A 144,179-nucleotide genomic window follows, 5' to 3' on the forward strand; every position below is an offset into this window, starting at 1 on the left:
CCTGCAAAGCATAAAGGCAGACGCTTTGCGCTCAGTAACAGAGCCAGGGGAAGACAGTATGTCGCTGGATAGTCAGAGCACCCTCCTGTCTATATCTCAGCGCGGTGAGGAGGAGGAGGAGCATGAGGAGGATGAGGTGGAGGGGGAAGAGACAGCTTGGCCCACTGCTGAGGGTACACATGCTGCTTGCCTGTCATCCTTTCAGCGTGTATGGCCTGAGGAGGAGGAGGAGGAGGATCCTGAAAGTGATCTTCCTAGTGAGGACAGCCATGTGTTACGTACAGGTACCCTGGCACACATGGCTGACTTCATGTTAGGATGCCTTTCTCGTGACCCTCGCGTTACACGCATTCTGGCCACTACGGATTACTGGGTGTACACACTGCTCGACCCACGGTATAAGGAGAACCTTTCCACTCTCATACCCGAAGAGGAAAGGGGTTCGAGAGTGATGCTATACCACAGGACCCTGGCGGACAAACTGATGGTAAAATTCCCATCCGACAGCGCTAGTGGCCGAAGGCGCAGTTCCGAGGACCAGGTAGCAGGGGAGGCGCGGAGATCAGGCAGCATTTACAGCCCAGGCAGTGCAACAGTCTCTAAGGCCCTGGACAGCTTTATGGCTCCCCAGCAAGACTGTGTCACCGCTCCCCAGTCAAGGCTGAGTCGGCGGGAGCACTGTAAAAGGATGGTGAGGGAGTACGTAGCCGATCGCACGACCGTCCTCCGTGACGCCTCTGCCCCCTACAACTACTGGGTGTCGAAGCTGGACACGTGGCCTGAACTCGCGCTGTATGCCCTGGAGGTGCTTGCTTGTCCTGCGGCTAGCGTCTTGTCAGAGAGTGTGTTTAGTGTGGCTGGGGGAATCATCACAGATAAGCGTACCCGCCTGTCAACCGACAGTGCCGACAGGCTTACACTCATCAAGATGAACAAAGCCTGGATTTCCCCAGACTTCTCTTCTCCACCAGCTGACAGCAGCGATACCTAAGCAATACGTAGGCTGCACCCGCGGATGGAAGCATCATTCTCTATCCCCATCAAAAACGGGGACCTTTTTGCTTCATCAATCTGTGTATAATATTCCTCCTCCTCCTCCTGCTCCTCCTCCTGAAACCTCACATAATCACGCCGAACGGGCAATTTTTCTTAGGCCCACAAGGCTCAGTCATATAATTTTTGTAAACAATTTTTATACGTTTCAATGCTCTTTAAAGCGTTGAAACTTTCACCTCAACCAATTTTTATTTTAACTGGGCTGCCTCCAGGCCTAGTTACCAATTAAGCCACATTAACCAAAGCGATTAATGGATTTCACCTGCCCTCTTGGTTGGGCATGGGCAATTTTTCTGAGGTACATTAGTACTGTTGGTGCACCAATTTTTGGGGGCCCTCGCCTACAGTGTAATCAAATTAATTTTTGGCCCACCTGCATTACTGCTGACGTTACATCAGCTGTGTTGGGCACTGCAATGGGATATATTTATGTACCGCCGGTGGCTTCCTGCCACCCGCCCATACTGTCGGTCCACAGGTAGTTGTAACTGCATGTGTCCACTTCTAAAGAACCCCAGTCTGACTGGGGCATGCAGTGTGGGCCGAAGCCCAACTGCATTAAGCACGACATTACATCAGCTGTGTTGGGCACTGCAATGGGATATATTTAGGTAGCGCCGGTGGGTTCCAGGGAGCCACCCATGCCGTGGGTCCACAGGGAGTTGTAACTGCATGTGTCCACTTCTAAAGAACCCCAGTCTGACTGGGGCATGCAGTGTGGGCCGAAGCCCACCTGCATTAAGCACGACATTACATCAGCTGTGTTGGGCACTGCAATGGGATATATTTAGGTAGCGCCAGTGGGTTCCAGGGAGCCACCCATGCCGTGGGTCCACAGGGAGTTGTAACTGCATGTGTCCACTTCTAAAGAACCCCAGTCTGACTGGGGCATGCAGTGTGGGCCGAAGCCCACCTGCATTAAGCACGACATTACCTCAGCTGTGATGGGCAATGCAATGGGATATATTTATGTACCGCCGGTGGCTTCCTGGCACCCACCCATGCTGTCGGTCCACAGGGAGTTGTAACTGCATGTGTCCACTTCTAAAGAACCCCAGTCTGACTGGGGCATGCAGTGTGGGCCGAAGCCCACCTGCATTAAGCACGACATTACATCAGCTGTGTTGGGCACTGCAATGGGATATATTTAGGTAGCGCCGGTGGGTTCCAGGGAGCCACCCATGCCGTGGGTCCACACGGAATTCCCATTGCGGAGTTGTACCTGCCTGTGACTATTTATAAAAAACCGCGGTCTGACTGGGGCATGCAGACACCTTGACAGAATGAATAGTGTGTGGCACATAGGTTCCCCATTGCTATGCCCACGTGTGCAGCTCCAGATGGAGGTGGCACAGGATTGGATTTCTCATTGCTTCTGTACAGCATTGTGGGCTATCGCCCCGCCCCTTTTAAAGAGGGTCGCTGCCTAGCCGTGCCAACCCTCTGCAGTGTGTGCCTGCGGTTTCTCCTCATGGCAGACGCACTTATAAATAGACATGAGTGTGGCGTGGCATGAGGGCAGCTGAAGGCTGCGCAGGGACAATTTGGTGTGCGCTGTGGACACTGGGTCGTGCAGGGGGGGGTTGGGCAGCATGTAACCCAGGAGAAGTGGCAGCGGAGTGTCATGCAGGCAGTGATTGTGCTTTGTTGGAGGTAGTGTGGTGCTTAGCTAAGGTATGCATTGCTAATGAGGGCTTTTCAGAAGTAAAAATTGTTGGGAGGGGGGGGGGCCCACTCTTGCCGGTATTGTGGCTTAATAGTGGGACCTGTATACTTGAGATGCAGCCCAACATGTAGCCCCCCGCCTGCCCTATCCGTTGCTGTGTCGTTCCCATCACTTTCTTGAATTGCCCCGATTTTCACAAATGAAAACCTTAGCGAGCATCGGCGATATACAAAAATGCTCGGGTCGCCCATTGACTTCAATGGGGTTCGTTACTCGAAACGAACCCTCGAGCATCGCGAAAAGTTCGTCTCGAGTAACGAGCACCTGAGCATTTTGGTGCTCGCTCATGTCTAATTGTAACATTTCCGTGTTATAGCTTTTTGGGTTGTAGGGTTTTTGGTTAAAAAGGAGATCAATTTATTTGGAAACGTACACTCCAAAATTTGAGATTTGTTTAAGAAGGATTGTATCTGATACCATAGGTAGAAATCATTTTGGGAGAGATGGAATGTCTCTATAAGAGCTTGGAAAGGGATAAGCTTGTTATCAACTGTTAAGTCAGAAATCCATTTAATCCCAAGTCTGGACCAATTTTGTATAGGCAAATTAGGGATAAAATACGAGAGTATCTCTAAAGGAAGTGTTAAGGATTTTCTTTCCGGATTATCTTTATATTTGTAAGCCAAAAGATTCCAGGCTTGAAGAGATGTCAGGATGGGAGGTGACAGGTTATGCATGTCCAAGGACATAGGGAGGTTTGGGTATAAAATGCTGAGAATTGAGGCCTTGAGGAGGGAGTCTAAAGGTCTGTCATCATTTAGTTGTTTTTCCATAAAGCTCCATGGTGGTTTCTGTGAGTTTTCTAACCATAGTGTTGATTGGTTTACATTTATTGCTTGATAATAAGACCACAGGTTGGGTATTCCCAAGCCCCCTTGTCTACGATGAAGATAAAGAATGTTTGCCGCAACTCTGGGTCTCTTTCCTCCCCACACAAAATGTAGCATTTGTTTTTGGAATTCATCTATGACTTTGTGCGGAGTTGGGCAAGACAGGGTGGAGGGGGATGTTTTTGAGGCAGTACATGTCCTGTCCTCGTGTCCGTGGTTATATGCACCTTTCCAGTAACCGCGTTGGTGCAAAATTGTCGCGACAGTGGACCTAGTAGCGCGGCCTCGCCGCCCTCATGTCTTTGGAAAGCCTCCATTTCCACAAGCCTGTAAAATTGCAGTAGCAGCAGTATAGGCAGAGCACAGAATTAGTAACATTTCAGTGGCTAGAGTATGGACAGACCCCAGTAACATTTCCGGAGCAGCAGTATAGGGAGAGCCCAGTATTAGCAACATTTCAGTTGTAGCAGTATAGACAGGCCCCAGTAACATTTCAGTAGCATCAGTAGGGACAGACCCCAGTAACATTTCAGTAGTATAAGTATAGTCAGACCCCAGTAACAGTTCCGTAGCAGCAGTATAGGCAGAGCCCATTACATTGCAGTTGCAGCAGTATACGCAGAGACCAGTATTAGTAACATTTCAGTGGTAACAGTATGGACAGACCCCAGTAACATTTCCGTTGCAGCTGTAAAGGCAGAGAAGCACATTAACATTTCCGTTGCAGCGGTATAGGGAGAGCACAGTATTTGTAACATTTCAGTAGTAGCAGTATAGACAGGCCCCAGTAACATTTCCGTAGCAGTAGTATGGGCAGAGCCCTGTATTAGTAAAATTTCAGTAGTAGCACTATAGACAGCCCCCAGTAACATTTCCGTAGCAGCAGTATGGCCAGGGCCCAGTATTAGTAACATTTCAGTAGTAGCAGTATAGACAGGCCCCAGTAACATTTCCGTATCAGCAGTATGAGCAGAGCCCAGTATTAGTAACATTTCAGTAGTAGCAGTATAGACAGGCCCCAGTAAAATTTACGTTGCAGCAGTATAAGAAAGTTTACAGTCTTTGTAACATTTCAGTAGTAGCAGTATAGACAGGCCCCAGTAACATTTCCGTAGCAGCAGTATGGGCAGAGCCCAGTATTAGTAACATTTCAGTAGTAGCAGTATAGACAGGCCCCAGTAACATTATCGTTGCAGCAGTATAAGGAAGTTTACCGTCTTTGTAACATTTCAGTAGTAGCAGTATAGACAGGCCCCAGTAACATTTCCGTATCAGCAGTATCGGCAGAGCCCAGTATTAGTAACATTTCAGTAGTAGCAGTATAGACAGGCCCCAGTAACATTTCCATAGCAGCTGTATAGGCAGAGCAGCACTTTAACATTTCCGTTGCAGCGGTATAGGGAGAGCACAGTATTTGTAACATTTCAGTAGTAGCAGTATAGACAGGCCCCAGTAACATTTCCTTAGCAGCAGTATGGGCAGAGCCCTGTTTTAGTAACATTTCAGTAGTAGCAGTACAGACAGCCCCCAGTAACATTTCCGTAGCAGCAGTATGGCCAAAGCCAGTATTAGTAACATTTCAGTAGTAGCAGTATAGACAGGCCCCAGTAACATTTCCGTATCAGCAGTATGGGCAGAGCCCAGTATTAGTAACATTTCAGTAGTAGCAGTATAGACAGGCCCCAGTAACATTTCCATAGCAGCTGTATAGGCAGTGCAGCACATTAACATTTCCGTTGCAGCGGTATAGGGAGAGCACAGTATTTGTAACATTTCAGTAGTAGCAGTATGGACAGGCCCCAGTAACGTTTCCTTAGCAGCAGTATGGGCAGAGCCCTGTATTAGTAACATTTCAGTAGTAGCAGTACAGACAGCCCCCAGTAACATTTCCGTAGCAGCAGTATGGCCAAAGCCAGCATTAGTAACATTTCAGTAGTAGCAGTATAGACAGGCCCCAGTAACATTTCCGTTGCAGCAGTATAAGGAAGTTTACAGTCTTTGTAACATTTCAGTAGTAGCAGTATAGACAGGCCCCAGTAACATTTCCGTATCAGCAGTATGGGCAGAGCCCAGTATTAGTAACATTTCAGTAGTAGCAGTATAGACAGGCCCCAGTAACATTTCCATAGCAGCTGTATAGGCAGAGCAGCACATTAACATTTCCGTTGCAGCGGTATAGGGAGAGCACAGTATTTGTGACATTTCAGTAGTAGCAGTATAGACAGGCCCCAGTAACATTTCCGTATCAGCAGTATGGGCAGAGCCCAGTATTAGTAACATTTCAGTAGTAGCAGTATAGACAGGCCCCAGTAACATTTCCATAGCAGCTGTATAGGCAGAGCAGCACATTAACATTTCCGTTGCAGCGGTATAGGGAGAGCACAGTATTTGTAACATTTCAGTAGTAGCAGTATAGACAGGCCCCAGTAACGTTTCCTTAGCAGCAGTATGGGCAGAGCCCTGTATTAGTAACATTTCAGTAGTAGCAGTACAGACAGCCCCCAGTAACATTTCCGTAGCAGCAGTATGGCCAAAGCCAGCATTAGTAACATTTCAGTAGTAGCAGTATAGACAGGCCCCAGTAACACTTCCGTTGCAGCAGTATAAGGAAGTTTACAGTCTTTGTAACATTTCAGTAGTAGCAGTATAGACAGGCCCCAGTAACATTTCCGTATCAGCAGTATGGGCAGAGCCCAGTATTAGTAACATTTCAGTAGTAGCAGTATAGACAGGCCCCAGTAACATTTCCATAGCAGCTGTATAGGCAGAGCAGCACATTAACATTTCCGTTGCAGCGGTATAGGGAGAGCACAGTATTTGTAACATTTCAGTAGTAGCAGTATAGACAGGCCCCAGTAACGTTTCCTTAGCAGCAGTATGGGCAGAGCCCTGTGCTAGTAAAATTTCAGTAGTAGCAGTATAGACAGCCCCCAGTAACATTTCCCTAGCAGCAGTATGGCCAGAGCCAGTATTAGTAACATTTCAGTAGTAGCAGTATAGACAGGCCCCAGTAACATTTCCGTAGCAGCAGTATGGCCAGAGCCAGTATTAGTAACATTTCAGTAGTAGCAGTATAGACAAGCCCCAGTAACATTTCCATTGCAGCAGTATAAGGAAGTTTACAGTCTTTGTAACATTTCAGTACTAGCAGTATAGACAGGTCCCAGTAACATTTCCATATCAGCAGTATGGGCAGAGCCAAGTATTAGTAACATTTCAGTAGTAGCAGTATAGACAGGCCCCAGTAACATTTCCGTTGCAGCAGTATAAGGAAGTTTACAGTCTTTGTAACATTTCAGTAGTAGCAGTATAGACAGGCCCCAGTAACATTTCCATATCAGCAGTATGGGCAGAGCCAAGTATTAGTAACATTTCAGTAGTAGCAGTATAGACAGGCCCCAGTAACATTTCCGTTGCAGCAGTATAAGGAAGTTTACAGTCTGTAACATTTCAGTAGTAGCAGTATAGACAGGCCCCAGTAACATTTCCGTATCAGCAGTATGAGCAGACCCAGTATTAGTAACATTTCAGTAGTAGCAGTATAGACAGGCCCCAGTAACATTTCCGTAGCAGCAGTATGGCTAAAGCCAGTATTAGTAACATTTCAGTAGTAGCAGTATAGACAGGCCCCAGTAACATTTCCGTTGCAGCAGTGTAAGGAAGTTTACAGTCTTTGTAATATTTCAGTAGTAGCAGTATAGATAGGCCCCAGTAACATTTCCGTATCAGCAGTATGGGCAGAGCCCAGTATTAGTAACATTTCAGTAGTAGCAGTATAGACAGGCCCCAGTAACATTTCCATAGCAGCTGTATAGGCAGAGCAGCACATTAACATTTCCGTTGCAGCGATATAGGGAGAGCACAGTATTTGTAACATTTCAGTAGTAGCAGTATAAACAGGCCCCAGTAACGTTTCCTTAGCAGCAGTATGGGCAGAGCCGTGTATTAGTAACATTTCAGTAGTTGCAGTACAGACAGCCCCCAGTAACATTTCCGTAGCAGCAGTATGGCCAAAGCCAGCATTAGTAACTGTTACGGCACTCTGCCCCCCCAAGCGCCAAGTGGGGTGCCCTGATCTTCCCGCACCCCACTGTCCCTGCCTACTTGCCTCGGCCCTGGCTAACCCCAGGCGGACAACTGGACGGCGGTCCCTGCCCTGGCTAGGGACCTGGCGGCTGACAAGAAGGAAACTACCTAATGGGGGGAACAGAGTGCCGACAGAGGAGGCAGATGAATCAGACCAACAAAACTTACAAGGCTGGAGATGGAGCTCACAGGAAAACTGGCAGGGTGCTGGATAGCAACTAGTGCTGACTGGGCCAGACTAGATTAGAGGCAAACAGAACCAACACAAACAAACAGAGTAATAGGGGACCAGAGGGAGCTGACCGACAACTAGGGACTGGCTGAGGGGAACCGCAGACAGACTGGCTAGGTGCATGCAGAACCAATAACTGGCAATGAGCTCACTTCACTGCCAGTCTTTTAACCACAAGGTTCCGCCCAGGGGCGGAGAGTGGGAGGAAGCAACTCCGCCCACTGCTGTATAAGAAGAACGGAGGAGGGTGGGCGGCACCCTACGGGCGGACACGCCCATGCCGCCGCCCACAGCTGCTGGGATAACCTCAACACAGGGCTCCAGGCCGCCGGAGCGCCGCGCCGCGCTGTATGGTAACAGTAACATTTCAGTAGTAGCAGTATAGACAGGCCCCAGTAACATTTCCGTTGCAGCAGTACAAGGAAGTTTACAGTCTTTGTAACATTTCAGTAGTAGCAGTATAGACAGGCCCCAGTAACATTTCCGTATCAGCAGTATGGGCAGAGCCCAGTATTAGTAACATTTCAGTAGTAGAAGTATAGACAGGCCCCAGTAACATTTCCATAGCAGCTGTAAAGGCAGAGCAGCACATTAACATTTCCGTTGCAGCGGTATAGGGAGAGCACAGTATTTGTAACATTTCAGTAGTAGCAGTATAGACAGGCCCCAGTAACGCTTCCTTAGCAGCAGTATGGGCAGAGCCCTGTATTAGTAACATTTCAGTAGTAGCAGTACAGACAGCCCCCAGTAACATTTCCGTAGCAGCAGTATGGCCAGAGCCAGTATTAGTAACATTTCAGGAGTAGCAGTATAGACAGGCCCCAGTAACATTTCCGTTGCAGCAGTATAAGGAAGTTTACAGTCTTTGTAACATTTCAGTAGTAGCAGTATAGACAGGCCCCAGTAACATTTCCGTATCAGCAGTATGGGCAGAGCCCAGTATTAGTAACATTTCAGTAGTAGCAGTATAGACGGGCCCCAGTAACATTTCCATAGCAGCTGTATAGGCATAGCAGCACATTAACATTTCCGTTGCAGCGGTACAGGTAGAGCACAGTATTTGTAACATTTCAGTAGTAGCAGTATAGACAGGCCCCAGTAACGTTTCCTTAGCAGCAGTATGGGCAGAGCCCTGTATTAGTAAAATTTCAGTAGTAGCAGTATAGACACCCCCCAGTAACATTTCCGTAGCAGCAGTATTGCCAGAGCCAAGTATTAGTAACATTTCAGTAGTAGCAGTATAGACAGGCCCCAGTAACATTTCCGTTGCAGCAGTATAAGGAAGTTTACAGTCTTTTATAACATTTCAGTAGTAGCAGTATAGACAGGCCCCAGTAACATTTCCGTAGCAGCAGTATGGCCAGAGCCCAGTATTAGTAACATTTCAGTAGTAGCAGTATAGACAGGCCCCAGTAACATTTCCGTTGCAGCAGTATAAGGAGGTTTACAGTCTTTGTAACATTTCAGTAGTAGCAGTATAGACAGGCCCTCAGTAACATTTCCATATCAGCAGTATGGGCAGAGCCTAGTATTAGTAACATTTCAGTAGTAGCAGTATAGACAGCCCCAGTAACATTTCCGTTGCAGCAGTATAGGGAGATTACAGTCTTTGTAACATTTCAGTAGTAGCAGTACAGACGGACCCCAGTAACATTTCCGTAGCAACTGTATAGGCAAAGCAGCACATTAACATTTCTGTTGCAGCAGTATAGGGAGAGCACAGTATTTGTAACATTTTAGTAGTAGCAGTATAGACAGACCCCAGTAACATTTCCGTTGCAGCAGTATAGCCAGAGGCCAGTATTAGTAACATTACAGTAGTAACAGTATACACAAACCAAGGTAACATTTCAGGAGCAGAATTATGGGCAGACCGAAGTAACATTTCTGTTGCAGAAGTATAGTCAGACCCCTCTAGCATTACTGTGGCAGAAGTATAGGTAGGCAGAACAGAGTTACATTTATGTAGCAAAAGTGTAGGCCAACCCCAAACACATTGGTGTACCATGAGTGCAGGCGAAGTCCATAAAAATTACTTGGATTACATTGTAGGCGAGGGCCCAAAATATTGGTGTACCAATAGTACAAATGTACCCCAGAAAAATTGCCCATGTCCAACCCAGAGGGCAGGTGAAACCAATTAATCGCTTCGCTTACTGTGGCTTAATTTGTAACTAGGCCTGGAGGCAGCCCAGTTAAAATAAAAATTGGTTCAGGTGGAAGTTTCATTGCTTTAATGAGAATTGAAACGTATAAATATTGTTTACAAAAGTTATATGAGCCTTTTGGGCCACCGGAAAATTGCCAGTTCGGGGTGATTACGTGAGGTTTCAGGAGGAGGAGCAGGAGGAGGACAAATATCGTACACAGATTGATAAAGGTAAAGGTCCCTGTTTTTTTTTAAGGTGATAGAGAACAATGCTTCCATCTGCAGTTGCAGCTTTGACACCCAGTAGTTGTACGGAGCAGAGGCGTCACGAAGGACGGTCGTACGATCAGCTACGTACTCCCTCACTATCCTTTTACAGTGCTCCCTCCGACTCAGCCTTGACTGGGGAGTGGTGACACAGTCTTGCTGGGGAGCCCTAAAGCTGGCAAAGGCCTTGGAGAGTGTTCCCCTGCCTGCGCTGAACATGCTGCCTAATCTCCGCTCCTCCCCTGCTACCTGGCCCTCGAAACTGTGCCTTCTGCCACTAGCGCTGTCGGATGGGAAGTTTACCATCAGTTTGTCCACCAGGGCCCTGTGGTATTGCATCACTCTCGAACCCTTTTCCTCTTCGGGAATGAGTGTGGAAAGGTTCTCCTTATACCGTGGGTCGAGCAGTGTGTACACACAGTAATCCGTAGTCGTCAGAATGCATCTAACGCGAGGGTCACGAGAAAGGCATCCTAACATGAAGTCAGCCATGTGTGCCAGGGTACCTGTACGCAACACATGGCTGTCCTCACTAGGAAGATCACTTTCAGGATCCTCCTCCTCCTCCACAGGCCATACACGCTGAACGGATGACAGGCAAGCAGCATCGGTACCCTCTGCAGTGGGCCCAGCTGTCTCTTCTCCCTCCTGCTCCTCCCCCTCCTCCTCCTCCTCAACCTGCTGAGATATAGACATGAGGGTGCTCTGACTATCCAGCGACATACTGTCTTCCCCTGCCTCCGTTTCCGAGCGCAAAGCGTCTGCCTTTATGCTTTGCAGGGAACTTCTCAAGAGGCATAGCAGAGGAATGGTGACGCTAATGATTGCAGCATCGCCGCTCACCATCTGGGTAGATTCCTCAAAGTTTCCAAGGACCTGGCAGATGTCTGAAAACCAGGCCCACTCCTCTGTAAAGAATTGAGGAGGCTGACTCCCACTGCGCCGCCCATGTTGGAGTTGGTATTCCACTATAGCTCTACGCTGCTCATACAGCCTGGCCAACATGTAGAGCGTAGAGTTCCACCATGTGGGCACGTCGCAAAGCAGTCGGTGCACTGGCAGATTTAACCGATGTTGCAGGGTCCGCAGGGTGGCAGCGTCCATGTTGGACTTGTGGAAATGTGGGCTGACCCGGTGCACCTTGCCAAGGAGGTCTGACAAGTGTGGGTAGCTTTTCAGAAACCGCTGAACCACCAAATTAAATACGTGGGCCAGGCATGGCACGTGCGTGAGGCTGCCGAGCTGCAGAGCCGCCACTAGATTACGGCCGTTGTCACACACGACCATGCCCGGTTGGAGGCTCAGCGGCGAAAGCTCTGTCAGACCGTGCAACAGTTCGTGGGCCATGTGCCTCTTCTCTCCTAAGCTGAGTAGTTTCAGCACGGCCTGCTGACGCTTGCCCACCGCTGTGCTGCCATGCCGCATGACACAGACTGTTGGCGACGTGCTGCTGCTGACACATCTGGATTGCGAGGCAGAGGTTGCGTAGGAGGAGGAGGAAGGGGAGGAGGAAGGTTTAGTGGAGGAGGCATACACCGCCGCAGATACCAGCACCGAGCTGGGGCCCGCAATTCTGGGGGTGGGTAGGACGTGAGTGGTCCCAGGCTCTGACTTGGTCCCAGCCTCCACTATATTCACCCAATGTGCCGTCAGCGAGATATAGTGGCCCTGCCCGCCAGTGCTTGTCCACGTGTCCGTTGTTAAGTGGACCTTGCCAGTAACCGCGTTGGTGAGGGCGCGTACAATGTTGCGGGAGATGTGGTTGTGCAGGGCTGGGATGGCACACCGGGAAAAATAGTGGCGACTGGGAATCGAGTAGCGCGGGGCCGCCGCCACCATCATGTTTTTGAAAGCCTCCGTTTCCACAAGCCTGTACGGGAGCATCTCCAGGCTGATCAATTTGGCTATGTGGACATTTAAAGCTTGAGCGTGCGGGTGCGTGGCGGCGTATTTGCGCTTTCGCTCCAATGATTCTCTTAGTCACAGCTGGACGCTGCGCTGAGAGACATTGCTGGATGGGGCCGAGGACAGCGGAGGTGAGGGTGTTGGTCCAGGCCAGGAGACACTCGTGCCTGTGTCCTGAGAGGTGGTTGGATCTCAGTGGCAGGTTGGGGCACAGGGGGAGAGGCAGTGGTGCAGGCCAGAGGCAGTGAACGGCCTTCGTCCCACCTTGTGGGGTGCTTGGCCATCATATGCCTGCGCATGCTGATGGTGGTGAATCCCTGGCTGATCTTGGCGCGACAAAGCTTGCACACCAGTGTTCGTCTGTCGTCCGCGTTCTCAGTGAAAAACTGCCACACCTTTGAGCACCTTGGTCTCTGCACGGTGGCTTGGCGCGAGGGGGTCCTTTGGGAAACAGCTGGGGGATTATTCGCTCTGGCCCTGCCTCTACCCCTGGCCACCCCACTGCTTCTTCCAACCTGTCCTGCGGCTGCAATTGCCTCCCCCTCTGAAGACCTCTCCTCAGTTGGCTTATCACACCAGGTGGGGTCAGTCACCTCATCGTCCAGCGGCTCTTCCTCCGAATCCTCTGTGTGCTCCTCCCTCGGACTTACTGCCCTTACTACTGCCTCACTGATAGACAACTGTGTCTCATCCCCATCGTCCTCCTCACCCACTGAAAGCTCTTGAGACAGTTGCTGGAAGTCCCCAGCCTCATCCCCCGGACCCCAAGAACTTTCCAAAGGTTGGGCATCGGTCACGACAAACTCCTCAGGTGGGAGAGGAATCATTGTTCCCCAATCTGGGCAGGGGCCCGAGAACAGTTCCTGGGAGTCTGCCTGCTTCTCAGAATGTGTCATTTTCATGGAGTGAGGAGGCTGGGAGGAAGGAGGAGCAGCAGCGAGAGGATTCAGAGTTGCAGCAGTGGACGGCGTAGAAGACTGGGTGGTCGATTGATTGCTGGATGCACTTTCTGCCATCCACGACAGGACCCACTCACACTGCTCGTTTTTTAATAAAGGTGTACGACGTGGACCCAAAAATTGTGATATGAAGCTGGGGACCCCAGAAACTTTCCTCTCACCTGGACCAGGAACTGGGCCTATGCCCACACTCTCACGTGGAACTCCGCATCCTCGACCGCGTCCACGTCCTCTACCCCTACCCCTCAGCATGGTGCATTAAGAATCGAGCAGACACTGAGCGGTGTAAACATTTTTGTGAATTATTGCCGCGCAGTTGGTGGCTGCCAGCGGTTATATAATGCAAAATTTTAGCCAGAGATAAATTATCAGGAAGGATGCAAGCAGGACTAGCTGTGCAATATGCAATTGTGATGCACCTGAAGTCCCACAGGCCACGCAGTCAAATGCACTGGGTCACCGGTAGCCGTAAAAAGGATTTCTTTATTTATTATATATTTTTTCTATGCAATGCAGGCTATGCAGTGTGTATTGGACTTTCACTCTATGTGTGTCTGACACCGTACACTGTGAAGGCAGCTGAGGGCTAACACAGAGCACTGTAAAAAATTTGTGGTTTCTTGGCGTGCACTTGGAGGCAGACAGCGCTTACGTTACGCTAACTGCACCCAGAAAAATATTTAAATGAAGGCTGCACGCAGGCCTTGCTGTGCAATACTGAGGTACTACAACCCCAAGCAACCACGGAGTTAAATGCACACGGTCACAGGTAGCCCTAAGAAGGACCATTGGGGTTTTGTAGACAGGATTCTACACTACCACTGTCCCTGCCTGACCAATACTGCCCCTATACTACGTAGTGCAGACTGCAGCCTGAGAACGCTATAGCCTGCACGGCCGATACACAAAAAAAAAAGGGCAAAACTGCTCACAGCAGCCACAACAGTAATGCACTAGGTGAGCTGTGGCCCTAAGAAGGACCGTTGTGGTTCTTGTAGACACTAACACTCTCCCTATAGCAGTGGCTCTGCTAAACTCCCTCCCCCTTCCATCCCTTGCCAGCTGTTGGCAAAGGGAGGGGGCGGGATGGGAGATTAGCACATTAGATCCTGCCCCCTCCCTTTGCCAACAGCCATCAAGGGGCAAAAAGGGGGAGGAATTTTAGCGGAGCTAAACTCTCTTCCCCACCTGGCGGTATTCTGGGTGCAGCATATACTCACCACACCTAGGCAGTCTGAACGGGCGCATAAACAGGAGATGCAGCCGTGACGTGGTCACAGCTGCCTCCCTTCCATGCGATTTTTGGCTACGCTGCAGTCGTGAGCGAACATCGCAGTGCCCGTGTGGAGGAACCCTAAGAGAGGCAGAAGAGTGAGACTTCAGGGGAAAAAAGAGAGTGAAAATCGGACTATGAGCAGTGGAAAACAATCTTTTAATTTTTTAACCATTCTTTAGTTGATGTACCTGTGTGCTTTGGGTCATTGTCTTGTTGCATGTTCCCACTTCTCTTCAGATTGAGGTCATGGACTATGGATCTTAAAGTTACTTTACATGGGATGACTGTCAGGTGCATGAGTGCCAAACAATCATCCCAAGACTTATCGCTCCTGCTTTCTTACAGGACTGATAGTCATTCAGTGAATAGAGGCAGAACATTGATCACCCTGACTGTCAAAAAGTTTTTTCTAATATCTAATCTGTGTTTTATCCCATTGCTTCTAGTCTTTCCTTGTGCAAATAGGAATAGGTCTGATCCCTCTGCACTGTGACAGCCCTTCAGATATTTGTAGACATCCTTTGCTATGCATGTCATTGTCTCCACTGTTCTCTAGTATGCTAGACTAGCTGGGTTCAGTATTTTAAAAATTAGCAATAGAGATAAGCGAGCACCAAAATGCTCGGGTGCTCATTACTCAAGCTGAGCTTTTTGTAATGCCCGAGAGCTCGTTTCGAGTAACGAATCCCATTAAAGTCAATGGAAGACTCGAGCATTTTTCAAGGTGACTCATGCTCTGCATTGTTTTCAATGGAGCCGCGGGCACCTTAAATGTTTTTCATGAAAGGGCTTTACATATAAGCCCTTCCCTGAAAAACAATAATTTTAGTGTAATAAAAAAAATAAATAAACTTACCTCTCCGCCGCTGCCGTGTCCCCCGCGGAGATGAAGAACACATCTGCCACATGCAGCAGATGTTTCCTTCATCCCCGCTAGTAAAAAGAATTCCCTGCTGCTACATATGCCACAACTGTGACTGATGCAGCAGAGGAATTCTTCAATTCCCTACTGCAGCTGTCACACATGACAGCTGCGGTAGAGGATCCTGCTGCTCCCTGTCATTGGATTTCAGAAAAGGGCTTTAAACATAAGCCCTTCCCTGAAAAACAATAATTTTAGTGTAAAAAAAAAAAATTACCTGTTCGCCGCTTATGAAGCCCTTTCCTGAAAAGTCATTGACGGGGATGCCCTGGCTCAGCGGCGACTTCTGCCGCTGTCCCCAGCTGTATAGTTCTCAGCTAGTAGCATGCGGAGATTTAAAATCCCTGCCTGCTGGTATCTCTGGTAGCCAATCATAATCAGAGCTACCAGCAGGCGGGGATTTTAAATCACCGGCTGCTGATAGCTCAGAACTACAGAGCCGGGGACAGCGCCAGAAGTCGCGGCTGAGCCCCAGCAGCTGAAGGGAGGTGAGTATTGATTTTTTTTTTATACACTTTTTTAAATGGCTTTTCAGGGAAAGGCTTATGAAGACCTTCCCTGAAAAGCCATTGACGAGATGTCGGCAGCAGGATTGTCTATCGCAGTGACAGCTGCAGTTGAGAATTGAATAATTCCTCTGCTGCATCTGCCACAGATGTGGCAGATGTAGCAGCAGGGAATTCTTTTAACTAGTGGGGATGAAGGAAACATCTGCTGCATGCGGCAGATGTGTTTTTCATGCCCACGGGGGTCACAGCAGTGGTGCAGAGGTAAGTTTGTTTTTTTTTGCACTAAAATGTTTCTTTTTCAGGGAAGAGCTTATATGTAAAACCCTTCCCTGAAAAAGAATGCAGAGGGCCGGCAGAGCATTGTTTTCAATGGAGCCACCGGCAGCAGCCGCGGCTCCATTGGCAACAAGCACGCAGCTGTGTTTATGCATGTTTTTGCTCGTACCTAGGTGTGCCCGTATGTACGCACCTAAGTGCGCACAAAAACACGCTCGTGTGAACCCACCCTAGGGGGGCGTTCACACGAGCGTGTTTTTGTGCGCACATTTTGCATGCACAAAAACACACTTCTATTTGGAACAATGCATTCCCTATGGTGTTTGCACATGTCCGTACTTTGCACATGTCCGTACTTTGAATGCACGCATTGTCTTCAATGGAGCCGCGGCTGCTGCCGGCAGCTCCATTGAAAACAATGACCTACCGATTCCCTGCATTCTTTTTCAGGGAAGAGCTTTACATATAAGCTCTTCCCTGAAAAAGAAAAATTTTAGTGTAAAAATAAAAAAAATGCAGCCATTCTCTTCAATGGAGCCGGTGCTGCTCCCGGTGGTTCCATTGGAGACAACGGTCTGCTGGCACCACTGAACTGTTTTTCAGGGATGAGCTTTCCATATAAGCTCTTCCCTGAAAAAGAAAAATTTTAGTGTAAAAAAAAAATATTAGTTACCTGTCCGCCGCTGCTGTGTCCCTTGCACGGATGAAGAATACATCTGCCACATGCGACAGATGTTTTCTTCATCCCCACTAGTTAAAAGAATTCCCTGCTGCTACATCTGCCACATCTGTGGCAGATGCAGCAGAGGAATTCTTCAATTCTCTACCGCAGCTGTCACACATGTCCGCTGCGGTAGAGGATTCTGCTGCCAGCAATTGATTTCAGGGAAGGGCTTTAAATATAAGCCCTTTCCTGAAAATCAAGTGAAAGTGGTTTAAAAAACAAAAAAATAGATACTCACCTTGCCTCTCCTCCTGTCCCCTGCACTGTGGTGCTGATCTATCAGCAGTCGGGGATTTTAAATCGCCGCCTGCTGAAAGAGCTGAATATGCTTGGCTGATGTGCTCAGCCAATCACAGGCAGCTCTCCCTGAATGCACCCTGGGTCCTACAGAATGGCGGCCTAGAGAACCAAGTCGCCCTAACAGCTAAGACAATGTAAGGAGTAGACATGCCGCGTCACACTGGGCTCTCCCGCACCAGTCCACTGATTTGAAACCTGCCTTGAAAGTAAAGAAGAGGCAGGTTACGAAGGTCAGTCAGGGCTGGCATATGGTGAGTGATGGTGCAGGCTTCAGTGAGATTCACTGTAGTACAGGGCTGGGAATTCTATAGTGCCCTGAAATCTATGTAGCTAAAACCCTCCTGAGCTGTTTTGGAGCATCCATTGCTGTCTTCTGCAAACATTCTAGAAAAAAAATAACACACTTTGTACACTTTTTCTTCTGGGAAAGTATCAAATTTAGAAATGCTCGTGCCAAATCAATTAATTTCTAGCATAAGTATTTCTTACTTTGCAACCTTTTTTCACAGCTACCTACAACTTTAGCAATGTACAGTATACCCCTTTTGGGAGTCAGTGACAGACATGTTTAGGCATAAAATAAAAGTCTTTTCTCACACGCAGTTCCTGCACTCGAGAAACACGGCTGTGAGAACTAAGCCATTGAAATCAATGACTTCGTTTCGTTCCGTTTTGCATGTGTGATTTTCACACCACAACGCTGGACAAAATCACTGTCACCTGTTTAAGCCCTAACGCACCATGTTTTAAACTTTTCTTTTTCCTCATTACTGTACTTCAAGGCGGCTCTCAATTTTTGAATACCATTGGTGCGCAAGAGGTCAATGAAGCGATTAACCCTTGACAACCTCACTGAACAGCAAAGTCTGCAACAGTTTCCATGGGGCAAGATGAAAAATAGCTTTTGACTCATGGGGGTCTTTGCTTTAGTTTGGATCAGCACTATAGTATATTATGGTCGGTTTATGTCTCTTTTCAGTCTTACAAACTATATACTATATAACAGTAATATTACTTACTAGGTGTTTAGTTGATATCATAACTAGAGGATGCACATAGGGACAATAAAAAATTTTTTTTGAGCCAATTAAAAAACTGCCCCCTTGGTTTGTTTATTAAAGGGCTTATTCACATGGCCGTTGGCATTTTTATGTGCGCCTGCCTAACACAGCCAAATTTGAAATGCGGATTCCGCGATTGTCGCTTGCGTGGATTCCCGCAGCAAAACACAGGCATTGAAAGCCATGTGGTTCCGATTTTCTTTTCCCTCACACTCATGCATACGTATTGTGTATTCTGCAAGCAGAAGAAAAATCGCAGCATGCTCTCTGCACAGACAGCCTCTATTAAAGTCAATGGAGGTGTTCGACCCGCAGCCCATGCAATTAATCCACTAAGCGATTGCCCAAGAAATACAAACAACCCCCCCCCCCCCCCCCCCCCTGTACTACGCATGACCGCCTCCAAGCCTAGGAGGCCATATGCAGTACAGGTTAGTTCCGTACGCAGGGTCAATGGCCGGGCTCACAGCATGCAGAATCTGAATGGTTGTGTGAGCTGGGCCTTAGGTTTTCAGTTATAATTTGGTTTCTCTTCTCAGTCTTTGGAGCAGAGAAATGGAATTAAAACGGAAATGAACTGATCTGTTTTTTCAACTATTGATATTAATGGGGTTTTTAAAAACTGAAAGCAAAAAATAGCTGCTATTTGCGTCTGTTCCTTTTTTAAATGCAACAAATAGAGCAGCGTTATCTGCTCTGTTTAAAAAACAGAGCCCTAATGTAATGGAAGCAAACAAAAGCTTTCAGTTTTCTTTCCATTTTTAAAAGCCCTATTAAAATGGTGGAAAAAAATGAATCAGTTTCTGTTTTAATTCCGCTTCTATGCTCCAAAAAAAATGGAGTAGAGGAATGAAATTATAACTAAAGCCCTAAAGCAGATGTGAAATATATGAGGCTGGGGCGGCAGTTGTCAGTCAATTAGATCGCTGGTGTAGATAGATATTGCATGTAAATATTCTCCATTTGAAAGAACTGTGATTGTTTTTTATATTGATGGCTGCTATGGGAGGCTTTGGACCATGGTATGAAGAAATGTATAGGTTCCAGATCCAGCGCTCTATTCGGATACTGTGAGCTGAAAACTTGGTATGGAATTTGTGAACTTTCGTTTGGACCATGGCACCATGAATAATAACTAGAGATGAGCGAGCATACTCGGCCACGCCCCTTTTTCGCCCGAGCACCGCGATTTTCGAGTACTTACGTACTCGGGCGAAAAGATTCGGGGGGCGCCGTGGGTGACTGGGGGGTTGCAGCGGGGAGTGAGGGGGAGAGGAAGGGCACCCCCCTGTTCCCCGCTACTAACCCCCGCGCCGCCATGCCTCCCCCCGCTCCCCGGCGCCCCCCGAATCTTTTCACCCGAGTACGGAAGTACTCGAAAATCGCGGTGCTCGATCGAGTAATTACTCGAAACGAGTATACTCGCTCATCTCTAATAATAACGTTAAAGGAGAATCATACTTTTACACAGTAAATTTACAAAATATGCAGAAATATTCACTTTACTTACATCTTTTAATCACTTTTTATTTTAAAAAAACATGATGTATTTCACTAGGGTCAACCTCACAGTACAATGAGAAATATTTGGTAGGGTTCAGACATAAGGTTATGTTGTGCTAAAAGGCTATGTCCACCTTGGCAAACAATGTTTTTCTACAGCTCCTATGTAGACCTATGCTTCCCCTTTGTAACAAACAACAAATACAACCTACGTTGTCTGATGTTTCTGTTGATGCCATACATCCTTATATATGTCCGCTAAATCTTGGTAAAGTACATTCAGTAGATAATCATGACAAAAGGGACAGAAAAAATGTATGACAACTGGATCAGACTACACAGAGCATATCTGTAGTCTGTTACCATAGAGACACATAGAACTATATAGGAGCTGCAGAAACAAAATGGTAGGAAATGTTTAAATGAGTTTTCCAGGGAGAATACTACTGCTGACCTGTCCTTTTAATAGGTCATCAATAGTTGATCTGCTGGGGTCTGCCGCTTGGGACCCCGACCGTTCAGCTGAGCGGGCGCATGCTGTCAGCGTCGCAAATACACAGAGGTCAGAGTGGAAGTCTCCGCACCAACCTCAGTCTAGTGGCCGGCGCTCGTAACTGCAGGCATGGCTCTCATTGAAATCAATGTGAGCTGTGACTGCAGTTACAAGTGCCAGCCACTACACAGAGGTCGGCTCAGAGACTTCCGCTCCGATCTCTGTATTTGCAGCATGTGCCCACTTAGCAGATCGGTCGGGGCCCCAAGCTACGGACCCCAGCTGATCAACTATTGATGACCGATCATCACCGATCATCAGTAGTATTCTTCCTGGAAGACCCCTTTAAATTTATGCAAAGTTCCTTTGCTTTTAGTTTCAGGTGTATTAGAACACTTAAAAAAAGAATTTAGACTGAGGCCAGCCCCAGGAACTATGGCTTGTTGTATATTTTCAATTAAAGCCGTTAAAATGCAGAGCCATCCATATAATACTTGAATAATCTGGAACAACTCCAGTAGAGAAAACCATATGCCTAGAAAGAGTAAAAAGGGCGTAACGAAAGGGGTACTCGTAATGAGACAGCCAATTAAGGTCTTGCTCACCTAGCCCTGTTTTGGTGTGTTTTGCTGGTGACTTCTTATTTTGCCCCTCCCTTCCTCAAAAAGAAAAATCGGCTCCTAAATGTATGCTCACTTGAGGTAGATCTGTTGCAGAACATTTTCTGCAGTAAAAATGTATTCCGCAGGTGAATTTGGTTTCTAAAAGCCCCATGCACATACTGCAGGAACAATCAAACCAAATTACATGGATTTTTGTGCAGAGATTTTCTACTATAGCTTTGCCTTAGCTTATTTCTCCTTACATAGGGAGTCTGATTGAGACTGAATGACAGTGCTCAGAGGTGGGGCGACTCCATACTAAGGACCTACCTGCCCTTCATGCACTACCATACAGGCCCCATGCATTGGGCTCTGCATAAAACTTATGGTTTTAATTGTGGACATGGTTCCCTAAATTTGAAAAAAGGAGAAACTAAATATAAACCAGCGAACTATGATAATCATCTTCAATGAGTAATGTATCACACAGGCAAAAAGTGGGGAAAAGCCCCCTGCGTCCTAACACAGATATAAAGCACAACTTTATTTAAAAATCCTTATTCTTTTTAGTCTCATTCAGTCTACTTTTTTGTCTGATGAACTAGTAGCTTCCTCTATGCTGCTGTTGGTGCCCTGGTTTCCGGCTATGAAGGGTTCTAAATTCTTGTCTTCCTCTTCCTCTTGCTGCAGTACATGCAAGTAATATTTCTGGTGGTCAAGGTAGGTTGTAAACAATTTTGAATATTCTGGATGACTCAGGAAAAAGTTTTTAAACTCCTCTACAAGAAATAGAAATAGAATTAAAATAAGCCATGAAGAATTTTGGTGCACAACCATAAACATATTATTGCAGCATCTCATGTACATGAGGCAGACAAACATGGTATTCCATAGAAGACAGAGCTAAAAAATACACTGATTTTTACCCGTGGCTACTGCTTTTCAGCATACCTGTACTACCTTTATTTTTTATAATAAAGTTACATATTTTGCCTACTGTACTTCTAGTATTTCTAGATTTGTAGGTTGGTGCATATATAGTTAATGAAGTTGTCCAGTTGTAAACTATTGTTGGCCTATCCTTACGATAGGCCATCAATAGTAGATTAATGGGTGTCTGCCGCCCAGGATCCTTGTCCATCAGCTGTTTGCCAAGCCAGTGCACTAATGCAATGAGCAGAATTCTGCAGCAATCAGACAGCTCCTTTCCCACTGTAGTGGTGAGGCTTGGTATTGCAGCCAAGGTTCCCATTAAAGTAATTAGAAACATTTTCTGTAATACCAAGCTGGTCCACTACAGTGAAACTGAAGCTATCTGCTTATTTTAGAAATCAGCTCAGTACTTGAACAAAGCAGCCCCGCAAAGAGTGATTGGTGGAATACAATGCAGCGGAACCCCACCAATCTGCTATTGGATAAAGATAGGCCATCAATAGTTTCCAGTTGGACAACACCATTAATCTGACATTAATTTATGACAGCAGTAAATTTAAAAGACTTGGTTTGGTTGAAGGCATACAGTGTATAAGGGGGTTGTCTGGTTTAGAAAACTGGCTGATAGTTCAACCCCTTAGTGTTAAAGCCCGTTTGTGCCTTAATGATCAGGCCAAATGTTGGAAATCTGACGTGTCACTTTAACATAGAAAAACTCCGAAAAGGTTTTGCATATCCAAGTAATTCTGACATTGTTTTTTAGAAACATATTGTACTTCATTTAGGTAAAAACAGACCAATAGAATTTGTGTATATTTATTAAAAGCACCACAATTGGGAAGATTTTGAGAAAATTGTCAGTTTAACATTTTCAAATGCAATATGTCAAATATGTGCAAACATACTGTACACTTTTTTGCTAAGATATATATTTTCATCTGTTTACTTTATTCTGGAAGCACATTGGAAAAACCTTTGTTTTTTTTAACCATTTAGGAGACATACAAAATTTAACATTAACATTTTGAGAATCATTTTGTTTTCCTACACCAAGCCAAGATTGCAAAGGCTCATAGGTGTCCGAATGACAGATACCCTCACACTTGACCCCATATATTCACCAAAGGGTGTTTTGAGTATTTTGACCCCACAGTTTCTTTTCAGGAGTCAATGCAATTTAGAGGAGAAAAAAACAACAATTTTATATTTTTGAAAATATGTCATTTTAAAGACAGTTTTTTTTTCTATAGTGCACATGAAAATGAGGATTTGTACCCCAAAATGGATACCCCTGTTTGTCCTGTGTTCAAAAACATACCCATTGTGGCCCTAATCTTATATATGTATGCACAATGGGGCCCAAAACGAAAGAAACAGCTGGTGGCTTTCAGAACAGAAATTTTGCTTGAAAGTGTTTAAGGCCCCATTGCCCATTTGTAGAGCCCTAGAGTGGCCAAAATGATGGAGAAACCCCACAAATTACCCCATTTTGAAAACCGACGCACATGTGCAGAAGACTGTGTCAGGTCCTGGAAGGACTCTCAGCTCTTCCTATGGATCCAATCCGTGTGGGGACATGAAACTTTAACCTTCTCCAACTTTTCTTTTACTTTTATGCGATCGCCATTATTGCATAATCACAATCGTGTGACCCATCACAACTACAGGCTATCAGCAACCTCCGGCAACCTTTAGCAGGGAGCTGTCACCCACACAGACCCCGGGGCCTTAATATCCAGGGCAAGCATGTTTTTACAGCCCTGGGGATTAAAGCCCGGAAACCCAGGATGTAAAAACACATATGAGTGGTCACTAAGGGGTTAATGGGGGCCTGTTAGCTCTCCTGACTTGTCCATTTTAGTTAATACTTTTATTCTTCATGAAACATCTTAGAACATAGTTTCTTATAACATTGTGTTGTGCTGTTCCTCTGTTATTCCTCTTGTGAAACGGGTGTGTCTCTACACCAGGGTTCCCCAACTCCAGTCCTCAGGGACCGCTAACAGGTCATATTTTCAGGATTTCCTCAGTGATGCACAGGTGATGTAATTATTGTTGGTGCCTCAGACATTGGCACAGGTGTTCTTTCTATAGGATATCCTGAAAACATGACCTGTTTGTGGTCCCTGAGGACTGGAGTTGGGGACCATTGCTCTACACAACCTGACTCTGTCAAGCACTGATTGGATAGTGTGAGAATGTCTAGGGACACGACCCCCAACTAGTAACACCAAGTGGTCAAGCTATTCATACCATAGAAGTGGAAGGAACAATAAAGGAATAGTACAACAAAGAGCTATAAGTAAAGCTGCTCCAAGGTCGCGACAATAATGGGGAATACAATTATTTACCAAAACGGGTATGTCGGGCCTCTTGACAGGTCCTCTTTAAAGCCAGACAAATGGGGCAATCTTGCAATATATGGGCATCCATTTGAATACTTCCCATGTCTACCACACCTCCAAAATAAGGGATTTTAAAGCTCTCACCATTTAACACTCCAAATAAAATGTTTTTCATAGATACATTTGAAGGTCTATAAAAGTAAAGAACTGGCATACTAAGTAGAGAGGGACATGAAATTACAAGACACTGAACTCCTCCATTAGTAAGTATATAATAATCACATGTGTTAGGCTGGGTTATATCCTCTGGGGAGAGAATTGTGTGGGGAATGGTTTTGCAGAGGGAGGCATTTGATTAATGAAAATATATGTATTGTCCTTGCCATATATTCCTCTTCTTTTATACACATTTGGAAAATGTGTATGATCTGTATGACCTCTAATGCTTTGTATGTAAGTGGGATGTGAAAAGGTAACGCAGACTGGATAGTCAAATGTCATTGGTGATAGAATTAGAGATGAGCGAGCATACTCGATAAGGCAAACTACTCGAGTGAGTAGGGCCTTATTCGAGTACCTGCCCGCTCGTCTCTAAAGATTTGGGTGCCGGCGGGGAGCTGCGGGGAAGAGCGGGGAGGAAGAGGGGAGAGATCTCTCTCCCCCTCCCCCCCCCCTCCCCCCTGCTCACCGCCGTAACTCACCTGTCACCCGCGCCGGCAGCCGAATCTTTAGAGAAGAGCGGGCAGGTACTCGCATAAGGCACTACTCGCTCGAGTAGTTTGCCTTATCGAGTATGCTCGCTCATCTCTAGATAGAATGCTTTTGTAGAAATGATGTTGTTGAATGGAGCATAGTTAGAGGAGTGATGTTAATGCTAAAAGTGAAGAAACTAATGCAAACACTAATGTATATGAAGAAAAGTGATACTAATGTTATATTTAATGGGAAAAATATGGTTTATTACACAGATGTTAGTGTTTAGTAAAGGAAATACTCAGGTTTATCATAGCAAATACTGTGTTGTTTATTACATAACTACAGAGGTATATTGGATATTGTAATTGTGTATTATACAACTGTTTGATGTAATTGCTGACATGAGAGTTCGGCTGATGATTACTGCCTGACTGATGATGAGTATTGTTTGTGACCATGCAGTTAGAAAGTGTGATAGTCTCTGTCATAGCCTCCATGGACGTCATAGGATTAGTTTGTATCCCAGTCATTTTTTTGGTGTTTCTCCCCGGGTATCGTGCTGCGCAGAGTATGTGTGTTGGATGGATGAATAGTGGATCAAGTCTGATTCTGTGGGAAGGTGCCTGTTGGGGTATGATAGGCAGGGTGTGGTGCACAGCTGAGGGTTGCGTTTTCTGTGCTGATGAAGTGCGCAAGAGAATTGTGAGGTTCAAACAGAAGTTGATGCAACCTATAGTCATTAGTCACAAGTGAAGTTCTGTGACGCCTGCTGTGGGGAAGAGGCTGGGTGAAGGTAAACAGGGTATTAGTGTAGTATGTCTACACCGGAAGTGTGGGCATGACAAGGCTGAGCTACAGGTAATGCCCAGGTCACGCCCACAGCTCCCAATTAGCTGTGGCATACACACCTTCACCGAGCTGCCAAAAGCTCGGTGCATCATAGAGACGCTGTTAAAGGGGTTGTCCCGCGAAACAAAGTGGGGGTATACACTTCTGTATGGCCATATTAATGCACTTTGTAATGTACATTGTGCATTAATTATAAGCCATACAGAAGTTATCAGAAGTTATTCACTTACCTGTTCCGTTGCTAGCGTCCTCGTCTCCATGGTGCCGTCTAATTTTCAGCGTCTAATCGCCGGATTAGACGCGCTTGCGCAGTCCGGTCTTCTTCTTTTCTGAATGGGGCCGCTCGTGCCGGAGAGCGGCTCCTTGTAGCTCCGCCCTGTCACGTGCCGATTCCAGCCAATCAGGAGGCTGGAATCGGCAATGGACCGCACAGAAGCCCTGCGGTCCACCGAGGGTGAAGATCCCGGCGGCCATCTTCACCAGGTAAGTAAGAAGTCACCGGAGCGCGGGGATTCAGGTAAGCACTCTCCGGTTTTCTTTTTTAACCCCTGCATCGGGTTTGTCTCGCGCCGAACGGGGGGGGGCTATTGGGAAAAAAAAAAAAACGTTTCGGCGCGGGACAACCCCTTTAAGGGTTTTCTTAGAGGGAGGCAGCTCCCTCTGTTTTTGTCATCGGACCCCCGAGATAAAAATCGTGTACTGCCGATGGGTTGTTATGGCAAGAGGATTCCAGATACAGGCGTCCTGTTCTGCTATCAGCCCCCACAGTGACGAGCTCTGGCAGCGGGAGCCAGCTGTCAGTGATAGCTAGCCTCCTGCTGCATCAGCTGCAGGGTGCATTAGAGCAGTGACTCCCATTGTTAACCCCAGGTTGAAGGTGTATGTGTGCCACAGCCAATCGGGAGCTGTGGGCGTGACCTAGCCGTTACCTGCAGCTCAGCCCGGTCACGCCCACACTTCTGATGAAGACATACTACACTAATACTGGTAAACAATGTGAGTGAGAAAATTTACTAGAACCTCTTGTCCTGAGGAAGAGAATGCATAGACAGTTTGGACCATGGTACCGTAGCTCTGAACTGGGACTTGTTGGTTTGAGCAGTCCATGAGAGATAGACTAGCATCATAAAGACTGCAAGTAGACCAGTAACTTGACTGTGTTAGGCCGCCTGCAGATGGGTGGGTCGGATCCGGCTGCGAGGTTTCTCGCCGCGGGATCCGACCCAAGCGCCTGCAGAGAGCGGCGCGTACTCACCTGCGCCCGCGGCTCCAGCTGTTTGATGTGCCGGCTTGCTGGGCAGCCGGTGCATGCGCAGACCAGAGCCGGTGGCCGGACAGTGACGTTTCTGCTCTACGAGCCCCGCACAGAAATAAAGCATGCCGCGGTTTGTTTGCCGCGCGGCCAAACTGCGGCCGTCTGCATAGGATTGCGTTTGTCATCGTACCCCTAGATAAATTCGTTAAGGGGTCTACTTTTCAAAATGGGGTCACTTGTGGGCGTTCTCCATCGTTTTGGTCACTCAATGGCTCTACAAGTGTGCAATAGGGCCTAAATCTCCTTCAAGCAAAATTTCTGTTTTGAAAGCCACCGGTTGCTCCTTTCATTTTGGGCCCCATTGTGCATACAGGCGTAATACTAGGGCCACAATGGGTATGTTTCTGAGCACGGGATAAACAGGCTTATCCATTCTGGGGTGCAAATCCTCATTTTCATGTGTACTATAGAAATAATTCCTGCCTTTAAAATGACATATTTGCAAAAATATGAAATTTTAGTTTTTCTCTTCTAAATTGCATTGACTCCTAAAAAAAACCTGTTTGGTTTAAACACTCATAACACCCCTTAGTGAATACGTTAAGGGGTGTAGTTTTAAAAATGGGGTCATTTGTGGGGGTATCTATCATTTTGACTTCTATGAGCCTTTCCAATCTTGGCTTGGTGTAGAAAAACAAACTGTTCCTCAAAATGCTGAAAAGTAATATTAAATTTGTACGTCTCCTAAATGGTTAAAAAAAAACCGAAAGTTTTTCCAATGTGCGCCCAAAATAAAGTAAACGGATGGAAATATATATCTTAGCAAAAATTTCTATATTATGTTTACACATATTTGAGATATTGCAGTTGGAAATGTGAAAAAATGACTATTTTTAAAATTTTTTCCCAATTTTCGCGCTTTTAATAAATAAACACAAATTCTATCGGTCTTTTTCTCCACCTAAATGAAGTACAACATGTGGCGAAAAAACAATGTCAGAATCGCTTGGATATGCAAAACCTTTCTGGTGTTTTTCCATGCTAAATTGACACGTGTCAGATTTGCAAAATTTGGCCTGGTCATTAAGGCGAAAACAGGCTTGGTCACTAAGGGGTTGATTCCACAAAGACTGGCTAGCAAATACAGCATTAAAAAGATTTCTAAGCCTGTGTAGTTGAGTGTTCCGAATTATATTGACAAAGGATTTAAAACTGTATTACAACATTTGAAAACATATGCTACTTAAAGGGGGTGTCCAATTGTAAGCTATTGAAGGTCTATCCTCAGGAAACGCCATCAATAGCAGATCCGTGGGTGTCTGCCACCTGGGACTACCTCTCATCATCTGTTCTCTGGTCCACTGCTCTCATGCACTGAGCCAATTTTTGCAGGAAGCAGACAGCCCCTTTTCCACTGCAGTAGCCAGGGAACGAAGCAGTCTGCTTCCTGGTAATATCAGCTCAGTGTACAAACTCACCAGCCCAGAGAACAGCATATTGGTGAGAATCCCATGCAGCAGGCCCATTCCAGTCTACTATTGATAACCATCTTGAGGACAGACCATCAGAAGCCTACCACTGGACCAACCCTTAAAGGGTCTGTATGTTTATTGTGTACAACTTAAAGTAAACATTGTTATAGTTTGCTGCAAAATGTGCTTCATCTCTCAAGACTTCTGCACAGTGGGACAACTCCCCTCACATGCTTATACTACTGTCCGGTCTTCCATTCTTCACAGACATGGCCAGTAGGAGGGATTCCTCCTTATTAATGACAGATCCCCTTTGAATGTGTCATTTTGTGATGATAATGTATTAGTTCTGGTCTTTCTTACCATAACAGAGTTTTCCTGACTCATCAGCATCCATATCCTGGAAAAGTTTGGAAACATCAAGGTCTGGAACGCCAAGTGAAGATCTTAACAGGGAACTGAATTCATTTTCTGTGATGCTGCCATCGCCATCAATATCAAATAACTAGGGTAAAGCAAAACATTATAATGGCATGTGATATATGTTGTAATTACTTCAGACTCAGCTGTATGTGATTATTATACCTGTACAGAGACAGAGAAAAGTAATAAGGGCTAATGCCCACGGAACTCCGCGACGTTGCCCTGCAGCTATAAGGTTCTATTGAACCTAATAGCTTAATGTTCATGCAGCGGAGTTTTAAATGCCACAGGAATATGTGTGGCCAGCTTCCATTGTAGACAACGTGGCCTTGCCCACTGTAAATACGTGGCCCTGCCCACTGTAAATACATGGCCCCGCCCACCGCTGGCCACGTCATCTGACACTGCCGGCACGTCATGCACTGTACTGTGAATGCCTGCTGGCCCTCCATGCGGGACGTGTACAGAGGATCCGGAGCGGTAAGTATGGAGGTTTTGTGGTGGGGTGCAGGGGGCGTGGCGGACTGCGCTGTGATATTCCGCTGGCGGAGTCAGTCACGGCCGTGGGCATGAGCCCTAAGGCTGGGTTCCCACACGGCGTATTCCTGGCGGAAATATCGCAGTTTGGCCACAGCGAAAAACCGCGAGATTTCCGCCTGCAAAGCGCTACTTCAAAACCCGCGGCACTTAGAGGAGAGCGCGGCCGCAATGAAAAAAATAAAAGAATGGACATGCTGTGGCCAGTGAATCTGCGCCACAGCACTTGCTTCTGCCACCTTTGCTGCAATGAATTTGCCTTCCCATGTGGACAAGATTTCTGAAAAATCTTGTCCACATGGCTGGCTAATCCCGGGATTACCGTCCGCAAGTGGATTCGCCTCGGCCTAAGAGAAAAAAACAACTGCAGGACTCATCATCTACAAGCCTATAGCAAGTGCTTTACACAAATAAACTGGATCCAGGGTTTGAGCGAACGTCTGATCAACCACATGTACAAGGGTGGACAAAAATATGGAAACACTGAACGAAATGCATAGGATTTTAATCATTAGCACTGAGCTGCCCTATCGGCCCCTGCTTAGTGGAGAGCTTTCCACTAAATTTGTGTTTACTTTACCTCTTGCCCTGCTCTGGGTGGTTTTGGGAGCCAGCTGGTAACAGAAGCTGAGTGGCTCAAACTCCTGATTAAAGGAACCTTGTTGCTCAGGCAGATGTTCACTTTTGCCCAGCAGCATATATGTCCTATTACCTCCACTTAAAATTGGTCTCTATATGTCTTATTGAAATATGGATTATAATCCTAAACATGCATTTTGTACGGTGTTTCCATATTTTTGTCCACCCCCCCGTATGTCTTATGTAAGCACAGCAGTAATACTCATATGACTTACAAATGTTTTACAGAATGTCATTTATCTAAGAACTACCAGTTTTGTTCTATAAGTGTTAACAGGTCCATTAATGATACTTTTTTCTGCAATTTCGCCATTTGTAAGGCTATTAAAACAGACAGATATGGCCCAATTGCTATATTTTATGCAATTTTTCTAATACATTTTGATTTGTTTTCTGCGTGTTTTCTAACGCAATCCTATGGCAGCTTCCACGGGCGGAAATTCTGCCGGAAATCCCGCCGTGGAATTTCTGCCCATGTGCAGGGGGACTAAGGCATTTTTTTTACATGCATAATAATATATATTGTTTGTAGTACGGTATGCATTGCAGAATATCGTTTGTACTTATACTTGCAGAACCTTGCATAAGCTGAGGCTATGCTTAAATATAAGGGTTAAATAGTACAGATAAGAGGTGATTTTGGTTACCAAGCAGATAGATCTTCAGCAAGTTTTGCAGAGTGCATCAGTTTTTGCAAAGCTAAATTCTAGCAGTTTTGCAAGGCATCACAATCCCCGGGAATGTGGGAGGAGCCAGACGCCAGGCACCAGGCAGAGTAGAGTTGCTTGTGGGATGGGGGAGAGAGAAGAACAACCTGGCAGGTGAGTGCAAAGACCAGAGACCCAGAATCTTCACCCGCCCTGCCATGTTTTCTTTGTGCGCAATATGCAATCAATAGAACCCCTTGATTTCAATGGGTTCGTTCACATGCGCAATCTTGCGCGCAAATTTTCAAACAAAATACGCTGCATGCTCTATCTTCCTGTGGATTTGCACAGGCAAATAGCAGATATAGAACTATTAGACTTAATTACCCATTTCAATGAATTAGGAGTATGGTTGCATGTTCGTTTTGCTGTGCAAATGCACACAATTTGCGCACACAAAAAGTACAGTAGGACATGCATTTGCGCATGCAAATATGCAGCATAAATTCTGCAAATATGTGGCGTAAATGTGCACATAACTGCACTCATGCCCATGTGATAACTTTAATAAGCTTAGTCCTCGTGGCTCTGAATCTATCGCCTTTGATGTGTTAAGCCTCTGTCTGCTGGAGAGTCATGTGTGCTGGCATCAGAAATGGTGGCAGCAAGAATCTTGGGGTGTGTTGAGGGGCATTTTATGCTCAGTTTGCTTCCTGAGTGTAAGGTGCATGCAAAATTAAATGATAGATCAGCCTCTTGCAGTCACATCCAAGTCCTGAGATTGCAGAATGTGTACAGGACATAAGGCTAGCAAGGATTAGACAAAAAGGCCATTTTAATTCAGATCAGCACCACTCTTGTCTATTTTGCAGTGCATTCCTATTCAAGTTCATGGGCCTAATCTACAGTATCAGTCATAGTGGAAGGTCATAGACAAAAAATGGGCTGGGTTTTTTTTTGGGGGGGAGGGGGAGAGACAGCATCTTTTCTAACCCTGGATAATCATTCTAAGATCTGTGTTCCTTATGATTTTGCAAAGAAATGCAAACAAATCTAACAGGTGGCATTGCTACCTTTCAAGGTAAGTGCATGACTACTATAAAGTCTGGTGTTTATCAGTAGCATTAGGTTATAAGGCAGGGGTGTAGAATCTGTGGCCCAGGATGGCTATTAATGTGGCCCAACACAAAGGGGAGGCTGCATCTGCAGGAGGCGAGGCCGCAGGCAGTACCTGGCACTGGCATTTGCTGTGATTGAGTTACTCCAGGTCCAGTGTGATTCTCCTTGTCCTCCCAAGTCCTGACTGCTGCCAATCCAGTAACAAGGTGAGGACGAGAGACGTGGTCTCATAGTGGACGGCCAGCGCTGTGTCCCCTGTTGTCAGAATGGCTGTAAACTGCATGCGAGTCTGCACAGGCTTCTGTGTCTAGGCTTGCATGCATGGCCTTGTAGCAGTGGGGGTTATTTGCAGGATGATTGGGGTTGTGTGGAGGTTGATGGAAGCTGTATGGAGTACTGTGGAGGACTATGGGAGTTATGTGGAGGATGATGGGGGTTGTTAGGAGGACTGTGGATTAGGATTATTAGGGGAGGATTTTTTTTGCTCATCTGTGGTGGCAGATATCCCTATAGTTATGCACATATCTGTTTTGTTTGCTTATAAGGCCTCCTTCCTACGAACGTATTTCCGCTGCGTAATTCGCAGCAAAAATCCGCTGCGTTGCCCGCAGCTATTAGGTTCTATTGAACCTAATGGCTCAGGGCACACGGTGCGGAATTCCGCACCGTGAAATCTCCCGTTCTCACCCGCGGCATGCTCTATTTGCCGCGGGTGTACGCGCTGACGGCTTCCATTGCAGTCAATGGAAGCCGTCCGTTCACGCTATCTCCTGCTGTAACACAGCGGAGGATAGCGTGAAAACGCTTTCCCGCCTACCACGGCGAGGTATATCAGTGGGGCGGACGTCACAGCATGGGGTACTGAGTTTCTAGGAGTGAAGCTTTTCCCGCAAAGTATGCAGTAGTGTAAATAGAGAAGACGCACTGCTGTTTGCAGTAGTCCGGCGTGAAGTCCAGCAGACCTGACCTCTTTATGTGTTGCTTAGCAGAGTCATGACTTAGCCTGGTTGCACATGAGCGAGCCGGAGTCGGCTGTGGGCACCCTGTTCCCAGCTGGCATCTACAGGTACCCATCATTACTTCTCTTCTGTACTGCGGATTCTGCTGTGGGCACCCTGTTCCCAGCCGGCATCTGCGGGTACCCATCATTCCTTCTTCTCTTCTGTACTGTGGATTCTGCTGTGGGCAACCTATACCCGACTGGCATCCACGTGTACCTCATTTCTTCTTTTCTGTACTGCGAATTCCGCTGCGGGCACCCTGTTCCCAGCCGGCATCCACACGTACCTCTCGTTTCTTCTCTTCTGTACTGTGGATTCCACTGTGGGCACCCTGTTCCCGGCCAGCGTTCACACGTACCTCTTATTTCTTCTTCTCTTCTGTACTGCGGATGGCCCGCATGGCTCACCGTCTTCAATGGAAGCCATCTCAAATAGAGAATGCTGCGATTTTTTCATCTACGAGCAGAAAATCACAATTGATTTCCGCTCGTGTGCAGGAAAAACCGCTTTTCCATAACATGCTATGGAAGTGATTTGCTGCAGATGCCCGCTCCGGATTCCGCAATTCAAATACAGTTGTGCAGCCGGCCTTATTTAGTGTACCAGGTGATTGTAATTTCATCCCGCTTGTGCCCCTCATCCTACCGAGGTAGATAAAAGCGTTTCCCTGGCTGTCAGCCTGACCGAAACGTGATTTCCTGCCTGCAGCAATTAAAGCTTGCGCAGTGAAGCCCCTGCCACCTGCAGGTATGTTCTATCAACATCTGGAATATTCCTACTTCTGGACCCGGTTCCATCTGCCACCTAGTCTGCATGGTCAGACCCCCATTACACTCCAATGGGGCCTGTGCATAGGATGGACGTACCCATGAGTTACATATAGACACTTTCAGACGTGGTGGCTTATGTAAGGCTGTCCGTCCTGCCTTGTCCACCACAGTCTAGGATTCTTTTTGCACTATGGAATTTATGCCCGCCTGATACTTCAGTGCGCGACTCGGTATGTCTCTAATGCTTGAAGAAAAGGAAATGCACATTACCTAGAAGGAAAAAAACTACCTGCCTGAATGCCTAAAGCAATGTGTGAAGGTTGATTTTTGAAGTATCTACATATAGTGTCGGGTTATGGTTTGGGTTGGCAGGTTTTTTATTTTAACCCAATAGTAACTTTGGGTTTTCTTTGTAGATTTTAGATGTGTTTACTAATTTTTATAGAAAAAAAAATTGCACACAATTTTCCTTTATGAGGTCATAAAAAGCTTTGTTGTACATTAGGAACTCCAAAGAGAGGGCAAAATAGCCCTCTGTGGTGACATTGATAACAAGTAGAACTGTTCTGGGCCTGCTAAAACCCTTACAGACTAAGAACATCATCTGATCCAATAGAGGCAATGTATGGTCATGGACAGCTTTGCTTCCTTCTAATGTACACAAAAGAGTTCTCATTCACCGACAGCAAACTAATATCTTGTAAATGGTGAGAAATTACATTATAAAGTTTTAGAACTTTTTATTTATTGGGTGACTAAGAGTTAATTGTATATAGAGCAGAAAATCTCGTTACGGCCAGTTTCATAGAAGCACACTGTGGGTACATTTATGCGCCCGTAAGATAGACAACTGTTCCAGCCTTTCTACAGGTCTACTACTCTAAATTCAGAGGGTCTAAGGCTGCCTGTCCACGGCCGTGATGGAATATCGCTAGCGATATTCCGCTCCAGGGGAGGAGGGGGTGGGGGAGCACTGACAGGTCTCTGCGATGAGCCTATCTAATAGATAAGATCACCGTGTAGAATTGCGGCAAATTGTAGTATGCCACAATTTCAATCCCGCAAGCGTAGAAGCGCTATGATTCTCCGCTCGTAGATGTCGGGCTGTGCTTTCCATAGTTAGCCTATGGAAAGCTTTTCATAGCGTGATCCGCGGGCGATTTATCACAAGTGGATCCTCGCCCGTGGAAGGCAGCCTTATGATGCTCTCAGTTCTGATTAAAGGTGCATTTATGCTCGTATAAGCAAACGTAAATGCACCCTTAATACTCATGTGAAATTAGAGGAGAAGGGAGGAAGTGTTCCAGGCACACACACTTGACACTACTGAGACCACTGCGAGTGGGGGTCGCTATTACAACTGAGACCACTGTGGTGGGGGTCGCTCTTACAACTGAGACCACTGAGGAGGCGGGGTGTCGCTGTTACAACTGAGACCACTGAGGGGGGTCACTTACTACTGAGACCACTGTGGGAGGGGGTCACTATTACTACTGAAACCACCGGGGGAGGGGGTCACTATTATTACTGAGACCACTGGGGGAGGGGGTCACTATTATTACTGAGACCACTGTGGGGGGGCCACTATTACTACTAAGACCACTGGGGGGGCACTATTACTACTAAGACCACTGGGGGGGTGGGTGTCACTATTACCATTGTAGTGGAGGTGGGTGTCACTATTACCATTGTAGTGGGGGTCAGCATTACTACTGAGACCACTGTGGGGGGGGGGGGGGTCACTATTACTACTCAGACCACTAGGGGGGGGGGTCACTATTACTACTGAGACCACTGTAGAGGGGGGTCACTATTACTACTGAGACCACTTTGGGGGGGTCACTATTACTATGGTAGTTGCCGTTTGGTTGCATAAGGCATATTTTTCACATGCATAATAGTATATATAGCTTGTACTTTGCATTGCAGAATGTTGTTTGTACTTATATTTCATCATAGCCTGAGCTTATGCAAGGTTCTGCAATTATAAGGGTTAAAGGGGTTGTCCTGCGCTGAAACGGGTTTTTTTTTTTTTTTTCAATAGGCCCCCCGTTCGGCGCGAGACAAACCCGATGCATGTATTAAAAAAAAAATCGGATAGTATTTACCCAAATCCCCGCGCTCCGGTGACTTCTTACTTACCTTGCTAAGATGGCCGCCGGGATCTTCACCCACGGTGGACCGCAGGTCTTCTCCCATGGTGCACCGTGGGCTCTGTGCGTTCCATTGCCGATTCCAGCCTCCTGATTGGCTGGAATCGGCACACGTGACGGGGCGGAGCTACGAGCGGACCCATTCAGAAGGGAGAAGACCGAACTGCGCAAGCGCGTCTAATCGGGCGATTAGACGCTGAAATTAGACGGCTCCATGGAGACGAGGACGCCAGCAACGGAGCAGGTAAGTGAATAACTTCTGTATGGCTCATAATTAATGCACGATGTACATTACAAAGTGCATTAATATGGCCATACAGAAGTGTATACCCCCACTTGCTTTCGCGGGACAACCCATTTAAACTGTACAGAAGAGATGTGATTTTACCAAGCAGATCTTCAGCAAGTTTTGCAGAGTGCATCAGTTTTTGCAAAACTAAATTCTAGCAGTTTTGCAAGGCATCACAATCCCCGGGAATGTGGGAGGAGCCAGACGCCAGGCACCAGGCAGAGTAGAGTTGCTTGTGAGATGGGGGAGAGAGAAGAACAACCTGGCAGGTGAGTGCAAAAACCAGAGACCCAGAATCTTCACCCACCCTGCCATGTTTTCTTTGTGCGCAATATGCAATGAATAGAACGCCTTGATTTCAATGGGTTCGTTCACGTGCGCATATCTTGCGTGCAAATTTTCAAACAAAATCCGCTGCATGCTCTATCTTCCTGTGGATTTGCACAGGCAAATAGCAGATATAGAACTATTAGACTTAATTACCCATTTCAATGAATAGGAGTATGGTTGCATGTTGGTTTTGCTGCGCAAATGCACACAATTTGTGCACACAAGTAGTAAAGTAAGACATGCATTTGCACATACAAGTATGCAACATAAATTCTGCAAATATGTGGCGTAAATGCGCACATAATTGCACTCGTGCCCATGTGATAACTTGAATAAGCTTAGTCCTCGTGGCTCTAAATCTATCGCCTTTGATGTGTTAAGCCCCTGTCTGCTGGAGAGTCATGTGTGCTGGCATCAGAAATGATGGCAGCAAGAATCTTGGGGTGTGTTGAGGGGCATTTTATGCTCAGTTTGCATCCTGAATGTAAGGCGAGTGCAAGATTGAGGGATAGATCAGCCTCTTGCAGTCACATCCAAGTCCGGGGACTGGAGAATGTGTACAGGACCTAAGGCTAGCAAGGGTTAGGGTGCGGGCAGACGAGCGTAGGCGTATTTACGTTCGCACGAGCGCAACGTATAATCACCCGAGAGAACGTTTTTCACCGATCACGACCAGAGCTAGAAAGCGTATTTTCGGTTGTTCCTACTTTGCAAACTATCTTTTCGGCCATCGAATATGCGTTGGCGCGTATTTCGGTCGCATATGTTCCGTTTTTTTTTTCGGGTTGCCGTTTTTACGCGCCGTAAAATCGCCCATGTGAACGAATACATTCGAAACCATTGCCTCAGATGGTCACGTATATACGTTTGTTCGCAAAAACGCGCCGTTTATGCGCTTGTGTGAACGCACCCTTAGAGAAAGAAGGCCACTTTATTTCCAATCAGCACCACTCTTGTCTGTTTTGCAGTGCATTCCCATTCAAGTTCATGGGCCTAATCTACAGTATCAGTCATAGTGCAGGGTCATAGACAATGAATGGGCTGTTTTGTTTTTGTTTTGCTTTGTTTGGGGGGGGGGGGGGGGGGACACAACATCTTTTCTAACCCTGGATAACCATTTTAAGATCTACTGTTTTCCTTATGATTGTGCAAACAAATCTAACAGGTGGCATTGCTACCTTTCAAGGTAAGTGCATGACTACTATAAAGTCTGGTGTTTATCAGTAGCATTAGGTTATAAGGCAGGGGTGTAGAATCTGTGGCCCAGGATGGCTATTAATGTGGCACACAAAGGGGAGGCTGCATCTGGAGGAGGCGAGGCCGCAGGTGGTACCTGGCAGTGGCATTGCGGTACCTGGCATTTGCTGTGACTGAATCACTCCAGGTCCAGTGTGATTCTCCTTGTCCTTCCAAGTCTTGACTGCTGCCAATCCAGTAATAAGGTGAGGACGAGAGACGTGGTCTCATAGTGGACGGCCAACGCTGTGTTCCCTGTTGTCAGAAATGGGCCCATGGCTGTAAACTGCATGCGAGTCTGCACAGGCTTCTGTGTCTAGGCTTGCATGCATGGCCTTGCAGCAGCGGGGGTTATTTGCAGGATGATTGGGGTTGTGTGGAGGTTGATGGAAGCTGTATGGAGTACTGTGGAGGACTATGGGAGTTATGTGGAGGATGATGGGGGTTGTTAGGATGACTGAAGATTAGGATTATTATGGGAGGATTTTTTTACTTATCTGTGATGGCAGATATCACGAAAATTATGCACAGATCTGTTTTGTTTATCAGATTTTGTTAGTGATTGTGTATTTACTGTTCGCCCGAAGACAACTCCTCTTCTCTGCCCCAGAGATGCCAAAAGGTTTGACAATCCTGTTAATAAGTTTTGTTATGTGGTAATGTAATATTGCAGGCTGGCGAGACCCTGCTGTAAGTGAAAAGGAAGTTGAATTTGTTGCCCGGTGGGGTATATAAGGAAGATGTACATCACAGCATGGGGAGTTTCTTTCGGTGAAGCTTTTAGCGAAGTACAAAGTAATGTACATGGAGGACAAGACACACTGCTGCCTGTGGTTGACCGGCGTGAAGTCCAGCAGACCTCTTTACATGTAGCTGAGAAGAGTCCAGGACTTAAGAGACTTGGCGTTGCCCAGGTATATCAGTGGGGCGGACGTCACAGCATGGGGTACTGAGTTTCTAGGAGTGAAGCTTTTCGCAAAGTATGCAGTAGTGTAAATAGAGAAGACGCACTGCTGTTTGCAGTAGTCCGGCGTGAAGTCCAGCAGACCTGACCTCTTTATGTGTCGCTTCGCAGAGTCATGACTTAGCCTGGTTGCACACGAGCGGGTCAGATTCTGCTGCGGGCACCCTGTTCCCAGCTGGCATTTAACCCTTTTCAATCCAATTTGTATCCTGGTTTTCCTAGGTTGCTTACTCTTTTTCTGCCGTTATATAAACGGCGCTATCTGCTGGCTAAAGCTAGTACTGAATTAGTTGACATGTTGGATAGGCTCCGACAGCAGAAAGGGCTGGCAATATACAGTAAGACAACCCCGACTGACGTCTTTCAACATCGGAGCTGTATAGCCTTAAATCATAATGTCTTCAGATGTCAGACAGTGGATTGGAAAGGGTTAAAGGTACCCATCATTCCTTCTTCTCTTCTGTACTGCAGATTCTGCTGTGGGCAACCTTTACCCATCTGGCATCCACGCATACGTCTCATTTCTTCTTCTCTTCTGTACCTCGGATTCCGCTGCAGGCACCTTGTTCCCAGCCGGCATCTGCGGGTACCCATCATTCCTTCTTTTCTTCTGTACTGTGGATTTTGCTGCGGGCACCCTGTTCCTGGCTGGCACCCACACGCAAGTCTCTTTTTTTTCTTGTCTTCTGTACAGCAGATTCCGCTGCGAGCATCCTGTTCCCGGCCAGTATTCACGGGTATCTCTCATTTCTTCTCTTCTGTAGTGCGAATTCCGCTGCCGAGACCCTGTTCCCAGCTGGCATCCACACGTACCTCATTTCTTCTCTTCTGCAGTTCGGATTCCTCTGTGGGCACACTGTTCTCAGCTGGCATCCACGCGTACCTCATTTCTTCTCTTCTGTACTGCGGATTCCACTGCGGGCACCCTGTTCCCGGCCAGCGTTCACACGTACCTCTCATTTCTTCTTCTCTTCTGTACAGCGGATGGCCTGCATGGCTCGCCTTCTTCAATGGAAGCCGTTCGCGCACAATCTGTTTAAAAATAGAGAATGTTGCAAATTTTCCACCGCAAGCGGAAACAAATCACGATTGATTTCCGCTCGTGTGCAGAAAAAGCGCTTTTCCATAACATGCTATGGAAGTTATTTGCTGCTGATGCCTGCTCCGGATTCCGCGATTCAAATACGGTTGTGCAGCCGGCCTTATTAAGTGTACCAGGTGATTGTATCTTCATCCTACCGAGGTAGATGAAAGCGTTTCCCTGGCTGTCAGCCTGACCGAAACGTGATTACCTGCCTGCAGCAATTAAAGTTTGCTCAGTGAGCCCCTGCCATCTGCAGGTATGTTTTATCCACCTCTAGAATATTCCTACTTCTGGACCCGGTTCCATCCACCACCCACTCTACATGGTCAGACCCCCATTACACTCCAATAGGGCCTGTGCATAGGATGGGCGTACCCATGAGTTACATACAGACACTTTCAGCCGTGTGCCTTATGTAAAGGTGTCAGTCCTACCTTGTGCACCACAGTCTAGGATTCTTTTTGCACTATGGAATTTATGCCCGCCTGATACTTCAGTGCGCGACTCGGTATGTCTCTAATGCTTGAAGAAAAGGAAATGCACATTACCTAGAAGGAAAAAAACCTACCTGCCTGAAGGCCTAAAGCAATGTGTGAAGGTTGCCCAGACAACAGATGGAAGGTCCAGATTAAACAGGTATTACCACATTAGAAACAAAGGTCACCCAAACCTTCAGGTTATCATTAGGTATATTATATGGAAAAAGCAGCCGGACTCTCCATAAATAGAAAGCTATATCGCTCTAAATAAAACTAAAAGTCGAATGGATTAAAGCAAGGTGATTGGGTAAAAAGGCTAAACATGGACTTTTTAATAGACATGAAACCGTAGCCATGAAATATACAGAAAATACTCCAACACACAGATTAGCCAGAAGAGAAATACAGCTGCAGAATCCAACTAGTCTGCCCCGTTTTCCCCATCAGTCCTGTGATTTGGTTTCTGTCCTTTTTGATGGGTTTGTCATTGATGTTTTTACACCCTTGGTAAAGTGCTTATCACATGGGGAGGAAGCTGTTTTTTTCAGTGTAAAACAATTTTCTCTGATCTTCTAAAGTTACCTTGTGCCCCCCCCTTATTTTTGGTTTACCAGCTGTAGAAAGAGAACCAACTATCATTCAATCCCTTCAAGGGTTTGGTTGGAGCCTTCCCGTATGTCCTACGGGACATCATAAAATGGGGACCTTCCACTTGTGACAGCCCTCACTAATGGGCCAAAGCAGAGCGGTACGAACTACGCTGGTCGTAATACTACAGAAGGACCTATATGGCTGGCCACAACTTCCCCTAGAGCTAACTGTGGATCACTGGGGGTTTCAGAAGGCAAACCGGATCACTGCGCCATTTTCATTTTAAAGGATGTTGTCACGGCAACACAACCTGTTTAATGTAATTAAAGGTTTCAGTCCTGTCCCCTCTGTCTACAGTATATTTAGTTCCTCAAACTAAGGGCTTATTCACACAAGCACATTTGCGCAGTGTATGCAACACGCAGTGAATAGAACCCATTGATTTTAATGGGTTCGCTCACAAGTGTATTTTGCGTGCGCATTTCATTTTCCCCCTAAAAAAATATACAGCATGTTCTATTTTCATGTGTATTATTCAATGTGCGCATTGGTTTCAATGTGTTTTTCTCTCAGCGATGCTGCGAGATTGAGAAATCTTTGGACAATTCCTCACATGGAATCACCAATTAGTTTCTATGAGATCGTTAAAAAAATGGTCTTACACTCACATGCCATGTGGTGTGAATGAGAATGCAATGTGATCTGTTGGGTTTTTGGACTTTTGCTAGTGACGATTGGGTTAGAAGAGGAAGAGTTCCTATTTTTGTTGAGTACGAGTACTTTCTCTCCCTTCAGCCAATTGTTTCTAATGTTTTTGTTATCAGTGTCCATCCATCCTTGTGTTAGCATTCAACACTGGCTCGGACTACAATATTTTAATGAGATTTAGGGTGCCTGTCCACGGGCGTGATTTGCCGGTGAATCACGTCCTCTGAAGCTTTCCATAGCCACTGCTATGGAAAGCGCCGGCCCCCTGTCCACGAGCGGAGAATCATTGCGATTCTCTGCTCGCGGCGGGCAATTCGTAGCATGCTGTGAATTGGCTCGATTCTCCGCAGTCAGCCTATCTATCAGATAGGGCTGACCGGCGGAGATTCGGCAGCAGCCCCTGCTCTCGGGCGGCGGCTCCCGCGGCAGGGCTTCGCCACAGGATACCGCAACACCGTGGACAATTTAGATTTGTATATATGAATAGTTTTTTTCTCAGTGATAGAAAAAAAAAAACAGTGTGCCAATGCATTATTGCTGCCACATGGATATGCAGATACCGGCTGGTGATCGGCCCATACAGCTTTATTTATACTACACTATTTGGAAGAACATGGACAATTGTACAGAACAAACACTTTTTCCTCGTGTCACCCCAATTTTCTTATAGATTGTAAGTCTTGAGAGCAGCGCCCTCAGTCATTATTCAATTTTGATTTAGTTTTACAGCTTGTGAAGTGCTGCAGTAGAAGTTGGCGCTATATAAATTATTATTAATAAAAAAACATGGAAATTGCTTTGTGAAAGTAGAAAATAGCTGAACTGAAGCAACCAATGCCAGGCGGCTTCTGCCAAGCAAAATAAAAGTCATGGGATGTACTAAACAGGCCTAGTAATGAGAGCATAGTTTTACCTTTCTTTGTCTTAGTAATACATTATCCGCAATACTTTGCGTAGGTAATAGAGATGAGCGAGCACCAAAATGCTCGGGTGCTCGTTACTCGGGACGAACGTTTCGCGATGCTCGAGGGTTCGTTTCGAGTAACGAACCCCATTGAAGACAATGGGCGACCCGAGCATTTTTGTATATCGCCGATGCTCACTAAGGTTTTCATTCATCCAGAAATGTGTTACAATAAAAATATATACCGGCGTATAAGGCGACGGGGCGTATAAGACGGCCCCCCAACTGTCAGCTTATACGCCGGGAATACAGCGGAGCAAAGAATAAAAATCATTACTCACTTCACCGATGCTTCTGCGGTGCTGCTGCAGGCTGTCGCTCCCTCCTGGTCCCCGGCAGAGCATTGCTTTCTGGACGCAGTGGTTGAAATCCCCGCCTCCAGAAACACACGGGCCTTCAGCCAATCACAGCCATTCAATGACATCATTGTCATTGGCTGTGATTGGCTGAAGGCACGTGTGTTTCTGGAGGCGGGGATTTAAAGCCCTTCGTAGAGAAAGCAATGCTCTGCCGGGGACCAGGAGGGAGCGACAGCCTGCAGCAGCACCGCAGAAGCACCGGTGAAGTGAGTAATGATTTTTATTCTTTGCTCTGCTGTATTCCCGGCGTATAAGGTGACAGTTGGGGGGTCGTCTTATACGCCCCGTCGCCTTATACGCCGGTATATATTTTTATTGTAACACATTTCTGGATGAATTGCAGGGAAGGGCTTATATATTTAAGCCCTTCCCGACAATTCATCCCGCGATCGCCGGCAGCCCATTGCTTTCAGTGGAACCTGCTGTATTGCCGGCTCCATTGAATTCAATGGGCAAACATCGTTCTTCTCTGCCACAGCTGTTACAGCTGTGGCAGAGAAGAATGATTTGTCTTCTATATGTTCTCAATGGGGTCGGCGCTGCTGCCGCCGGCCCCATTAAGCGCATATAGAGAAGAGAACAGGAATCGCAGATCGCACATAGGTGCGATCTGCGATTTCTATGGCCTAAGAAGGACCGTTGGGGTTCTTGAAGCCTAAAATAACTCCTAACGGTCTCCATATAGCAGCAGCACTTTCCCTGATTTATGTCAGAAGGCATCTGTGGCGAGCCGCGGGAGGGCAGATTTTAATACTCGGGTGACACCTAATCTCGCCAGCCACTCACTGCAGGGGGGTGGTATAGGGCTTGAACGTTGCAGGGGGAAGTTGTAATGCCTTCCCTGTCTTTCTATTGGCCAGAAAAGCGCGCAACTTTCTCAGGGAAGAAAATGAAAGTAACCCGAACACCGCGTGGTACTCGTTACGAGTAACGAGCATCTTGAACACCCTAATACTCACAGAATAACATTTTTGCCTTCTTCTCTGACATTACAAACACTCCATGATAATTGGTCATACTAGATTGACTTTTTATATCTTTACATTAGTGATGATGCAACTGTATAAAACAGAATATGTACCGTGTTTCCCCCAAAATAAGACACTGTCTTATATAATTTTTGCCCCAAAAGACACACTATTTCCAGGGGGTGTCTTATAATACTCACCTAGTAGATTGTGTTCGGGTCCCTCACGCTGGTCTCTGGCCCTGCTGCAGGCCTCCGTGGACTCCTGGACACTGATAGAGCATTACTTCCTGGTAGCGGAGCTTAAATACCCCGCCTCTAGCAAGCAATTGCTCTAATTGGTTCATCGAGCACCACGTCGGCCAATCAGAGCTGGCACTTGATTATAGCCAATCACAGCCATTCATTGAATGACATCATTGAATGGCTGTGATTGGTTAATCGAACGCCGGCTCTGATTGCTTGATGCGGTGCTCAATGAACCAATCAGAGCAATCACTGGCTGGAGGCGGAGTATTCAAGCCCTGCTACCAGGAAGAAATGCTCTGGCGGCGTTCAGGACTACACGAAAGCCTGCAACAGCGCTGCAGCCCAGCAAGAGGGACCCAAATGCCGTCTACTAGGTGAATATTGCTTTTTTTCCCCCCATGTATTGTAGCTAGGATTAATTTTCGAGGGAGGGATTATACTTCAAACAACCCCCTTGCCTCCCAAAAATTAAATCTGGGTAGGGTTTATTATTGGGGTAGGTCTTCTTTTCAGGGAAACGCGGTAGGTATTACTGATGACCCTGATGTATACTTAGACCCACTCATCCCTGCTAAAATAACAAAGGCAATGTTGTTCTTAGGCCTCGTTCACACGAGCGTGGTTTTAGTGCAGATAAGGCGCGTAAAAAAATTGCGACTAACTGCTCAAAAAATAGCATGAACGGGCGATTTCCAGCTATCAAGTCTCCAGCTTAATTAGCAGTGAAATTGCCCATTCACACGATTGGAGCTGCGTGTTGCGTGTTATCCAGCTACCACAGGAGTCTATGGAAACTCCCATACATCACGCACCAAAGATAGGTCAAGTCCTATCTTTTCACGCACTACAGACCTTAGATGCGTGTATTGCAACGGTGCATCTCCTATTTTTAAAGGTTTGTTGCGTGTCTAGATTTCCTTCAGCTAAATGCTTCTATAGGAAACCATTGATTCTATTACATGAGGTTTTTTTTCCACGCGCCTATTCTGCACTAAAACCACGCTCGTGTGAACAAGGCCTGAATCTATGTAGATTCTTAGTAGTTTTTTTCCAGAGCTGTCATCGCGCTATTAGGGCTAATTCACATGGGCATATGCGTACAACACTGTAAGTATACTCCAAAATTGTACGCCCATACACTCTGCTGGCAGAGATTGTGTAGGGCTGCGAATCTGATGTCACGGACATGTACAGTGTGGTTTTTATTTTTCCTTTTGAAATACCCGCCCTGTTCTGTATTGACAGCGTTTCATATGCACCCAATTCAAGGACTGCGTTTGATACGCGGAGAAATAGAACAAGTTGCAATTTCTCCTGCGTGTCAATACGCAGTGACCACACGCAGGTGTGAATGGAAGAGTGAAAGTCCATAGATTTTTATTGCCTCCGTTCACCGTGTGTTACATACAGGAAATATGCGTGCGTAATACACAGTGACAATACACCCGTGTGAATGAGCCCTAAGTGTGATAAGAAAGATACAACCACAGTCGACCATTTTAAATGCTTTGGAGACGAGTCCCTGTGTTACTCAAGTCACTGGCCGCATACAAACCACTGTCCTGCTCCATCTCCCCTCTCCACTACACTTTTTTAAAGGTTATTTTCACATGGGCGATAAAATTGCGCAATGCGAGTGAAAACGCAGAATTAGGAAACCCATGCTTTTCAATGGTTTCATTCACATCTGTGATGTTTTCTCTCATGCGATGTTGCAAGATTTAGAATTTGCTGCCTGCCCTATCTTTTTTTTCCCAATGGAGCTTTCGTTTTATCGCATTGCAACATACGAACTTGTGATTTTTGTGTGATGCAATACGTTTTTAACATTAGACACTTCTGTTGTCTACCGCAAGAGAAAATTGCAAGCGGCAGCGATGCAATGTGAGATTATTTGTCAGGAAAAGCATCGCTGATGCTTAATCATCTCATGGGCACGTATGCAATATTGCCGCGATATTTTCGTGGCGATATCTCACTCGCCCGTGTGGAACTAGCCCGAGGGGGTTTTCCCTCCAAGTTACCCTTTTAGAAGTGTGATTCTCACCTCCTTTTATGATGTTTCCTGTGATGGGTTTATGACTTTATGGGGTTAGTCAAACGAGCGTATGCGTATACACGTTCGCCTGTACGCAACGTATATTTGCATGAATGAATTTTTGACACAATGGACTCCCGACTGTTATTGGCATTTTTAAAGATATTCACCCCGGACACTGCAGCACGCATGTAAAAAACACGCTGAAGCAATTGCTGGCAACATTTGGAAGAAATGCTCGGAATGGTAATGAAATGCCTAATTAGGGCGAGCTGTCTTTTCCAAGCGTTGTACGCAGGGTAACTGCCCCCCCCCCCCCTTTTCCATCTATGGCAGCTTGCTGTGTTACACAGCGAAAGTATAAAATATACGGCCGTGAAAGATGGAGGACGTCTTATTTTTTCTCACGTAAATATTTTGCGCGGAAAAAAGACGTTCCTCTGAACGCAAATGCATTGCTTACTCGCGTTATTTGTGCGACTTTTGTGTGCGGAAATGCCTTCGCAAATACAGTCATTTGAAGGAGGCCTCAAAAGGGAGGGAAGTCATTTTGGTAGCGCACAGGAAGGAGAAGTTGCACTATCTTTGGGCAAAAGTAGACAAAAAGAGTGAGACATGGTGGACATGCTGTACGCCTCTCCTCTGGAAGGCATTACCCATACCCAGCGACAACGGTTATTCTCAAAAGGGCTGGTGGTAAACTAAATATCGCTGAGCCAGCTATAAGAAAGGAAGGTTTGGAGAACCGGAATTCCTGTATCGAGCCTCAGGCATCCTAAGGTCGGTCTCACATGACCGGATTTAGATTGCGGAATGCGCAATACTCACCCACGCAGATGATCTGCGGTATTCCGCATCCATTAACAAGAATAGAGCAGTAGCATGTCCATTCACATGAGCGTAAATAAAATCGAAGTACGATCCATTCTTGTGTGAATTCCACACGGATGGCTTCCATTGAAGTCAATGGAAGACGTCCGACCCACAGCCCATCCGAATAGATATTGCGAATAGGTCACTGGTACCCGCGTCATCGCCTAGTGACGGCGCGGGAAGAACAAACATTTGAAAAAAAAATTGTGCTGCACATGACCGACGGCAGCTCGCGGCAGCCACCTGCAGTACAGATAAACGACGATAAGAAAAGGTATTCGCGGATGCTGGCTGCGGTCAGGGCCGGATTCCGCAGCAGGCACCCGCATGCGAAATCCGACCCATCCGTGTGGGACCGGCCAAAATAGAGTGACTTTCCTTACTTCTGAGTTTTGGGTTTGGGAGATTCGGATTCCCCAGAAAGGATGGAGACGCGGATGTCAAGCCAAGGCTGAGTCTGAACAAACACTACTCCAACTGGGCAACCCTCCTCCCAGGGACTGTGCCCATCCTGAACCAATGCCTGGCCCACCACAACACTCTCATAGTCACATTTTATGCTTACTGAGTACATAAGACGATGACCCCTATCCTCAGATGAAGGAAAGCCCAAGAATGCAAATGAATTCAAGAGTTTTCCAAATATTTCATTGAAGGGCAAAAAGACTCAGACTGTGGTGAAAGTAGAAGATTCTTCAATAATATCTTTTCTAGCTTTAATACATTATTTAAAGTACTGAAAAATAGAAATCATTTTTACCGTTGCACAAGATAAAATAACGTACCTTAAATGCCATTTGGATAGTATGCTCAGAATTGGCAGGATGGCAGAGGATTGCTATGCCGATCACATACTCTCTGAAGTCTATGGTGCCATCTTTGTTCTGTAACAGAGAAAAGAAGAAATTAAATACAGTTGAGTTAACCCCGTAAAGGACGCAGCCTTGTTCGATACTTAAAGACACAACGGTTCTTTGGGATTTTCTATTTTAAAAGCCATATTTTTTTTCTTCTGTCGGCATATAGCAGTATGAGGGCTTTTACAGACTAGCGTTTTTTTTCTCCAAATGTCAATGGGACTTTCTAATGTTAAAATCACAATCGCACAAAAATCGCAACAACGCAAACTTGCGATTTTAACATTGGAAACTCCCATTGATATTTGGAAAAAAAATGCAGCGAAATTGCAGTGGGAAAAAGAAACCGCTAGTGGGTAAAAGCCCTGAGGGCCTGTTTATTGTATGGCAAGCTGTAGTTTTTTTTTTTTATTGGTACCATTTTGGGGTACTTACGTATTCTATAATTTATTAATTTTTTTGGTAGGGGATAGAGTAAAAGAACACATCAGCCTTTTTTATGGCATTCACTATCTAGTATAAATTAGGCCATTTTCACATGGCCAAGAGAATCAAGCAAAGACTTGTGCAGTGCGGGGCACAAAAATATGAACCCCATTCTTTTGAATGGGGTCATAACCAAAAGCGATTTTATCGTGCATCGCATTGCACCGCGATGAGATCCCGGGAAACAAATCGCGGCACGTCCTATCTTTGGGCGTGCCCTCTCATCACATGGGGCCGGCGGCAGCAACACACCACGTACTAGGTGCACGCAGGGCGATGTGTGGTCTCCCCATTAAGAACAATGGTAGACACTCCGCAATCCATCGCCGCGGTCTTGATATAAAAACGCTTCAAATCTGCGAAAAAGTTGCATGTTGGCGAGTACGATATTGGACCATGATTCACAGCCCAATATCGCACTCGCCCGTGTGAAGTTAGCCTAACACAGCTTTTTTTTCTGCAGGTCGATACAATTACCACAATATCAAAATTATAATTTTTTTTAGGGTTTTTCACAATGAAAACCTTTTCCCATGGATGGAGCTTTAAGGACGTAACGATTTTTGGCTGATTTTCACCTCCATTCTTCAAAAGCCGTAGCTTTTTATTTTTTCGGCGACGCGGCCGTATAAGGGCTTGTTCTTCGCGTGGCGCACTTTAGTTTTTATTAGTGCCATTTTTTTCGGTACATAGACTATATTGTAAGGCTTAAGGGACAGTTAGGAGGGAAAGCCTCATGGGATCTGGGAGCTTTATGTACATGATGGATGGATGATATGTCACCCTCCATGGAGGAGGTTTTCTGGTTAACCAAGATATGTTACAAAGGTCATTACTGGGTCAGATGAGATGGAAGAGAGTGAGTTCTGCCCAGTGATGGACTGGTTGGCAGCGGCAGATGATTGGCTGAAGAAAAATGGCGGGAAATGGCTGTGGTTGTCAGGCAGAATCAGGTGGCCTGACCGTGGCTGGTGATTGGCCCAGAGGAACAAACAGAGGAGCAGCAGTGAGATATGGAGGTGCAGAGATGTGGGGCCATGATCTGGAAAGGAAGCAGCACCCAAGTAACAGTTCCCTGTTTGGATGGGGAGGAATAGTTTCACAGATGTCTGGAATTCCCTGCGCTTCAGCTTAGGACTTGTCAGCAGCGCCGGCCAGGAGGAGCAGAACAGGCAGAGGACATTGTGTGAACGCTTGTATCTGAGGAGGACTTGTCAGTAGAATACCACCAGCGAAACGAATGTGGAAGGAGAGAGACATCTTTTACCTTCATCCGATCGGAGGCAACTGAGACATAGCAGCAGGAACAGTGCCCACTAGATGCCAACACCAGCGGGAACAGTGCCCACCAGATGCCAACACCAGCGGGAACAGTGCCCGCCAGATGACAACACCAGCGGGAATAGTGCCCGCCAGATGACAACACCAGCGGGAACAGTGCCCACTAGATGACAAACCAAGTCCTGTGCTGCTGCAGGCACAGCGTACAGGTGAAGCTCTACAAGTTGGTGAGATCTCTGGTACCCAGGTGGTATACCTGGTACGTGTGCATATAAGGACTTGTTTAACCAGTTGGGGGCGATCCGCTCGCCGCTTTTTGTGTTTGTTTTTTTGTGGGCCAGAACCAGGAGTGGCACGGGGTCCGTCCCCTCTGAGGTAGCCACGGCACGAGGGTCCGTCCCCTCTGAGGTAACCACGGCACGAGGGTCCGTCCCCTCTGAGGTAGCCACGGCACGAGGGTCCATCCCCTCTGAGGTAGCCACGGCACGGTGGTCCGTCCCCTCTGAGGTAACCACGGCACTGGGGTCCGTCCCCTCTGAGGTAACCACGGCACGGGGGTCCGTCCCCTCTGAGGTAACCACGGCACGGGGGTCCGTCCCCTCTGAGGTAACCACGGCACGGGGGTCCGTCCCCTCTGAGGTAACCACGGCACGGGGGTCCGTCCCCTCTGAGGTAACCACGGCACGGGGGTCCGTTCCCTCTGAGGTAACCACGGCATGGGGGTCCGTTCCCTCTGAGGTAACCACGGCACGGGGGTCCCTCACCTCTGAGGTAACCACGGCACGGGGGTCCCTCACCTCTGAGGTAACCACGGCACGGGGGTCCCTCACCTCTGAGGTAACCACGGCACGGGGGTCCCTCACCTCTGAGGTAACCACGGCACGGGGGTCCCTCACCTCTGAGGTAACCACGGCACGGGGGTCCCTCACCTCTGAGGTAACCACGGCACGGGGGTCCCTCACCTCTGTGGTAACCACGGCACGGGGTCTGTCACCCTCTGAGGTAACCACGGCACGGGGTCTGTCACCCTCTGAGGTAACCACGGCACAGGGGTCCCTCACCTCTGTGGTAACCACGGCACGGGGTCTGTCACCTCTGAGGTAACCACGGCACGGGGTCTGTGGTTGAGGCGGCTGCTGCTGTTAATCAGATCGGTTTTATAATTACTTGTTATTTTATAACTGTTACTTTCATATAAAGAATCAGAATAGAATGATGATAACCAGAGGAAACAAACATTTTTTATAAATCGGGGCACCGCAGTATCTGGGATGCGAGAAGGGGGGTGGGTTTTACATTTAATGGGAATCAAAGTAAAGGGAGCGGTGTGGGTACCGACATGAGGGCTCATATGGTGCCGCTCTCATCCACAGATTGTTGTTTTAGTCAGAAATCAGTACAAATTCCTTGCATCCAGGAAATAGAGAATGTCCTGCAAAAAGGCAAGACTCCAATCAGGCTCTCATGTTGGAAGTAGGCCCGGCTCATTTAAGAAGGCTCTCAGTACATCTTAGGCAGGGGTCACGCGGGACGTATTCCCAGCGGAAACCTCGTGGATTGGCCGCAGCGAAAAACTGCAAGATTTCCGCTGGGAAAGTGCTGCTTCAAGACCCGCGGCACTTAGCCGCATGCTTTTCCGTTATAGAGGAGAGCGCAGCTGCAACAGAAAAAAATATTGACATGCTGCGCCCGGGAAATCTGCGCCGCAGCGCCAGCTTCTGCCGGCTTTGCCGCAACTGATTGGCTCTCCTGTGTGGACAAGATTTTTGACAAATCTCGTCCACATGGCTGGCTAATACCAGGATTAGCGGCCGCAGGCGGACTTGCCACAGAAAAATTCTGGACAAAATTTCCGCGCCAAATCAGTCCTTTGTGAACCTAGCCTTGAGTGCAAGGGACTCGGCTGTGAAGGGGTTTGATGAGTTAATTTATTTCCTATCCTGAGGTAGTTCCGTTGATCAGGACATAGATGAGGGCAGAGTTGCAGGTCATTCCCGGGACGCAGCATGTCAATTTTTTGTCTTCCATTGTGACCCCGCTCCTCTATGGAAAAGCTCGTCGCAACAGAAAAGCGTGCGGCGAAGCTGCTCCAAAACCCGCGGCTTAGTGCAGCTGGTTTTGGAGCTATGCTTATCCAGCAGAAATGTCATGTTTTTTCAATACAGCAAAACCGAGAAATTTCTGCCGGGAATACGTCCCGTGTGACCCCAGCCTTACAGAGTGCGATAGCGCGGGATCTCACGCTATCCTCACAGTGTAACTGTACGCCCTGTGGAGCTAAGTACCATGTCGTGGCAAGGGGTTAATCACTTTTATTACATCTTTTTGGGGGGCGAAATAAACAAAAACATTTTTGACTCCATCTTTTTTTCGTTCCTTTACAAAAAAAAGGGAAAGCACACAAAATACTTGTTTTACATGGATTTAAATTTTTATTTTGCTTCTTTTCTAGGTAGGGTACTTTAACCTATGATTCAATGATTGCTCAGATTATAGGAAAAAAAGATAACACGCTATGACGACCCATCGGCCCTCTGCAACCGGATGGTAGAGGGCCAATGACATTAAAGAGGGAGCTCACTTCTTTTGTTGGTAGCTTACATTGCGGCCTGTAAAGGGTTAACAGTAGTGATGAGCGAGCATACTCGCTAAGGTCAATTGCTCGAGCGAGCATTGCCCTAAGTGAGTACCTGCCCGCTCGAGACAAAAGGTTCGGGTGCCGGCGGCGGGCAGGGAGCTGCGGGGGAGAGCGGGGAGGAATGGAGGGAAGATCTCTCTCTCCCTCTCTTCCCCCCGCTTCCCCCTGCTGACTGCCGCTACTCACCGCTCCCCCGCGCTGGCACCCGAACCTTGTGTCTCGAGCGGGCAGGTACTTGCTAAGGGCAATGCTCACTCGAGCAATTGCCGTTAGCGAGTATGCTTGCTTATCTCTAGTTAACAGCTGAAATCAAAGTTCTCTGTAATTCCTATGATAGAGGTATTTCCGCTATCCGTTACTGCCCTGCAGTTGGCGCTGACTCAGTCCTGAGCTCTCGCCATCTCATTATGGTACACGTACGGCATTTCGTGCGAACCCCATCCCTACCGTGACATACATATATATATATATATATATACATATATATATATATATCATGGGGTGGGAAGGGGTTAAATGAAACGGTTTGACATTTTCAACACTTCACATCCATGTTTACTATTGTAAAAGGGTGTTCTGGTTAAGAAAATGAATGCTATTCTTTGCATAGTGAAAAGTTGTGCAACTTCACAATATACTTTCTGTATCAGATCTTCAGAGATTTTAAGAACTCAGCTTGCTGTCATTTTAATAAGAAACATTCCAGGTCATGTGATGAACGTCCGTACAGTTATGTGTCTTGTATCTGCCATACACTTGTGTGCCCACCACCACATAACCAGATTTTTACCCCCTAAAAAAGTTTCAATTGAGTGACAGCAAGCAGAGATCTTGACATATGTGAGAAACAGAAAAAAATATTGGAAAATTGCATAACTCTTTTGTTATACAGAAAATAACCTTTATTTTCTGAAGCCGGACTACCCCTTCAGTGTGACAGGGTTTAAGAAATCAAACGTTATCCTTGTGTTGTTACAGAGCCGCTTGGTGTGTAGAGACATAGGAAGCATGCTGGGCAATATAGTTGGCGAGGCAATGTATGGCACCCTTAGGCCCCTTTCACACTGGTGATAGCACTATTGGCGCTACAAAATCGCGTGTACATTTTTTTCTAGAGAGAAATCCCGCATTGAATTGCCGCCGCGTGCGATAAAATGACGCAACGTTTTATCGCAAAAGTCAATGGGACTTTCTAATGTTAAAATCGCATCGCAACACGATAAAACGCAGGCTCACTGGCTCACTGGTTTCAAAATGTGCTTTTTTATTAATGCCTCATGCGAAAATCGTGCGATTTTTGCGGTGTTATACGAGAACATCGGAGACTAATTAGGCTGCCCAGCCGGCTCAATACCATCACGGGTGTATCCCGCGCCAATGTGAACTGGAAAGGCAATGTGGAAAGTACATTAGAATGTGCACATTTTCGCACAACAGCCCACATCGTTTACGGATCGTATTTGTGCACGCATTAGCGCCGTGTATTTGTGGAACAAATTATGCTTCCCCCCCCATCTGCAAAAAAATTCACACTTATTGAAATGTCTAATTAGGCCGCCTTCACGCGACCGTATGCATTTTTACGTTCGCCCGTACGCACCGTATTATCGCAGATTTGCCACGATTGAGACTCGGACGTTATTTGCGTATTTCATGCCATTCACACAACAGTATCGGATAGGAGCGCGGTTACACTCGCGAGAGGATGTGGTAGCACTCTATTCAGAGCGCAATGACGTCAAGCTCTCGCAGGCGTGAACACGTTATGTGACGGAGCCCTCGGGGGCGCACACAAGTGTCTGTAAAAACGGAGCGTCTTTTATCAAGTGTTTTGCTCGCAGAGCTGCGTTTTTATGCATTTTGTTTTTGTGCGCGTTTGCCCGCGTTTTTACGACGCATTTTGTACAGTAACAATAGGATGTTGTCGCCACGTTTTTTACGCCCCCTATTCATTTCAAAGGGCGATTTAGTGGGCGAAATATGTGCCGAAACGCCGAAAATGGGACACGCTGCGTGTAAAATATGGTGCAAAAACGCTAATGTGAGGCCCCATGAAATATGTAGAGCTTCAGTGCAGAGTAGTACGCGGGCATGAAAAACGTGCGTAATACATGGTATAAAACCGCTTGTGAGGGAGCGGCCCTAACACTGCTTCTCCCCTGTTGTCAGACAATGGCCGCCGATCGCCATAATCAGTGGAATAGAAGGGTCTATATAACAAGATGGCGTCTGCCGGCCTTCTGTACTGTGAACTATTAAGAACTACAGAGCGATTCACTCGCTAGGAAACCCGAATGTTCCTCAGTAACTTCTCCATTTTTGTCTGGCTCCTCATGAGGAAGATGCTGATGCCTGAGGCGGCCCGCAGGCTGTTGCCCCCGGCAACCAATCACAGAGCAGCTTTCGCTTTCCCTCAGCTCTGGTTTAGGACAGTTTTTGTTTTAGCCCCCTTCATAAATCTCCCGCCATGTCTGTCAGACCATCAACTCTCAGCAACGTGCGCCATTCCCCTGACGTCGTGACACGACCGCTAGACAGGTGTGCGCCACAGACATGTACTCCGGTGAGCATCTCGTGGCAAACGGCTCCATTTAATCAGTGTCAGAATATATCTATGAAGGCTGCGAGACGCGCAAAACTTGTGTGAATATGAATTATGTATTATGTCCATACACACGAGCGATGCTGTGAGGGGGAAAAAACAAAACAAAAACGCAGCAGGTCGTATTTTTTTCCCGCGTTCCTCAGTCTGCCTCGCCCATTGATTTCAATGGGACCTTAAATACGTTGCATGGCTCTCGTGCGATGCGATGATTCCCATTGGAATCAACCAGAAACACTTCTGATCCGCTCTTATGTGTGAGACTCGCACCAGAGGATCGGAATTTCACAGAAGCAATATGAAGCGTTTTTGGCTGAAAGTCGCCTCGCAGCCGCGGAGTAAAAAGTTGATAAGCGTGATATCGGGCCAAAAATTGCGCCCGCCTGTGTGTAACTAGCCTCAGAGACGTGATATGGCGGGAGGCTGCCGCCATCACTGGTGTCACACTAGCAGATGGCCGGCTATATGCAGATTCACATACAAAAGGTCATGGATGCTGCAGGCGCCATTTTCTGCACTCTTCAGAGGGAATGAGGCAAAAGAGTACAAAGTTAGGGCTTAAACAGACAAGCGGATGCACAAATATGCTCACCGCAATGGAGGGTGTTGGTGCATGAACACGTTAGAAGTCTTGTTTACTGTTCAAACCCGTGTAAAAAAAAAAAAAAAAGCGGGCAAGGCCTATCTTTTCTCGCACGCGAGAAACACGGTCGTCAGAATTAAACCATTAAGATCAATAACTATGCTTCTTCATGTTGTGCGTGCGCAAAAAGCTCCACAACCGCGTTCATCTGTTTACGGGCTTATTTAGACGACCTTTAGTGCTGTTAGAAAAGAAAAAAAAACATGAAACGCGACCCCGCGAAGCGCTGGATTCCAAGGTGTTCGGTCTGACGAACAATTTTTTGACGCTTAAAATATTGCGCCTTGAAAAATAGGACATACGCGCCCGTTTTCAGTCGTGCATTTTATATGTCACGTGAAAAGACAGGTCTTCAGGGAGTTACTGGCGTACAACGCAGGGAAAAGAAGTAGGCTCACCCCAACTAGGCGTTCATCGACCTTCTGAGGATTCTACAGCGATCGCTGGTTTCATCGCTTCTGCGTGCTTTTTTTACATTCAAACGGCAGCGAATACAGATCAGGACTTGATTCATTCATCTGGGGCGACCGTTAAACACATACGGTCGTGTGAAGGTGGTCTTAGGGCTTCTTTACACTGGCAATTGCGGCAAAATCGCGTCTTTTTTCTCACAATTTGAGCGTCAGTGCTGCTTTCTCTCACAAAAAGATCAATGTCGCTTAAGATTTTCTCGTGTGATTTTATTTTTTTTTTTCTTCACGCAATTTTGTAGTAATTTTTGCGTAAAAGTCAATAAGACTTTGTAATGTTAAAAATGCATTGCACGGTCGTGCTTTGCGATGCGGTAAAAGGGAGCCAGTATAGGGAAAAAACGCAAAACGCAGAAAGATAGGGCATCCCGTGATTTTTTTTTTTCACGCAACATCGCATGAGTAAAAACATTGCAGATGTGAAGGAAAGCATTAAAAATCATAATTCTGCATTTTTACTAGCTCCTGCATGGCGCAAAAATTGCATGATTTTATCACGTGTGGGTTTTGCAGGAAGGGAATCGGCCTGTATATGATCTGATTTATAAGTCCGGCGCACACGACCGTAAACGTAAAACGCTGCACGTTGCCGCTGTGGAGCCGGCCTATCGCTGCGTATGGCAGCGGTTTTGCACTGCGCATGACGATGTATCTCGCTCACACTGTCGTGCGCAGACTTCCTGGTTTTGTTTAATTTTCAAGCTCTGTCGCTTTGCAATGGCGCGTATAAACGCCGCACATGCGCAGTGTAATTGTGTATTTATAGCGTAAATTACGTGGCCATAGAGAACAATGGGCTTCATGACACAGTAAAGGCTACGGCCTCTTTCACATGCGGACCTACGCGTGCAAAAATCACCGCAGAAAAATCACGCGACTATTAGGAGGAATGGTTTCCTACGGGATCGTTCAGATGTTTTTTGCGCATGTAACATTTCTTTATCTGAACGTTCGCATAGAAAACCGTCGGTTCCAATAGCTGCAGGTTTTTTTACGTGCGTGATTTTTGCACACGTAGGTCCTCGTGTGAATGAGCCCTTAACCGGGCCCTTTTGTTTTTTGCTCCCCCGTTCTAATAAATCATAACTTGTATTTCTCCGTCGCCGTCGCTGTCTGAGGGCTCGTTTTTTGCAGGCTGAAAAAAAATTGTAAGTGGAAAAAAAAATGAAATTCCGCCATCTTTTGGTGCGTCTTGTTTCTACGGTGTACACACTGCAACGGAAATGACATGATAGCTTTAATCTATGGGTCAGTACGAATACTATGTTACCAAATTTATGTAGTTTTTTTTCTTTTTTCGCCGTACTACTTTTATTTTTTCCAAGATATTTAATTTTTTTTAATTATCTTCTGCCGCCATTTTCTGACGGCCATAACTTCTTTATTTTTTCGTTGACGCAGCTGTGTGAGGGCTCTGTTTTTGCAGGATATCCTGTAGTTTTCCGTTGGTACCATTCTGGAGCACATGTGACTTTTTCATCCCTTTTTATTACATTTTTTTCTTAAAGACGGGGTGTCCAAAAAGCAAAATTCTGGTGTTTTTTTTTCTTTCCTGATGACGTTCACTGTGCGGGGTAAATAATGTGCTACTTTGATAGGTTGGTCATTTACGGAAGCACAGTTTTTTTTTTTCTATTTAATAATTAAAATAACCTTTTATTTTTTTATATAATTAGTAAGACTTTTTAAAACTTATTTTCACTTTTTTTTGTCCCAGAGTGAACATGAGCGTGTGATGCTCTGATCGCTCTTGCAATATGATGAAATGCCATAGCCTTACATCATACTGCGAATTGACAGGCAGTCTACCAAGCCACCCCACGAGAATGCCTGGATAAGCATTCTGCTTTGACAGTCCTGGGGCCTTTCAGAAGGCCCCTGGCTGCCATCACACCCGCACGGCTCCCTGTGATCTCCATAGGTTCATTCTCATAAGCGTGTTTCTCACCTCATCTTTCTGCATGACAGGGAAGGGTTGTGACCCAGCGGACGTCGCAGGGAGAAGATGACCGCCGGCCCTTATTAAGCTTTACATCGGCACTGTATGCCACGGAGAGGGGTGAACGCGCGTGTGAACTGGCATTGTGAGTGCAACCCGATTACTGTAAACCTTGTTTATGCACAAATACGCTCCACTGCGACAATCGTCTTGTCGCGTACATTCGTCTGCCGAAGCCCTAGGGCCTCTTTCACACGGCGATTTAGCACGCTGATTTCTGTGCAGAAAAGCGGTCACAGAAACCGCAATGATTTTTACGTGCATTTGCGCTCCTGATATTCCATTAGAGTCTAGGGGGGTAAGCAAATGCGCTCTCATATGCATAAAATTGCGCCGACGGCTCCTTCACACGAATGTACTTTAGTCCCCTTATAATCACAACCGTATAAAGGGAAAAAACGAAACTGCGGATCTCTATGGGATTTCAGTGGTTTTGTTTTCACCACCTCCTTTCCTGCCCGTGATTTGTACGCATGATTTGCCCGTGCTGCCGAGCGTAGTTTCGCCTGTGCCAGTCTGAATAAGCCTTAGGCCTTATTCACAGGACGCCTTTTACATCAGTATTTTGTGAGCCAAACCAGGAGCGGCCCAAAATACGGAAGAAATGAAAATCTTCCCAATTAGACTTTCTCTCCACTTCTGGTTTTGGCTCACAAAATACTGATAAAAAATCCGCCCGTGTGAATAAGCCTTCAATTCTGTGTGCATGAAAAGAAAAATTGTGTCTCACTGGCTTGGCAAGTGATTTATATGCGATGCGTTTTTTCTGTCATATTGGAGCAATATATGATTTTTTTTCACTCGCGTGAAAGTAGCGTGCACAGTATATACAAAATAGCTGAAAAAGCGCAGCTTTAGGCCTCTTTCACACAAGCGTTGCATTTATACGCAAAAGCATCGCGTGGAAGAATTGCGGCAGCGCAGCATTGCTGCAATCTAATCCCTTTTGGAATTAGCGCTGTCTCGTCCATTCACAGGGCTGCATCGCGTAAATGGACTCCGCTGCCACGCTCGGCAGAATGGCTTCTATTAAGCCTTAATAGCTAAATAGAAACCAGCCGTCTTCTGCAACAAGCGGCGGTAAACTCCTTCCCCCTCTCTGCGATTTTCGGCAAAAGATAGGTCATGGCCCATATTTTGATGCTGTGCGGGAGGGGGAGGAGGGGAGGTAATAATCGCCCGTGTGAATGAATGCATTGCAGTCCAATGCTTCACATGGCGGCGATTTGTGGGCGACGTTTATCTGCGAGAAAACATTTGTATGAAAGCAGCTTTATGAGTGCGATATCAGTCCGATTTTCTAATAGCGATATTGCGCTTGCCCGCGTATGTGTATTCGCATCTGCAGATATTTTGCTGGCTTTTGTGCATTCAGAAAAATACCCACCGCTGCTCCCAGCTATTGAAATTAGTCTAACGAGTTCTGGATGCGTTCCTTTCCTGCGCAATTACGCAGCGTATCACGCACCTCCTGGCATATCACATGCATATTTGTGTATCCCCATTGACTTCTATGGGGACTTTTGGTGTGCAAAAATGCCGCAAAATAGAGTATGTTGCATATTTTTTTGCGTGAATTGTGAAAATGCGCACTTGTGGACAAACACATTGAAATCTACAGGGTTCTATTCGCTGCATAAATGCACACGCAAACACACCCATGTGAAGCCAGGAGTTCCTGCACATGGACATTTACACGCGTGTGTTAGCATGCGCAAAATTTCTGAGCACAATACGCAGAGAATAAAACCCATTGATTTCAATGGATTGGTTTTCATTTCCTTTTTTTTTTGCCCAAATGCGAAAAAACCGCTGCATGCTCTACTTTTGTGTGCATTTAAAGTCTATAGGGAGTGCGCAAATGTGCGTGCAATACGCTGTTGAATTCCACGAGAAAAATAACACACCTGGAACTCACTAGGGTAAATAACCATTTAAGTCGGGGAGGGCTCGTTTGCAGCACGCAAATGAATAGGCCCTGTGACACAGAAATGACAGTAAAATACACGTAAAAAAAAAATTGTTCACTGCGTGCAAAAACGCATACGCCCATGTAAAGCCCTTAGCACTCCTTCACACGCGCATGACGCAATCACGCGAGTGTGTGACGCATTTTCACTCTAAAATGGAGCGCAATCACTTCGTCTTGTGAGCGTTCCTGCGCAGGTAAGTGTCCTTTTCTGCACTGGCGGCCCTGTTCACACCTGAGAGGGACACAACCAGCAGTGAAAATTGACCAGTGGTTGCAGTTCCCACGGCCGATTCTCAGCGCGCAAAAGCACTCGTGTGAAAGAGCCCTCACTGATCTCTAAGGGCTCATGTCCACGGGCAAAATAAGAATTAAAATCCGCAGCGGATTTTAACTCTTCTCCTGCCCGCGGATCCGCACCCCATAGGGATGCATTGACCACCCGCGGGGTAGATAAATACCCGCGGATCGTCAATAAAAGTGATTTAAAAAAAAATGGAGCATGAAAAAATCTGGACCATGCTCCATTTTCATGCGGGTCTTCTATTGAAGCCTATGGAAGCCGTCCGGATCCGCGGGAGACAAAATTCGGAATTTACTCACACCCTCCGTTTCTTCTCTTCTCGGCGGCGCCATCTTCTCTCCGTCGCGGCCGGATCTTTTTTCTTCGGGACGGCGCATGCGCGGGGCACGTCACCGACGTCATCATGCGCATCCGCCGAGCCGAAGAAAGAAGATCTGGCCGCGACGCAGAGAAGATGACACCGCGGCGAAGAGAAGAAACGGAGCGGATGGGAGGTGAGTTAATTCTCATTTATTCTTATTTTCAGCCCTCATGTCCGCGGGGCAGGAGGGACCCGCTGCAGATTCTACATGGAGAATCCGTAGCGGGCCTGATTTTCCCCGTGGACATGAGGCCTAAGGCTTTATTCACACGAACGAGAAACTTGTGCAATTTCTGTGTGATGCAATGCGCACAAAACACGCACGGATGTGAAGTCCATTCTTTTGAATGGGCTCATACACATGAGCGATGTTTTCCCGCATCGCGGCACGTCCTATCTTTGGGTGAGCTCTCGCATCGCATCTCCCATCTACCTCACTGAAAGGAATCCCCGCAGGGATGAAGGGAATCCCTGCAGCTTGGGACGACCTTCATCGGCAAAGGAAGGGGGAAAGAGATTAACATCCCCGTAGGGACTCCCTTTATCCCCACAGGGATGTTAAACACCGTCCCCCCTCCCTTTGCCGGTTGGCTCGCATAGTCTCCCATAAAAGTCTATGTGGCGTCAAAATTAGAACATTTTCAATGTTTTCACTCATTCGATGTTGCAAGAAAAAAAAATAGCGGCGTGTTCTATCTTTCTGCGCTTTGTTTATCTCCCATGTTTCCCTATGGCGCCTCCTTTTTATCACATTGCAAAGCACCAACTTGTGATTTCCATGCGATGACTTTTTAACATTAGAAAGTCCAATTGACTCATAAATCGCGAACGGCAGCCATGTTTTTGGGAAAAAAAGCAGCGCTGATGCTCAAAAAAATTGCGGGGAAAAAAGTAGCGATTTTGCCACGATATCGCGATCGCCAGTGTGCAGGAGCCCTTAGGGAGCTTTCACATGAGGGGGGAAGCTAGTCGCACCACAAAACCATCATCAGACTTCTCGTGATTATTTTCAAACTCCTGCACTCGGATGCGGAGTTTGAAAACCCAACGAATGGGAAGAAATTCCCCTCGTTCAGGCGCACCGCAGCTCCGTACTGCCGAGTGTAGTTGTGCCCGCACTCATCTGGAACCGCCCTCACTCTGTATTTGGTCTTTCTTGTGGTTTTCTTTGCAGGTGTATAAAACTACAATTTTTCACACACACACAAAAAAAAAAAAAGCGCAAAAATCTCACACAGATTCACTGAATTTAATTGATTTGAATGAACAATTTCGATCAGTAATACAGACCATAACCGGACGTACTGCGTTTTTTTTTTTTCACGCATGTAAAATACACGTGTGAAAAACACAAGTCTGATTGCCCTAATACAAATCAATGGCGTTTATGCTATCCGTATAAGGGTGCCCACCCACTGGCGTTTTTTTTCACTGCGAAATTCGCAGGGTTTTTTTTTCTGCAGGGGGTCTATGGGACTTGTAATGTAAAAATCGCGATTTACCGCGATATCGCGATTGCGATTTTAGCTTTGCATGTCCCATAGCCCAAAGACCCCTGCAGAAAAAAAAAACGCTGCGAATTTCGCAGTAAAAAAACGCTAGTGGGTGGGCACCCTTAAGCGCGTAATCTGGAGCGCAAATACACCCGTGTGAATGAGGCCTGAGTCTAAGGGTGGCTTCACACGGGCGTATGCGTTTTTGCTAGCACAAGGCATTTGTGAGCGTGTTTGCATGCACAGAGCATCTTCACATGGGCACAAGACACACGCCCGCCCTGATTTAAATGCGCATTCTTTCACGGATCCCATTGTACATTTGTCCACCCCGCATAGACTTCTGCTCACGCAAAAAAGGATAATGTGTACGAACCCATGCGTCTCTGCATTTTGCACATGTACATTTTATCCACACGTGTTAATACGTCCGTGTGCCGGATCCCTAAGACACTACGCCTGCTGTGATTGACTAGTGCTGCCCACATGAGCGGCTCTGGCCAGTGAGATCTGCATGCACACAGTATGCATCAGGTAGTCGAAAAAGCGGTCCAGCCATCATTGTTTGGCCAGTACCAGAGGATGTGCTTTAAGGGGTTGTACCAAGATATAAAGAGATCTAAAGTTACTCAGAAGATGGGGAGTAACTCTATGATCAGTGGGGTGTAACCACTGGGGTTCCCACGAGTCCTGAGTATGGCGGTCCTGACTGTCCCCACAGAAATGGAGGACATGCATGCATTCCATTTATTTCAATGACAACACCGAAATTACCGAATACAAGGACAATGTCTGTCTATAGAGGGGGACTGGAGCATTATATCAGGAAAAATGAGCTTCGGCCATTAAACAGATATAATATGATCATGATCAGTGTGGAGTTTTGCACAAGACTGAAGTTTTATTATTGGGGTTATTTAGTTTAGCAAAAAAGACGGTTGGGGGGGGGGGGGGTGGCGACCTAATAATTATGTATAAATATATCGGGGGACAATACCGAGATCGCTTCCATCATCTGTTTATACCCAGGACTGTGCCAACAGAGCGCCCTCTACGTCTAGAGGAAAGAAGGTTTCTACACCGACATAGAAGGGGGTTCTTTACTGTAAGAGCAGTGAGACTATGGAACTCTCTGCCTGAGCATGTAGTGATGGTGAACATGATAAGCGTACAAGAGAGGCCTGGACGCCTTTCTTGGGTGTTACAATATAATATGTTATAGTCACTGATTACTTCAGAAGGGTCGGTGACCCGGGGATTATTCTGATTGCCAGATTGGAGTTGGGAAGGAATATTTTTCCTAAAGTGAGTATAATTGGCTTCGGCCTCATTAGGTTTTTCTCCTTCCTCTGGATCAACATTGCAGGATAGCAGGCTGAACTAGATGGACACAAGTCATTTTTCAGCCTAACACTATATGCTACCAAGTTCCCAAAAGTTACACGTCTCAAGTTGTGACATCTTATAGTAAGCCTTATAATATAAGACTTACCCGGTCAAACAGTGCGAACAGCTCTCTTAGTAGATCCGACACCGGCAGCTTGAGATGATTGGCAAACTCTTCTATTCCAATCCTTCCTCCCTTTGACAAGTTGGCAATAGATGCGTACACTTCCAGCTGTTTCTCAAAATTGTTCCATTTTAGGCTGAAAACAAATTGTTGAAAGTAAGTAATACAGTAACAAATATAAGTAAGGTAAAGGTATTGGGGCACAATCATTTGGCATAGTTTTGGCGCAGAGATTAGCGCTAGCGTGTGTGCTTGTCAAGAATCTGGCACTAGTTTTTGCTTAATGTTAAATATTCTTTAGGACTCACATAGGCGCAGCGATCTACAGCCGCAGTGAGGCTGAAAAAAACCCGCGTAATCATGCGATACTTCCGCTGTGCTCACAGCGGAAGTATCACGTGATGCATGGCTTCCATTGACTGCAATGGACGCCGGCTGCGCGTTTTTCCGCAATTAGAACATGCCACGATTTATTTCATGCTGCGTGAACATTTAAAGGCAGTAAGCTATTGGGTTCATGAAACGCGGCAGAAATCCATCCGTGGGCATTAGCCCCAAGTAGGTAATTCCTGCCTTGACTCCTCTTTTAGGTCCATTGACTTACTTGCCAAAATATATATTCACCTCAATTCACAGCTCATCTAGGCTACAAAATCAGCGTGTATACCAGAACTATCCCTCCGACTATAAAAGTCAGCGTGTATACCAGAACTATCCCCTGACTATAAAAGCCAGCGTGTATACCAGAACTATCCCTCCGACTATAAAAGTCAGCGTGTATACCAGAACTATCCCTCCGAGTATAAAAGTCAGCGTGTATACCAGAACTATCCCTCCGAGTATAAAAGTCAGCGTGTATACCAGAACTATCCCTCCGACTATAAAAGTCAGCGTGTATACCAGAACTATCCCTCCGACTATAAAAGTCAGCGTGTATACCAGAACTATCCCTCCGACTATAAAAGTCAGCGTGTATACCTGAACTATCCCCCGACTATAAAAGTCAGTGTGTATACCAGAACTATCCCTCCGACTATAAAAGTCAGCGTGTATACCAGAACTATCCCTCCGACTATAAAAGTCAGCGTGTATACCAGAACTATCCCTCCGACTATAAAAGTCAGCGTGTATACCTGAACTATCCCCCGACTATAAAAGCTAACAACACGGACTTCCGCCCAGGACACAGAGGAAGCAGGACGTGTCTCTCAGAGCTCCTGCGTGACACAACTCCCAGAGACACCGGGACCCTCTAGTGACCCACAAAAAAGCAGCTGCAGGGACGGACATCTCCCCTGCTTGCTAGGCAGAAGTCCCAACACCGGCAAGGGGCCCGGAAGATCCTCCGTGAACCTCCAAACGCGGACCGCGGGAAAGGAGAACCGGGGCACAGAGGCGAGGAAACGGGACGCCCAACCCATAGCCAGCCGGGACCTTACCTCCGCCGAAGATCTCCGGTAAGGTCTGCAGACCCATCGGCCCCCGCCCAAGACATACCGGGAGCGCCGGGGACACTGCGGCCTGGACGCGCCCAAAGCCGCGGACTAAATTTCCGGCCGCGAGAACCGCGACCAAGCCCGGTAAGAGCCGCGAGACGGGGGAAGACCTCGGGAAGCCATAGAGGACTAGGGGAGACCCCCCGAGAGTAGATACCCCACCGGAACACCAAAGCGGGCAGCAGCGGGCATCGCGCCACAACACCCGGGCCGTGACAGACATAGCCCAGCTCCGCACGGGGAGAATAGCCCGGGAGAGCACCCGGACAACCGGAGAAACCCCCCCCTGAACCGGCGACCCCCCCGAAAACCTGTGGGGACGCAGCGGCCTAGCGGCAGCAGAAGCCACAGCCTAAATTTCGACAGCGACGCCCACAATAAGCCCCGCCCATTACACCAGGCAGGGGAAGGAGCCGAGAGGCAGCAAAGAAGTGTGAAGACACCACACAGCCACACCAACGCTGCAGAGAGGGCCCCAGAACGCAACAGAGGCACAGAGATCCCCTTCAAAGAGAGAGAGGGGGGGGGGAAACAGCCCAAGAACAGTGGGCAACCATAACTACCACACGAGCCCCATCCCAACCTCAAGAAAAACACAAAACCCAGTACATACCACAGAAAAGATCCCAAGGGACTATCATTCGAATTTAACCCCTGACAAATCCCTAAAGAACAAAACAGCAACAGGGGGGGGGGGGGAATAAGGAAAAGAGGGGAGAGAAAGCACAGACAGCACAAAACAGAATAATTAAAGTACACCAAAAACAGGAGTGGGGGAGATAAAAGCGACAAAACGAAACCAGCAGGAACATTAGTCGCGGAGCGAACCAAAGACCCCAGACAAACAGAGATGGAGCAATAGATAATGAAAGATAAGCCACATCCACAACAAAATTAAACTGCAATAAAACCAGAAAAACCTCAAGAACAGGGAAGACATCTCAGCAAATCAACCCGCATAACCACTCGACTTAAAAAAAAACAAAAAAAAAAAACATGGACAAATATCTAAACGAAAAAAACGCGGGCACCTCAACAAGGGCAACACGCCAGCCAAACACAGACAAAACATCTATGGGAGGACAACAAAAGAACAAAGCTGCCAAAAACATCAAAGAAAGAGAAAGCAAAAGCACACACCAACCTACATCCCCTTCGAAGAACCCCCCACCATGTACCACGGTGTTACCAGACACCGACCACGAGACAATGGACACTTCCGCCATACAAACTAATGACCAACCAATGAATAACAACATGGACATAACCCAGGCAACACTGGTGGCACAAGAGGTGTCAAAAATGCTTCTCCCCCTATTTGATAACAGATTAGAGGCATTGCATAAATCCATAAATTCAGCATTATCCCAAATCACGGACAACACCCAAAGGCTGACGGAATTAGAAGCGAAAACCCAGAATACAGAACAAACCATAGCAAGCTTGGAAGCCTCGCTACAAAGAAATCAGTCAGAAACCGAAATGCTTCGGGAGAAAATCGACGACCTAGAAAATAGACATCGCCGTAATAATCTTCGCTTTGTGAGAATACCTGAGACAGTAACCAATAACCAGCTTATAACCTACCTAACTACTGAGCTACCACAAGTACTCCAGCTCGACATACCTAAAGACCCTCTAACAATAGAAAGAGCTCACAGAATTGGCCCCCCGGGGGAGGGGCGTAACAACAGAAATAGACCTCGCCCACTGATAGCAAAATACATGCATTGGGCAACAAAAGAAACAATCTTACAAGCTTACAGACGACAAGGAGAACTAATAATACAAGGATCAAAGATCTTACTGTTCCAGGACTTTTCAGTGGCAGTATCACAAAAACGCAAACTATTTACCCCAATCTGCCAGGCCTTACATGAACAAAACACACGCTTCCAATTGCTATATCCGGCAAAGCTCCGAATCCAAGATGGCAATAAATCTCTAATATTCAACACCCCGGAGGAAGCCAGAAGACATCTGCGCATGGAAGAAGACGGAGAACAGGGATGAGAAAGATGGGGAAAAAAGGAACTGCATAGTTGCTCTTTATTATGACCCTGTTCGAAACATCGTGGATGTGGCACCCGTTATGCAAAAGAAAAAGAATTCAATACTGAAAGTTTATATGTTTATAACTATGTTTTTCATGTTTTTTATGTTTTCTATTTTTTTTCTGACCCATTTGACCTTTAGAAAACGGACCGAAAGGAGGATCGGAGAGCCCCGCAGGCATGGCACAATCAACACCCAGTTGCATCCACGGCTCGCTGGGACCGAAGGATGTGACGACAACAAAGAGGCAAAAACCACGGTAATTATAACCGACACATACCAATATGCCCACAGACTTAGAGACAACTGAATATCAAACACCCTCCACGATACAAATACTGTCCTGGAATGTAGACGGACTAAACACACCCATTAAACGAAAAAAAGTACTCACACATTTAAAAAGATATAAACCAGATATAGTGTTTTTACAGGAAACACACTGGAAAAAAGAGGGAAAAGGGGAACTAAAAGCACCATGGATAGACGCATGTTATACAGCCTCCCATACATCAGCATCACGAGGAGTAGCCATTTTGATTAGGAAAAACACACCACATGTAATACTACAAAATATAGCCGACCCGCAGGGCAGATATCTAATAATGAGAATCAAAATGGAAGAACAAATATATACCTTGGTGAACGTATATGCCCCCAACACAAATCAACCGGCATTCTGTGCCACGCTAATAGAAAAACTACAACCGTATCTAAACGATAGAATAATCATGGGAGGAGACTTTAACAGCGTACAAGACGAAATACTGGACAGAACAGGGCCATCCACCCAAACAACCTCAATCACACATGCATTACTAACGCTAAAAGAACAACTCAGCTTATGTGATCCGTGGCGACTCCTGAACCCCACCAATAAAGAATACACGTGCTGCTCCAATGCACACCATTCATTTTCACGCATAGACTTTCTCCTGATATCAAACAGCACTTTTGAATATCACCACCAATCAATAATCCACCCAATATCCCTCAGTGACCATGCACCGATAACAATGAAACTACAACTGATAGCCCCGCGAAGGCTAACCAAAATATGGAGATTCCCCTCATTTTTGTGGGAATCAGAGGATTTCAGGGCATACCTGAAAATAAACTGGAATAATTACGCAGACGACAATAGGGCCCATATAGAGGACATAAACCTATTTTGGCAAGCTTCGAAGGCAGTGATGAGGGGCCATATCATAAGCTACCTGTCCCATAGGAGGAAAAAATTCCAAACAGAATTCGAGACATTACATCACTCCCTCCTGGAGGCACAAAAAGAACATATGAACTCCCATGACGATAATTCATATCAAACTTTCCTCACAGCAAAACATTTACTAAACACATTCGTACATACACACGCACACTGGCAAACACAACTAACAAAAAACAAGTTCTACAGGTGGGGCAACAAGACAGGTCGCTTGCTAGCCAACCTGGCTAAACAAAAACAACCACACAAACCAATATTGGCACTAAGACACGCCAATGGAGATAACCTCACAACAAAACAAGAAGAAGTGACTCAAATACTACACGAATACTTTGAAAACCTATACAGGGCAGAACCAACAAACATGCAGGACATAAACAGTTTCCTAGAATCTGTGAACCTACCAAAACTAACAGAAGAACAAACATCTTTACTAGACGCTGACATACGGGAGGAAGAAGTAAGAGGGGCGATCTCGAGGGCACTAGGGGGAAAAACACCAGGCCCCGACGGATTCTCGACGGAATATTATAAAATACTAATAACAGATATGGTGCCAGTACTGACCCAACTGTACAACACAATATACAAAAACGACACACAAGCAGAGGACTTTGGAGTATCAAGAACGATACTACTCCCCAAACCGGGCAAAGACCAGACAGAACCAAAATCCTACAGACCAATAGCGCTGTTAAACTGCGATTATAAATTCCTGTCCAAAATACTAGCCGACAGACTCCAGCTAATCCTCCCGTCCATACTAGATCCAGCACAGAAAGGCTTTACACAAGGGAGAAGTGCTTTAAAAAACATCAGAGCCGCCATAGCGGCGACGGTCATAGCACAAAACCCCGAGAGCCAGACTACAATGCTGCTGAGTCTGGACGCAGAAAAAGCTTTTGATAAAATGGCCTGGCCATATTTAAACAGACTGCTGGAAAAAAGAGGCTTTGGACAGATTTTTATGAACTATATAGACACAATGCACACAAGGGCCACCACGACTCTCACAGTCAACGGCCTTAATACTCCCAACATAGACTTATTTAGAGGGGCTAGACAAGGCTGCCCCCTTTCACCACTGTTGTTTAATCTATCAATAGATCCACTGCTTAGATACTTGACACAAACAACGCTATTTACAGGAGCCACATGCGGAGGGACAAAGATAAAAGTAGAAGCATTTGCAGACGATCTTTTACTGGTGATAGACAACCCTAGGGAAACACTAACACCCCTATTACAGGACGTGGAAAAAATCGGCAAACTCTCGGGTTACACTTTAAACCTAGACAAAACAGAGGCTTTACTTCTTAGGGGACAGGCCAAACCCCCATGGGCAATGCAGTATCCATTTAAGTGGGAAAAACACGCAATACAATACTTGGGAGTACAACTCACAAGAAACCCTTCCAAATTATATAACACAAACATAGATCCCCATATCAAAAAATTAGAAGCGACCCTAAGCACATGGAAAAACTTCACGATTTCTTTTCTGGGAAGGGTGAGCCTATTAAAAATGATAGAATTTCCACGTCTATTATACATCCTACACTCACTACCCATATTCCTAAAATTAAAAGACATAAAGAAAATAAACTATCTGTACAGGAGATTCATATGGGGAGGGAAAAGACCACGCATCGCGCTCAAAATATTACATAAGCACAGAGAGAACGGAGGAACCAACTTACCCAGCATACGAGACTACAACCTAGCGGCACAAACACGAATCATTCATGACTGGATTCATTCCAAGTCACACTTCACAAACAAACCACTCGAACAAGAAATGGCCGGCCCAACACGACTCCAGAATATCCTCCACTGCTCATACGCAGAACTCCCAGGAAAAATCAAAAAGAACCCCCTGATATTAACGGCCTGGAAAACATGGAATAAACTGCGCAAAGATAACCAAACATCACCCCAAGTATCGCCATACCTGTCGATAATGAACAACCCCAACTTTCAAGACGGTAATCCCCATAATATATTCGCGGAATGGGAGACCAAAGGAATACACACAATAGACAGACTGCTGCACACAGAGGAAAAACGAATCCTAACATATGACGAAACGAAACAAAAATACCCTGAGATCCAAATCCCACTATTTTCATACCTTCAAGTCAGACACTATATCACAGAACTCATACCACGACTTCGAGAACCTGACTGGGTACAAGCAAATGACATATGGACGGCTAGGAAAACAGGCCCACAGGGAATGATCTCCAAGCTGTACAGGATAATAAGAAATATGAGGGAGCAAGATGACATTGACTCGGGGGTTGGTAAGTGGGCCAGGGACAATCCTGATTTCACACCAACATTGATAATGAAGTCTCTGACCTCAGCACACAGATACTTACCATCAGCCAGATTTCTGGAGATGAGACTGCAAATTGCCCACAGATCATACATAACCCCAAGTAGGGGATTTCAAATAGGAACTTACGACACCCCAAATTGCCTCAAATGCCAGGCGCCATATGCAAACTTATATCACAACCTATGGACATGCCCCCCAATACAGGACTTCTGGACACGGATAGGAGAGTACACAAAAACACACCTGACGAACTTCTGCCCACAAGAACCAACATGGGCAATATTTGGCTACTTAGACTCTGAAGTCTACCACTGCTCGAGAGGCGTTAGAAAACTACTGCACTTCATAGCAGCAGCGGGATTAAAAGCCATTTTACAAACATGGATACAACCATCAGGGCCCCCATTCAGACTGTTCCTGGACAAGCTAGCGTTCCTGTTCCAGATGGATTGGGCGGAAACTTCACTTTTCAAAGAAAAGAAGGTACAAACCTTCTTTGAAACCTGGGGGAGCTTCATTCAATTATTACCACAAAGGGTAAAAGACAAATTAAGAAACTGCTTCTACTACACCTGCTGGTTCCAGGAACAGATAGCAATGGGAGACACACTAATTTAGGGTGATCTACAAATCGTGCCATAGCCTGCTGGGCCTCCGAAAACTTTGAAGATCCTCAACATACAGGTCAGTAGACCAAAAATATCCGTGGTCAAAATGGGTCAAAGGTTAGATTTCATGTATATAATCTGTCTGTTTCAATGTTTTGTTTTATTTTGTTTAGTTTAATATAAATAATATAAAAAATGCAGGCTGGGACAACCAAGACTGATACGGAAAAAAGAACCTGCAAAAATACTGTAATGTTACATGTTTGTCCAGACCCGCTTAATAAAGACAAAGTTTAAAAAAAAAAAAAAAGCTAACAACACACGGACGAGTGCGATATCGGGCCGTGAATCACTCGCTCACCGACATGCGATTTCCCCGCGGATGTGAGGCATTTTTATCTCAAAACCGCCTCGCATCACTTCGGGTAAGTAGCCGTGCCGGAGGATAGCTAATAGCCGTGGCAGAGGATCGCAGAGTTTCTCTCATTGTTTTCAATGGGAGACCTCGCATTGCATCGTGTGCGCCTAGCATGTGGTGCGATGCTGCTGCCGGCCCCATAGAAAACAATGGGACTGCTATGTAAGTTTATGCAGCAAGATAGAACATGCTGCAGTTGGTTACCTGCAGTGCATTGTGGTGCCATGCGGGAAAACATCCTTCATGTGTAGGACTCAATTCAAAAGAACGGGATTTATATTTGTGCGTCTCGCATGATTTTCTCGCCAGTGTGAAGGCGGTCTAAAGCAAAGAGCTTATTCAAAGATTTGGGAAGTTTTTGCCCATGACAAACCTATTGTTCTCTTATCTTAACACAACAAAACCCATTAGAATCAATTCCAAGTGTCAGTAAACCACCCTGATAATGCAACGTGATGACGGTGTGCCGCGCTAAGAGTCAAGCTTAAGACCAAGGCATCTGTACACTGAAAAGAAAAGTCAAGCGGCACAAAAAAAAACTTTTTCAGAAACCTGTGGCTTTGTTTAAACTTCCATGTTATTTTTTTGCATTAGACTTCCTACACAAGGACGAGTGAGACGTCGGGCCATGAAGCTGCCCGATACCGCGCTCATGAGGCATTGCTCAGGCAAAAATACATTGGTGAAGTTCCGATCCTCTTGCACGAATTTCAGGTGCGATAGAGGATCGGAAGCGTTTTCCATTGATTTAAATGGCAACCTTGCATCGCACTCGCATGCACATTGCATGTAATGCAAGAGCAATGCGAGGCATTAAAGCTGTGGCGATGCATTCTGAGGAGTGTGAGGAGTTAGAGCATGCCACGATTTTTTTCCCACACTGCAATTCATATTCTTGTGAGATTGGTGTATCTCGCAGTGCACAGATGTCGTGCAATTTTGTTGGCCACACATATGGACTATTTATGGATGATTACTGGGGGCTGGGTGACTGATGACAGCATGAAGTATTGCTAGCGCATGAACAAAAAAAATATATGTAAGCCTTTCATTGCCCAAATACGTTGCGCAGGAGCATGCATATTTGCGCTTGCGCTCGCCTGCAGAAGCCTTTAACAAAAATCAATCAGCAACACACCTCCATGCATCAATAGGTGGCGACAATGATGAAAGTGTGTTTGGGTCGAATGGTAGTATTAAGGATTACTCATCTCCCATACAATCTGCATTGGCCTGTGTAAAGACTATTTAAATGAGCGCAGATCTTGATGACCTGCGCTCATCATCTAGCTCAAATTGAGTCAAGTAATGAGAACTCAAATTCAACTTTTATACAAAAAAAAGGGAACAACTGCTTCTCACTTTAACTTCCGGCTGATTTTTGTGAACTCCACAAGCCCAGCCTCCATGGGTAAAGTCAGGTCTCTAGCTGTTAGCATTAGTCTGCAGTCTTCATAGGTATGATCAGTGAATGGTATTCCAAGTGACCTGCAAAAGACAGTAAACCATTGTTAATGGTAGGAGCTGCTAAGGAAGGCTCCAAATCCACATCCAATACACAAAAATAAAGCTGTGTACTCCCATTCTAACACTTTTTATTTTTATTTTTAGGTGACTTGGACATTTTCGCTCCTAAGATCTGCGTTCAACCAACAGACTGGCCTAATGTCACACGATGTCAATAGTAAGTAGCTTGTGCCTCTTACAACTAGGAAGTAGCTTGCTTTCTCCCGCGGGGTTTTGAACGATAATCGTTCCATGTAAAAGCAAGCAGAAAATGAACGACTGGATCAGAATCGTCCAGTTGTTCACTGATGAGGGGAGAGGACAGAATATGGGGGATGTAATGAGGGGAGAGGACAGTATATGGGGGATGTGATGAGGGGGAGAAAACAGTATTTGGGGGATGTGATGACGGGGAGAGGACAGTATATGGGGGCTGTGATGATGGGAGAGGACAGTATATGGGAGATGTGATGAGGCTGTCAAGCAGCCTAGCAGTGGTGTAAATTCACCACTTCCAGTGGCGTCAAGGTAAATCATTACCAGACAGTATATGCAGGATGTGATAAAGGGAGAGAGGACAACATGGGGTCTGTGATTGGGGGGAGAGGACAGTATATGTGAAATGTGATGAGAAAGGAGAAGACAGTATATGATAATTGTGATGTATAGGGGATATGATGAGCGAATAGGATAGTATACGGGGGATATGATAAGGGGAGGGGACAGCATATAGGGGATGTGATAAGGGGAGAGAGGATACTATATGGGGGATGTGATGAAGGAAAAGGTTAGTATGTGGGGATGTGATGAGAAAGAAAGTAAAGTATATGGGGGATGTGATAAGGGGAGAGAGGACAGTATAAGGGATATTATGAGTGGAGAGGACAGTATATGGGGGATGTGATAAAGGAAGAGGACAGTATATGGGGGATGTGATGAGGCAGGACAGTATATGGGGGGATGTGATGAGGGAGGACAGTATATGGGGGGGATGTGATGAGGGAGGACAGTATATGGGGGATGTGATGAGGGAGAGGAAGGTATATGAGCGATGTGATGATGGGAGAGGACAGTATATGGGGGATGTGATGAGGGGAGAGGACAGTATATGGGGGATGTGATGAGGGGAGAGGACGGTATATGGGGAATGTGATGATGGGAGAGGAGAGTATATGGGGGATATGATGAGGGGAGAGGACAGTATATGGGGGATGTGATAAGGGGGAGAGGACAGTATATGGGGGATGTGATGAGGGGGAGAGGACAGTATTTGGGGGATGTGATGAGGGGGAGAGGACAGTATATGGGGGCTGTGATGAGGGGAGACGACAGTATATGGGAGATGTGATGAGGCTGTCAAGCAGCCTAGCAGTGGTGTACATCCACCACTTCCAGTGGCTCAAAGTAAATCAGTACCAGAAAGTATATGCAGGATGTGATAAGGGGAGAGAGGACAACATGGGGTCTGTAATTGAGGGGAGAGGACAGTATATGCGAAATGTGATGAGAAAGGAAAAGACAGTATATGATAATTGTGATTTATAAGGGATATGATGAGGGGAGAGGATAGTATATGGGGGATGTGATAAGGGGAGGGGACAGTATATAGGGGATGTGATAAGGGGAGAGAGCATACTATATGGGGGATGTGATGAAGGAAGAGGTTAGTATGTGGGGATGTGATAAGAAAGAAAGTAAAGTATATGGGGGATGTGATAAGGGGAGAGAGGACAGTATAGGGGATATTATGAGTTGAGATTATAGTATATGGCGGATGTGATAAGGTGAGAGAGAACAGTATATGGGGGTTGTGATAAGGGTAGGAGAGGACAGTGTATGGGGGATGTGATGAGGGGGGTGAGGACAGTAGTTGGGGGATGTGATGAGGGGGAGGACGGTCTATGGAGGATGTTATGAGGGAGAGGACAGCATATGGGGGATGGGATGAGGGGAGGGAACAGTATATGGGGGATGTGATGAGGGGAGGGGACAGTATATGGGGGATGTGATGAGGGGAGAGGACAGCATATGGGGGATGTGATGAGGGGGAGAGGACAGTATATGAGGAATGTGATGAGAGTGAGGACAGATTATGGGGAATGTGATAAGGGGGGAGAGGACAGTATATGGGGTCTCTAATGAGCGGAGAGGACAGTACATGGGGGCTATGATAAGGAGGGAGAGGACAGTATATGAGGGCTATGATGAGGAGGGAGAGGGCAGTATATGAAGGATGTTATGAGGGGGAGACAGAACAATATATGGGGGTTGTTATGAGAGGGGGCAGTATATTGGGGATGTGCTGAGGGGAGGGGACAGTATATGGGGGATGTGATTCGGGAGGGGACAGTATATGGGGGATGTTATGAGGGGAGAGGACGTATATGGGGATGTGATGAGGGGAGAGGACAGTATATGGGGGATGTGGTGAGGGGGAGCAGACAGTATTTGAAGGATGTGATGAGGGGAAAGGACAGTATATAGGGGGTGTGATGAGGGGAGAGCACAGTATATGGGGAATGTGATGAGGGGAGAGGACAGTATATGGGGGATGTGATGAGGGGAGAGGACAGTATATGGGGGATGTGATGAGGGGAGAGGACAGTATATGGGGGATGTGATGAGGGGGAGAGGACAGTATTTGAAGGATGTGATGAGGGAAGAGTACAGTATATGGGGGATGTGATGAGGGGAGAGGAAGGTATATGGGGGATGGGATGAGGGGGAGAGGACAGTATTTGAAGGATGTGATGAGGGGAGAGGACAGTATATAGGGGGGTTGATGAGGGGAGAGGACAGTATATGGGGGATGGGATGAAGGGAGAGGACAGTATATGGGGGATGTGATGAGGGGAGAGGACAGTATATGGGGGATGGGATGAAGGGAGAGGACAGTATATGGGGGATGGGATGAGGGGAGAGGACAGTATATGGGGGATGTGATGAGGGGAGAGGACAGTATATGGGGGATGTGATGAGGGGGAGAGGACAGTATTTGAAGGATGTGATGAGGGGAGAGGACAGTATATGGGAGATGTGATGAGGGGGAGAGGACAGTATATGGGGTATGTGATGAGGGGAAGAGGACAGTATATGGGGGATGTGATGAGGGAGAGGACACTATATGGGGGATGTGATGAGGAGAGGGCAGCATATGCGGGATGTGATGAGGGGAAGAGGACAGTATATGGGGGGATGTGATTGGGGGAATGGGACAGTATATGGCGGATGTGTTGAGGAGAGGACAGTATATGGGGGATGTGATGAAGGAGAGCACAGTATATGGGGGATGTGATGAGGAGAGGGCAGCATATGCGGGATGTGATGAGGGGAAGAAGACAGTATATGGGGGGATGGGATGAGGGAGAGGGCAATATATGGGGATGTGATGAGAGAGAGGACAGTATATGGGGTATGTGATGAGGGGAGAGGACAGGTTATGGGGGATGTGATGAGGGGAGAGGACAGTATATGGGGGATGTGATGAGGGAGAGGACAGTATATGAGGGATGTGATGAGGAGGAGAGGACAGTATTTGGGGGATGTGATGAGGGGGAGAGGACAGTATATGCGGGCTGTGATGAGGGGAGAGGACAGTATATGGGGAATGTGATGAAGGAAGAGGACAGTATATTGGGGATGGGATAAGGTGAGAGGACATTATATGGGGGATGTGATGAGGAGCAGCAGACAGTACATGGGGGATGTGATGAGTCTTAAAGAGGTGGCCTCTGCAGTAATAGTGTCCCCCCACAGTGGCCTCTGCAGTAATAGTGACCCCCCACAGTGGCTTCTGCAGTAGTAGTGACCCCCCATAGTGGCTTCTGCAGTAATAGTGACCCCCCCCCCCCCCACAGTGGCCCCAGTAGTAAGTGTTCCCCACAGTGGCCCCAGTAGTAAGTGTTCCCCACAGTGGCCCCAAGTAGTAAGTGTTCCCCCAAAAGGACCCCCACAGTGGCCTCTGCAGTAATAGTGTTCCCCCAAAGGGACCCCCACAGTGGCCTCTGCAGTAATAGTGTTCCCCCAAAAGGACCCCCACAGTGGCTTCTGTAGTAATAGTGGCCCCCCACAGTGGCCTCTGCAGTAATAGTGACCCCCCACAGTGGCCTCTGCAGTAATAGTGACCCCCCACAGTGGCCTCTGCAGTAATAGTGACCCCCCCCCCGCAGTGGCCTCTGCAGTAATAGTGACCCCCCACAGTGGCCTCTGCAGTAATAGTGACCCCCCCACAGTGGCCTCTGCAGTAATAGTGTCCCCCCACAGTGGCCTCTACAGTAATAGTGACCCCCCCCCCACTGTGGCTTCTGCAGTAATAGTGACCCCCCCACAGTGGCTTCTGCTGTAATAGTGACCCCTCCATAGTGGCTTCTGCAGTAATAGTGACCCCCCCCCACAGTGGCCCCAGTAGTAGGTGTTCCCCACAGTTGCCCCAGTAGTAAGTGTTCCCCACAGTGGCCCCAGTAGTAAGTGTTCCCCACAGTGGCCCCAGTAGTAAGTGTTCCCCACAGTGGCCCCAGTAGTAAGTGTTCCCCACAGTGGCCCCAGTAGTAAGTGTTCCCCACAGTGGCCCCAGTAGTAAGTGTTCCCCACAGTGGCCCCAAGTAGTAAGTGTTCCCCACAGTGGCCCCAAGTAGTAAGTGTTCCCCACAGTGGCCCCAAGTAGTAAGTGTTCCCCACAGTGGCCCCAAGTAGTAAGTGTTCCCCACAGTGGCCCCAAGTAGTAAGTGTTCCCCACAGTGGCCCCAAGTAGTAAGTGTTCCCCACAGTGGCCCCAAGTAGTAAGTGTTCCCCACAGTGGCCCCAAGTAGTAAGTGTTCCCCACAGTGGCCCCAAGTAGTAAGTGTTCCCCACAGTGGCCGCAGTAGTAAGTGTTCCCCACAGTGGCCGCAGTAGTAAGTGTTCCCCACAGTGGCCGCAGTAGTAAGTGTTCCCCACAGTGGCCGCAGTAGTAAGTGTTCCCCACAGTGGCCGCAGTAGTAAGTGTTCCCCACAGTGGCCGCAGTAGTAAGTGTTCCCCACAGTGGCCGCAGTAGTAAGTGTTCCCCACAGTGGCCGCAGTAGTAAGTGTTCCCCACAGTGGCCGCAGTAGTAAGTGTTCCCCACAGTGGCCCCAGTAGTAAGTGTTCCCCACAGTGGCCGCAGTAGTAAGTGTTCCCCACAGTGGCCGCAGTAGTAAGTGTTCCCCACAGTGGCCGCAGTAGTAAGTGTTCCCCACAGTGGCCGCAGTAGTAAGTGTTCCCCACAGTGGCCGCAGTAGTAAGTGTTCCCCACAGTGGCCGCAGTAGTAAGTGTTCCCCACAGTGGCCGCAGTAGTAAGTGTTCCCCACAGTGGCCGCAGTAGTAAGTGTTCCCCACAGTGGCCGCAGTAGTAAGTGTTCCCCACAGTGGCCGCAGTAGTAAGTGTTCCCCACAGTGGCCGCAGTAGTAAGTGTTCCCCACAGTGGCCGCAGTAGTAAGTGTTCCCCACAGTGGCCGCAGTAGTAAGTGTTCCCCACAGTGGCCGCAGTAGTAAGTGTTCCCCACAGTGGCCGCAGTAGTAAGTGTTCCCCACAGTGGCCGCAGTAGTAAGTGTTCCCCACAGTGGCCGCAGTAGTAAGTGTTCCCCACAGTGGCCGCAGTAGTAAGTGTTCCCCACAGTGGCCGCAGTAGTAAGTGTTCCCCACAGTGGCCGCAGTAGTAAGTGTTCCCCACAGTGGCCCCAGTAGTAAGTGTTCCCCACAGTGGCCCCAGTAGTAAGTGTTCCCCACAGTGGCCCCAGTAGTAAGTGTTCCCCACAGTGGCCCCAGTAGTAAGTGTTCCCCACAGTGGCCCCAGTAGTAAGTGTTCCCCACAGTGGCCCCAGTAGTAAGTGTTCCCCACAGTGGCCCCAGTAGTAAGTGTTCCCCACAGTGGCCCCAGTAGTAAGTGTTCCCCACAGTGGCCCCAGTAGTAAGTGTTCCCCACAGTGGCCCCAGTAGTAAGTGTTCCCCACAGTGGCCCCAGTAGTAAGTGTTCCCCACAGTGGCCCCAGTAGTAAGTGTTCCCCACAGTGGCCCCAGTAGTAAGTGTTCCCCACAGTGGCCCCAGTAGTAAGTGTTTCCCACAGTGGCCCCAGTAGTAAGTGTTCCCCACAGTGGCCCCAGTAGTAAGTGTTCCCCACAGTGGCCCCAGTAGTAAGTGTTCCCCACAGTGGCCCCAGTAGTAAGTGTTCCCCACAGTGGCCCCAGTAGTAAGTGTTCCCCACAGTGGCCCCAGTAGTAAGTGTTCCCCACAGTGGCCCCAGTAGTAAGTGTTCCCCACAGTGGCCCCAGTAGTAAGTGTTCCCCACAGTGGCCCCAGTAGTAAGTGTTCCCCACAGTGGCCCCAGTAGTAAGTGTTCCCCACAGTGGCCCCAGTAGTAAGTGTTCCCCACAGTGGCCCCAGTAGTAAGTGTTCCCCACAGTGGCCCCAGTAGTAAGTGTTCCCCACAGTGGCCCCAGTAGTAAGTGTTCCCCACAGTGGCCCCAGTAGTAAGTGTTCCTCACAGTGGCCCCAGTAGTAAGTGTTCCCCACAGTGGCCCCAGTAGTAAGTGTTCCCCACAGTGGCCCCAGTAGTAAGTGTTCCCCACAGTGGCCCCAGTAGTAAGTGTTCCCCACAGTGGCCCCAGTAGTAAGTGTTCCCCACAGTGGCCCCAGTAGTAAGTGTTCCCCACAGTGGCCCCAGTAGTAAGTGTTCCCCACAGTGGCCCCAGTAGTAAGTGTTCCCCACAGTGGCCCCAGTAGTAAGTGTTCCCCACAGTGGCCCCAGTAGTAAGTGTTCCCCACAGTGGCCCCAGTAGTAAGTGTTCCCCACAGTGGCCCCAGTAGTAAGTGTTCCCCACAGTGGCCCCAGTAGTAAGTGTTCCCCACAGTGGCCCCAGTAGTAAGTGTTCCCCACAGTGGCCCCAGTAGTAAGTGTTCCCCACAGTGGCCCCAGTAGTAAGTGTTCCCCACAGTGGCCCCAGTAGTAAGTGTTCCCCACAGTGGCCCCAGTAGTAAGTGTTCCCCACAGTGGCCCCAGTAGTAAGTGTTCCCCACAGTGGCCCCAGTAGTAAGTGTTCCCCACAGTGGCCCCAGTAGTAAGTGTTCCCCACAGTGGCCCCAGTAGTAAGTGTTCCCCACAGTGGCCCCAGTAGTAAGTGTTCCCCACAGTGGCCCCAGTAGTAAGTGTTCCCCACAGTGGCCCCAGTAGTAAGTGTTCCCCACAGTGGCCCCAGTAGTAAGTGTTTTCCACAGTGGCCCCAGTAGTAAGTGTTTTCCACAGTGGCCGCAGTAGTAAGTGTTTTCCACAGTGGCCGCAGTAGTAAGTGTTTTCCACAGTGGCCGCAGTAGTAAGTGTTTTCCACAGTGGCCGCAGTAGTAAGTGTTTTCCACAGTGGCCGCAGTAGTAAGTGTTTTCCACAGTGGCCGCAGTAGTAAGTGTTTTCCACAGTGGCCGCAGTAGTAAGTGTTTTCCACAGTGGCCGCAGTAGTAAGTGTTTTCCACAGTGGCCGCAGTAGTAAGTGTTTTCCACAGTGGCCGCAGTAGTAAGTGTTTTCCACAGTGGCCGCAGTAGTAAGTGTTTTCCACAGTGGCCGCAGTAGTAAGTGTTTTCCACAGTGGCCGCAGTAGTAAGTGTTTTCCACAGTGGCCGCAGTAGTAAGTGTTTTCCACAGTGGCCGCAGTAGTAAGTGTTTTCCACAGTGGCCGCAGTAGTAAGTGTTTTCCACAGTGGCCGCAGTAGTAAGTGTTCCCCACAGTGGCCCCAGTAGTAAGTGTTCCCCACAGTGGCCCCAGTAGTAAGTGTTCCCCACAGTGGCCCCAGTAGTAAGTGTTCCCCACAGTGGCCCCAGTAGTAAGTGTTCCCCACAGTGGCCCCAGTAGTAAGTGTTCCCCACAGTGGCCCCAGTAGTAAGTGTTCCCCACAGTGGCCCCAGTAGTAAGTGTTCCCCACAGTGGCCCCAGTAGTAAGTGTTTTCCACAGTGGCCCCAGTAGTAAGTGTTTTCCACAGTGGCCCCAGTAGTAAGTGTTCTCCACAGTGGCCCCAGTAGTAAGTGTTCTCCACAGTGGCCCCAGTAGTAAGTGTTCTCCACAGTGGCCCCAGTAGTCCGTGTTCTCCACAGTGGCCCCAGTAGTCCGTGTTCTCCACAGTAACATAGTAACATAGTATGTAAGGCTGAATGAAGACAATGTCCATCTAGTCCAGCCTGTCTATCCTACTGTGTTGATCCAGAGGAAGGCAAAAAAACCCAAGGCCAGAAGCCAATTAGCCCTTTTGGGGAAAAAATTCCTTCCCGACTCCCTAATGGCAATCAGACTGTTCCCTGGATCAACCCCTAATAGTTCCTACCTGCCTGTATACCCGGATTGACACTTAACCTAATATTTATATCCTGTAATATCCTTCTTCTCCAGAAAGACATCAAGTCCCCTTTTAAACTCCTCTATGGATTTTGCCATCACCACTTCCTCCGGTAGAGAGTTCCACAGTCTAACTGCTCTTACAGTAAAGAATCCCCTTCTATGTTGGTGATGAAACCTACTTTCCTCTAATCGTAGCGGATGTCCTCTTCTTACCGTCGTGGTCCTGGGTGTAAACAGATTGCGGGAGAGATCCATGTGTTGTCCCCTCATGTACTTATACATGGTTATTTGGTCGCCTCTTAACCTTCTTTTTTATAGAGTAAATAGTCCCAATTTGGATAGCCTCTCTGGGTATTCCAGTCCCGTCATTTCATGTATTAGTTTAGTTGCCCTTCTTTGAACCCCCTCAAGCACTGTGACATCTTTTCTGAGCACCGGTGACCAGAATTGTACGCAGTATTCCATGTGAGGCCTGACAAGTGCCTTATATAATGGAAGGATAATGTTCTCGTCCTTCGCCCCTATACCTCTTTTAATGCACCCCAAGACTTTATTTGCCTTTGCAGCAGCTGACTGGCATTGGTTACTGCAGTTTAGTCTATTATCCACTAATACCCCCAGATCCTTTTCCATATCACTTTTCCCTAGTGGTACCCCATTAAGTGAATATTTGTGACATCCGTTTCTCCTGCCCATGTGCATAGTCTTACATTTTTCAACATTGAACTTCATTTGCCATTTTTCTGCCCAAGCCCCCAGCTTATCCAGGTCCATTTGTAGCCGCACATTGTCCTCCGTTGCATTAATTATGTTGTATAATTTTGTGTCATCTGCAAATATGGATATTTTGCTGTGCAGCCCCTCTATCAGGTCATTGATAAATATGTTGAACAGAGTGGGGCGTAATACTGAACCCTGTGGCACCCCGCTAGCTGTGGTCCAATCAGACTGTGGTCCAATCAGAATACGCACCATTTATTACCACCCTCTGCTTTCTATCATTGAGCCAATTTTTTACCCACTTACACACGTTTTCGTCTAGTCCGAGCTTCCTCATTTTGTATATTAGCCTATTATGTGGCACGGTGTCAAAGGCTTTAGAGAAGTCCAGATATACAAGATCAATAGATTCTCCCTGGTCCAGCTTAGAGCTTACTTCATCGTAGAAACTGATCAGATTTGTCTGACATGAGCGACCCTTCATGAATCCATGCTGGTGAGGAGTTATTCCCTTATTCTCCTTGAGGTACTCATCGATGGCGTCTCTCAGAATCCCCTCGAAAAAATTTTCCGTTACTGAAGTGAGACTTACTGGCCTGTAGTTACCAGGCTCACTTTTGCTCCCTTTTTTGTAAATTGGAACCACGTTGGCAATGCACCAATCCAATGGTACTACACCGGTCTTGATAGTGTCTAGAAATATTAGGTATAGTGGCCTAGCTATCTCGTCACTTAGTTCCCTTAGTATCCTTGGGTGTAATCCATCTGGGCCCGGCGATTTATCAATTTTAGTTTTCTTTAGACGCTTCCGCACCTCCTCCTGCGTTAGGTATGAGATCTTTTGTGAGGGGTTCGTTTTATTCCCCTGCATCTCGTGTGGCATTTCCTTTTCTTTTGTGAATACACTTGAGAAGAAACTGTTTAGTAGATTTGCTTTCCCGTCGTCATCATCAATGATTTCTCCTGCATTGTTTTTTAAAGGGCCAGCGCTCTCCCTGCAAATCCTTTGGCTGTTAATGTAGTTGAAAAATAGCTTTGGGTTGTTTTTGCTCTCTTTGGCGATCCGTCTATCTGCTTCCTCCTTGGCAGTTTTGATCGTATCTTTGCATATTTCGTTTTTTTTCCCTGTATGTTTTTAGCGCTTCTTTGCTGCCTTGTTGCTTTAGTAGTTTGAACGCTTTCTTTTTTTCGTTTATTGCCCCGCTTACCGTCTTGTCGAGCCACATTGGTTTCCTTTTAGTTGAGTTTCTTTTATTTTTAAAGGGAATGAACTGTTCACATGAGGCGATTAGGATTCTTTTGAACTTTTCCCATTTGTCCTCCGTACTGATATTTTTCAGGATGTTGTCCCAATTAATGTTACCGATAGTTCTAAGCTCATCAAATTTTGCTTTACTAAAGTTTAATTTCTTTGTCACTCCCTGATAAGGCTTCCTATTGATTGACAGCTGGAAGTTGATTATATTGTGGTCACTGTTCCCCAAGTGCCCCTCAACCTGCACCCCCTTTATACGTTCCGGTTTGTTGGTTAGTACTAGGTCCAGAATGGCCCTCCTTCTTGTCGGTTCCTGCACAAGTTGGTTCAGGTAATTGTCTTTAATTACTCTCAAGAATTTATCACCCCTGTGAGATTTGCAGGTTTCGTTCTCCCATGTTTTATCTGGAAAATTAAAGGCCCCCATGATAATTACTTTGTTTCGCTTTGACACCTCTTCTATCTGCCTTAGTAGTAAGTTTTCAGTTTCTTCTGTTGCTTTTGGTGGTCTATAGAAGACCCCTATCAGGATTTTGTTATTTTTTCCTCCCTGTATTTCTACCCACAGAGATTCCACCTGTTCGTCTCCTACCTGTATATCCTCCCGTAGCCTCGGCTTCAAGTTCAATTTGACGTACAGACATACCCCTCCCCCTTTCTGGTTCCTTCGGTCTCTTCTGAAGAGATTGTACCCCTGCAAATTCACCACCCAATCGCACTTATCATCAAGCCATGTTTCCGTAATTCCGACTATATCATAGTTTTCATCAGTCATTCTCGCTTCAAGCTCGCCCACTTTACTAATCAGACTTCTTGCATTTGTGGTCATACAATTTATAGCATTTTTTTTGTTTTTTAAATTTGTTTTGTTGCTATTCGTACTTATGGCTGATCTATCAGTTCTATCTGTACTAACCCCACCCCCTGCTCGACCCCCATTCCCTTTGCTTGGACCCGGATCGCTAGTTACACTGGCTACCCCACTATTTCTCATTTTACCCCCCCCCCCCCAGTCCCTAGTTTAAACACTCCTCCAGCCTTCTAGCCATCTTATCCCCCAGCACAGCTGCACCCTCCCCATTAAGGTGCAGCCCGTCCCTACGGTAGAGCCTGTAGCCGACAGCAAAGTCAGCCCAGTTCTGCAGGAACCCAAATCCCTCCTTCTTACACCAACTCCGGAGCCACTTGTTTACCTCCCTAAGATCCTGCTGCCTTTCTAGTGTGGCTTTAGGTACAGGTAGTATTTTCGAGAAAACTACCCTGGAGGTCCGCGCCCTGAGCTTGGACCCTAAGTCCCTGAAATCATTTTTGAGGGCCCTCCATTGACCTCTAACTTGTTCATTGGTGCCAACGTGCACCATGACCGCTGGATCCTCACCAGCCCCTCTTAGTAATCTGTCAATCTGATCCGCGATGTGTCGAACTCGAGCGCAAGGAAGACAACACACCGTTCGACGATCCCGGTCTTTATGGCAGATTGCCCTCTCTGTCCCCCTAATTGAGTCCCCCACCACTAGAACCTGTCTAGCCTGCCCTGCGCTCCCCGTCCCCGTCTCACTGGAGCAGTCATCCCCCTGGCGTTCAGAGGGCATGTCGTGCTGCAGCGGTGCTGGCTCTGTAATGGCATCGCCCTCATCTGCCAACGTTGCAGACATGTTGGGTTGTGCCAGTTCAGGACCAGCCTCCCTGGATCTATTCCCTCTACGCCTCCTTCTATCTGACACCCAGCTGACTGCCTGCTCCTCCTGCACTTCCGTACTACCATCCGCCCCCGCCTCTACCCCAGCGAGTGTCTGCTCAGTGAGCACCAAACTCCTTTCCATGATGTCAATGGCTCTCAGTGTTGCCAGTTGCCCATTTAGATCCAGAATTTGGGCTTCTAAATGTGCGACGTGCACGCATCTTGCGCAACAGTATGCACCCTCGATCGGCTGATCAAGGACCGCATACATTGCACAAGTAGCACACTGGATGACATTGCCAGACATGGAGCTCATCCTAATGGGGATCTACAATTTACTTGTGGAAGTAGTGAAGATAGACTTGATCACACTCCGCTCACACGCTGCTACAACCGCTCACACGCTGCTGCAACCGCTCAACCGCTGACCCGCTGCTGCAACCGCTGACCCGCTGCTGCAACCGCTGACCCGCTGCTGCAACCGCTGACCCGCTGCTGCAACCGCTGACCCGCTGCTGCAACCGCTGACCCGCTGCTGCAACCGCTGACCCGCTGCTGCAACCGCTGACCCGCTGCTGCAACCGCTCACACGCTGCTGCCTCTGTGCAACTACTCACGCTGCCGCTCTCACGCAACCTCTTACCCGCTGAGACTTATGTACAACTGGTCACAAATTTATTTATTTTTTTTATCCCCCTCACAAACACTTAGACCCCCAGACACACACACACACACACACACACACACAGAAGACACAAATAACCAGATACACAGAAGACACACACTTAGCTCACAAGCACACACAGAAGATACTTATCAGCTCCTCCACTCCTCCTGGTGACGTCACCCGCTGTCCCGGCGGCCGCTCACTCTGCCCTCCTGTCTCAGCTGCTCTGTTCTGGTCCCCTCCGCTGCTGCTGGCGCTGGACTCCTGGTGGCCTCTTGGCGCCGGCTACTGCGCTCCGGTCTTCTCCTTGCTGCCCCCGCACCTGCTTCGGCGCTGGTATCGGCTGCTGAGCTGCTCCGCTGTCCCCTTCAGCCCCCCGCTCGTGCCTCCGTCTCGTGCCGCTGCTCCTGGCGTCAGCCCCAGTAGTACGTGTTCCCCACAGTGGCCCTAGTAGTACGTGTTCCCCACAGTGGCCCCAGTAGTACGTGTTCCCCACAGTGGCCCCAGTAGTACGTGTTCCCCACAGTGGCCCCAGTAGTACGTGTTCCCCACAGTGGCCCCAGTAGTAAGTGTTCCCCACAGTGGCCCCAGTAGTAAGTGTTCCCCACAGTGGCCCCAGTAGTAAGTGTTCCCCACAGTGGCCCCAGTAGTAAGTGTTCCCCACAGTGGCCCCAGTAGTAAGTGTTCCCCACAGTGGCCCCAGTAGTAAGTGTTTCCCACAGTGGCCCCAGTAGTAAGTGTTCCCCACAGTGGCCCCAGTAGTAAGTGTTCCCCACAGTGGCCCCAGTAGTAAGTGTTCCCCACAGTGGCCCCAGTAGTAAGTGTTCCCCACAGTGGCCCCAGTAGTAAGTGTTCCCCACAGTGGCCCCAGTAGTAAGTGTTCCCCACAGTGGCCCCAGTAGTAAGTGTTCCCCACAGTGGCCCCAGTAGTAAGTGTTCCCCACAGTGGCCCCAGTAGTACGTGTTCCCCACAGTGGCCCCAGTAGTACGTGTTCCCCACAGTGGCCCCAGTAGTAAGTGTTCCCCACAGTGGCCCCAGTAGTAAGTGTTCCCCACAGTGGCCCCAGTAGTAATAGTGTTCCCCACAGTGGCCCCAGTAGTAAGTGTTCCCCACAGTGGCCCCAGTAGTAATAGTGTTCCCCACAGTGGCCCCAGTAGTAATAGTGTTCCCCACAGTGGCCCCAGTAGTAATAGTGTTCCCCACAGTGGCCCCAGTAGTAATAGTGTTCCCCACAGTGGCCCCAGTAGTAATAGTGTTCCCCACAGTGGCCCCAGCAGTAATAGTGTTCCCCACAGTGGCCTCTGCAGTAATAGTGTTCCCCACAGTGGCCTCTGCAGTAATAGTGTTCCCCACAGTGGCCTCTGCAGTAATAGTGTTCCCCACAGTGGCCTCTGCAGTAATAGTGTTCCCCACAGTGGCCTCTGCAGTAATAGTGTTCCCCACAGTGGCCTCTGCAGTAATAGTGTTCCCCACAGTGGCCTCTGCAGTAATAGTGTTCCCCACCGTGGCCTCTGCTGTAATAGTGTTCCCCACAGTGGCCTCTGCAGTAATGGTGTTCCCCCAAAGGGACCACCACAGTGGCCTCTGCAGTAAGTGTTCCCCCCACAGTGGTCTCTGCAGTTTAGTGACCCCCCACAGTGGCCTCTGCAGTTTAGTGACCCCCCACAGTGGCCTCTGCAGTAATAGTGTCCCCCCCCCCACAGTGGCCTCTGCAGTAATAGTGACCCCCCCCCCACAGTGGCCTCTGCAGTAATAGTGACCCCCCCCCCCCACAGTGGCCTCTGCTGTAATAGTGACCCCCCCCCCCCCCCCACAGTGGCCTCTGCAGTAATAGTGACCCCCCCCCCCCCCCACAGTGGCCTCTGCAGTAATAGTGACCCCCCCCACAGTGGCCTCTGCAGTAATAGTGACCCCCCACACAGTGGCCTCTGCAGTAACTGCGACCCCCACAATTGCCCAAGTAGTAATAGTGCCCCCCAACCCCCCATAGCGGCCCCAGTGGTAATAGTGAATTAAGATGAGTCAGCACGATGAACAATAAAATGTCTATGTGCACACGAGCGTGTAGACCATTTTTGTAAATAGTATATAAGACGGGCTGAGAGTATATGGGCAGCAGGCTCGCCTATGGATCTGATGAGATGCCTGGGACTTTTACCCTGATTTGACAAGACTCCTGCCTCGATAGAAATCCAGGGCTTCATTTACAATGGGCTCTGGGTCTCTAGAGCGATGGCAGTTTTTGGGGACCGCTATAGACCAGAAATGGAAGGGACCTTTTTATTTGTTTTTAATACTTCTGTCTGCTTTATTGTCCTTTCTCTTGTGTCAGTGGGTCCCAAAATCAATCCTTCCACTATAAGGGGGTATTGCAGGCTAATGCTGAGGATGTGATGTCCTCGGGATGGGTTGTCAGTGGTTGACCAGCTGGGGTCCGCCACTTTGATTCGCCGCCGATCAGCTGATTGTCCGGCTTGTCAGTGCAGCAGGCTGGACATTGTCATTGGTGGTCTGGGTCAGGAGTGTGGTGGGTGGCTTCATTCCCATTGAGATCAGTGGGAGTGATGCTTTCAATTACACTTCCGGATTCTCATTGCAGTCAGAGCCAAAGGTGAAATGGGAGGCATCGCTCCTGTTGGTTTTGGTGAGGGGGGAAGCCATCTATTGCATTTCTAGCCTTGACTACCAATGACTATATCCAGCCCCGCTGTACTGACAGTGAGCCAGAGGATAAACTAATGTAGCGGGGATCCTGAGCGGCGGATCCCCGCTGGTTGACTGTTGGTGCTCTATCCTGGGGATAGGTCATCAATGGTAAAAGCACGGAATAACCCTTTAATTGCCAACATATTCCTTACATATACTTTTGATGTATATATTCTATATATATTGATATTTTATCAATTGCAGCTTGAACAAGGTAGTAAATGGTTGGCTATCTATCAGTTCCATGGAAATAGAGCCGTGCTCACACATTAGCAGTATAACTCCATTCACAAGGGGGCTAGGGTACTGCCATTCTCGTGATCACTGGAGGTCCCGGTGGTCGGTCTCCCAGCCTCGTACATTTATCTCCTAGTTTTCCTGGTGGTTTAGGGTAGAAGAACGGGTTCAAATGTATTTCACTTCACACTGTGAGGTGCCCCTAAGTGGTTTAGGGAGTTTTGACCAAAGTGATTATATGTTGCACAGGGCTTCTGTGGGTTCAGCTATTTCCAGTTCAGCAACAGAACTACCCTGCACTTCTTTTAATGTTTTTATGGGTTCAGGTGAGAAATGTTAAGATAAGGTAACTTTTAAAAAGGTTGAAATGCTTTAGTATGGAAAACTAATTTGAACTAAACGTCTTATATATAATGTTTATGGCCATCTCTACCACCCCAGCTGAGGCCATGCGGACACACAACTGGGTACATAGAAGTGTCGGACAAAGCCTAAGGCCTCATGTCCACGGGGAAAATCAGATCCGCTGCAGATTCTACATGGAGAATCTGCAGCGGGTCCCTCCTGCCCCGCGGACATGAGCGCTGAAAATAGAAATTTAAAAGCATTTACCTATCCGTAGCGGGCGGCGAAGGTCAGCTGTTCCTCACGGCCGGATCTTCATTTTCGGCCGGCGGATGAATTCCTGACGCCGGCGGCACGTCGCCGGCACGTCGTCGACGTGCCGCGCGCATGCGCCGGGCACATCCGCCGAGCCGAAGCAAGGGAGATGCGGCCGTGAGGAAGAGCAGAGCTTCGCGGCCCGCTGCGGGTGAGTAAATGCTTATAATTCCTATTTTAGGTCTCCCGCAGATCCGGACGGCTTCCATAGGCTTCAATAGAAGCCCGCGGGAGCCGTCCCCGCGGGAGACCCGCATGAAAATGGAGCATGGTCCAGATTTTTTCATGCTCCATTTTTTTTTAAATGCCTTTTATTGACGATCCGCGGGTATTTATCTACCCGCGGGTGGTCAATGCATCCCTATGGGGTGCGGATCCGCGCGCGGGAGATCCGCTGCGGATTTTAAATCACATTTTGCCCGTGGACATGAGCCCTAAGGCCTCATGTCCACTTGAAAAATACAATCCGCGCAGAATCTGCCGCGGATTTGCTTTAAGTGGTATTTTTTTTGCATGCAGATATCCGCACACATTGCTATCAATGTGATAGCAATGTTGCCGATCCGCGCGGAATGCGCGGCAGAATCGAGCATGCCGCTTTTTTTCTCCCGCGCATGAAAAATGCAATTCTTTTAAAATGCCATCCGCAGGTGCAAAATTCAATTTAACGGACCGTGGATGGCCAATGATTCCCTATGGGCAAAATCCGCTGCGGATTCCGCAATTCCATTTAGCTAGTGGACATGAGGCCTTAGAGCTCTCCTTACTGCTACACATGAAGTTCAGTTCTGGTCCCAGGGCCTTAAAGGGGTTCTACCAAGATTATAACTTATCCCCTATACACAGGATGAGGGAATAAGTGTTTAATCAGTGAAGGTCCAGTTGCTAGTACACCTACCAATGAAAAGAATTGGGGTCCTTTGTTTTTCATGGATGAATGGAGTGGCGGTCAAGCATACACATTGCTTCTTCTACATCCCTATGGAACTGCCAGAGATAGCGAGCATGCGTGCTGGGGAAGAGCTGTATCATGGGATTGATTGGCTAGTGGGAGTGGCCTAATTTAGGGATGTGGACACTATTGGGGATTATAGGACAATCAGGCCTCTATGAAGCAACATGCTCTACGGGGGCTCCTGTGAAGTAAGCAGGAACAGAGTAGAGGAGAACAAACAGTCTTTCTCGTATTATAAGCTTGCAACGTTTAAGCTTTTCTTTAGGTTTCTGTACCACTTGTTGGCGGTTGCATTTAGTAAAGTTGCGTTGTTTACACTAAATGTGGTTGCAGTTGTTTTCTTAATGGGGAACCACTTGGGATTCACCACCCTACATGTTACTAATCAGTGTATCGCTTCACATCAGGAAGGAGGACATGATGGGTTGGTTGTCTAGTTATGCCCAGGATCTGTGATCATCTCAAGTGTCTCTGATCCTGGGTTTACACATACAATATCTTCCCTTGGGCTTGCCGTACAGGCTGCACTGCAGTTTGTGGCTTACGTGTTAATATTCATATCTTTGTGGAAACCAGAGCTGTAATTGCCTTCACATGGGGCAAATATTCAGTTTGTTGCACTTGCCCTGCATTTACATACCTTACCAAGGCCTCCCCCTGGCACCTGGGGCACGTGCTCCCTCTCATCCCTCATTTACATACCTCACCAAGGCTTCCCCCGGCACCTGGGGCACGTGCTCCCTCTCATCCGTCATTTACATACCTCATCAAGGCCCCCCTGGCACCTGGGGCACATGCCCTTTCTCATCCCTCATTTACATACCTCACCAAGGCCCCCCCCCCTGGCACCTGGGGCACATGCCCCCTCTGATCCCTCCCTGACCTCCGTCTAGCTACAACTTTGCTGCAAACAACCATTTTCTCACCCATATGTATTTGGATTCAATTCCATAAATTTAAGAAATGGTTTATTTAGAAAGTATTGTCTAAAATCAGCCTTCACCAGAAATTAGACACCAGAAAATAAATTCTCGCATGCTCCAAAATAAAAACTTAAGAGAAGTGTCAATTATAAAAGACTTTATTTATTTAAGGTTTTCAACATTTTAGTGTTATGGCTTCCCTAAGGCTGCAGATCCAGAAGAAAGCGAAAAATCCCTCGACACTTTTAGCCAATTTGTGTCACAGGGAAAAAATTCCTTCTTGACCCCGGGAAAAGGCGATCAGTCCTAGAACCCTGGATCAGAGCCGCTGATGATAGTGTGATGGTGGTGGGCATTGTACATGTAGAGCTGGGGTGGGGCGCTGTGTGGGTGTCCAAATGAAGTTGCTGGCTGGGTGTACAGCTAGTAGACGCTGTGTGGCGGGGTGCATGGTGACGGCGCTGTATGGCGGGGTTCAGGGTGAGGGTGTTGTGTGGCGGGGTGCAGGGTGAGGGCGCTGTACAGCAGGGTACAGGGTGGGACGCTGTGTGACTGCACCCCCCTTATAGTCCGAGGGAAGAATCATTTGCTGTTTCAGTGGATGAATGAGCGATCCTGGTTGTCAGGTCATGGTCACATGATCAGTACTTCCAGAATTACAGCCTTCATTCATTCAGAATTGTTGTCACAGCAAATGGAGGATAATGCTTGCTTCATTGCAGCATCTCTCTGTAGAGCTGGGGGGCACTGTGTGGCTGCGTGCAGGGTGAATGCGCTGTGCGGCTGCCTGTTGGGTGAGGGCGCTGTGTGGCGGGGCGCAGGGTGGGACGCTGTGTGACTGCACCCGTCCAAGAGAAGAATCATTTGCTGTTCCAGTGGACGAATGAGCGATCCTGGTTGTCAGGTCATGGTCACATGATCAGTACTTCCAGAATTACAGCCTTCATTCATTCAGAATTGTTGTCACAGCAAATGGAGGATAATGCTTGCTTCATTGCAGCATCTCTCTGTAGAGCTGGGGGGCGCTGTGTGGCTGCGTGCAGGGTAAATGCGCTGTGCGGCTGCCTGTTGGGTGAGGGCGCTGTGTGGCGGGGCGCAGGGTGGGACGCTGTGTGACTGCACCCGTTCAAGGGAAGAATCATTTGCTGTTCCAGTGGATGAATGAGCGATCCTGGTTGTCAGGTCATGGTCACATGATCAGTACTTCCAGAATTACAGCCTTCATTCATTCAGAATTGTTGTCACAGCAAATGGAGGATAATGCTTGCTTCATTGCAGCATCTCTCTGTAGAGCTGGGGGGCGCTGTGTGGCTGCGTGCAGGGTGAATGCGCTGTGCGACTGCCTGTTGGGTGAGGGCGCTGTGTGGCGGGGCGCAGGGTGGGACGCTGTGTGACTGCACCCATCCAAGGGAAGAATCATTTGCTGTTCCAGTGGATGAATGAGCGATCCTGGTTGTCAGGTCATGGTCACATGATCAGTACTTCCAGAATTACAGCCTTCATTCATTCAGAATTGTTGTCACAGCAAATGGAGGATAATGCTTGCTTCATTGCAGCATCTCTCTGTAGAGCTGGGGGGCGCTGTGTGGCTGCGTGCAGGGTGAATGCGCTGTGCGACTGCCTGTTGGATGAGGGCGCTGTGTGGCGGGGCGCAGGGTGGGACGCTGTGTGACTGCACCGTGCAAGGGAAGAATCATTTGCTGTTCCAGTGGATAAATGAGCGATCCTGGTTGTCAGGTCATGGTCACATGATCAGTACTTCCAGAATTACAGCCTTCATTCATTCAGAATTGTTGTCACAGCAAATGGAGGATAATGCTTGCTTCATTGCAGCATCTCTCTGTAGAGCTGGGGGGCGCTCTGTGGCTGCGTGCAGGGTGAATGCGCTGTGCGGCTGCCTGTTGGGTGAGGGCGCTGTGTGGGGGGGCGCAGTGTGGGACGCTGTGTGACTGCACCCGTCCAAGGGAAGAATCATTTGCTGTTCCAGTGGATGAATGAGCGATCCTGGTTGTCAGGTCATGGTCACATGATCAGTACTTCCAGAATTACAGCCTTCATTCATTCAGAATTGTTGTCACAGCAAATGGAGGATAATGCTTGCTTCATTGCAGCATCTCTCTGTAGAGCTAGGGGGCGCTGTGTGGCTGCGTGCAGGGTGAATGCGCTGTGCGGCTGCCTGTTGGGTGAGGGCGCTGTGTGGCGGGGCGCAGGGTGGGACGCTGTGTGACTGCACCCGTCCAAGGGAAGAATCATTTGCTGTTCCAGTGGATGAATGAGCGATCCTGGTTGTCAGGTCATGGTCACATGATCAGTACTTCCAGAATTACAGCCTTCATTCATTCAGAATTGTTGTCACAGCAAATGGAGGATAATGCTTGCTTCATTGCAGCATCTCTCTGTAGAGCTGGGGGACGCTGTGTGGCTGCGTGCAGGGTGAATGCGCTGTGTGGCGGGGCGCAGGGTGGGACGCTGTGTGACTGCACCCGTCTAAGGGAAGAATCATTTGCTGTTCCAGTGGATGAATGAGCGATCCTGGTTGTCAGGTCATGGTCACATGATCAGTACTTCCAGAATTACAGCCTTCATTCATTCAGAATTGTTGTCACAGCAAATGGAGGATAATGCTTGCTTCATTGCAGCATCTCTCTGTAGAGCTAGGGGGCGCTGTGTGGCTGCCTGTTGGGTGAATGCGCTGTGCGACTGCCTGTTGGGTGAGTGCGCTGTGTGGCGGGGCGCAGGGTGGGACGCTGTGTGACTGCACCCATCCAAGGGAAGAATCATTTGCTGTTCCAGTGGATGAATGAGCGATCCTGGTTGTCAGGTCATGGTCACATGATCAGTACTTCCAGAATTACAGCCTTCATTCATTCAGAATTGTTGTCACAGCAAATGGAGGATAATGCTTGCTTCATTGCAGCATCTCTCTGTAGAGCTGGGGGGCGCTGTGTGGCTGCGTGCAGGGTGAATGCGCTGTGTGGCGGGGCGCAGGGTGGGACGCTGTGTGACTGCACCCGTCCAAGGGAAGAATCATTTGCTGTTCCAGTGGATGAATGAGCGATCCTGGTTGTCAGGTCATGGTCACATGATCAGTACTTCCAGAATTACAGCCTTCATTCATTCAGAATTGTTGTCACAGCAAATGGAGGATAATGCTTGCTTTATTGCAGCATCTCTCTGTAGAGCTGGGGGGCGCTGTGTGGCTGCGTGCAGGGTGAATGCACTGTGCGGCTGCCTGCAGGGTGAGGGCGCTGTGTGGCGGGGCGCAGGGTGGGACGCTGTGTGACTGCACCCGTCCAAGGGAAGAATCATTTGCTGTTCCAGTGGATGAATGAGCGATCCTGGTTGTCAGGTCATGGTCACATGATCAGTACTTCCAGAATTATAGCCTTCATTCATTCAGAATTGTTGTCACAGCAAATGGAGGATAATGCTTGCTTCATTGCAGCATCTCTCTGTAGAGCTAGGGGGCGCTGTGTGGCTGCGTGCAGGGTGAATGCGCTGTGCGGCTGCCTGTTGGGTGAGGGCGCTGTGTGGCGGGGCGCAGGGTGGGACGCTGTGTGACTGCACCCGTCCAAGGGAAGAATCATTTGCTGTTCCAGTGGATGAATGAGCGATCCTGGTTGTCAGGTCATGGTCACATGATCAGTACTTCCAGAATTACAGCCTTCATTCATTCAGAATTGTTGTCACAGCAAATGGAGGATAATGCTTGCTTCATTGCAGCATCTCTCTGTAGAGCTGGGGGGCGCTGTGTGGCTGCGTGCAGGGTGAATGCGCTGTGCGACTGCCTGTTGGGTGAGGGCGCTGTGTGGCGGGGCGCAGGGTGGGACGCTGTGTGACTGCACCCGTCCAAGGGAAGAATCATTTGCTGTTCCAGTGGATGAATGAGCGATCCTGGTTGTCAGGTCATGGTCACATGATCAGTACTTCCAGAATTACAGCCTTCATTCATTCAGAATTGTTGTCACAGCAAATGGAGGATAATGCTTGCTTCATTGCAGCATCTCTCTGTAGAGCTGGGGGGCGCTGTGTGGCTGCGTGCAGGGTGAATGCGCTGTGCGACTGCCTGTTGGGTGAGGGCGCTGTGTGGCAGGGCGCAGGGTGGGACGCTGTGTGACTGCACCCATCCAAGGGAAGAATCATTTGCTGTTCCAGTGGATGAATGAGCGATCCTGGTTGTCAGGTCATGGTCACATGATTAGTACTTCCAGAATTACAGCCTTCATTCATTCAGAATTGTTGTCACAGCAAATGGAGGATAATGCTTGCTTCATTGCAGCATCTCTCTGTAGAGCTGGGGGACGCTGTGTGGCTGCGTGCAGGGTGAATGCGCTGTGTGGCGGGGCGCAGGGTGGGACGCTGTGTGACTGCACCCGTCTAAGGGAAGAATCATTTGCTGTTCCAGTGGATGAATGAGCGATCCTGGTTGTCAGGTCATGGTCACATGATCAGTACTTCCAGAATTACAGCCTTCATTCATTCAGAATTGTTGTCACAGCAAATGGAGGATAATGCTTGCTTCATTGCAGCATCTCTCTGTAGAGCTAGGGGGCGCTGTGTGGCTGCGTGCAGGGTGAATGCGCTGTGCGACTGCCTGTTGGGTGAGTGCGCTGTGTGGCGGGGCGCAGGGTGGGACGCTGTGTGACTGCACCCATCCAAGGGAAGAATCATTTGCTGTTCCAGTGGATGAATGAGCGATCCTGGTTGTCAGGTCATGGTCACATGATCAGTACTTCCAGAATTACAGCCTTCATTCATTCAGAATTGTTGTCACAGCAAATGGAGGATAATGCTTGCTTCATTGCAGCATCTCTCTGTAGAGCTGGGGGGCGCTGTGTGGCTGCGTGCAGGGTGAATGCGCTGTGCGGCTGCCTGTTGGGTGAGGGCGCTGTGTGGCGGGGCGCAGGGTGGGACGCTGTGTGACTGCACTCGTCCAAGAGAAGAATCATTTGCTGTTCCAGTGGATGAATGAGCGATCCTGGTTGTCAGGTCATGGTCACATGATCAGTACTTCCAGAATTACAGCCTTCATTCATTCAGAATTGTTGTCACAGCAAATGGAGGATAATGCTTGCTTCATTGCAGCATCTCTCTGTAGAGCTGGGGGGCGCTGTGTGGCTGCGTGCAGGGTGAATGCGCTGTGCGACTGCCTGTTGGGTGAGGGCGCTGTGTGGCGGGGCGCAGGGTGGGACGCTGTGTGACTGCACCCGTCCAAGGGAAGAATCATTTGCTGTTCCAGTGGATGAATGAGCGATCCTGGTTGTCAGGTCATGGTCACATGATCAGTACTTCCAGAATTACAGCCTTCATTCATTCAGAATTGTTGTCACAGCAAATGGAGGATAATGCTTGCTTCATTGCAGCATCTCTCTGTAGAGCTGGGGGGCGCTGTGTGGCTGCGTGCAGGGTGAATGCGCTGTGCGACTGCCTGTTGGGTGAGGGCGCTGTGTGGCAGGGCGCAGGGTGGGACGCTGTGTGACTGCACCCATCCAAGGGAAGAATCATTTGCTGTTCCAGTGGATGAATGAGCGATCCTGGTTGTCAGGTCATGGTCACATGATTAGTACTTCCAGAATTACAGCCTTCATTCATTCAGAATTGTTGTCACAGCAAATGGAGGATAATGCTTGCTTCATTGCAGCATCTCTCTGTAGAGCTGGGGGACGCTGTGTGGCTGCGTGCAGGGTGAATGCGCTGTGTGGCGGGGCGCAGGGTGGGACGCTGTGTGACTGCACCCGTCTAAGGGAAGAATCATTTGCTGTTCCAGTGGATGAATGAGCGATCCTGGTTGTCAGGTCATGGTCACATGATCAGTACTTCCAGAATTACAGCCTTCATTCATTCAGAATTGTTGTCACAGCAAATGGAGGATAATGCTTGCTTCATTGCAGCATCTCTCTGTAGAGCTAGGGGGCGCTGTGTGGCTGCGTGCAGGGTGAATGCGCTGTGCGACTGCCTGTTGGGTGAGTGCGCTGTGTGGCGGGGCGCAGGGTGGGACGCTGTGTGACTGCACCCATCCAAGGGAAGAATCATTTGCTGTTCCAGTGGATGAATGAGCGATCCTGGTTGTCAGGTCATGGTCACATGATCAGTACTTCCAGAATTACAGCCTTCATTCATTCAGAATTGTTGTCACAGCAAATGGAGGATAATGCTTGCTTCATTGCAGCATCTCTCTGTAGAGCTGGGGGGCGCTGTGTGGCTGCGTGCAGGGTGAATGCGCTGTGCGGCTGCCTGTTGGGTGAGGGCGCTGTGTGGCGGGGCGCAGGGTGGGACGCTGTGTGACTGCACTCGTCCAAGAGAAGAATCATTTGCTGTTCCAGTGGATGAATGAGCGATCCTGGTTGTCAGGTCATGGTCACATGATCAGTACTTCCAGAATTACAGCCTTCATTCATTCAGAATTGTTGTCACAGCAAATGGAGGATAATGCTTGCTTCATTGCAGCATCTCTCTGTAGAGCTGGGGGGCGCTGTGTGGCTGCGTGCAGGGTGAATGCGCTGTGTGGCGGGGCGCAGGGTGGGACGCTGTGTGACTGCACCCGTCCAAGGGAAGAATCATTTGCTGTTCCAGTGGATGAATGAGCGATCCTGGTTGTCAGGTCATGGTCACATGATCAGTACTTCCAGAATTACAGCCTTCATTCATTCAGAATTGTTGTCACAGCAAATGGAGGATAATGCTTGCTTTATTGCAGCATCTCTCTGTAGAGCTGGGGGGCGCTGTGTGGCTGCGTGCAGGGTGAATGCACTGTGCGGCTGCCTGCAGGGTGAGGGCGCTGTGTGGCGGGGCGCAGGGTGGGACGCTGTGTGACTGCACCCGTCCAAGGGAAGAATCATTTGCTGTTCCAGTGGATGAATGAGCGATCCTGGTTGTCAGGTCATGGTCACATGATCAGTACTTCCAGAATTACAGCCTTCATTCATTCAGAATTGTTGTCACAGCAAATGGAGGATAATGCTTGCTTCATTGCAGCATCTCTCTGTAGAGCTGGGGGGCGCTGTGTGGCTGCGTGCAGGGTGAATGCGCTGTGCGACTGCCTGTTGGGTGAGGGCGCTGTGTGGCAGGGCGCAGGGTGGGACGCTGTGTGACTGCACCCATCCAAGGGAAGAATCATTTGCTGTTCCAGTGGATGAATGAGCGATCCTGGTTGTCTGGTCATGGTCACATGATCAGTACTTCCAGAATTACAGCCTTTATTCATTCAGAATTGTTGTCACAGCAAATGGAGGATAATGCTTGCTTCATTGCAGCATCTCTCTGTAGAGCTGGGGGGCGCTGTGTGGCTGCGTGCAGGGTGAATGCGCTGTGCGGCTGCCTGTTGGGTGAGGGCGCTGTGTGGCGGGGCGCAGGGTGGGACGCTGTGTGGGACGCTGTGTGACTGCACCCGTCCAAGGGAAGAATCATTTGCTGTTCCAGTGGATGAATGAGCGATCCTGGTTGTCAGGTCATGGTCACATGATCAGTACTTCCAGAATTACAGCCTTCATTCATTCAGAATTGTTGTCACAGCAAATGGAGGATAATGCTTGCTTTATTGCAGCATCTCTCTGTAGAGCTGGGGGGCGCTATGTGGCTGCGTGCAGGGTAAATGCGATGTGCGACTGCCTGTTGGGTGAGGGCGCTGTGTGGCGGGGCGCAGGGTGGGATGCTGTGTGACTGCACCCGTCCAAGGGAAGAATCATTTGCTGTTCCAGTGGATGAATGAGCGATCCTGGTTGTCTGGTCATGGTCACATGATCAGTACTTCCAGAATTACAGCCTTCATTCATTCAGAATTGTTGTCACAGCAAATGGAGGATAATGCTTGCTTCATTGCAGCATCTCTCTGTAGAGCTGGGGGGCGCTGTGTGGCTGTATGCAGGGTGAATGCGCTGTGTGGCGAGGCGCAGGGTGGGACGCTGTGTGACTGCACCCGTCCAAGGGAAGAATCATTTGCTGTTCCAGTGGATGAATGAGCGATCCTGGTTGTCAGGTCATGGTCACATGATCAGTACTTCCAGAATTACAGCCTTCATTCATTCAGAATTGTTGTCACAGCAAATGGAGGATAATGCTTGCTTCATTGCAGCATCTCTCTGTAGAGCTGGGGGGCGCTGTGTGGCTGCGTGCAGGGTGAATGCGCTGTGCGACTGCCTGTTGGGTGAGGGCGCTGTGTGGCGGGGCGCAGGGTGGGACGCTGTGTGACTGCACCCGTCCAAGGGAAGAATCATTTGCTGTTCCAGTGGATGAATGAGCGATCCTGGTTGTCAGGTCATGGTCACATGATCAGTACTTCCAGAATTACAGCCTTCATTCATTCAGAATTGTTGTCACAGCAAATGGAGGATAATGCTTGCTTCATTGCAGCATCTCTCCTTAGAGCCGGGGGGCGCTGTGTGGCTGCGTGCAGGGTGAATGCGCTGTGCGGCTGCCTGTTGGGTGAGGGCGCTGTGTGATGGGGCGCAGGGTGGGACGCTGTGTGACTGCACCCGTCCAAGGGAAGAATCATTTGCTGTTCCAGTGGATGAATGAGCGATCCTGGTTGTCAGGTCATGGTCACATGATCAGTACTTCCAGAATTACAGCCTTCATTCATTCAGAATTGTTGTCACAGCAAATGGAGGATAATGCTTGCTGTAGAGCTGGGGGGGCGCTGCGTGGCCGCATACGGGGTGAGTGCGCTGTGCGGCTGCGTGCGGGGTGAGGGCGATGTGCGGGGTGAGGGCGCTGTGCGGCTGCGTGCGGGGTGAGGGCGCTGTGCGGCTGCGTGCGGGGTGAGGGCGCTGTGAGGCTGCGTGCGGGGTGAGGGCGCTGTGCGGCTCCCTGCGGGGTGAGGGCGCTGTGCGGCTCCCTGCGGGGTGAGGGCGCTGTGCGGCTGCCTGCGGGGTGAGGGCGCTGTGAGGCTGCGTGCGGGGTGAGGGCGCTGTGCGGCTGCCTGCAGGGTGAGGGCGCTGTGCGGCTGCCTGCGGGGTGAGGGAGCTGTGCGGATCCCTGCGGGGTGAGGGCGCTGTGCGGCTGCCTGCGGGGTGAGGGCGCTGTGCGGCTGCCTGCGGGGTGAGGGCGCTGTGAGGCTGCCTGCAGGGTGAGGGCGCTGTGAGGCTGCCTGCAGGGTGAGGGCGCTGTGAGGCTGCCTGCAGGGTGAGGGCGCTGTGAGGCTGCCTGCAGGGTGAGGGCGCTGTGTGGTGGCGCGCAGGCTGGGCATGGGCTGGGCTACTCACAGATCGTCCATGCTTGGCGGGTTGGTAGCGTGTGGTGTTGGGTAGTTCTTCAGTATCTTCCTTAATCTTTCACTGGATGCCATGAACTCGGGTCTTGCTTCCCGTCCGTCTAGGTTGGCCCGTTCCTCACGCACATTGCCTGGTAGCCAGCAGCTCTGCGACTTCCGGAAAGTGATGGTGTTACCTGCGCTGGATCCTCTCTCTTCGTCCTCGCCTCGTGATCAGAGCTCCAGGCTTTCCACGCTGCAGGGTTAGCTTGGAATGCGGTGATGTCACAATGTTTAGAATTCTCTCATCCTATGATGTCACAATAAGTGCTCCACAGGCCGCCATCTTGTTATATCGCAAATGATGATGAAAGCGGTCGCATCACTACATGCAAAGTGGATGGGACCATAAAGGTCGCATATAAATTATGCACAACATTAACCCCTTAATGCTCCATGATGTACTGTTAAGTCATGGAGGTTTGGGCTTTGTATGGAATGGGTTCTGGGCCGATCCTACTCTATACAATGCTGTCTGGTATAGCTGACACCCGCCTGCAACATATTAACCCTTTAAATGCTCCGATCGAAGTTTGGAGGTCCCTAACGGTTACAATGGCAGCTGGGGGCCTTCTGCACACTCCCAGGGCTTCCATTGCAGATTGCCTATGAAGCCTGATCTTAAAAGGGGTTGTCCCAAGTTTGCATTCATTATAATGTTGCTTCCATCAAAAAGGCTCTTAGAGAATCATTATATTGTGCATGAGACCTAAGGTGAAATGCAAGTGCCTGTAGCGCCAAATGGTGAGGGATAGAGGAATACAATGCTTTGACATCGCAAGTTACCCAGGTTTTATCTGCCCCCCATTTGTGTCCTGCTAATATTTGAATGACACTATTGCTATTAGGAATATATCCGGGGATTTGAACTACCACAGCAATTGGGTACATAGAAAATTACAGCCTGAGTCTCTCACATAGGGATCCTCGTCCCGAAACTATTGGGCGCATGGGAGGTGGAAATACATTTTTGTGAGACTTGGGAATCCCATAAAAATTTGCAAGAATAGGATTTTTGGGAACTAGATAAGCCATTTCTTTGTCACTTAATACCCCCATTGAGCCCCCTCTGGTAATCAAATCAGACAATGAATGGGTGAATGTTACGGTGGGATCAATCTCTAATTTTCTATAAGTTTTATCATCATTGAGTATTTTTTCAACACATAAACTGTATAATGCATTGTCCATTATGGCAATGGTGCCCCCTTTGTCCGATTGCTGAATTATTAAATCAGTATCGTTAATGAGATTCTGTAAGTCACGTCTCTGGGACACTGAGATGTTAACATTTTAATATTTGGATGCATCTTTCTTCTGACTGGATCTATATAGGTCATTAAGATCTCTTTCCATACTGTTTTGAAAATCATCCAGCCATCTAGTTCTGAGATGTTTGGGGTAAAAAGAGGGATTGGGAATCCTCATATCTGATGGCATTGGAATTGAATCTGGTGCCATATCAGTGTCCATCTGTTCTTTTTCTAGTTGTTCTAAATCCCAGAGAAAGGCAGTGTCCCTTGTTGTTAGGTCTCCATGTTTGTCGTCTTGTTTTGCAGACTCCTAAGAAGCTGTTCTGTTTGCCCCATTGATTCTGGTTTGTTCACAGAAATACTTCTTTACAATGAGGTCCCGAACAAATTTGTTTAGGTCCAGCATAGTATTGAAAGGGTCAAACGTGCAGTCAGGTACAAAATTCCTACCCTTATTGATAATTTCCAATTGCTGGTTAGAGAGAATACGGGGTGTGAAAAAAATTATATTGTCCGCTAATTCCGAATGGTTGGTCTGCGGCTGGGGTATCTCCTTCTTGGCATATGGCCCCCTCTCGGTGCCTTGTTTTTTGACAGTCTCCCCATAGTCTGCATTCTTTGTGTTGGTTCTTCAAATACCTGAGGGTCACCACTGGAGACATCTGATGATACATGGGATGTGTCCCCTTCCCACTCTGAGGAGGAGAATGTGACACTATTCAAATTGCCTGTATGACTTCTCATTGATTGTTTCTTGAGAATTGATTTGGGTTTTTGAATCCTTTTGGAACTCCAGTTGTAAACTTTGTCATCTTGGTAATCGCGTCTGTCTCTTTCCAGTTTGTTTTTTTTAATGTGAATTATCTTTTCTTCCATTTTATGTAGTTCCATATCCTCTTTTTGTATTAGATTATCCCATTCTGTGGAATTCTAAGTTGCTCTCAATTTATGTTCAATGTCTTGTATGTCTTTCTGCAATTTATTTAATTTTAATTGCTCATTATCAACTATCAATCTCATCAGAGCAATCGGAGAAGATATCATTCCAACTGGACAGAAAATCATCATCATAAATTGTTGTTGGTATTTTTTCAAACGCAATCCTCTTGGGATCATTGTAAGATCCAAATATTTATTCAGGGAGTGTTGGTCCCACCAAGTCTGTAATTCTGATTTCTTATATTTGGTTAATGATTGGATTAACCCCTTTGTGTCAGGATGCATACTTTGTATATTGTCCTGAAACAGACTGGATAATTTTTGCATCCTGGCCCGGACAACTGTTTCTTGTTCAGCCATCATACTTTGTTGAAAACACCAATAAAAATTAACATAGGTACATTAGAGTCCCATAAAACGTACTAATAATAGATGGTATACCTTAGTGGCTAAATTTTCATTTACAAATAGTGTGAGGATCGTGAGCAAATGTCCAAAAATAATGGAGATACTGCACTTATAAATATGGGTAGAATTTACCTCAATCCTTGTATACTTGCATTTGGTGCTGTGCATAGTCTCCTCAGAACAAGTTATTCATAGCAACAGCGGCCGGGTAATTCCAAAGAAAAAGACACTTGAAAATAGTGTGCTGTGCTGTCAGCTTGCTCACTTCATATGTCTCACGATCCACTGCTTGCTCAAGCGGTTTCACCTGCCCCCGGTCCTGGGCTTAAACAGCAGAAAATTCCATGCAGGAAAAAGTGTCATCCACGCTTGCTTGCAGAATAAAATGTATAATCTTCCTTTATTTAGACATATTTTAAATTTGCCAGGTATACACATCTCTGGACCAGACGCGTATGGGGATGGGATGAGGTGAGAGGACATTATATGGGGGATGTGATGAGGAGCAGCAGACAGTACATGGGGGATGTGATGAGTCTTAAAGAGGATCTGCAGCACCTGAAGTAAGGAATGTCTTCTCATTCACTGCCTGACTGACATGAGGCTCTTCTTAAGGAGAGTATATAGTAGATAGGTTGTTGAATCTTATATATTGTATATCATACATGTGACTATATATATATGTGTGATCAAGGAGACGTACTGTCAGATGATGGGTTCTTCTTCCCCCTTTCGTTTACTTCCTTTCCTTAATTAATTCTGAATACTTGTAAATTTCAGCTTTTTCTTTCCCAACGGAGGACACGGCCCAGGTACGATCCTGTCCTATAACAGAGCTAACAGTGCGGTTGCTATACTTTGCATCAGCAGGAACCCCTAAACATTCAATCATCCATGGCTAATCTGAGATCAGAGGTGGGCAAGAAATATAATGTCACTCGCAGTCACCAATAAGCTCCAGCTGTTCTGTTCTGTTACATATCACAGACCACTTTATGTAGTAGTACAAGTATTTTGTTAGTGTTTTATATAATTGAAGCTTAATTTATATAAAACCCTAACAATATACTTGCACTACTACAACCGATCAGCTGTTCAGCGGTCGGTGCACACCTGCACTTATATAACTTCTGCAGGAAGCACGCAGCTCTGTTCCCGCACTGGTGAGGCTTGGTATTACAGGCCATTCACTTCAATGGGAAGTTACCCTGCAATATGAGACCGGACCACTGCTGTGGGAACAGAGCTGTCTGCTTCTTGTAGAGATTAGCTAGTGTGCAAGTGCAGCGGCCCAGCGAACAGCAGAGTGTTGGGGGTCCTGGAAAGCAGACCCCACTGATCTCCTATTGATCATCTATTCTAAGGACAGGTCATCAATGGTTTATAACTGGACAACCCCTTTGTCTTCTCTTATTTCTCTCCAGATTGAGGCCAATAAAGAGCAGATTTCATAAAGAAGAAGCTGAATGAAGAGAAGAAAGAAGCTAAAGAAAACAACCCGGAGAAGCTGGTGTAGTATGTAGGATGCCCTAAATGTCATCTTAATAGGACTAGCATTGTGGTGTGCACCATGTAAATGAGCGTGCAGCTATTTCTGGGGGACTTTTTCCTTCCAGATCCCCCTGTGTATTAATCCTTCGGATTCCATATATCAGCTACCACTATGGTCAGTTCATATGAGGTGTAATGACGATGTGATGCTGGCAGGAAAATTCATCAAAACTGGTGCAGGTGAAAAATGGTCAGTGGAAATCTATTTGCTTTGGGTAACTGCGCCAGTTTTCCTTGCACAAAGTTCATTGAAATTCTCCCTTTGCGAGTAGACTACTGTAGGTGAAGTGATATTCTGAGATGTTCCCCATAACTTCTGACAGCACCTAATAATATAACAGGAGGGTCTACTGAATGAGCAGCTGTATAGGATGTAATTTACTTAGACAGCCTATTCGCTGCATATCGCTGCTGAAGACTTAAAGGGATTGTACCAAGATATAACGTTATCCCCTATCCCCCACTGATCACAAGAACGGGGGTCCTGATGGTCTTCCCACATGAATGGAGCAGAGATAACGCATGCCTACTGCCACTCAAATCAATTAAATGACAGCACTGGAGATTGCTGGGAGTTTGTACAATTTCAGCATTGTGATTGAATGAATAGAGCGACTGTCACATGCGCATTCTCCTCTCCATTTATCTAGGCACTTTCAGGAACTCTTTTCTCAGGATTGGTGGGAGTCCCAGCGTTTGGATCACCACTGATCATAAGGTTATTCCCTATCTGGTGGATACGGGATAATTTTAGTTCTTGGTACAATTCCTTTAAACAAAGGTTTTAAACTCCTCGTTTCTGCTGGAATCAACTCCTGGGTTTGGCTCAAAGAACTGCAGTGGAGTTATTCCAAAAAGCGCTGTGTGGGAAACCACCTTTAGCGTAAGGCCAGACGTAGAATACGCATCTACCGCCGCAGAATTGTGTGCGGTAAATCTGCGATGTGTCACAGTACAAGCAATGCAGATGCGACTTCACGTAACCTTCGCACCACTTGGGGCAGATTTTGCCACTGCAAAAAATTAGTGTCAGATCTGTAACAACGTACGGCTTTACCGTAACAGTCACTTGGGGAACTCTTTCTTTGGATGTGGTATATGATGCTTTCCACAAGTCTAAGACAAAAGGAAGACAAGAAGAAAGCTGTCATAAGAACAGAAGAACGGCAACTGAACTTGGAGGTGCAGGAGACTGACTGAGAAGACAAGAAACAGATGGCCTTGAGTTCCTTCAAGCTGAACTATCTGGATCCCCGGATTTCGGTGGCTGGTGAGTTCTTTAATTTCTTGTGGAAAGTTTGCATATTCTTTATGTCTGCAAATCAATTATGTGCATTGCATGTCTTTATAACAAAGTCTATTGCTGGTCTCACACATTAGATAGCAGTCGGCCAAATAGTTATTTGGGTGACAGCTATTCCTTTTGACACAGTTGGAACATCCCTGTACACATGAAATGGTAATCTGGTCCTACCAAAATCAGTGTGTTCAGCTGCTGTTGATCTAATGTGTATGGGCGCATTTTAAAGGGAACCTGTCACCACCTGAGAGCACCATAAACTAAGCTCTACTGCTCATAGGGCAGGTTCTGAGGGGTTCAGGAATGTTATTATGATTACCTGTCTCTCTGTTCCCGCGCGGTCACCCACGGAGGTCGGCAGCAGAGGACTCATCTCTACAGCTGTGTGTCCGCTTCCATAGAGCGCAATATGTATTTTCCTGCACAGCCTGCAGACGTGAGTCCACTTGCGCATCCTTTCACATGTGATGGCGTGGGAATGAGCCGGGTGAGCTTAAAAACTACATCCCCGGACTCCTTGGAACCTGCCCTGTGCGCACTATAATTTAGTTTATACAGATTCAAGAATAGGTTTTTGTCCTGCACTCATAAGGATTACATAAAAACAATCTGATAAATGGAAAACATACTTAGATGGGAGCTCTCATGTCCTTGAGACCTCCCCAAATGGATTCCAGGCTGGGTAAGTTTATCCAAAACAGTTGTCGTCCAAAAAGGGGGGATTTTAATTGACCAAATAGCAATAAATACAGGTAGGTAGACAAATCACTGGGCACAGGTAATAAAACAGATGGTGCAACGTGTTTCAGGACGGTATGTGGCCTTTTATAAAGCATAGTAAACAGGGTATCAGGAGTTCCTTTTATACTAGGTGGTATTCCCTTCATAGAGGAGCAGTGTACTGGCGCTGTTCTCACAGTAAGGCCCACATCGATGACATCACACGTCATAACGCTGGCGTCCGTCACTGCCAGCTTTATAGTAACGTGGTGTCTCCCTGAGCTCGCTCGCCCGGGTGCTGTCACGGCACGTAGTTGTGATGTAACTAGTGATATTAGCTATGTGAAACGTTATCCCGAACGGGCGCTGCGTTCCAGCGCCCGTTCCACTGGACATTGGATGGCCTCCCTGGAGTGTCATGTGCTCCAAAGGGTGCGTTCCAGCGGGGTGTGTATATCTCTTAGCTAGGTAGCCATCCTGAGAGTGAAAAAATGTAGTGTTGTTGTTTGTACAGCATTAATGATTAAAGCAGTGTGTTTAATATGGTCCATCCCTGGTCTAATGTATAAGGTTGTTAAAATGTTGCGGATTTGGGAAACATTAAATATAAATAGTTGTAACATATAGTATTTTTGAATATGAAAACTACACAACTAATTACATATATTATTAAGCAAATAAAAGCAGCTGCAGCACTACTGCAGGCAATCAATATATTATTATGCCATGGCTGCGACGATACAAGCGGCTGCAGCACTACTGCAGGCAATTCATATCTAAATATAAGCGGCATTGTGATATATATATTTTTTTTAAACTCGTTTTATTGAACAGTATGTATTTTGTACAATACATGAATAAATAACTTTGAATACATCATAGGCTCCTTGTGCTCATGTAATCAAAACTTGAGTACGTTACATTGATATATGCAGTAGTTGAATACAGTGCGTCAGTACATTTTCTCATGGTATCAGTGGAAGGCGGTAACATTCGTTCGTTTTACCGAGCATTCCTAGGTATCGTTGCCCTCAGCAGGTCCTGTAATCGATCTTGCGTGAATACTGTGTACGTTGATCCGCACCATCTTTCCCAAACCTTATTGAATTTTTCAGGGCATTTTCTATTTTTATATACTATTTTTCATATGGCAAAATGGTGTTAATAATATTCTGCCATTTCGAGAGTGTCGGAGGACGTCTGTCCATCCAACGTAGGGCTATTGCTTTGCGGGCAAAGAATAATACTTTGGTAAGGAATATCCTGTCATGGTATTGCCATTGTTCTTCATCTAGAAAGCCTAATAGGCACACTGCTGGATTGTGTGGTACTGGTATACCCATCAATTGGGTTAGAAATTCTGTGATCACTCCCCAGTACGTATAGATATCTGGGCAGCTCCATATTAGGTGGTTAAAATTTGCGTTAGGTGCTCTGCACCGATGGCACTGGTTTGTGGGTGTCCTATTCATTTTATATAGTCTGGTCGGTGTTAGATAGCATTGGTGTAGTATGTATAATTGTGTTAGTTTATTATTTGCAGCTGGTGATACCGTGGTGTATGCGGACATTGCAGACTCCCAGTCCTCGTTAGTGAGAGTGGGAATGAGCTCTCTCCATCTCTCTACCACCGCCATCGGCGTGTCAGGGATCTTGGATTGTAGTAAGTGAGTGTACAACACCGATATCAGGCCTTTGGGCCCTTGGGTGCGAAGTATGCCTATTAATGGATATTGTGAGAAGGATTGTCTGGGCTCTGGGAATTGTGTTGTCAGAGCGTGCCTGAGTTGCAGGTATCTAAAGAAGCCCTCTCTTGGGATTTGATATAATTGTTGTAGTTGTTCGAAGGAGGCCAATACTTGGTCGATATATAGATGTTCCAGTGTGGTAATTCCTAGATTTATCCAGAACTGTTTATCCGGTAGATTCATCAGGTGCGGCAATGCTCTATTGTCCCATAAGGGGGTCTCCAGAGGGGTGTCGTCTTACTTAGTCAGTGCTTTGCATGTCTGCCATACGTTGACTGCAAGTCTATGGATTGGTAGCATCTGCTTAGTCAATAGTCCTGGTTTTTCCAGGAGGACCCAGAGTGATGCCTCCGAGAGAAAGAACATCAAGTGGTGCTCGGAGTTTGGGAGAAGAGAGCCCGATAACCAGTGACGGATATATCTCACCTGTCCCGCTAAGTAGTAAAGTTTGAGGTCTGGTAGCGCCATTCCTGCCATCTCCTTGGGTCGCTGTAGGGTGTCCATGCGGAGTTTCGCTCTGGAGTTCCCCCAAATGAATGATGTTATTAGGGAGTTCGTTTTTTTGAAGAACTTTTGTGGTATGGCTGTTTCTGCGTGCTCTAGGCAGTATAGGTACTTGGGGAGTATTATCATTTTTATAAGGTTCATTCTGCCCGCTACAGATAGTGGTAAGGAGCTCTAGTTTTTTAATTTTAGTTGTAGGGTTGCCAATAAGGGGGTGATGTTTAAATCAAGGCTCTGAGTGTGATCTCTGGTGATGTGTATCCCTAGGTATTTGAATTTAGGAGTGACTTGTAGTTTACAAAATACATCTCCCATTTGCCATCCCTCTGGTCTTAGGGGCATAAAAGCGGATTTTTGCCATTTGATACACAGGCCTGAAAAGTTCCCGAATTCAACTATTAGTGAGATAGCCAGCGGCAGGGCATTCTTGGGGTCTGACATGTATAGTATTAGATCGTCTGCATATAATCCTATTCTATCTTCTCTGGGTCCTATCTGGATACCCCTATATGACGTGTGTTGTCGGATTCTCAGAGCCAGCGGTTCTATTGCAATTGCAAACAGGAGGGGGGAAAGTGGGCAGCCCTGTCGGGTTTCTCTGTGGAGTGAGAAGCAGGTGGAGGTCAGGCCGTTTACTACTACTCTGGCTGTCGGAGATTTATATAGAATAGAGATCCACTTGATGAATGAGTCTCCGAATCCAAACCTCCGTAAGACCTCCATCAAATATGGCCATTCAACTGAATCGAATGCCTTAGCCGCATCTAGTGAGGCCAAGGCCCAATCTGACCTCCACCTCCATCCCACCTGTGTAATCACCTGCGTCCTTCTGATGTTGTCTGATGTAGACATTCCTGGGATAAAGCCAGATTGATCAGGGTGTATAATTTCCTTAATGGCTTGGTTTAAATGAGAGGCCAATATTTTAGTGAGGATTTTGTAGTCTGTATTTAATAAGGAAATTGGTCTATATGAACCACAATCTTCTGGGTTTTTATCTGGTTTTAAAATAAGGACTATATTGGCTTCTAACATTGATTCTGGGAGTTGGTTTTTGTCGAATATATATGTGTATAGGGAGAGCAGGTGCGGCATTATTTCCTTTTTGTAGTGTAGGTAGACCTCCACTGGGAGTCCATCTGGACCCGGTGTCTTATTTTTTGCCATATCATTTATTGCCTCCTCTATCTCTTCCTCTGTAATGGGGGAGTCTAATAGGGTCTTAGAGGTATCTTGCAATACTGGGAATGTTATGTCGGCTAGGTAAGACTCTAGTTCTGCAGGTGAGTAGTCTGTTCGCGATTGGTAGAGGTCATCATAGAATTGCTGAAACCTGTCTAGGATGTCTTTTGGGTCTGTGAGCGTTATTCCTTCAGCTGATTTAATTCTTAGAACAGACGGTGGGGCGGTCTCCTGTCTTGCCATGTAGGCTAGTAATTTGCTGGACTGGTTTCCTAATTCAAAAAGGGATTGTCGAGTAAAGAAGAGGTTTCTCTGGGCTTTTTCTTTAAGATATATTAAGTAATCTCTACCTGTCTGTAGCCATCTACCTCTTTTGGTATCTGTAGGGTCGGCGACAAATTCCTTTTCTAGTTGTTGACATTGCTCTGCTAGGAGTTCTCCTTTCCTTGCGGTGGCTTTTTTAATAAAGGAGATTGAGGATCTAAAGCAACCTCTAAGGTACGGTTTGAATGCCTCCCACACTAGCATTATATCCGTGTGTGCCTAGTGCGCTTCGTAGTATATCTGGATCTGGTCCGGTATGCAGTCATTGGGGCCAAATAGCGAGAGCCAGAATGGATGCACCTTTAGTCTCTTAATTGTGGCCGGGCCTGGGTTTTTAAGAGCCATGCGGATTGGTGAGGGGTCTGAGATCCCTCGAGGGAGGAACTCTATGGATTCAATTTTGGGAAATAGTGAGGGGGACCCAAATATATAGTCTATTCGACTAAGCGCATGGTTGTGGGCTGCATGGCAAGTAAACTCTTTTTGTTGTGGGTGGAATATGCGCCATAGATCTAGCCAGCCCGTCACTGATATAATAGAGGCTACGCGGGTCATATTGTGTCTCCCTCCCTCCGAGCACCACTTTCGAATCTATCAATAGTGGGATTCATTACCATGTTCATATCTCCCATACAGACGATCGTTGCGTCTGGCGAGAATGATGCGCATTGGATGCCGTCTGCTAAGATGGCTGTTGTCGCCGGAGGTGGGTTATAGCAGCACAAAAGGACGTATGGGTCGTTATTGATTCTGGCTCTCACAAAGACGTATCTACCCTCCGGGTCTCTCCTAAGTTGTTCCATCTCCCATCTGAGCGACCTTCCTATTAATAGAGACACCCCTCTGGAGTAGGATGTGTGGCATGAATGGGCAGACCACTGTATCCACGGTTTCGACAGGACTTTTGTAGTTTCAGGTGTCAGGTGGGTCTCCTGCAGGCACAGCACATGTGGTTGCCAGGAGCGTACTAAAGAATTTATTGCTGATCGCTTTCTGGCTGATCCCATGCCCCTGACATTCCAGGACACAAAAACTATCCCCGCCATAGTCTGGGGAGAGTCGATCGGGTCCGGATGAATTTCTTTATATTGTTCCGACCGTCAGGAGTCCCACCCCGACACTCGGTTACATTCTTATTATACATCATGCAACAGTATTTCAGTGCATTTTTAAGATCATCATGGAGCTCTTGATGCGTACAATTTGTTAACATTACGGTAGTATACTACCAACTTAACACTTAAACAGCTTATTTTGGAACAAACTTTAAATGCTTTTTCTGTTGAGATAGTATGCGTGGCGAACTGGTATTAGGGGGAACCTACTTAGCATAGCTTTAATATGGGCTATACTTGAGATACTGTTATATAGATCAATAATAGAGGCCGACTTTAGCCTGGTGGGCATCATCTAGGTGGGCCCCCTTGCGGGGGGGGGGGGGGATCTCTCCTCTTCGGGCACTTCCACGTTACCTTTCTCTATATAAATGATAAATTTCGCTATGCCCGGAGCAGAAGACAGGAGGGGGTGAAGGGGGGGGGGAGGAGGTATATGATAGGTCAGAAGGAAGGGGGGGGGGATTAATGGTACCAAGGGGGAGGACGGCTCACCGCCATCTTCGGGGGGGAGCAAGTCGAGCAGCCACAATAGTTTGCAGGAGTCTCAGTCCTGTGTCTCAGTCTCAGATATGGTCTCGGTATGTCTGGGGCGCAGTTTCTGATGCGCAGTCATGTGGCTTTTAAAGGTATGTTCGTGTGTTTACACGGGAGTCCTGGCACCTGGAGGAAGAAAGGAGTGGGGTTATGTATACATTACGGCTCTTCTGGACGACGTCTGGTAGCCAGCCACTCTTCTGCTTCGGATGGGGTAGAGAAGAAGCGGGCACGGTCTCCGTTTGTCACTCATAGTTGTGCCGGGTACATCATGGAGTACGGGAGCTGCAGGTCTCGAAGTTGCCTTTTGATTCCCAAGAACGATGCTCGCTGTTTTTGGAGGTCCGCTGAGAAATCTGGGAATATGGAAACTGTGGCGTTGTCATATCGCAGAGGTCCTCTTTTTCTAGCAGCTTGTAAAATTATATCTCTATCACGAGAGTTGAGTAGTTTAACCAGCAAGGGTCTAGGTGGTGCGCCTGGTATGGGCGGCTTCATGGGCACCCGGTGGGCTCGCTCAATCACAAAGACTTGTGATAGTCCGGCATTGGGAATAGTGGCATCCCACAGCAGTCCCCAGCAGTAGTAGTGATATCCCACAGTGGCCCCCAGTAGTAATAGTGACATGCCACTGCAGCCACTAGCAGTAATAGTGACATCCCACAGCGGCCCCCAGTAGTAATAGTGATATGCCACAGTGGCCTCAGTAGTAATAGTGACATCCCACAGCAGCCCCAGTAGTAATATTGACACCCCACAGCGGCCCCAGTAGTAATAGTGACATCGCACAGCGGCCCCAAGCAGTAATAGTGACACCCCACAGCAGCCCCAGTAGTAATATTGACACCCCACAGCGGCCCCAGTAGTAATAGTGACACCCCACAGTGGCCCCAAGAGTAATAGTGACATTCCACAGCAGTCCTCAGTAGTAATAGTGACATCCCACAGCGGCCCACAGTAGTAATAGTGGCATCCCACAGCGCCCCAAGAAGTAATAGTGACATCCCACAGCGACCCCAGTAGTTATAGCACCCTCCTGAGACCCATATACTTACCCCTTCCTCCTCATGAAGCGCTGCTGCTCCTCTGCTTGGCAATGCTAGCGGCGCTGATCCCAGGTGCACAGTCTGACCTCAGTGTACGCTGCCGGAAGCCTCCTTTCCCTGCTCTCGCGGAACCTAAGAGGAAACGTCAGGGGAGGTGAGAGGAGGATCCCGGCTGCACATTAACGTCACAGTGTGCGCCGGGATTAGCACCGCAGCTGAGTGAATATCGGCATGTGCTGCTGCTTAGCCCAATTCCTCCCATTCTTTATGTGCTATTTTTATTTTTCTTGCCCAGATGCAGGACTTTGCATTTCTCCTCGTTAAATATCATTGTGTTAGTCGCCACCCACTGTTCAAGCTATTCTAGATCTTTTTGAATACTCTCTCTCTCTTCCCCAATGTTAGCTATCCCTCCTAGCTTTGTGTCGTCAACAAATTTGATCAGTTTACCATTATTTCCCTTCTCCAGATCATTTATAAAAATGTTGAACAACACTGGGCCTAGGACAGAGCCTTGTGGTACCCCACTTGATACATTCTTCCACTTGGATGTGCAGCCATTTATGACCACTCTTTGAGTACGATCACTCAGCCAGTTGTGAATCCACCTACCAGTTGCCTTATCAATCCCATACTTGGTCATTTTTTCAATAAGTATGGTATGAGAAATGCTTTACTAAAGTCAAGATATACTATATCCAGCGCATTTCCCTGATCAACCCACTTGGTTATTCTGTCATAGAAGGAAATTAGATTTTTCTGGCATGACTTGTTTGTTACAAATCCATGCTGGCTCTGGTTAATTACTCTATTTTTATCCAAGTACTTGCATACATGCTGTGTAATAATTATAAATGTTAGGCTCACAAGCCTGTAGTTTCCTGGATCTACCTTCTTCCCCTTTTGAAGATAGGGACAGCATTGGCCCTTTTTCAATATTAGGGGCATACTGTAGGATAAGGAAGGGGGAGTGTCAAGGGAACACTGTATGATAAGAGGGGAAGAACTATTAGGGGCATACTGTGTGACATGGGGGAAAGAGCTGTGTGTGTGATGTCCAATGACATCACACACACAGCTCCGCTGCATCCATCCTGATCCCCAGACATCACACACACAGCTCCGCTACATCCATCCTGATACCCAGACATCACACACATACAGCTCAGCTACATCCATACTGATCCCCAGACATCACACACACAGCTCCGCTACATCCATCCTGATACCCAGACATCACACACATACAGCTCAGCTACATCCATACTGATCCCCAGACATTACACACACAGCTTACATCCATCCTGATCCCCAGACATCACACACACAGCTCCACCCACTCCATCCATCCCGACCTCCACAGCTCCAACACACACACCATAGTCCTGAATCCACTGATCTCCATGGTCATGTGATCCCTCACTCCTCCCACACAGGGTATCACATGATTCTGCCCCCCCCCCCCTTCCCTCATGTCAGGACTGAATAGAAAAGATTAGTCGGCGCTAGGGGGCAGTGTGGGCTCTGTGAGAGGCTTATGGCAGACTGGGCTGTGCGGGAAGCTAATCTGTAGCCAGTCAGTCACACGTCGCATCGGGCAGAGGGAGGACAGGACGGCCAGTAGGCGCTGGTTCTCCTGCAGCAGCTCCAATAGTAGCTCCTTCACCCGCCAAATGGCTGAGCTGTCACCCCCTCACTGATAGCACCAGGGGCATCCTGCACCCAGCTTGCTACGCCACTGCCCTTAGCTCAGATGTGACACCGCCCTCACTGGGAGACATCTGGTGCATTTTAGGCGGTCCTGGATCTGTTTGCCCTGTGTGATTACTGCCCAGCATGAGTATATCAGTGAATAGAGGGCACTCAGTAACTGCACAGCACGCAGCAGGGACAGAGAAGGGGGACTAAGCACCAGGGCGTCCAGCCCCGAGGCTCCGCCTACAGCAGCCAACTATCTCCTCCGCAGGCTCTCTTCTGCTGAGGCCCGGAGAGCACTGGCCGCTGAGGAGCGGGAAATAAGCCGTGCGCTGACAGGCCGAGCCGTAGCCAATCACTGCTCAACTCCTGCAGTACAAGGGGAGCGCTGACTGGAGGCTGGCCAATCACTGAACAGCTCGTACAGTACATGGGGGAGAGCTGACAGGAGGCTAGCCAATCACTGCTTAGCTCCTTCAGTACATGGGGAGCGCTGACTGGAGGCTCTGTAATTGGTGCATTGCTTGTTCTTGTGGTGTTTACCCTCTTTATCAGGCCCGCGGAGAACAAGAGCGCAGGGCGGTGGAGCGCGGGAGGAGGAAGTACACAGGGCTGTGATGGGGAAGAGGACAGTATATGGGGGATGTGATGTGGGGGACAGGACAGTATATGGGGGTTGTGATGGAGGAGAGGGCTGTATATGGGGGATGTGATGAGAGAGGACAGTATATGGCGGATGTGTTGGATGTGTTGAGGAGGAGAGGACAGTATATGGGGGATGTGATGAGGGAGAGGACACTATATGGGGGATGTGATGAGGAGAGGGCAGCATATGCGGGATGTGATGAGGGGAAGAGGACAGTATATGGGGGGATGTGATGGGGGGAATGGGACAGTATATGGCGGATGTGTTGAGGAGGAGAGGACAGTATATGGGGGATGTGATCAGGGAGAGCACAGTATATGGGGGATGTGATGAGGAAAGGGCAGCATATGCGGGATGTGATGAGGGGAAGAGGACAGTATATGGGGGGATGTGATGAGAGAGAGGGCAATATATGGGGATGTGATGAGAGAGAGGACAGTATATGGGGGATGTGATGAAGGAGAGGACAGTATATGGGGGGCTGTAATGAGGGGAGAGGACAGTATATGGGGGATGTGATGAGGGGAGAGGACAGTATATGGGGGATGTGATGAGGGGAGAGGACAGTATATGAGGGATGTGATGAGGGGGAGAGGACAGTATTTGGGGGATGTGATGAGGGGGAGAGGACAGTATATGCGGGCTGTGATGAGGGGAGAGGACAGTATATGGGGGATGTGATGAAGGAAGAGGACAGTATATTGGGGATGGGATAAGGTGAGAGGACATTATATGGGGGATGTGATGAGGAGCAGCAGACAGTACATGGGGGATGTGATGAGTCTTAAAGAGGATCTGCAGCACCTGAAGTAAGGAATGTCTTCTCATTCACTGCCTGACTAACATGAGGCTCTTCTTAAGGAGAGTATATAGTAGATAGGTTGTTGAATCGTATATATTGTATATCATACATGTGACTATATATATGTGTGATCAAGGAGACGTACTGTCAGATGATGGGTTCTTTTTCCCCCTTTCGTTTACTTCCTTTCCTTAATTAATCCTGAATACTTGTAAATTTCAGCTTTTTCTTCCCCAACGGAGGACACGGCCCAGGTACGATCCTGTCCTATAACAGAGCTAACAGTGCGGTTGCTATACTTTGCATCAGCAGGAACCCCTGAACATTCAATCATCCATGGCTAATATGAGATCAGAGGTGGGCAAGAAATATAATGTCACTCGCAGTCACCAATAACATGGTGGATCAGTGATTTGCAGCCGACGGCTCTCCAGCTGTACTGTGACCGCGGTGTGATGGGAGTTACATATCAGGCCCGCAGAGAACAAGAGCGCAGGGCGGTGGAGCGCGGGAGGAGGAAGTACACAGGGCCGTGATGGGGAAGAGGACAGTATATGGGGGATGTGATGTGGGGGACAGGACAGTATATGGGGGCTGTGATGGAGGAGAGGGCTGTATATGGGGGATGTGATGAGAGAGGACAGTATATGGCGGATGTGTTGAGGAGGAGAGGACAGTATATGGGGGATGTGATGAGGGAGAGGACACTATATGGGGGATGTGATGAGGAGAGGGCAGCATATGCGGGATGTGATGAGGGGAAGAGAACAGTATATGGGGGGATGTGATGGGGGGAATGGGACAGTATATGGGGGGATGGGATGAGGGAGAGGGCAATATATGGGGATGTGATGAGAGAGAGGACAGTATATCGGGTATGTGATGAGGGGAGAGGACAGGTTATGGGGGATGTGATGAGGGGAGAGGACAGTATATGGGGGATGTGATGAGGGGAGAGGACAGTATATGGGGGATGTGATGAGGGGAGAGGACAGTATATGAGGGATGTGATGAGGGGGAGAGGACAGTATTTGGGGGATGTGATGAGGGGGAGAGGACAGTATATGTGGGCTGTGATGAGGGGAGAGGACAGTATATGGGGGATGTGATGAAGGAAGAGGACAGTATATTGGGGATGGGATAAGGTGAGAGGACATTATATGGGGGATGTGATGAGTAGCAGCAGACAGTACATGGGGGATGTGATGAGTCTTAAAGAGGTGGCCTCTGCAGTAATAGTGTCCCCCCACTGTTGCCTCTGCAGTAATAGTGACCCCCCACAGTGGCTTCTGCAGTAATAGTGACCCCCCATAGTGGCTTCTGCAGTAATAGTGACACCCCCCCCCCCACAGTGGCCCCAGTAGTAAGTGTTCCCCACAGTGGCCCCAGTAGTAAGTGTTCCCCACAGTGGCCCCAAGTAGTAAGTGTTCCCCACAGTGGCCCCAAGTAGTAAGTGTTCCCCACAGTGGCCCCAGTAGTAAGTGTTCCCCACAGTGGCCCCAGTAGTAAGTGTTCCCCACAGTGGCCCCAGTAGTAAGTGTTCCCCCAAAAGGACCCCCACAGTGGCCTCTGCAGTAGTAGTATTCCCCCAAAGGGACCCCCACAGTGGCCTCTGCAGTAATAGTGACCCCCCACAGTGGCCTCTGCAGTAATGGTGACCCCTTCCCCCCCCCACAGTGGCCTCTGCAGTAATAGTGACCCCCCCCTCCCCCCCACAGTGGCCTCTGCAGTAATAGTGACCCCCCCCCCACAGTGGCCTCTGCAGTAATAGTGTCCCCCCACAGTGGCCTCTGCAGTAATGGTGACCCCTTCCCCCCCCCCACAGTGGCCTCTGCAGTAATAGTAACCCCCCCCTCCCCCCCACAGTGGCCTCTGCAGTAATAGTGACCCCCCCCCCCATAGTGGCCTCTGCAGTAATAGTGTCCCCCCACAGTGGCCTCTGCAGTAATAGTGCCCCCCCCCCCACAGTGGCTTCTGCAGTAATAGTGACCCCCCATAGTGGCTTCTGCAGTAATAGTGACCCTTCCCCACAGTGGCCCCAGTAGTAAGTGTTCCCCACAGTGGCCCTAAGTAGTAAGTGTTCCCCACAGTGGCCCCAGTAGTAAGTGTTCCCCACAGTGGCCCCAGTAGTAAGTGTTCCCCACAGTGGCCCCAGTAGTAAGTGTTCCCCACAGTGGCCCCAGTAGTAAGTGTTCCCCCAAAAGGACCCCCACAGTGGCCTCTGCAGTAGTAGTATTCCCCCAAAGGGACCCCCACAGTGGCCTCTGCAGTAATAGTGACCCCCCACAGTGGCCTCTGCAGTAATGGTGACCCCTTCCCCCCCCCCACAGTGGCCTCTGCAGTAATAGTGACCCCCCCCTCCCCCCCACAGTGGCCTCTGCAGTAATAGTGACCCCCCCCCACAGTGGCCTCTGCAGTAATAGTGTCCCCCCACAGTGGCCTCTGCAGTAATAGTGCCCCCCCCCCCACAGTGGCTTCTGCAGTAATAGTGACCCCCCATAGTGGCTTCTGCAGTAATAGTGACCCTTCCCCACAGTGGCCCCAGTAGTAAGTGTTCCCCACAGTGGCCCTAAGTAGTAAGTGTTCCCCACAGTGGCCCCAGTAGTAAGTGTTCCCCACAGTGGCCCCAGTAGTAAGTGTTCCCCACAGTGGCCCCAGTAGTAAGTGTTCCCCACAGTGGCCCCAGTAGTAAGTGTTCCCCACAGTGGCCCCAGTAGTAAGTGTTCCCCACAGTGGCCCCAGTAGTCCGTGTTCTCCACAGTGGCCCCAGTAGTCCGTGTTCTCCACAGTAACATAGTAACATAGTATGTAAGGCTGAGTGAAGACAATGTCCATCTAGTCCAGCCTGTCTATCCTACTGTGTTGATCCAGAGGAAGGCAAAAACCCCCAAGGCCAGAAGCCAATTAGCCCTTTTGGGGAAAAAATTCCTTCCCGACTCCCTAATGGCAATCAGACTGTTCCCTGGATCAACCCCTAAGCCTCATGTCCACGGGGAAAATCAGGCCCGCTACGGATTCTCCATGTAGAATCCGTAGCGGGTCCCTCCTGCCCCGCGGACATGAGGGCTGAAAATAATAAATCAGAATAAACTCACCTCCCATCCGCTCCGTTTCTTCTCTTCGCTGCGGCGTCATCTTCTCTCGTCGCGGCCGGATCTTCTTTCTTCGGCTCGGCGGATGTGCATGATAACGTCGGTGACGTGCCCCGCGCATGCGCCGTCCCGAAGAAAAAAGATCCGGCCGCGACGGAGAGAAGATGGCGCCGCCGCGAAGAGAAGAAACGGAGCGTGTGAGTAAATTCCGAATTTTGTCTCCCGCGGATCCGGACGGCTTCCATAGGCTTCAATAGAAGCCCGCGGGAGCCGTCCCCGCGGGAGACCCGCATGAAAATGGAGCATGGTCCAGATTTTTTCATGCTCCATTTTTTTAAAAATCACTTTTATTGACGATCCGCGGGTATTTATCTACCCGCGGGTGGTCAATGAATCCCTATGGGATGCGGATCCGCGCGCGGGAGAAGAGTTAAAATCCGCTGCGGATTTTAATTCTTATTTTCCCCGTGGACATGAGGCCTAATAGTTCCTACCTGCCTGTATACCCGGATTGACACTTAACCTAATATTTATATCCTGTAATATCCTTCTTCTCCAGAAAGACATCAAGTCCCCTTTTAAACTCCTCTATGGATTTTGCCATCACCACTTCCTCCGGTAGAGAGTTCCACAGTCTAACTGCTCTTACAGTAAAGAATCCCCTTCTATGTTGGTGATGAAACCTACTTTCCTCTAATCGTAGCGGATGTCCTCTTCTTACCGTCGTGGTCCTGGGTGTAAACAGATTGCGGGAGAGATCCATGTGTTGTCCCCTCATGTACTTATACATGGTTATTTGGTCGCCTCTTAACCTTCTTTTTTCTAGAGTAAATAGTCCCAATTTGGATAGCCTCTCTGGGTATTCCAGTCCCGTCATTCCATGTATTAGTTTAGTTGCCCTTCTTTGAACCCCCTCAAGCACTGTGACATCTTTCCTGAGCGCCGTTGACCAGAATTGTACGCAGTATTCCATGTGAGGCCTGACAAGTGCCTTATATAATGGAAGGATAATGTTCTCGTCCTTCGCCCCTATACCTCTTTTAATGCACCCCAAGACTTTATTTGCCTTTGCAGCAGCTGACTGGCATTGGTTACTCCAGTTTAGTTTATTATCCACTAATACCCCCAGATCCTTTTCCATATCACTTTTCCCTAGTGGTACCCCATTAAGTGAATATTTGTGACATCCGTTTCTCCTGCCCATGTGCATAGTCTTACATTTTTCAACATTGAACTTCATTTGCCATTTTTCTGCCCAAGCCCCTAGCTTATCCAGGTCCATTTGTAGCCGCACATTGTCCTCCGTTGCATTAATTATGTTGTATAATTTTGTGTCATCTGCAAATATTGATATTTTGCTGTGCAGCCCCTCTATCAGGTCATTGATAAATATGTTGAACAGAGTGGGGACTAATACTGAACCCTGTGGCACCCCGCTAGCGACTGTGGTCCAATCAAAGTACGCACCATTTATTACACCCTCTGCTTTCTATCATTGAGCCAATTTTTTACCCACTTACACACGTTTTCGCCTAGTCCGAGCTGCCTCATTTTGTATATTAGCCTATTATGTGGCACGGTGTCAAAGGCTTTAGAGAAGTCCAGATATACAAGATCAATAGATTCTCCCTGGTACAGCTAAGAGCTTACTTCATCATAGAAACTGATCAGATTTGTCTGACATGAGCGACCCTTCATGAATCCATGCTGGTGAGGAGTTATTCCCTTATTCTCCTTGAGGTACTCATCGATGGCGTCTCTCAGAATCCCCTAGAAAATTTTTCCCATTACTGAAGTGAGACTTACTGGCCTGTAGTTACCAGGCTCACTTTTGCTCCCTTTTTTGTAAATTGGAACCACGTTGGCAATGCGCCAATCCAATGGTACTACACCGGTCTTGATAGTGTCTAGAAATATTAGGTATAGTGGCCTAGCTATCTCGTCACTTAGTTCCCTTAGTATCCTTGGGTGTAATCCATCTGGGCCCGGCGATTTATCAATTTTAGTTTTCTTTAGCCGCTTCCGCACCTCCTCCTGCGTTAGGTATGAGATCTTTTGTGAGGGGTTCATTTTATTCCCCTGCATCTCGTGTGGCATTTCCTTTTCTTTTGTGAATACACTTGAGAAGAAACTGTTTAGTAGATTTGCTTTCCCTTCGTCATCATCAATGATTTCTCCTGCATTGTTTTTTAAAGGGCCAGCGCTCTCCCTGCAAATCCTTTTGCTGTTAATGTAGTTGAAAAATAGCTTCGGGTTGTTTTTGCTCTCTTTGGCGATCCGTCTTTCTGCTTCTTCCTTGGCAGTTTTGATCGTATCTTTGCATATTTTGTTTTTTTCCCTGTATGTTTTTAGCGCTTCTTCGCTGCCTTGTTGCTTTAGTAGTTTGAACGCTTTCTTTTTTTCGTTTATTGCCCCGCTTACCGTCTTGTCGAGCCACATTGGTTTCCTTTTAGTTGAGTTTCTTTTATTTTTAAAGGGAATGAACTGTTCACATGAGGCGATTAGGATTCTTTTGAACTTTTCCCATTTGTCCTCGTACTGATATTTTTGAGGATGTTGTCCCAATTAATGTTACCGATAGTTCTAAGCTCATCAAATTTTGCTTTACTAAAGTTTAGTTTCTTTGTCACTCCCTGATAAGGCTTCCTATTGATTGACAGCTGGAAGTTGATTATATTGTGGTCACTGTTCCCCAAGTGCCCCTCAACCTGCACCCCCTTTATACGGTCCGGTTTGTTGGTTAGTACTAGGTCCAGAATGGCCCTCCTTCTTGTTGGTTCCTGCACAAGTTGGTTCAGGTAATTGTCTTTAATTACTCTCAAGAATTTATCACCCCTGTGAGATTTGCAGGTTTCGTTCTCCCATGTTATATCTGGATAATTAAAGTCCCCCATGATAATTACTTTGTTTCGCTTTGACACCTCTTCTATCTGCCTTAGTAGTAAGTTTTCAGTTTCTTCTGTTGCTTTTGGTGCTCTATAGAAGACCCCTATCAGGATTTTGTTATTTTTTCCTCCCTGTATTTCTACCCACAGAGATTCCACCTGTTCGTCTCCTACCCCTATATCCTCCCGTAGCCTCGGCTTCAAGTTCGATTTGACGTACAGACATACCCCTCCCCCTTTCTGGTTCCTTCAGTCTCTTCTGAAGAGATTGTACCCCTGCAAATTCACCGCCCAATCGCACTTATCATCAAGCCATGTTTCCGTAATTCCGACTATATCATAGTTTTCATCAGTCATTCTCGCTTCAAGCTCACCCACTTTACCAATCAGACTTCTTGCATTCGTGGTCATACAATTTATATAATTTTTTTTGTTTTTTAAATTTGTTTTGTTGCTATTCGTACTTATGGCTGATCTATCAATTCTATCTGTACTAACCCCACCCCCTGCTCGACCCCCCCCATTCCCTTTGCTTGGACCCGGATCGCTAGTTACACTGGCTACCCCACTATTTCTCATTTTACCCCCCCCCCCCCCCCAGTCCCTAGTTTAAACACTCCTCCAGCCTTCTAGCCATCTTATCCCCCAGCACAGCTGCACCCTCCCCATTAAGATGCAGCCCGTCCCTACGGTAGAGCCTGTAGCCGACAGCAAAGTCAGCCCAGTTCTCCAGGAACACAAATCCCTCCTTCTTACACCAACTCCGGAGCCACTTGTTTACCTCCCTAAGATCCTGCTGCCTTTCTAGTGTGGCTTTAGGTACAGGTAGTATTTCCGAGAAAAGTACCCTGGAGGTCCTCGCCCTAAGCTTGGACCCGAAGTCCCTGAAATCATTTTTGAGGGCCCTCCATTGACCTCTAACTTGTTCATTGGTGCCAACGTGCACCATGACCGCTGGATCCTCACCAGCCCCTCCCAGTAATCTGTCAATCCGATCCGCGATGTGTCGAACTCGAGCGCAAGGAAGACAACACACCGTTCGACGATCCCGGTTTTTTTTGGCAGATTGCCCTCTCTGTCCCCCTAATTGAGTCCCCCACCACTAGAACCTGTCTAGCCTGCCCTGCGCTCCCCATCCCCGTCTCACTGGAGCAGTCATCCCCCTGGCGTTCAGAGGGCATGTCGTGCTGCAGCGGTGCTGGCTCTGTAATGGCATCGCCCTCATCTGCCAACGTTGCAGACATGTTGGGTTGTGCCAGTTCAGGACCAGCCTCCCTGGATCTATTCCCTCTACGCCTCCTTCTATCTGACACCCAGCTGACTGCCTGCTCCCCCTGCACTTCCGTACTACCATCCGCCCCCGCCTCTACCCCAGCGAGTGTCTGCTCAGTGAGCACCAAACTCCTTTCCATGATGTCAATGGCTCTCAGTGTTGCCAGTTGCCCGTTTAGATCCAGAATTTGGGCTTCTAAATGTGCGACGTGCACGCATCTTGCGCAACAGTATGCCCCCCTCGATCGGCTGATCAAGGACCGCATACATTGCACAAGTAGCACACTGGATGACATTGCCAGACATGGAGCTCATCCTAATGGGGATCTACAATTTACTTGTGGAAGTAGTGAAGATAGACTTGATCACACTCCGCTCACACGCTGCTACAACCGCTCACACGCTGCTGCAACCGCTCAACCGCTGACCCGCTGCTGCAACCGCTGACCCGCTGCTGCAACCGCTGACCCGCTGCTGCAACCCCTCACCCGCTGCTGCAACCCCTCACCCGCTGCTGCAACCCCTCACCCGCTGCTGCAACCCCTCACCCGCTGCTGCAACCCCTCACCCGCTGCTGCAACCGCTCACCCGCTGCTGCAACCGCTCACACGCTGCTGCCTCTGTGCAACTACTCACGCTGCCGCTCTCACGCAACCTCTTACCCGCTGAGACTTATGCACAACCGGTCACAAAATTTTTTTTTTTTTTACCCCCCTCACAAACACTTAGACCCCCAGACACACACACACACAGAAGACACAAATAACCAGATACACAGAAGACACACACTTAGCTCACAAACACACACAGAAGATACTTATCAGCTCCTCCACTCCACCTGGTGACGTCACCCGCTGTCCCGGCGGCCGCTCACTCTGCCCTCCTGTCTCAGCTGCTCCGTTCTGGTCCCCTCCGCTGCTGCTGGCGCTGGACTCCTGGTGGCCTCTTGGCGCCGGCTACTGCGCTCCGGTCTTCTCCTTGCTGCCCCCGCACCTGCTTCGGCGCTGGTATCGGCTGCTGAGCTGCTCCGCTGTCCCCTTCAGCCCCCCGCTCGTACCTTCGTCTCGTGCCGCTGCTCCTGGCGTCAGCCCCAGTAGTACGTGTTCCCCACAGTGGCCCCAGTAGTACGTGTTCCCCACAGTGGCCCCAGTAGTACGTGTTCCCCACAGTGGCCCCAGTAGTAAGTGTTCCCCACAGTGGCCCCAGTAGTAAGTGTTCCCCACAGTGGCCCCAGTAGTAAGTGTTCCCCACAGTGGCCCCAGTAGTAAGTGTTCCCCACAGTGGCCCCAGTAGTAAGTGTTCCCCACAGTGGCCCCAGTAGTAAGTGTTCCCCACAGTGGCCCCAGTAGTAAGTGTTCCCCACAGTGGCCCCAGTAGTAAGTGTTCCCCACAGTGGCCCCAGTAGTAAGTGTTCCCCACAGTGGCCCCAGTAGTAAGTGTTCCCCACAGTGGCCCCAGTAGTAAGTGTTCCCCACAGTGGCCCCAATAGTAAGTGTTCCCCACAGTGGCCCCAGTAGTAAGTGTTCCCCACAGTGGCCCCAGTAGTAAGTGTTCCCCACAGTGGCCCCAGTAGTAAGTGTTCCCCACAGTGGCCCCAGTAGTAAGTGTTCCCCACAGTGGCCCCAGTAGTAAGTGTTCCCCACAGTGGCCCCAGTAGTAATAGTGTTCCCCACAGTGGCCCCAGTAGTAATAGTGTTCCCCACAGTGGCCCCAGTAGTAATAGTGTTCCCCACAGTGGCCCCAGTAGTAATAGTGTTCCCCACAGTGGCCCCAGTAGTAATAGTGTTCCCCACAGTGGCCCCAGTAGTAATAGTGTTGCCCACAGTGGCCCCAGTAGTAATAGTGTTCCCCACAGTGGCCCCAGTAGTAATAGTGTTCCCCACAGTGGCCCCAGTAGTAATAGTGTTGCCCACAGTGGCCCCAGTAGTAATAGTGTTGCCCACAGTGGCCCCAGTAGTAATAGTGTTCCCCACAGTGGCCCCAGTAGTAATAGTGTTCCCCACAGTGGCCCCAGTAGTAATAGTGTTCCCCACAGTGGCCCCAGTAGTAATAGTGTTCCCCACAGTGGCCCCAGTAGTAATAGTGTTCCCCGCAGTGGCCTCTGCAGTAATAGTGTTCCCTGCAGTGGCCTCTGCAGTAATAGTGTTCCCCGTAGTGGCCTCTGCAGTAATAGCGTTCCCCGCAGTGGCCTCTGCAGTAATAGCGTTCCCCGCAGTGGCCTCTGCAGTAATAGCGTTCCCCACAGTGGCCTCTGCAGTAATAGCGTTCCCCACAGTGGCCTCTGCAGTAATAGTGTTCCCCACAGTGGCCTCTGCAGTAATAGTGTTCCCCACCGTGGCCTCTGCAGTAATAGTGTTCCCCACAGTGGCCTCTGCAGTAATGGTGTTCCCCCAAAGGGACCCCCACAGTGGCCTCTGCAGTAAGTGTTCCCCCCACAGTGGTCTCTGCAGTTTAGTGACCCCCCACAGTGGCCTCTGCAGTAATAGTGTCCCCCCCCCCCCCCCCACAGTGGCCTCTGCAGTCATAGTGACCCCCCCCCCCCACAGTGGCCTCTGCAGTAATAGTGACCCCCCCCCCCACAGTGGCCTCTGCTGTAATAGTGACCCCCCCCCCCCCCCACAGTGGCCTCTGCAGTAATAGTGACCCCCCCCACAGTGGCCTCTGCAGTAATAGTGACCCCCCCCCCCCCACAGTGGCCTCTGCAGTAATAGTGACCCCCCCACAGTGGCCTCTGCAGTAATAGTGACCCCCCACACAGTGGCCTCTGCAGTAACTGCGACCCCCACAATTGCCCAAGTAGTAATAGTGCCCCCCAACCCCCCATAGCGGCCCCAGTGGTAATAGTGAATTAAGATGAGTCAGCACGATGAACAATAAAATGTCTATGTGCACACGAGCGTGTAGACCATTTTTGTAAATAGTATATAAGACGGGCTGAGAGTATATGGGCAGCAGGCTCGCCTATGGATCTGATGAGATGCCTGGGACCTTTACCCTGATTTGACGTGACTCCTGCCTCGATAGAAATCCAGGGCTTCATTTACAATGGGCTCTGGGTCTCTAGAGCGATGGCAGTTTTTGGGGACCGCTATAGACCAGAAATGGAAGGGACCTTTTTATTTGTTTTTAATACTTCTGTCTGCTTTATTGTCCTTTCTCTTGTGTCAGTGGGTCCCAAAATCAATCCTTCCACTATAAGGGGGTATTGCAGGCTAATGCTGAGGATGTGATGTCCCCGGGATGGGTTGTCAGTGGTTGACCAGCTGGGGTCCGCCACTTCGATTCGCCGCCGATCAGCTGATTGTCCGGCTTGTCAGTGCAGCAGGCTGGACATTGTCATTGGTGGTCTGGGTCAGGAGTGTGGTGGGTGGCTTCATTCCCATTGAGATCAGTGGGAGTGATGCTTTCAATTACACTTCCGGATTCTCATTGCAGTCAGAGCCAAAGGTGAAATGGGAGGCATCGCTCCTGTTGGTTTTGGTGAGGGGGGAAGCCATCTATTGCATTTCTAGCCTTGACTACCAATGACTATATCCAGCCCCGCTGTACTGACAGTGAGCCAGAGGATAAACTAATGTAGCGGGGATCCTGAGCGGCGGATCCCCGCTGGTTGACTGTTGGTGCTCTATCCTGGGGATAGGTCATCAATGGTAAAAGCACGGAATAACGATTTAATTGCCAACATATTCCTTACATATACTTTTGATGTATATATTCTATATATATTGATATTTTATCAATTGCAGCTTGAACAAGGTAGTAAATGGTTGGCTATCTATCAGTTCCATGGAAATAGAGCCGTGCTCACACATTAGCAGTATAACTCCATTCACAAGGGGGCTAGGGTACTGCCATTCTCGTGATCACTGGAGGTCCCGGTGGTCGGTCTCCCAGCCTCGTACATTTATCTCCTAGTTTTCCTGGTGGTTTAGGGTAGAAGAACGGGTTCAAATGTATTTCACTTCACACTGTGAGGTGCCCCTAAGTGGTTTAGGGAGTTTTGACCAAAGTGATTATATGTTGCACAGGGCTTCTGTGGGTTCAGCTATTTCCAGTTCAGCAACAGAATTACCCTGCACTTCTTTTAATGTTTTTATGGGTTCAGGTGAGAAATGTTAAGATAAGGTAACTTTTAAAAAGGTTGAAATGCTTTAGTATGGAAAACTAATTTGAACTAAACGTCTTATATATAATGTTTATGGCCATCTCTACCACCCCAGCTGAGGCCATGCGGACACACAACTGGGTACATAGAAGTGTCGGACAAAGCCTAAGGCCTCATGTCCACTTGAAAAATACAATCCGCGCAGAATCTGCCGCGGATTTGCTTTAAGTGGTATTTTTTTTGCATGCAGATATCCGCACACATTGCTATCAATGTGATAGCAATGTTGCCGATCCGCGCGGAATGCGCGGCAGAATCGAGCATGCCGCTTTTTTTCTCCCGCGCATGAAAAATGCAATTCTTTTAAAATGCCATCCGCAGGTGCAAAATTCAATTTAACGGACCGTGGATGGCCAATGATTCCCTATGGGCAAAATCCGCTGCGGATTCCGCAATTCCATTTAGCTAGTGGACATGAGGCCTTAGAGCTCTCCTTACTGCTACACATGAAGTTCAGTTCTGGTCCCAGGGCCTTAAAGGGGTTCTACCAAGATTATAACTTATCCCCTATACACAGGATGAGGGAATAAGTGTTTAATCAGTGAAGGTCCAGTTGCAAGTACACCTACCAATGAAAAGAATTGGGGTCCTTTGTTTTTCATGGATGAATGGAGTGGCGGTCAAGCATACACATTGCTTCTTCTACATCCCTATGGAACTGCCAGAGATAGCGAGCATGCGTGCTGGGGAAGAGCTGTATCATGGGATTGATTGGCTAGTGGGAGTGGCCTAATTTAGGGATGTGGACACTATTGGGGATTATAGGACAATCAGGCCTCTATGAAGCAACATGCTCTACGGGGGCTCCTGTGAAGTAAGCAGGAACAGAGTAGAGGAGAACAAACAGTCTTTCTCGTATTATAAGCTTGCAACGTTTAAGCTTTTCTTTAGGTTTCTGTACCACTTGTTGGCGGTTGCATTTAGTAAAGTTGCGTTGTTTACACTAAATGTGGTTGCAGTTGTTTTCTTAATGGGGAACCACTTGGGATTCACCACCCTACATGTTACTAATCAGTGTATCGCTTCACATCAGGAAGGAGGACATGATGGGTTGGTTGTCTAGTTATGCCCAGGATCTGTGATCATCTCAAGTGTCTCTGATCCTGGGTTTACACATACAATATCTTCCCTTGGGCTTGCCGTACAGGCTGCACTGCAGTTTGTGGCTTACGTGTTAATATTCATATCTTTGTGGAAACCAGAGCTGTAATTGCCTTCACATGGGGCAAATATTCAGTTTGTTGCACTTGCCCTGCATTTACATACCTTACCAAGGCCTCCCCCTGGCACCTGGGGCACGTGCTCCCTCTCATCCCTCATTTACATACCTCACCAAGGCTTCCCCCGGCACCTGGGGCACGTGCTCCCTCTCATCCGTCATTTACATACCTCATCAAGGCCCCCCTGGCACCTGGGGCACATGCCCTTTCTCATCCCTCATTTACATACCTCACCAAGGCCCCCCCCCCCTGGCACCTGGGGCACATGCCCCCTCTGATCCCTCCCTGACCTCCGTCTAGCTACAACTTTGCTGCAAACAACCATTTTCTCACCCATATGTATTTGGATTCAATTCCATAAATTTAAGAAATGGTTTATTTAGAAAGTATTGTCTAAAATCAGCCTTCACCAGAAATTAGACACCAGAAAATAAATTCTCGCATGCTCCAAAATAAAAACTTAAGAGAAGTGTCAATTATAAAAGACTTTATTTATTTAAGGTTTTCAACATTTTAGTGTTATGACTTCCCTAAGGCTGCAGATCCAGAAGAAAGCGAAAAATCCCTCGACACTTTTAGCCAATTTGTGTCACAGGGAAAAAATTCCTTCTTGACCCCGGGAAAAGGCGATCAGTCCTAGAACCCTGGATCAGAGCCGCTGATGATAGTGTGATGGTGGTGGGCATTGTACATGTAGAGCTGGGGTGGGGCGCTGTGTGGGTGTCCAAATGAAGTTGCTGGCTGGGTGTACAGCTAGTAGACGCTGTGTGGCGGGGTGCATGGTGACGGCGCTGTATGGCGGGGTTCAGGGTGAGGGTGTTGTGTGGCGGGGTGCAGGGTGAGGGCGCTGTACAGCAGGGTACAGGGTGGGACGCTGTGTAACTGCACCCCCCTTATAGTCCGAGGGAAGAATCATTTGCTGTTTCAGTGGATGAATGAGCGATCCTGGTTGTCAGGTCATGGTCACATGATCAGTACTTCCAGAATTACAGCCTTCATTCATTCAGAATTGTTGTCACAGCAAATGGAGGATAATGCTTGCTTCATTGCAGCATCTCTCTGTAGAGCTGGGGGGCGCTGCGTGCAGGGTGAATGCGCTGTGCAGCTGCCTGTTGGGTGAGGGCGCTGTGTGGGGGGGCGCAGTGTGGGACGCTGTGTGACTGCACCCGTCCAAGGGAAGAATCATTTGCTGTTCCAGTGGATGAATGAGCGATCCTGGTTGTCAGGTCATGGTCACATGATCAGTACTTCCAGAATTACAGCCTTCATTCATTCAGAATTGTTGTCACAGCAAATGGAGGATAATGCTTGCTTCATTGCAGCATCTCTCTGTAGAGCTAGGGGGCGCTGTGTGGCTGCGTGCAGGGTGAATGCGCTGTGCGGCTGCCTGTTGGGTGAGGGCGCTGTGTGGCGGGGCGCAGGGTGGGACGCTGTGTGACTGCACCCGTCCAAGGGAAGAATCATTTGCTGTTCCAGTGGATGAATGAGCGATCCTGGTTGTCAGGTCATGGTCACATGATCAGTACTTCCAGAATTACAGCCTTCATTCATTCAGAATTGTTGTCACAGCAAATGGAGGATAATGCTTGCTTCATTGCAGCATCTCTCTGTAGAGCTGGGGGGCGCTGTGTGGCTGCGTGCAGGGTGAATGCGCTGTGCGACTGCCTGTTGGGTGAGGGCGCTGTGTGGCAGGGCGCAGGGTGGGACGCTGTGTGACTGCACCCATCCAAGGGAAGAATCATTTGCTGTTCCAGTGGATGAATGAGCGATCCTGGTTGTCTGGTCATGGTCACATGATCAGTACTTCCAGAATTACAGCCTTCATTCATTCAGAATTGTTGTCACAGCAAATGGAGGATAATGCTTGCTTCATTGCAGCATCTCTCTGTAGAGCTGGGGGGCGCTGTGTGGCTGCGTGCAGGGTGAATGCGCTGTGTGGCGGGGCGCAGGGTGGGACGCTGTGTGACTGCACCCGTCCAAGAGAAGAATCATTTGCTGTTCCAGTGGATGAATGAGCGATCCTGGTTGTCAGGTCATGGTCACATGATCAGTACTTCCAGAATTACAGCCTTCATTCATTCAGAATTGTTGTCACAGCAAATGGAGGATAATGCTTGCTTTATTGCAGCATCTCTCTGTAGAGCTGGGGGGCGCTGTGTGGCTGCGTGCAGGGTGAATGCGCTGTGTGGCGGGGCGCAGGGTGGGACGCTGTGTGACTGCACCCGTCCAAGGGAAGAATCATTTGCTGTTCCAGTGGATGAATGAGCGATCCTGGTTGTCAGGTCATGGTCACATGATCAGTACTTCCAGAATTACAGCCTTCATTCATTCAGAATTGTTGTCACAGCAAATGGAGGATAATGCTTGCTTCATTGCAGCATCTCTCTGTAGAGCTGGGGGGCGCTGTGTGGCTGCGTGCAGGGTGAATGCACTGTGCGGCTGCCTGCAGGGTGAGGGCGCTGTGTGGCGGGGCGCAGGGTGGGACGCTGTGTGACTGCACCCGTCCAAGGGAAGAATCATTTGCTGTTCCAGTGGATGAATGAGCGATCCTGGTTGTCAGGTCATGGTCACATGATCAGTACTTCCAGAATTACAGCCTTCATTCATTCAGAATTGTTGTCACAGCAAATGGAGGATAATGCTTGCTTCATTGCAGCATCTCTCTGTAGAGCTAGGGGGCGCTGTGTGGCTGCGTGCAGGGTGAATGCGCTGTGCGGCTGCCTGTTGGGTGAGGGCGCTGTGTGGCGGGGCGCAGGGTGGGACGCTGTGTGACTGCACCCGTCCAAGGGAAGAATCATTTGCTGTTCCAGTGGATGAATGAGCGATCCTGGTTGTCAGGTCATGGTCACATGATCAGTACTTCCAGAATTACAGCCTTCATTCATTCAGAATTGTTGTCACAGCAAATGGAGGATAATGCTTGCTTCATTGCTGCATCTCTCTGTAGAGCTGGGGGGCGCTGTGTGGCTGCGTGCAGGATGAATGCGCTGTGCGGCTGCCTGTTGGGTGAGGGAGCTGTGTGGCGGGGCGCAGGGTGGGACGCTGTGTGACTGTACCCGTCCAAGGGAAGAATCATTTGCTGTTCCAGTGGATGAATGAGCGATCCTGGTTGTCAGGTCATGGTCACATGATCAGTACTTCCAGAATTACAGCCTTCATTCATTCAGAATTGTTGTCACAGCAAATGGAGGATAATGCTTGCTTTATTGCAGCATCTCTATGTAGAGCTGGGGGGCGCTGTGTGGCTGCGTGCAGGGTAAATGCGCTGTGCGACTGCCTGTTGGGTGAGGGCGCTGTGTGGCGGGGCGCAGGGTGGGACGCTGTGTGACTGCACCCGTCCAAGGGAAGAATCATTTGCTGTTCCAGTGGATGAATGAGCGATCCTGGTTGTCTGGTCATGGTCACATGATCAGTACTTCCAGAATTACAGCCTTCATTCATTCAGAATTGTTGTCACAGCAAATGGAGGATAATGCTTGCTTCATTGCAGCATCTCTCTGTAGAGCTGGGGGGCGCTGTGTGGCTGCGTGCAGGGTGAATGCGCTGTGCGGCTGCCTGTTGGGTGAGGGCGCTGTGTGGCGGGGCGCAGGGTGGGACGCTGTGTGACTGCACCCGTCCAAGGGAAGAATCATTTGCTGTTCCAGTGGATGAATGAGCGATCCTGGTTGTCAGGTCATGGTCACATGATCAGTACTTCCAGAATTACAGCCTTCATTCATTCAGAATTGTTGTCACAGCAAATGGAGGATAATGCTTGCTTCATTGCAGCATCTCTCTGTAGAGCTGGGGGGCGCTGTGTGGCTGCATGCAGGGTGAATGCGCTGTGTGGCGGGGCGCAGGGTGGGACGCTGTGTGACTGCACCCGTCCAAGGGAAGAATCATTTGCTGTTCCAGTGGATGAATGAGCGATCCTGGTTGTCAGGTCATGGTCACATGATCAGTACTTCCAGAATTACAGCCTTCATTCATTCAGAATTGTTGTCACAGCAAATGGAGGATAATGCTTGCTTCATTGCAGCATCTCTCCTTGGAGCCGGGGGGCGCTGTGTGGCTGCGTGCAGGGTGAATGCGCTGTGCGGCTGCCTGTTGGGTGAGGGCGCTGTGTGACGGGGCGCAGGGTGGGACGCTGTGTGACTGCATCCGTCCAAGGGAAGAATCATTTGCTGTTCCAGTGGATGAATGAGCGATCCTGGTTGTCAGGTCATGGTCACATGATCAGTACTTCCAGAATTACAGCCTTCATTCATTCAGAATTGTTGTCACAGCAAATGGAGGATAATGCTTGCTTTATTGCAGCATCTCTCTGTAAAGCTGGGGGGGCGCTGTGTGGCCGCATACGGGGTGAGGGCGCTGTGCGGCTGCGTGCGGGGTGAGGGCGCTGTGCGGCTGCGTGCGGGGTGAGGGCGCTGTGCGGCTGCGTGCGGGGTGAGGGCGCTGTGAGGCTGCGTGCGGGGTGAGGGCGCTGTGCGGCTCCCTGCGGGGTGAGGGCGCTGTGCGGCTCCCTGCGGGGTGAGGGCGCTGTGCGGCTGCCTGCGGGGTGAGGGCGCTGTGAGGCTGCGTGCGGGGTGAGGGCGCTGTGCGGCTGCCTGCGGGGTGAGGGCGCTGTGCGGCTGCGTGCGGGGTGAGGGAGCTGTGCGGCTCCCTGCGGGGTGAGGGCGCTGTGCGGCTGCCTGCGGGGTGAGGGCGCTGTGCGGTTGCCTGCGGGGTGAGGGCGCTGTGCGGCTGCCTGCGGGGTGAGGGCGCTGTGCGGCTGCCTGCGGGGTGAGGGCGCTGTGCGGCTGCCTGCGGGGTGAGGGCGCTGTGCGGCTGCCTGCGGGGTGAGGGCGCTGTGAGGCTGCCTGCAGGGTGAGGGCGCTGTGAGGCTGCCTGCAGGGTGAGGGCGCTGTGAGGCTGCCTGCAGGGTGAGGGCGCTGTGTGGTGGCGCGCAGGCTGGGCATGGGCTGGGCTACTCACAGTTCGTCCATGCTTGGCGGGTTGGTAGCGTGTGGTGTTGGGTAGTTCCTCAGTATCTTCCTTAATCTTTCACTGGATGCCATGAACTCGGGTCTTGCTTCCCGTCCGTCTAGGTTGGCCCGTTCCTCACGCACATTGCCTGGTAGCCAGCAGCTCTGCGACTTCCGGAAAGTGATGGTGTTACCTGCGCTGGATCCTCTCTCTTCGTCCTCGCCTCGTGATCAGAGCTCCAGGCTTTCCACGCTGCAGGGTTATCTTGGAATGCGGTGATGTCACAATGTTTAGAATTCTCTCATCCTATGATGTCACAATAAGTGCTCCACAGGCCGCCATCTTGTTATATCGCAAATGATGATGAAAGCGGTCGCATCACTACATGCAAAGTGGATGGGACCATAAAGGTCGCATATAAATTATGCACAACATTAACCCCTTAATGCTCCATGATGTACTGTTAAGTCATGGAGGTTTGGGCTTTGTATGGAATGGGTTCTGGGCCGATCCTACTCTATACAATGCTGTCTGGTATAGCTGACACCCGCCTGCAACATATTAATCCTTTAAATGCTCCGATCGAAGTTTGGAGGTCCCTAACGGTTACAATGGCAGCTGGGGGCCTTCTGCACACTCCCAGGGCTTCCATTGCAGATTGCCTATGAAGCCTGATCTTAAAAGGGGTTGTCCCAAGTTTGCATTCATTATAATGTTGCTTCCATCAAAAAGGCTCTTAGAGAATCATTATATTGTGCATGAGACCTAAGGTGAAATGCAAGTGCCTGTAGCGCCAAATGGTGAGGGATAGAGGAATACAATGCTTTGACATCGCAAGTTACCCAGGTTTTATCTGCCCCCCCATTTGTGTCCTGCTAATATTTGAATGACACTATTGCTATTAGGAATATATCCGGGGATTTGAACTACCACAGCAATTGGGTACATAGAAAATTACAGCCTGAGTCTCTCACATAGGGATCCTCGTCCCGAAACTATTGGGCGCATGGGAGGTGGAAATACATTTTTGTGAGACTTGGGAATCCCATAAAAATTTGCAAGAATAGGATTTTTGGGAACTAGATAAGCCATTTCTTTGTCACTTAATACCCCCATTGAGCCCCCTCTGGTAATCAAATCAGACAATGAATGGGTGAATGTTACGGTGGGATCAATCTCTAATTTTCTATAAGTTTTATCATCATTGAGTATTTTTTCAACACATAAACTGTATAATGCATTATCCATTATGGCAATGGTGCCCCCTTTGTCCGATTGCTGAATTATTAAATCAGTATCGTTAATGAGATTCTGTAAGTCACGTCTCTGGGACACTGAGATGTTAACATTTTAATATTTGGATGCATCTTTCTTCTGACTGGATCTATATAGGTCATTAAGATCTCTTTCCATACTGTTTTGAAAATCATCCAGCCATCTAGTTCTGAGATGTTTGGGGTAAAAAGAGGGATTGGGAATCCTCATATCTGATGGCATTGGAATTGAATCTGGTGCCATATCAGTGTCCATCTGTTCTTTTTCTAGTTGTTCTAAATCCCAGAGAAAGGCAGTGTCCCTTGTTGTTAGGTCTCCATGTTTGTCGTCTTGTTTTGCAGACTCCTAAGAAGCTGTTCTGTTTGCCCCATTGATTCTGGTTTGTTCGCAGAAATACTTCTTTACAATGAGGTCCCGAACAAATTTGTTTAGGTCCAGCATAGTATTGAAAGGGTCAAACGTGCAGTCAGGTACAAAATTCCTACCCTTATTGATAATTTCCAATTGCTGGTTAGAGAGAATACGGGGTGTGAAAAAAATTATATTGTCCGCTAATTCCGAATGGTTGGTCTGCGGCTGGGGTATCTCCTTCTTGGCATATGGCCCCCTCTCGGTGCCTTGTTTTTTGACAGTCTCCCCATAGTCTGCATTCTTTGTGTTGGTTCTTCAAATACCTGAGGGTCACCACTGGAGACATCTGATGATACATGGGATGTGTCCCCTTCCCACTCTGAGGAGGAGAATGTGACACTATTCAAATTGCCTGTATGACTTCTCATTGATTGTTTCTTGAGAATTGATTTGGGTTTTTGAATCCTTTTGGAACTCCAGTTGTAAACTTTGTCATCTTGGGAATCGCGTCTGTCTCTTTCCAGTTTGGTTTTTTTTATGTGAATTATCTTTTCTTCCATTTTATGTAGTTCCATATCCTCTTTTTGTATTAGATTATCCCATTCTGTGGAATTCTAAGTTGCTCTCAATTTATGTTCAATGTCTTGTATGTCTTTCTGCAATTTATTTAATTTTAATTGCTCATTATCAACTATCAATCTCATCAGAGCAATCGGAGAAGATATCATTCCAACTGGACAGAAAATCATCATCATAAATTGTTGTTGGTATTTTTTCAAACACAATCCTCTTGGGATCATTGTAAGATCCAAATATTTATTCAGGGAGTGTTGGTCCCACCAAGTCTGTAATTCTGATTTCTTATATTTGGTTAATGATTGGATTAACCCCTTTGTGTCAGGATGCATACTTTGTATATTGTCCTGAAACAGACTGGATAATTTTTGCATCCTGGCCCGGACAACTGTTTCTTGTTCAGCCATCATACTTTGTTGAAAACACCAATAAAAATTAACATAGGTACCTTAGAGTCCCATAAAACGTACTAATAATAGATGGTATACCTTAGTGGCTAAATTTTCATTTGCAAATAGTGTGAGGATCGTGAGCAAATGTCCAAAAATAATGGAGATACTGCACTTATAAATATGGGTAGAATTTACCTCAATCCTTGTATACTTGCATTTGGTGCTGTGCATAGTCTCCTCAGAACAAGTTATTCATAGCAACAGCGGCCGGGTAATTCCAAAGAAAAAGACACTTGAAAATAGTGTGCTGTGCTGTCAGCTTGCTCACTTCATATGTCTCACGATCCACTGCTTGCTCAAGCGGTTTCACCTGCCCCCGGTCCTGGGCTTAAACAGCAGAAAATTCCATGCAGGAAAAAGTGTCATCCACGCTTGCTTGCAGAATAAAATGTATAATCTTCCTTTATTTAGACATATTTTAAATTTGCCAGGTATACACATTTCTGGACCAGACGCGTATGGGGATGGGATGAGGTGAGAGGACATTATATGGGGGATGTGATGAGGAGCAGCAGACAGTACATGGGGGATGTGATGAGTCTTAAAGAGGATCTGCAGCACCTGAAGTAAGGAATGTCTTCTCATTCACTGCCTGACTGACATGAGGCTCTTCTTAAGGAGAGTATATAGTAGATAGGTTGTTGAATCTTATATATTGTATATCATACATGTGACTATATATATGTGTGATCAAGGAGACGTACTGTCAGATGATGGGTTCTTCTTCCCCCTTTCGTTTACTTCCTTTCCTTAATTAATTCTGAATACTTGTAAATTTCAGCTTTTTCTTTCCCAGCGGAGGACACGGCCCAGGTACGATCCTGTCCTATAACAGAGCTAACAGTGCGGTTGCTATACTTTGCATCAGCAGGAACCCCTAAACATTCAATCATCCATGGCTAATCTGAGATCAGAGGTGGGCAAGAAATATAATGTCACTCGCAGTCACCAATAAGATGGTGGATCAGTGATTTGCAGCCGACGGCTCTCCAGCTGTTCTGTGACCGCAGTGTGATGGGAGTTACATATCACAGACCACTTTATGTAGTAGTACAAGTATTTTGTTAGTGTTTTATATAATTGAAGCTTAATTTATATAAAACCCTAACACTATACTTGCACTACTACAACCGATCAGCTGTTCAGCGGTCGGTGCACACCTGCACTTATATAACTTCTGCAGGAAGCACGCAGCTCTGTTCCCGCACTGGTGAGGCTTGGTATTACAGGCCATTCACTTCAATGGGAAGTTACCCTGCAATATGAGACCGGACCACTGCTGTGGGAACAGAGCTGTCTGCTTCTTGTAGAGATTAGCTAGTGTGCAAGTGCAGCGGCCCAGCGAACAGCAGAGTGTTGGGGGTCCTGGAAAGCAGACCCCACTGATCTCCTATTGATCATCTATTCTAAGGACAGGTCATCAATGGTTTATAACTGGACAACCCCTTTGTCTTCTCTTATTTCTCTCCAGATTGAGGCCAATAAAGAGCAGATTTCATAAAGAAGAAGCTGAATGAAGAGAAGAAAGAAGCTAAAGAAAACAACCCGGAGAAGCTGGTGTAGTATGTAGGATGCCCTAAATGTCATCTTAATAGGACTAGCATTGTGGTGTGCACCATGTAAATGAGCGTGCAGCTATTTCTGGGGGACTTTTTCCTTCCAGATCCCCCTGTGTATTAATCCTTCGAATTCCATATATCAGCTACCACTATGGTCAGTTCATATGAGGTGTAATGACGATGTGATGCTGGCAGGAAAATTCATCAAAACTGGTGCAGGTGAAAAATGGTCAGTGGAAATCTATTTGCTTTGGGTAACTGCGCCAGTTTTCCTTGCACAAAGTTCATTGAAATTCTCCCTTTGCGAGTAGACTACTGTAGGTGAAGTGATATTCTGAGATGTTCCCCATAACTTCTGACAGCACCTAATAATATAACAGGAGGGTCTACTGAATGAGCAGCTGTATAGGATGTAATTTACTTAGACAGCCTATTCGCTGCATATCGCTGCTGAAGACTTAAAGGGATTGTACCAAGATATAACGTTATCCCCTATCCCCCACTGATCACAAGAACGGGGGTCCTGATGGTCTTCCCACATGAATGGAGCAGAGATAACGCATGCCTACTGCCACTCAAATCAATTAAATGACAGCACTGGAGATTGCTGGGAGTTTGTACAATTTCAGCATTGTGATTGAATGAATAGAGCGACTGTCACATGCGCATTCTCCTCTCCATTTATCTAGGCACTTTCAGGAACTCTTTTCTCAGGATTGGTGGGAGTCCCAGCGTTTGGATCACCACTGATCATAAGGTTATTCCCTATCTGGTGGATACGGGATAATTTTAGTTCTTGGTACAATTCCTTTAAACAAAGGTTTTAAACTCCTCGTTTCTGCTGGAATCAACTCCTGGGTTTGGCTCAAAGAACTGCAGTGGAGTTATTCCAAAAAGCGCTGTGTGGGAAACCACCTTTAGCGTAAGGCCAGACGTAGAATACGCATCTACCGCCGCAGAATTGTGTGCGGTAAATCTGCGATGTGTCACAGTACAAGCAATGCAGATGCGACTTCACGTAACCTTCGCACCACTTGGGGCAGATTTTGCCACTGCAAAAAATTAGTGTCAGATCTGTAACAACGTACGGCTTTACCGTAACAGTCACTTGGGGAACTCTTTCTTTGGATGTGGTATATGATGCTTTCCACAAGTCTAAGACAAAAGGAAGACAAGAAGAAAGCTGTCATAAGAACAGAAGAACGGCAACTGAACTTGGAGGTGCAGGAGACTGACTGAGAAGACAAGAAACAGATGGCCTTGAGTTCCTTCAAGCTGAACTATCTGGATCCCCGGATTTCGGTGGCTGGTGAGTTCTTTAATTTCTTGTGGAAAGTTTGCATATTCTTTATGTCTGCAAATCAATTATGTGCATTGCATGTCTTTATAACAAAGTCTATTGCTGGTCTCACACATTAGATAGCAGTCGGCCAAATAGTTATTTGGGTGACAGCTATTCCTTTTGACACAGTTGGAACATCCCTGTACACATGAAATGGTAATCTGGTCCTACCAAAATCAGTGTGTTCAGCTGCTGTTGATCTAATGTGTATGGGCGCATTTTAAAGGGAACCTGTCACCACCTGAGAGCACCATAAACTAAGCTCTACTGCTCATAGGGCAGGTTCTGAGGGGTTCAGGAATGTTATTATGATTACCTGTCTCTCTGTTCCCGCGCGGTCACCCACGGAGGTCGGCAGCAGAGGACTCATCTCTACAGCTGTGTGTCCGCTTCCATAGAGCGCAATATGTATTTTCCTGCACAGCCTGCAGACGTGAGTCCACTTGCGCATCCTTTCACATGTGATGGCGTGGGAATGAGCCGGGTGAGCTTAAAAACTACATCCCCGGACTCCTTGGAACCTGCCCTGTGCGCACTATAATTTAGTTTATACAGATTCAAGAATAGGTTTTTGTCCTGCACTCATAAGGATTACATAAAAACAATCTGATAAATGGAAAACATACTTAGATGGGAGCTCTCATGTCCTTGAGACCTCCCCAAATGGATTCCAGGCTGGGTAAGTTTATCCAAAACAGTTGTCGTCCAAAAAGGGGGGATTTTAATTGACCAAATAGCAATAAATACAGGTAGGTAGACAAATCACTGGGCACAGGTAATAAAACAGATGGTGCAACGTGTTTCAGGACGGTATGTGGCCTTTTATAAAGCATAGTAAACAGGGTATCAGGACTTCCTTTTATACTAGGTGGTATTCCCTTCATAGAGGAGCAGTGTACTGGCGCTGTTCTCACAGTAAGGCCCACATCGATGACATCACACGTCATAACGCTGGCGTCCGTCACTGCCAGCTTTATAGTAACGTGGTGTCTCCCTGAGCTCGCTCGCCCGGGTGCTGTCACGGCACGTAGTTGTGATGTAACTAGTGATATTAGCTATGTGAAACGTTATCCCGAACGGGCGCTGCGTTCCAGCGCCCGTTCCACTGGACATTGGATGGCCTCCCTGGAGTGTCATGTGCTCCAAAGGGTGCGTTCCAGCGGGGTGTGTATATCTCTTAGCTAGGTAGCCATCCTGAGAGTGAAAAAATGTAGTGTTGTTGTTTGTACAGCATTAATGATTAAAGCAGTGTGTTTAATATGGTCCATCCCTGGTCTAATGTATAAGGTTGTTAAAATGTTGCGGATTTGGGAAACATTAAATATAAATAGTTGTAACATATAGTATTTTTGAATATGAAAACTACACAACTAATTACATATATTATTAAGCAAATAAAAGCAGCTGCAGCACTACTGCAGGCAATCAATATATTATTATGCCATGGCTGCGACGATACAAGCGGCTGCAGCACTACTGCAGGCAATTCATATCTAAATATAAGCGGCATTGTGATATATATATTTTTTAAACTCGTTTTATTGAACAGTATGTATTTTGTACAATACATGAATAAATAACTTTGAATACATCATAGGCTCCTTGTGCTCATGTAATCAAAACTTGAGTACGTTACATTGATATATGCAGTAGTTGAATACAGTGCGTCAGTACATTTTCTCATGGTATCAGTGGAAGGCGGTAACATTCGTTCGTTTTACCGAGCATTCCTAGGTATCGTTGCCCTCAGCAGGTCCTGTAATCGATCTTGCGTGAATACTGTGTACGTTGATCCGCACCATCTTTCCCAAACCTTATTGAATTTTTCAGGGCATTTTCTATTTTTATATACTATTTTTCGTATGGCAAAATGGTGTTAATAATATTCTGCCATTTCGAGAGTGTCGGAGGACGTCTGTCCATCCAACGTAGGGCTATTGCTTTGCGGGCAAAGAATAATACTTTGGTAAGGAATATCCTGTCATGGTATTGCCATTGTTCTTCATCTAGAAAGCCTAATAGGCACACTGCTGGATTGTGTGGTACTGGTATACCCATCAATTGGGTTAGAAATTCTGTGATCACTCCCCAGTACGTATAGATATCTGGGCAGCTCCATATTAGGTGGTTAAAATTTGCGTTAGGTGCTCTGCACCGATGGCACTGGTTTGTGGGTGTCCTATTCATTTTATATAGTCTGGTCGGTGTTAGATAGCATTGGTGTAGTATGTATAATTGTGTTAGTTTATTATTTGCAGCTGGTGATACCGTGGTGTATGCGGACATTGCAGACTCCCAGTCCTCGTTAGTGAGAGTGGGAATGAGCTCTCTCCAGCTCTCTACCACCGCCATCGGCGTGTCAGGGATCTTGGATTGTAGTAAGTGAGTGTACAACACCGATATCAGGCCTTTGGGCCCTTGGGTGCGAAGTATGCCTATTAATGGATATTGTGAGAAGGATTGTCTGGGCTCTGGGAATTGTGTTGTCAGAGCGTGCCTGAGTTGCAGGTATCTAAAGAAGCCCTCTCTTGGGATTTGATATAATTGTTGTAGTTGTTCGAAGGAGGCCAATACTTGGTCGATATATAGATGTTCCAGTGTGGTAATTCCTAGATTTATCCAGAACTGTTTATCCGGTAGATTCATCAGGTGCGGCAATGCTCTATTGTCCCATAAGGGGGTCTCCAGAGGGGTGTCGTCTTACTTAGTCAGTGCTTTGCATGTCTGCCATACGTTGACTGCAAGTCTATGGATTGGTAGCATCTGCTTAGTCAATAGTCCTGGTTTTTCCAGGAGGACCCAGAGTGATGCCTCCGAGAGAAAGAACATCAAGTGGTGCTCGGAGTTTGGGAGAAGAGAGCCCGATAACCAGTGACGGATATATCTCACCTGTCCCGCTAAGTAGTAAAGTTTGAGGTCTGGTAGCGCCATTCCTGCCATCTCCTTGGGTCGCTGTAGGGTGTCCATGCGGAGTTTCGCTCTGGAGTTCCCCCAAATGAATGATGTTATTAGGGAGTTAGTTTTTTTGAAGAACTTTTGTGGTATGGCTGTTTCTGCGTGCTCTAGGCAGTATAGGTACTTGGGGAGTATTATCATTTTTATAAGGTTCATTCTGCCCGCTACAGATAGTGGTAAGGAGCTCTAGTTTTTTAATTTTAGTTGTAGGGTTGCCAATAAGGGGGTGATGTTTAAATCAAGGCTCTGAGTGTGATCTCTGGTGATGTGTATCCCTAGGTATTTGAATTTAGGAGTGACTTGTAGTTTACAAAATACGTCTCCCATTTGCCATCCCTCTGGTCTTAGGGGCATAAAAGCGGATTTTTGCCATTTGATACACAGGCCTGAAAAGTTCCCGAATTCAACTATTAGTGAGATAGCCAGCGGCAGGGCATTCTTGGGGTCTGACATGTATAGTATTAGATCGTCTGCATATAATCCTATTCTATCTTCTCTGGGTCCTATCTGGATACCCCTATATGACGTGTGTTGTCGGATTCTCAGAGCCAGCGGTTCTATTGCAATTGCAAACAGGAGGGGGGAAAGTGGGCAGCCCTGTCGGGTTTCTCTGTGGAGTGAGAAGGAGGTGGAGGTCAGGCCGTTTACTACTACTCTGGCTGTCGGAGATTTATATAGAATAGAGATCCACTTGATGAATGAGTCTCCGAATCCAAACCTCCGTAAGACCTCCATCAAATATGGCCATTCAACTGAATCGAATGCCTTAGCCGCATCTAGTGAGGCCAAGGCCCAATCTGACCTCCACCTCCATCCCACCTGTGTAATCACCTGCGTCCTTCTGATGTTGTCTGATGTAGACATTCCTGGGATAAAGCCAGATTGATCAGGGTGTATAATTTCCTTAATGGCTTGGTTTAAATGAGAGGCCAATATTTTAGTGAGGATTTTGTAGTCTGTATTTAATAAGGAAATTGGTCTATATGAACCACAATCTTCTGGGTTTTTATCTGGTTTTAAAATAAGGACTATATTGGCTTCTAACATTGATTCTGGGAGTTGGTTTTTGTCGAATATATATGTGTATAGGGAGAGCAGGTGCGGCATTATTTCCTTTTTGTAGTGTAGGTAGACCTCCACTGGGAGTCCATCTGGACCCGGTGTCTTATTTTTTGCCATATCATTTATTGCCTCCTCTATCTCTTCCTCTGTAATGGGGGAGTCTAATAGGGTCTTAGAGGTATCTTGCAATACTGGGAATGTTATGTCGGCTAGGTAAGACTCTAGTTCTGCAGGTGAGTAGTCTGTTCGCGATTGGTAGAGGTCATCATAGAATTGCTGAAACCTGTCTAGGATGTCTTTTGGGTCTGTGAGCGTTATTCCTTCAGCTGATTTAATTCTTAGAACAGACGGTGGGGCGGTCTCCTGTCTTGCCATGTAGGCTAGTAATTTGCTGGACTGGTTTCCTAATTCAAAAAGGGATTGTCGAGTAAAGACGAGGTTTCTCTGGGCTTTTTCTTTTAGATATATTAAGTAATCTCTACCTGTCTGTAGCCATCTATCTCTTTTGGTATCTGTAGGGTCGGCGACAAATTCCTTTTCTAGTTGTTGACATTGCTCTGCTAGGAGTTCTCCTTTCCTTGCGGTGGCTTTTTTAATAAAGGAGATTGAGGATCTAAAGCAACCTCTAAGGTACGGTTTGAATGCCTCCCACACTAGCATTATATCCGTGTGTGCCTAGTGCGCTTCGTAGTATATCTGGATCTGGTCTGGTATGCGGTCATTGGGGCCAAATAGCGAGAGCCAGAATGGATGCACC

At 47.8% G+C, this 144,179-nt stretch overlaps 1 protein-coding gene across 1 annotated transcript; it reads right to left on the reverse strand.

Annotated features, from left to right (window-relative positions):
- Positions 1-20,423: 20,423 nt before the first annotated feature.
- LOC136598676 (lysophosphatidylcholine acyltransferase 2-like) lies at positions 20,424-100,538 on the reverse strand. The gene is made up of 6 exons (XM_066588759.1): positions 100,456-100,538; positions 72,965-73,090; positions 63,442-63,595; positions 47,632-47,730; positions 28,790-28,931; positions 20,424-21,655 (listed from the first exon to the last, which is right to left on the reverse strand). The coding sequence occupies exons 1-6, from the start codon at positions 100,536-100,538 to the stop codon at positions 21,453-21,455; spliced, it is 807 nt and encodes a 268-aa protein (XP_066444856.1). The 3' UTR covers positions 20,424-21,452.
- Positions 100,539-144,179: the final 43,641 nt, after the last annotated feature.

Source organism: Eleutherodactylus coqui, unplaced genomic scaffold (assembly GCF_035609145.1).
Source record: "Eleutherodactylus coqui strain aEleCoq1 unplaced genomic scaffold, aEleCoq1.hap1 HAP1_SCAFFOLD_69, whole genome shotgun sequence".
NCBI lineage: Eukaryota > Metazoa > Chordata > Amphibia > Anura > Eleutherodactylidae > Eleutherodactylus > Eleutherodactylus coqui.

Bases quoted from the DNA above. Each gene is read 5' to 3' on its own strand.
- LOC136598676 (XM_066588759.1), bottom strand. From the start codon at position 100,538: ATGGCATCCAGTGAAAGATTAAGGAAGATACTGAAGAACTACCCAACA. The intron at 47,731-63,441 runs GTAAGTCTTATA...TCTCTGTTACAG, and splicing joins TGTTCGCACTGTTTGACCGG to AACAAAGATGGCACCATAGA. The intron at 21,656-28,789 runs GTAAGAAAGACC...TATTTCTTGTAG, and splicing joins GTCAGGAAAACTCTGTTATG to AGGAGTTTAAAAACTTTTTC.